This window comes from Telmatherina bonti (assembly GCF_933228915.1).
Source record: "Telmatherina bonti genome assembly, chromosome: 22".
Taxonomy (NCBI): Eukaryota; Metazoa; Chordata; class Actinopteri; order Atheriniformes; family Telmatherinidae; genus Telmatherina; species Telmatherina bonti.
The window spans coordinates 19558646-19702824 of NC_136631.1; the positions used below are offsets into that span (position 1 = coordinate 19558646).

The following is a 144179-nucleotide window of genomic DNA, read 5'->3' on the forward strand; positions in this document are numbered from 1 at the left end:
CATGATACGGCTTTTTTTTTTTTTAGACATTATTTGAGACAGATGGCTTATATTATCCATAAGCACTGTTTTATATGATTCATGTCATTGTTGATTCAGTAACTGCAAGCTGTTCATTTCTGAGGCAATGAAGCACATCCAAGCCAGTATTTCAGCTACCACACTGTAGTCATGTTTGAGTATCACAGCTTTAAAAGGGAATGATTTAGTGAGGATAAACAAGACAAAAAGCATTTAATTTCTAATAAATCATTTTCACTTTGTGGGAAAAAAACAAAAGATTGAAAAGTCCTATTACAGTGCAGGTTATGTCTTTATTTTTCTTAATGAAACTGACTGATTAAAAACCATCTATGAGTATATATACATACCTTTTACTTGTCTTTTTAACTGTATTCTACAGCAAAGTTTTTACTGTTAGAACCTTATTCAGTGATACTTCCCATGTTAAGTTAGACTACAGCTGTCTCACTCAACATCTGTTTATTTCACTTTGTCAGTTACTGCAGGTATATTTTTAAAAGCTTTTTTTTAAGCAAACAAACCGCAGGAAAAAAAAGGAACATTTTCTTCAAAATAAACTTATGAAGAACTAAGTCAGTCTGAAAGCTCCAAAATGCACCACTAAAGCAAACCAAGCCCACCTCAAGAGCAGCACTGCAGCACAAGGTGACATAAGGTCACTAGCTTAGTATGTGCCAGATGAAACTGTAATTAACCATGATATTCCTCTGAAACATTTGGTCATGCACGAGTGTTCCCTCTGCTGTTTGTGTGGGTAGCTCAATGCACACGGGATAGACCCAAAGCAGTAGAAACCATCAATTAGCCTTGAAGAATTGAATTAAACACAGTCTAATGTCCTTCCCAGACAACACGTGCTACAAAAACATGGACATTACCGGAGTAAGGGTCAAGTTTAATGGCTATGAAAAGAAAAGCACAGAGTGGCACGAAGGTTTTAAGATATGTAGTCTCTGTTATATTGCTGCTCTAACTACTTACATCCTACCTTAGCAGAAAGACTGAAAACACAGAAGCTGCTATGATTCTCATTGCCTCAGGTTACACCTATGGAAACAGCATATATTTGACTCTGGAAGTGTTTTGTCATCAATTAATTGTGCATGTAATTTTCACGAGTACTAATAGAATTATTAAAGAAGGAGAGTACATGAATAGTCTGGAAACAGGAAATAGAGGCCTGCATGGTGGTGCAGTGGTTACCCCAGCAAGCTCACAGCTAGAAGGTCACTGGTTCAAGCCTTGGATTGCATGTTCTTCCTTTGTATTCCTGTTTATGCACTTCTCTGGGTACTCTGGCTTCCTCCCGCTGTCTAAACACATGCACATTATGTTAATTGGTCACTCTAAAATCTCCCTAGTACTAAGGGGTTTGTACCTGCATGGACTGGCGACCTGACCAGTGTGTGTACCCTACGAACTGCTGAGACAGGCTCCAGTTTCCCAGTGACCCTTTGATTGGACCAAGTAGTACAGAAAATTCATGAAAAACATAAACAAGGAATATATATAGAGCTGAAGATGGAACAGATCTGTATGTTGGACTGACTACAAACTTCACTCTCACAGTCAGTTTGGGATGGAGATCATGTCATTTTTTGCTTTGTTAACTCTTACTTCTTTAGATTTTTAAAACAATATGAATGTGAAAAAGCAAAAAAGAAACACCAAAAGGCGCACCATCCAATTATCAGATAAAGAGTCTCAGATGAATTATGGAACACAAACAAAGCCCCCCCCCCTTCTTTTTTTTAATTTTTTTTTTTTTATAATCAAATGCCAAAGATGAGAGCGGGTTAGCCTCTCCTCAATGCTCCTCAACCCTCAATGTCAAAGCTTTGGTGCAGTCATGCAGCACTCAGAACCATTTTCAAGCATTTTTTGTTTTATCTTAACATTTGACATTTCTTATTTTCAAACTTTTCAGGCTGGAATATGGGCCCTAAACTTTTATCCTAAACTTCAAAACTTTCAGAACATGTATTTTTCTTAAGCCTATGTCTCTCTGTCAGTTTGAGCTTGAAGAGCATGCAGTCTGCTTGCACATCTTCGCAGTTCTCTTGTACTTTATGGTACTAAGTTATTTTACATTGCCATTTGTTTTCAATGGACTTCTCAGTCTTTTGCGGAATGGAAACAGAAACACTTGGAAATTTAGAGGATCTTTTTTAAAATGTATGATTAGTTCAGTGCTGGCCTTCAGACTTACATGAATATTTAATTTCTTATGCTGTCATTGAAGCCATGACCAATAATTCTTATACTGCAGGTTCAACTGCACCTCGTGTTAACATTTACAAATTCATGGACTTGAATTTACTGAGGATGATGATTCTTAAATCTACCAAACTGTTTTTAATTCACGATTCATTTGAATATTTATTTTGACACAATACTTAAACATAGAAATTTGAAGGACCCATTACATACACTCACTTCACATTTATAATTGAATTTTCAGGCTCAACAAAACCCCTTTTAACAATTCAATAATCGTTCTACCTGTTAGTATGTTATGTTCAAAAACATTATCTAATTATCTAATATTTTACTGCACGTTTTAATCTAATCAGTCCTATTTGTGGCAGCAGCAGGCAACTTTGAGTGGAAAATTATATACACACTGTGAGTTGTTAAACACTATAACCCAGTGTCTAACAACACACAGCAGACAGATAAAGTACTCAGGTGTGAACATAGTGCTGCTTTCAGCTTCCAAGGAGTCAGTTTATTTTCCTCATGAATCAGTGAAGAAATTAGTGAAAATGGACAGCCGATGTTTTGACACTTTAAAAGGCAATTATGTCTTTATAGCTTGTTTTACTGCCGGGGGCTTTAAAATAAAAAACTCTTTTAATGCTGCTTTTAAGCAAAATTTTATGATTCTTAAGATACCCCCATTTGTATATGTGTTCAATAGATTTTAGCTCCTTTAGAAATGTAGTAAAGTTTAAAACCTACAAGAAACATAAAAGGGAATAACCACCGTGTGCATGCTCAGGATGGGGATTGAATGGAAGAGAAGATTTTATGCATTTATCTGTAGCTGTGTGTCCTTCAGTAATAAATCTATGTTATCTGTTTTCATATTGTTCCCTGTCTTTAATGTAGTCTGGATAGGTTCAAACTCCCTTTGACCTCCCAAATACAAAAGAAGCTAGTAAACAAAATGAGTAAAACTTGAAATGTATCTGTTCATATCTGCAGCTTTTGCTATCTTTCCATTTGCAATCACCCAAGACTGCACACTACGGATTTCCAAGCCAAACACTGTCTACAGTAAGTCAATCAACAAACTCAGAGGGCAAGTTCAAAGCAGTTTTAATCGCATTAGAAGTTTTCATACAGTCATTTAAAAGTCTAAACATTTCCATTGTTAAATTGCCATTTTCATTCTTATCTTCTGCATGCAGGGTCATCATGAATTAAACAGCAAATGCAAACCATGAACGCAAAGCCTGTTTCCTTCTCAAAAAACCCAAACAAATTTTAAATCCCAGGTTAATTGGATGTAGGAGTGGAATTCATTTTCCAGACCTTTCACACCTTTTGTTTACTTGGGTTGCAAGAAAGGTTTCTGATGTATTAAACAATAGTCATCTCAACATATTTCTGCACAAATTCCACAATAACAGTTCTTTGCAAGTTAATTTTTTGCACCATAAATAAGTGACTTTGTTGACTTTGACTCCAGCGTTATCTGCTCCAGATCAGTAAGGACTGGTCTCAACACAAAGGCTTGCCATGCCTCATGTTGTTGGCACAGGTTCGACCCACGTTGGCCCCCTCCAAGAGTAAATCAGAGAGTCGGTCCAGGCCAAGGCAAGTGGTGAGGGGGCTGATCAGGCCATATAGACCCCCTAAGGTGATGCTAATGGGCCAGCCGATGCACAGGAGTACCACCAGCCATATGACACACCAGAAACATGACCCACAACTGGCCATCCTAGTCTGGAGGAAAGAGGCAACATTTCAATACTGGTAACCGAGTCAAAATGTAAACTGGCATATTTTGCAAAGCCAAATGCTTTCACTTTTGTTGAGCTGATAAACAACTATAACAGGGCACTTTAGATTGCACATGATAGTGTGTCCAGGGAGCAGCAGTGCTACTTAAGTAATAATAACAGATTATCAGATTGAGATGTGCAATGTTGATGATCTGGAAGTGCTTGTTAGGATTAGGAAGTGTTTTTTTTTCTATAGCATGACAGCCTGGTCATTTCAGACAATAACCACCAGGCTTATCTGCATGTTGAGGTCAAGTGACCATCAAGAGACATAGTGTTGAAGACTGGCACTAACACATTAGTCACCCTCTAATAGCAGATCAGCTGAGATTGTGCAGAACTTTGGTGATAAGCACAACTGTCAACACTAAGTTACAGCAAGGAATAAAATGTGCTGCTATTCTGAGCTTGCTGCGTTATCCACATTGGGAAATTTCCATTTGGTATCCTGTGCAGCATTTGTATTTTTCTTTTTGCTACAGTGAATTTTTTTCCCCACATGCAATGCTAAGAGAGGGAGTAAGACTGTAAATCTTTTTTGTTTGATAAAAACCCACAAGAAGAATCTGCCCTGAGGTCCAACCTTGAAGTTAAGATAGTAGAACCGATGGTTTTATGAGTGTGAAAGTGTTGTGTGCTGTCAGAGTGATTCCCTAAGCTTGCTGCAGCTTTAAGACACAATGGTCAGATCTTTCTCCCCTCCAGGCACAGCTGCCTTGACTCTAAGTAATGTGTAATTTCCTGTTGTGACACTGCTGTCACGTAGGGTTGGGCAATAAATTATACATCCTGCACGAGTGTGTCTCATGGTGGATCCCGTGCTCCTGGTAAACACCCTCATATTAAAAAGGAGCGTAGAAAACAACTACCAAAGCAGTGGTTTTAAGGCGAAAAATGAAACATTACAACCAAAAAGCAAAATTAAATTTTATATTATCTAAAATTCTAAACTTTTTTATTTTGCTTCTGTAATCTTAAATATCATGCAATCACATTTTAAGGATTTAAACGAACTAAATCATCCTCTAAAGATATGAAACAATATTGAAAACCTTTTTTGCTGATTTTATCATTAGTAAAGTTAGCGTGGAAAGAACACAGCAATCATGAGTTAACTGTTCGCACCAAGTTTTACTGCATGCTGTTAGTTTCTGTGACACATTAACCCTTAGCCAAGGTTAGAAATGAGAGCTTTGCAAAGTAGCTATTAACCTAGTGAATACCTGTCCTGTGAGTATAAAAGACATGTTCACCTTCAGCAGAGAAAAGGTTCTGGACAAAGCGAGTGCCTGCGCTTTCCTTCCTGTGTGAAGCAAATGTCCAAGATCCTGCTAGAGGCTTCGAGCGAGGATGAGTGTGAGCAGCAGCCACTGCCCACCAGTTAGTTCTAATTTACTACAACAAGGTATTACAGGCAGCTGAATTGTCATGGGGCCAGCTGGGAGAAAACAAAGTTCACAGGAGAACTTAACAGAGGGAGGGTATTGCACAATGCAGGCATTCATGGGACTCAAGAAAAAGTATGCGTGGTGTCATGGGATTTAAGGCTATTTGGTGATCTAGTTGAACATGTGGTGCATTTGTCTGGAGGCTGACGCTGCATTTTATTCTACCTGCGTTTCTTCTAAACATTCAGTGTAAAATATGTTTCTTCCACTATTTTAACAGCATCATCCTGCATGTCGTCATCATGTTGGTTTAGAAAATCTGTCAGTGATTCGTAAGTCATTCTCAGTCAACAAAGACAATCTGGTTGATTTAACATGTTCTTTTTCTTCAGCTGCTTAAAAACACTCCTGTGAACCTTTACCCAGGGTGCCCTCTACTTGGACAGTAGGGAGAAACAAAACAGACATTTCCTGACTCCTCACTTGACTGAGTGTCTCTCCACATCCATCAGCACATGGTTCTCCATCAGGTCTTCATCTGGCTCAGGCACAAGCAGCTGTGCTGCTGCTGACCTGCTCTTTCAGCAAGCCTTAGGTATGATGTAACAACTACTAACCTCTGGTGCATGATAATGAATAAATTCCCAGCCTGTTTTGCCTGCAGGGTCGAGGACTGCGTTAACCTCTTCATTTTAATTAAAGTTTAAATTACTAAGACCTACTTTACATTGGCTTTCATACATTTTGATGTCAACTTAAATTTTTTTTTTTTTTTACATGCAGTCAGTACACCTCATTCATAATGATCCAGATGATGTAAAACACCCTGCAGCTCAGCATGTCAATACTACTGGGCACACAATACAAATGGTGGAGGATTTAATGTTGCTGGTTGAGTGACTGTACTTCCAGAGGGTGAGTTAAAATCCCCCAGCATGCACACTGGCTCTTGGGTAAAGTGACTGACCTACAAATGCAGCTTAGTATCAGCTTGTGCTGCTGGTATAGGTTGAGCCAATCAGATCTGAGTTGTGCTTCACACAGAGGAGCGAAGCAGATGAATGGATGCACGTATCATGACAAAGAGATTCTTACAAAGCCTTAATATGTTGACTGGGGGCTATTTGTTGGAGTGAGTGTATGAGAGAGATATAAAGATCAGAGGCTCAAAGTTTATTATCAGCTTTGAGAGTTACATAAAAATAAACAGCAGTGAAGATAAAAGGATTCCCTTTTCTTTTTTTTTTTTTTAATAAATGATAAAAAGATACAGTGTAGAAAAAATAATGGAACAACAAAATTTGGATCTTTTCAGTGGAAAACAAATTCAGACTCAATTACCTCACTACATTTTATCTAAAAGGAACCCACTTGGTCCTTTAATAGCAGTCCCATAAAAGATCCTCTACGGCATTTGCTCCTCTGTGCTGTCCTCCCCATCACTGTCGCTGTCTCTGCCTGGGTGCTCCGGCATCTTTCCGTGGTCTTCTGGATCCTGATCTCCCTCCCTCTCACTTGTCTCCTCTCTGTTTGGCTCAGAGCTTGAGTCTCCACTGTTTTCCTGCTCCATGGGGGTTTCTTCCAGTGGCTCCGGAGAGATACCCGGTGCCTTCGCAATCTCAGCATCCTTCTCGTTCTGCTGTGGAGGCAAAGCCAGTTTCTGCTGTTGCTGCTGAGAAGCCCAAACAAAGGAGGACATTTAAAACATTGAGGAAACAATACCACATTATTATGACAATATATTATTGAGTATATTCAGTTATCTGATTATTAGGACAACAAAATAACTTTTACAAAAACTTTTCACAGACGTGTAAGAAAAAAATAATGCAAACATTCATGCATTAACTCAAGGATGCTTGTAAAAGACTCCATCAGTTTAAGCTGTTTATGTTTATTATAATAAAATGCAATAAATTTAGAAGAATTTTAGATCTGTAAAGTCTACTTCAGGAAAGTTAACCTTACAACAATGTGGTCTTTCATCTAATAATCCTTTTATTATTTAGACAGCATTAGACAGAGAATACATAGTTTAAAAACCACTCAAGCTTCATCTAATTAGTTTGGCTTGTGGCCTGTTAATTCTTCACATGCACAACTACATTTTTACATTTGACCTATTTAGTCTACTGCCTCATAATTCAAAGGCTGAAAATAATAAAACAGAAACCACAAAGACGGTAGAAGCTGAGAACGTTGGACAGATGTTAACACTCATAATTCTGTTTCATCGAAGGACTGCAATCTTTAGTTTCACAAATAAATAGTTTAAACTGCACAGCTGGTTATTTACATGTCTATTTTAAGCACCCGCAGTCATGGTTAAGATTTTTTTTTTTTTTTTTTTACCTGTCTATACTTCTGGGACGTCTGCAACATGTGCATGTACATATTATACACAAGGTTTGCCATCTCTGGCATGCTCTTCACAATTTGATCAGGCTGTCCAGATGCATCTCTCTGAAAGGAAGAAACACAATAACAGTAAGAGAAAGCTGGCTTAGAGTGTAGGATGTGATATTTAAGAAAATAAAATAGAAGAAATGTTTATCAGTCTTGTCATGCACCACCTGGAGAAACACTGATCCAAGGCAAAATGTGTGAAGAAATCAGAATTCCCATGCCCATTCTACTGGCTGCTTGCTATTTGTAAGCAAACGTTTCAGCCTCCAGCTATCACTGCTCACACACTAATCAAACGAAGTTCAGGATACATAATCAGTTATTTGACCACATCAGTATGCAGACAGAGTCTTGCAACCTAAACTGAAGAGAGATGAGCAGAATATTCTATCTGCTGGACTGCTGCCTCAAATACAGTGAGGATGTTCACAGGAGGCCTGTGGGCATCATGTCAGAGTCAATAAGAATAAGAGCTTTACTGCTCTACAACTCCACTGTTCTTGAGGCCTCTCAGCTGTAAAGCACTTGTTTAAAAAGTTTGTGGATTGATGGTTTCCCCCAACTTTTCCTGTTAAGTGATCATACTGTAAGTATGTATGTTATCATATGCTGCCATAGTGGTTTCCTAAATAAAGGCTAAATAGCCTAAAACAGTTCTGTTCCAGTGTTGCCAAAATCGGACTTTTAATCTGCATCTGTGTGTCAGCAGCAGGAGGTTAGCAAGGGGCCATGTGTGTGACCAAAAGAGCTGTCCCTCATGGGGATGAACACGCTGGAGTCAGAGAAAGTGTTAGAGGCCAGGGGGTATTTACGACACCCCCATTGCAACATAAGCCAGTCAGTGAGACGGTGACCAGACAACAGCCGTGTCCTGCTGGTCAGGCAGGATTTGGGAGAGTGGTTTTGTCTTTTGATTCGTGGAGTTTATTTATAACTGTTTCCCAAGCTTATAGACATCTCAACAGACCCAGTTCATGCAGAAAACTGGAGGAGGATTTGGGACCAGTGAGGGCCAAGGGGAAGATTCCATTCACAAAATGGAAGAAGAAATAAACAAACTCCAGCAGCAGAGGTGTGGGGAGGTACTTATGATGACTTAAAAAAAAAGTTTGTTAATACTTTAAACAAATAGATTTAATAGATTAGGAGTATGGAGCATAAACGGACTAAAACACGTCTGCGTACAGGTTGTTCCTGGTTGTAGTACTCATGTGGTCTGATGTGCAGCTGCAGCGGTCTGGCGGTGAGCTGGTTGAAGGCAGGAGTCAGCTCAAAGCAGTTCTGGAACAGCGACACCCGGGCAAAGATGTACAGACCCAATCTGGCTCTTGACATGGCTACCACCAGACGCCTCATATCCCTGTAGGGGACAGAAAAAAAAAACAAAAACAAAAAAAAACAGTTAAGGATTTGTTTGACACGAGGAAGACAACTATGCAAAGGGACTCATGTGGGTGGAGAGGAAAACTGAGAAATTATTCAAGGGAAAAAAAAAAAAAAAGGAAAAAAAAGAGAAAATCATGTGTAGGGGAAAAACAAAAACTCGGATTGCGATGAAAGACTGGAGTAAAGCTGGAAGAGAAAAAGACAAGTGTAGAGTAGGAGGAGGGAGGTTTAGGGATGGATAAGCAGGACTAGGTGAGTGGGACAAATATAGAAGCTCAGAAAGAAATAAAGGAATTGAAGGCAAAGGGCATGGATAAGTCGAGTTGACAAAGAGAGGGAGAAGTGGGAGAGTAGAGGAAAGGGTAGATTTAGGTTACTTTTTTTTCTTGCCATCAAGGAGAATTAAGAGATTAGAGACAGAGGAGTAATTTCTCTGTGAAGAGGAAGAATCCTGCTTGGCTTGCTGTAGCGGTAAAAGTGGTTGTTTATCTACTCTGTCGAGGAATTCTAGTGAAGGTGTATTTATCGATGTATACAGTGTACCTATACAGAAGTCAAAAAGCTAGATAACAGATAAAACCCTTCTGTGAACATATGGCAAGCCAAAAGTTAAGCTGCACTGTAAACAATGCACACTGCAAATGTCCTCCTACTAAACTGCATGTTATTTAACATTCTGCATAATAAGCAGCATTCAAAAATACAAGTCTTTGTTAACTGTAGCTGCAAGAACTGACTTTATAAAAAGTCTTTGGTTTGATTAGGAAGAATACACCACATCATTTCTGGATGCATTTGCAACACATATTATAACACATGTACATACTAAAATGCAGCTAAAAATATAAAATGAGGATTCCACCTGAGCACATGAGATTAAGAGGATTAATCCTTGCAATATGCATGATGAGTTTCATGAATATGCAAAAAAAAAAGCTTGAGAACCACTAGGCGGGGAATGAGAAAGTTAACATGAACAGCAGATCTGTCTGGAGATTATTGCATATTTTAGGCAAAATGATACAAAACGGAATTTGAAAGCAAAATATTTCCACAGAGACAAACTACAACAGCCTACACCAATGAGCACAGAGCTGTAGAGGACATGAACCAATCATAAGGCATGGTAGCCCGTGGACATGGTACTACTGAGAGACGCCCACCTGGGCTGAGCTGTGGCTTGATGGGGCAAAGTGAACCAATACCGTTTCTGTGTGCATGTGTGTGTCCAGCTTTGAGTGTGTATATGTCAGAGTGTGTCTGCATCTGCGTTGCCTTGTCAAAGTACATGCACCCGTATTTGAATGGGCTTTGGTAAATCAGCAGGAATGCTTCTTCTGTCAAAGAAAGGGTCAGCTCATCATATGGTCAGCTGCGTCCCCTGTGGTTGTCACGGCAGCAGATTGCCATGAGGAGAGATGCTGGACCATGGGAGAGTGCATGAGCAGAATTATGAGGTTAAAGTCAGTGGTGCACACCCCCTCCTTTGCATACCGAGAGTTTTCCTGATATATTTAATGCAGATTAAAGAGATTCAAGCCAGAAATGTATAAAAATTATCTTTTAATTTATTTCTAGAACAACTTGCCACTAAAGTGGAAAAAAAAAAGGAATTGCTAAATAAGGATGAATCTGCATTTAGGTCTAGATATATTATTTATCAGTAGTTTTATTCCAACACTTGGCTGATCAGATGTGATAAAGTTTGGCATGCTTATTAAACAGAAGTATGATCAAATTTCATTAAAATATTCTCATGTGAAATGACTACAACTGTCCTCATTTTGGCAAAAAACTGAGTATTAATGGGCTTATCAGTCATGTTATCAAGTTGAATCATGGCTTTTATGTTCACTCCTGTCTGAAGTTGGAATCCAGGACATCAGGAGCTTCAGCCACTTCTCAATCCACGTGCACTGAACAGATAAAACACTAACAATCTATTTGGCAGGATATAATACATAAGACAAGCTTAGATGAATGATACAAAGCGGACAGAGGGCACTCCCAGCAAGATAAATGATCATTTTTTTGTGCCAAACTCTGTTGTCCGAGTGACATCAAGTCATATATTTATCTGTAAGACGAGCTTGAAACATAGCTTTTAACCTGCCTTTTTTTGCCACTTCACCTTCTCACACAGACAGGGTGTGGTTTAAAAGAGGGGAGCTTGTATTTAGCAGCAATGGGAAGGACCTATTATTCGCTCTGGAGTTCCAATTTCCAGGCTGTCCAGTGCTGTGATAAAGCTGTGAGCAGAGCAATTCCAAGAGCAGCTAATGTACATCACAGCCAGCGGCCAGTATGGCACACAGAAGTGCTGTAGATGAGTTCGGCTTCAATGTCCTGATAATAAAGCATGTGGTATTTTAGGGCTAAAGAGCTCACTGGGATCCCATGGCAGTTGCAAAGTGAAAGGCCATTTGACCACAAATCAATTCAGTGAAATGAGGAAGAAGCTGGGAGTCAGGAAAAGAAGGAGCAGACAGATAAGAAGACAGAGCTACACTCCTGCAAGGAAGGGGGATGGATCAGCAGAGACCAATGGGACATGGAGGCTTCTCTTAACCAGGACAAAAACTAAAGTCAGCTCTAGTCATACTCCTGTCCTGAAGCAACTTTATTCTTTCTGCATCAACATTGAGCCATAGCTAACGCATGCATCAACACAGCCATGTTGTTCTTACCGTCAAACCTCATTCAGTGTCACACATAACAAAAAGAGAAAGTCTTCTGAGAGCAGCTGTCTCAGCATAGTCAAATTCCAGCATTTCTGCTGTGTTGTTTCCCTTGAGGATGTTTATCTTAGATATAGTTGCTATTACATGTAATTTTATAGTAGATCGGCTGTTCGACGCTGAGGGCAATTTTGTATCAGGTACATTTTTCAGCTTGACATGCACTGAAATAATTACCTTAAATGTCCCACAGCTTTGGTGCGGACCAGTGAGAGGATGATATAGTCGTTCTGCTGACCCTGGAACCTGTCCACCGTTGTAACCTGTACAAACACAAAATATTCATTATTTAACAAGCAACACACGAATAACACATAAATATCAAGGATGTGTTATTTAAGCTTTGGCAGCTGAAATACTCTGCAAATGAGTGCTTGCCTTTGAGTCAGGTGGAGGGATTTAGCTGAAATGTTTAGACACATGAGAGAAAATACTTTCTCCTTTCAATTCTTTCTCTTTCCGTTCTATTTATTTATATTTGAGAAGGGGGGATGATAAAAAAACGGTGCCTTCGTCTTCTTGTTGCCGTTATCTATGAGGGCCACATGGGCAGCCAGGAGCATTAATACGGCTTAGAGGGCATTTGCCACCACTCGCCTCTTACCAAGCCCCCTGAGAATCAGGTCCCGCATACTGAGGGGGACACTCTGGTTGACTTGATCAAAGGTTATTTTAGGGACAAATAAGAGGAAAAGTATCTTTCTGTAAGATTTTACTTTAGATCAAAATAAAACTTGCATTTGTGAAATTCCATCATTTACATAGTTAATCTGGTCTTGCTGGGAAATGAACTTATTCCCATAAATGAGAAAAATGACTGCGGCTGAGCTGCTGCGCCTTACATAATTAAGGCACGACACAATGGCAAAAAAAAAAAAAAAAAAAAAAGGGTGAAATGAAATCCTTCTATAAGGGAGAATGATGGTCTCCTAAGTAAGCGAGTCATATGTTCTGTCTTTCTAACACAAGAAATCTTCATAATATAAAGTTATATACAAGATAAAACACTCTTACATTTAAGAGTAGGAATAAAACTTTTAATGGAAAAGATCAAAGTAATGCATTGAAGAAAACATCGATCACACTGTTAAAACAAATGAGGAGATCTGTTTGAGAACATTTGTGGTGCAATCTCCTGCACTTCAACCTGCTTTTGGATCTTGCGCAATTTACCATAAAAAAAAAAAAACCTCCAGAATTTTTAATTGACTTGACGTCATGCTGGACTGTTCTCTCTGCAATAACATTACCTCATGAAGATGTCGCTGAACTGGTAAAAATCAATGGCCATACCATAAATAATAAGACTGTTAAAGTACCTTGTAAAATTCAAGCTGACCTTACATAAAACAGAGAATACCCTCATGAAAAACCTTAATCATGACCACACAAGGATTTTAAGTCTTCTCCAAAATAATGGTTACAGGAAACAAAAAAAAAAAAGAGAACCAGTAGCCTAAACCTGCACAAGATAAGTTAGCTGAGAACAGATGCTGCATAAACAAAACAAGACATAAGTCCTCATGAATTGCTATTGTACAAAAAACACTGCTGTGAAGTTATGCACCACATGCAGATGAACTCAAAAGCTCAGCAGAAAGAGGTTGTGTCCTCTATAGATCCATGCATAAGAGGATCAATAGGACATCGGCAACCATGGAGAAACCACACAGGTACAGTAAGCAACATGAGAATGAACCACGCTGAATAAAACATCTTTTGGTTGTTAAAATATCCTCTAAGTGAACCAGAAATCCATCAAAAGTTTCAAGCTTTTGGATAAAGAGAAATTAATTTGGGGAATGTGTGTGAATGCATAAAAGACTAAACTATACGGCTAATGAGGGATTTATTTCCATTTCTCTGTTGCTGTGTAGAACAGGTGTAACACCACAGGGCAAAATATGTTGGTTTTACCATAGCATGCACAATCGAGGGCTACATGCTCAAGTTAAACATCCACTGTACATGTGCGCGTGTCCACACACATGTAACAGTGAGTCTGCAAACAAGAGGGGCTTTTGATGGGAAGTTATTCTTGGCTCACAGACATAGAAGCCCATATCGACAATTTCCCCAAGGTGCAGCATTTTGCATGGTGTTGAGTTATTTATGAGATATCTGCTAGGGAGAGAATTACAGAGGTCATGTCAATGTAACTCGCATGTCTGAGAACATAAGGACGCACATATGCACGCACACACACACCGGATATATTGTGAGCCTTTGCATACAAGACTATTTTACAGAAAATAATTTTCTTCCATCCATTTTCTTATTATGAAGACAACAACATGTGGTCTTCTGCTTTTCTGCCCATCCTGCCATGGCATCTTCATGCCACTTAGTTCAAAACATACCCAGGGATGACATAGTTAACATTTGAATCTGTTATTTCTTATGGATCCAATGTCGACATGTCATTCGCCACTTGTTATCTGCAATAAAAAAAAACTCTGACATGATAAGGCACGTTTCTAACCTATGTCCACATATCCAGTTAAGACATTCTGGTTCCAATCCTACGGCTTTCATGCTATTAAAGATGATCATGTTCTATATAAAAGTTAGTGTTTGTGTTCATGTAAAAGAGCTCGAGCTGTACTGCGGTCTGAAGCCTAAAACTGTAACACTCTTCTTTTATCCATCTTTACAGTTACTCTGCATCCCAAATAACTACAGGTAATGAAAACTCATAACTCTGCAGCTGGGATGTAGTTTTGCTTGATGTCATGGAAATCATGTTAAATCATGTTAAATAATCTTTGTGAAGCTCACAGAGCAAAAACATATTTAAAGATAATAAAACTATGTTTATGGGATTTTCAGCTTTTGAGACTCCAGAAGACCTTCAGGCTATTTTGAGGCCGTGACTGGTACTAACCGGCCTTTCTCTCCTTTTGTGTCTAATTAAAATCATCAGAGTAAAGTAAGCTGGCTGTTGACATTTGCTTGGTTTTAGCCATTGTGACACATTGTCAGACACACTGTGGACCCAGCGCGCAGCGCGTGACCTTTCAGCTGCTCAGCATTTTCCCACAAGAGTCCCTGTTTCTTTTGCGAAGCACTCCCTCTCTGGCCATCTTTCATTTCAGCAAATCTAGCAGCCTGTCACTCCTGTCACTTTATCACTGGGCAAGCATACTGAGTAAGGACGTGAGCACAATGAATGATGCTTTATGTCTTAACATTGCAGGACAGTTTACATGGCTAAGCAGATTTTCTGTCTTGCTGTCAGAACAGAGAAAATGCTTCACGACAAAACAAGAAGGTATGGTTACACAGCACAAAAAACAGACAACTAGAGGGAATTAGAAAACACTTTTACCCCACAGCTGGTACAACACACCATTCATTTGGACTCCAAACTGCTGTCATAAAAGACTCAATGGGATTCTTGTCCTGTTAGCTTGTTTTTGAATAATAACATCCAATTTTGTGTGACACAAAATTTTGAATTCCCCTTAAGTAATAAACACGATGCTTAAAGCTGATGGTCGCAGTTTGGAAAAGCAGCATTTTAGGAGGTGAAATGACTTGATGTGGGCTCTCTATAATCATTAATCAATGTTTTAAATTAATTAATGATTATTGAAATCCAACTCCAAAGGCAACTGATTAAACTGATTAAAGTATGTGTAGACTACAAATTAAATGGGTTTTTTAAAAAGGAAAAAAAAAAGAAAAAAGAAAAAAAAAAAAAGACATTTAACCCAAAAGCAATCCATAAAACTTTGAGATGGATTTCTTTTGTTTTTTTTTTATCATTGACAGAAGGGATTCTACTCACACATGACTTCCCAACGCTCAGATCTCAGCATATATACATAATTGAAATGTTGCCAGAGTTGCTTCTGTTCAATATCAGCTTTTCTCTTACAAAGATAATAATATTTCAGATTTTTTAAAGCACTTATAATAACTTCTATATGTAAGGCTGGACAATTATCAGAAAAGTCATAAAAAGGAGAATAAAACATACGTCCAAAATCAGCTTCTCTTGGATTGGATTTTTTTCATTCACCATCCAATCCATCCAGCAGCGTTTGATCTCTCGCATGCATGGCATCTAAAGCTAAAGCCGCAGGCTCCGCCGTGTTCAACAAACACCGAATGTTTTAAAAAAAAAAAAAAAAGTAAATGAAATAAATTAGTTGGACTGGTAATTGTTGACAGCCATCTTTCAAATATATTTCAGTGTCTGATTATCTGATCACTCCCAGACATCTGATTTTGATGGTTATAAAAGCGAATATCTGAGAATGGCATAAGTATTCAAGAAAAAATGTTAAATAAATATCTCTAAATGAATTGATACAGACTCAATTTAAATTGAAATTTAATTGAATCAAGCTACTGTGAATCAAATCGATTCAGGAAATTAGATTCCATACCAAGTCCTATAAGAAGACATGGCACATATAAGTAAACTCACTGCAGAGGTGTTATCTTCGGGTTATTAGGAGATGACAGCATGGCTGTAAAACAAGCAGCGCCGGCTGAGATAGCATCGTGGTCAAAGTGTTCCTAGGGATGATGCTGACCCTTTCTGTGCCCGGCATGTTCATCATTGTGTAATTGTAGAAAAAAGATGCAACAAACTGTTTATAGAATTCAAATATAAACTAAAAGGTCTGTATAAGGATCTGTGTGAACACAGATCATTTAAAAATGAGCTATACGAGTGTTGGTTTTCACCATTAGAGCAAACTGAAAGTATATATGTGTTTTAAGCTTCTGATGTCTGTAACTATCCGACAGAAGAAAACTGTTTATAGTGTCATCTAAATGCACTGCCTGGCCAAAGAAAAGTCCCCCCCCCTGGATTTAACCAAGCAGATATGTCTGAACTGCCTATTGGATAATTACTGCATGGGTTATTATCTTTTAGCTGCCAACAAGTTATTTAACCTCAACGGATGCAATGAGCAGTTTCTCGTTTCCTAAACAGCCACATCTGCTAGTCATGGAGAATATGTTATTCTGTCTAAGCTGGGACAAATCATTGCATGGAGCATAGAAAACATCTATGGATAGTGCTTAAACTACTAAAATCAGGTTAAAAACTGTCCAACACATTATTAAAAACTGGAAAAGATAGCGGGAAACCATCTTCAAGGGTAAAAAAGTGGCCGGAAAAGAATCCTCAACGGAGGTCATCATTACTTTAACTTTTTGTGGAATCAAATCAAAGAAAAACAACAGTCTGTGTCGCCTTTAGAAAACTGCTAATCAGTGAGGACAGCTGAAGAAAAAGGCTTTAATTTGTTAGGGAGCATAAAAACTGGACTCTGGAGCAACAATTGTTAGGTCTATGTTCAGCAACATTATGTGCTTCAAGAATGAGGTCAGCTGACTACCTGAATATCCTGAATAACCAGGTTATTCCATCAGAAGATTTTATACTTCCCTGGCATGTTCCAAGATGACCACACCAGAATTCATCGGGCTCACGCTATGAATGAGTGGTTCAGGGAGCATGAAACATCATTTTCACACATGGATTGGCCGCCACAGAGTCCAGACTTGAACCCCATTGAGAATCTTTGGAACGTGTTGGAGAAGGCCTTGTACAATGTTCAGTCTCTCCCACAATCAAAACAAGATTTTGGTACAAAATGTAGGCAACACTGGCTGGGAATAAATGTGACTCTGAAAAAGCTTAAGGTAATCATACCACAGCAAATGTGTGCAGTAATCAAAGCTAAAGCAGATCCAATGAAATGTTAGTGTGACTTTTTTCTTTTTAAATCACAATTAAGTGTGTGGAAACCTGACAAAGAGTGAAGAAAGGTATAAGAGATTGTGGGCAGGGTAAAAGAAGGAGGAAAAAAAAAGGAAAGCATAACCTGAGGCTAGTGAGTAAAACTATTTAACAGTACAAACGAAATAGGAATGAGAGACTGCCAGAGGGTTGCTGACTAAACAGTAGAGAGAAAATGAGGAGAAACTAGAAGAGTTCAGAACAATAACATGGGATATCTGAAGACAATCCAACAGAGTACAGAAGGGATGTGCATAGCACATATTGTACATGATCCCTGGCACCAACACTCACTTAACATTCTTCTCCAATCATTCAAACCGTTTCATACTGGGTGTGAATTTCTGAGGTATGCAGTTGGCTGGTAAATAAAAAAAAAAAAAAATAAAAAAAAAAGAGGGTCCTGTTCTAATCAGTCTTATGACCACAAGCTCCTCCAAGAAGTCTCATGATCTGATGCAGCTGCACAATGAAGTCATGGTTTTGAAATATAGTTTGTTTTGTTTTTTTTAAATAACTTCTCGTGTGATTGTGTAGTGGATCAAGTCCCTCAATGACACACAGACATCAAGAAAAACCCCTGAAACTAATTTTAATTTAAATATACCTGTATGTAAAACAACAGCAAAATAATAACTGGTAGCAAAAATAGGTCACTGAAATACATAGATGTGTTTAGCTGAACTGGGTTACAGAGGAGTGTGTGTGTGTCTGTGGTAATAGAAAGCAGTCGCCAAAAGCCTTGTGAGAATTGGGAAATATAGATTTTTTTTCTCATTGCAATGGAGGATAAAAGGTCTGTGCACTGACTGCAGTTGGTATCTAGGGGTGTGAAGACATAGTTTATTAAGACGTCTTGTGTGCTGGGTGTGTGAGTCCTACACAGACATACATAAAGTGAAAACGTGTTCTTTGGGACAGTGGAGAAGAAATGTAGGAACATTAAGTAATGCCACATGGGAGTCCAATGTGTTAGTGTTGCTACACAGCTTGTGTAAAGTCACAGGATTTACAGGTGAAAAACATTTTAATAAATCTATAAATAACATTTAAAAAGATACAACACTTTACAGGACTGCTGATAAACTTTGCATTGACTTCATTTTGATCTATAGCCCCTTATTAGCAAGTTTCAGCTGTCAGACTTGCACTCCTGCTTTCTTTTTTCTTTTTATCCAGGACAAGGCTTTGCTTCATTCATGAGGTTTAAACATGATGTCGCATACAACTGTTTGTAATTGACTATTCTTGCTGGCTCCTACCTTGTGAGGCTGGGCAAAGAAGGGATTTCCAGCACAGCGTTGGTTGATGATGTCTCTGATCAGGTGTTTTTGTCCATTGTAGGTTGTAAGGATGCTGATGCGGTCTGGAGGGTACCCCAGCAGACGCATATACATGTAGAGAGCCACGCAGTACTCTGCCTCAGCCAGGTTCTTCACAAAAAGAGAAAACAATGTGGTAAAAACATCAGACTGTTCAAACTGAAAATAAAGTGCATCACCTGAGCCCTGTGGGGAAAAAAAAGTTCAAAATGATCTCCTAGTTTCTGTTAATGTAACTTCATAGTAAATGAAAGTCGAATAACTGATGTTACTGGAAAATAAAATGTAGTCTCAGTTACTCAAATAAAGCATCTTGCTTTCTGTTGAAACACCCAAAGACAGCTATTTTCTTTCTCCCATTTCTCATTTTGTTGTCACCTGTCATGTGTTTAAGTTGCCAGCCGGGTAAAAGCCCAGTCATGCATTAACTGCCTTCTACATTTGGCTGGAATTAATTGATTCATCTGAGGATTCATCAGCCTTCATATCCTGTCTGGTAGTCAGATGGGACAAAGTGTCTCAACTGTGGATCTTCTCAACGCAAACAAAAAGAAAGATTGGGATATTTCTACTCTACCTATGAGTAACATTAGGTGAGTAATGGATAAATGTAATTTTAATTTTATTAAATCGAAATCATAAAGAAAATTAGTCCCCAACAAGAGGCTTGTGAATACTTATTCTAATAAGAAATCGATAACTGTGACATGTAAACGCATCTACTTTAAATAATTATTCTTCACTGAACTCTAAACCAAATCTCCAGGGCTGAATCCTACAGAGATCTCCTCCCTGTGTGAGTAAATGTGAAGGCTGAAACAACACATTTCTAAGCATTGTGCATCCTTGCTTTAACACTACCCTCTGCCCTTCAAATGCAATGGAAAAAACAAACGAAACCAGCAGTATGAATTATTCATCCTGTTTCAATTAAATGTGGACTGCAGCCTCACATCTTTGCTAGTTATTTATGCAGCTTCATCAGCGCTTCCTGATCCAGCTGTACTGGAACCAACACATCAAAAACAACAACCGTCTTTGTTCTGCTTCCCATTACCTGCCTACAAAAAAAAAGCACACATATCTTTAATAAATCACGCCATGTTTTTCTTTTAATTTAAATAAATAACCAAACAAAGAAATATGAGCTAAAATCTGGGGTCTTTCAAAAGTATTAATAAAATGATAATCATATATCTTCAACATTTCCTTAAAGTCACTACGGTTTAAGTGGATTATTTTCATTTATCCATCTGAATGCAAGTGTTACTTTACAGTCTCATTACAAAGGCAAATTGTCCAGAGAACCACAAACATTGCCATCTCACGCATACACGAGGAAAAATATTAGCTGAACTCTGCCTGACATGTCTAACTTTGCAAACCTCATGCGCATGTTTAACCAAATAAGATCTAATGTCCTAACACCCCAAAGATGTTAGTAACCATAACAACAAGAGTAAACCTAACACTGGAGTTAGAGCCAATAGCCTGAGGCAACTTAAGGACTGAAGAGGATGAAAGACAGAAAGAAAAGATTGTTCAGTGCCGCCAAGATACAACCTACTGAAGGAATAAGTAATCTGGAATTGACTGATAAATATGGACTGCCTGTAAGACTGTCATACCAACGCTTCTTATGTCATTTTAAAATGAAAGCATATAAAACAAAAATGTCTGAGTTAGTGGATGATCATCAATCCCTTTCCTAGGAAAGATGGTGTGTGTGGTCTGTGTATACGAGTTGTGTGTCAGGCCTGAAAGAGTCTGGCGAATCCCTTGAGAAGCCTGAAAATGGCAACAGGCAAATGGAGTTGAGGTTCATGTGACCCGGTGCCTTGAGAAGTGCACATGGTCTGGATTTAAGAATAATTAGAAGCTTCAGGGACGCAAGTACTGAATGCAGCTATGATGCTCATAAAGCAAACTGATATACCCTAGCTGATTATAATCCTAAACTAATATCCTATATTTTGTATTCTTTAACCATTTGACAGTTCAGTTTTCACCTTAAATCAAGTTCAATTTTGGATTTTTCATTAAGACAAAACAGCTTTATGTAAAAAAGCATTTTCTACCTCCTAAATATATTCTACTTTTATATTTCTTGATCAGTTGAAATGAAATTACTTTATTAAAACACTGTTTTTGTGAGAAATTTTTTCATATATATACATATATATATATATATATATATATATATATATATATATATATATATATGAAAAAATATAAATACTTTTGCTTATACAGTTGACACAAACATTTGATTTCTTGTGCTGGCATGGTGCAAAGGTAAACAACCCAATCAACCCAAGCCCTCCACCCCATCCACCCACACACTGTCTTGGAGTCTCAGCAATGTCATGATGAAACAATCTGGATCCTGGTGTGAAGGACAAACCCAGTGGTCTGTGCCAGGCAGCAGAATAAGCAGACTGATGAATATATCATCTGGACTAGTAGCTAAACCACAGAAACTTAAAAATTAATGAACTCTGCACAATAACCAATTTAGAGGAAATGGAGACAAGGGAAGAATATGGTTCTCTGCTCTGGTGAATTTAAGTGTATGAGAGTGTTTTCCAGTGTGATCAGATGGATCCAGCCATTTGAGAAATTATTTTTATTCTGGACTACAGTTTAAACTTATAAAAATGTTTATATGGATTACATTACTCGTACAAATATTAGTTTAATTGTGTGCATTTGAACGTTTGGACTACTGACCTGGTAAAAGTAAGGATTTGGCTCAGATTCTCCCACCCCATTGAAATCCTCCACATTAATCAGCTGAAAGTCAAAGGTGAGGCCAGGGTTTGGCACCTGGAACTCTGGAAGTTCCTGCACATGAGGCAGGTTGCCGAGATGTTTGTAGCGCCAGTTGTAAAGATTACAAAGACTATGGAAGAAACAGAAAGACAAAGTTCCAATATATTTCTGCCTTTTTAGTGACGCAGCACTACCAGCTTGTATTGAATGAAGGCATGACCGCACCTTGCACGTGCACGGCCCTGTGCATCCAAGTCGATGGTTGGCACACCTAGGCGCACAAATCGAGTGAAGAGAGACTGCTCCATGTTGGAGTACTTCTGAAAGGCCATGTTCTTGATGACTGGGGGCAGTTGGTGGTGATCTCCTATCATGATCCAACGTTTCAGCCGGCTGTATCCATCCTCTGGGTTCTACAGAAAAGGGAAGATTCAATAAAAGAACAAGCACAGGTTTTTTTTTTTTTCATATTTCAAAAGGTAACTGCATTGGCTTCATGACTTTCACCCAACATTTTAATGCATCTTACCATCTACAGCTGATTACAGCTTATCCAGTATGATTCTATTTAGTTTCTAAGTTACATGAGTCCATGTCAAAACAATAAAACTGTCAGAGGGGAATGCTTTGAGTCTAACAATGAAACATAAAGGGTCACCATATAATTCATACCCATGTCTACACAATATTATGAGATTTAATCAATTTAATGTTTCTGATTTGAAGCTCGATCTGACATTTGAAACCCTGTGTGTTAGGAGCTACTCATTCAAAACACTGGTAAGGGTGTAATAGTGATAGCACTACTTTGCTTAGACATCCAAAAGAAGACTCTGGCTCATGGTTGAATACAAAAGAAATAAAAATAAATAATAAAAATTGGTTCTGGTAATTAATATGAATTACTTAATGACATCATCTGCACAAAGGAATTGGCTCATCTCAGACTCATGCAACTCCCCGAGACAAGCATGATTATCATATGTAGAACCTATCAATCAGACCACAATCACAAAGCTTAAGCACAGCGGTATTGACTCAATAAGGTGTCACATGTAAGTTTTTTAAGTTTGTGTCAAGTTTCATAAGTACATATACTGAAATGCAGTTTTTCAGGAAACATTAAAACCCTAAATCAGGTACTTTCATGAAGATGAAACATTATAATGGGGAGTCAACAATAAGTTACCTGTAACAACAGAGGGATGAAGGTCTCAATCTCAAGAATCTGTGCAGCTTCTTCCATTAGAATGTTGTCATACTGTTAGAGATGATAAACAAATTGGTTTAAACATCCAAACTGAGTGCAGTAAACACAGATTTAACAGGACTATCTAGTCTTAACATCAAATAAGAAAAGTCCACCTTGAATCCGAGCTCCACCAGGTCATGACGTTTGAGTGCAGCATGCGTGCAGGTCATGGCTATAATTTTGGCTTCCTTCACCAGCAGGTACTTGGAGCGGTCCAGTCCACTCCTCAGCAGCTCAAAGGCCCTAAACTCCTATCAGACATGGTGACAGATGAGAGTTGAAGGTCAGAAGAGGCAGAATTTGGATAATAATAAACAAAATGTAATGAGGAGGCTACTGTAACGTGTTTCTGTGTGTTATTGTTTAGAAAGGTCATCTTAATGACATGAAAACAAATTAATAAATTATTTCTGAATTGGATAGTATGATAATACACAAGTACACTTCAATACTTAGAAAACTGAAAAAAAAAAAGCTGCAAGATGTTTTAGGGTAACTGCATACAAGCTGCTATAAAAAAAAACACAAATCTTGGAAAAACATGAACAATGCTTTAACAACAAAGCTATCATCAACCTCATTTCTACTTTATATCATCATTAGAAGCAAGTTTCCGCTTTACTGTGGTGCAGTAACACAAAAAGGGCCAACCAGCTTCTCTGTGGAAGAGTATACTCGGTGCAGTTTGTCGTTCAATAACTGGAGCACTTTGGCACAGATGTTCTTCTCCTGCCTCTACTGCAATGGCAGCACCGGGGACAGTTTTTGCTCAAAATACAAATCAGTTCCCTTCAGCGTGCTGATATCACTGCATTACAATGAACGCTGTGGGGAAGACACAGAATAGCAGGCTGGATGGGTAAACAGGCTATTTTCAGGTCTATACACTAGCTGTGTAGAGGCAGGGGTGGGGGGGAGGAAGAGAGAAGCAGACTCGGACAGCACTGGGGTATAAATATTTGATAAGTTACTATTTTAGTAATAATATTAAACCAATCAAAACATACAATATTGATGAGGTCTATTTTCAACCTTTGTGGCTCCAGAAAGACTGAAGTGTTAAGTTAAGATATCAAGGATACATAAATACTGACAAAGAGGAAAGAGAGACAACATTTTAAGAAGTAAAATCAGTAGATAGATGGAGTCACAGAGGCACGCTGCATCTGTCTGTCAGGCAACAGATTCTCAGAATAATCCTGTAGCAGCTCACTCAAAACTACTTTTACATGTTAATGGTAGACAGAAGCAACTGCAGCAGGGTGGTGCTTGTACCTTGCACCACATTCAGCAGCACCTCTTAATGGGTGTGCAGATTTCACTGCAGCATGGGTGAGGCTGAGGGAGGAGGGAGAGGTGCGGTGATGCAGTGATACAGAGGCCAGCCGGATAAATCAAGGTCACCACACGTGTCAGGATATTACCTCTAGCCAATAACTTCTTTATTGCTTTGTGGAGACCATCATGGTGTTCCCATAAATCTGAAATGTTTTTTGTTATTCCTATTGAAATAGTAGATGGGCTGAAGAGGAATGATCACACATCTTCAGCTGTGGCTAAGTGTGGAAATTTGTGAAAAAGAAAGAGGAGAAAAAAAAAAAAAGAAAAAAAAAGATGACAACCGAAAAAGCCTTAATAATTCTGCTGTGCCTCATTAAGCTTATAAACAAAGTTTGTACAGCACTTTTAAGTACCGTGCACAATACATGTACTCCGCCTACAAACGCACATCTCGGCTCGTTGCAAGCTAACCAAATACAGGAAGTGGACTAAAAAACAAAGTGCGTTGTGGGTTCAGGACACGCCACTGTAGATACACACCAAAACATACGTGTGTGCGGTAATAGGCAACTCTAGTGCGAGAAATAGTTATGGGGAAAGATGTGGAAGAATTTAGTCAAAGTTCTGATAGAAATGTGATCAACCACCCACTAAGATATGATGGGCTAATGTATTATCTTGTCTCTGGTGGAGAGTGAAACAAGTTTTATACTTTTTTTTTTTTTTTTTTTTTTTAAAAAGGCCCCTTTTTTAAGAAGGTCCCCCTCCCTCAAATTGGACGAGTCTAGCTGACTATCCTGATGTGAATGTATCCTAAGAGGATGTGCAACATCTGGTCAAAAGGCTGCCAGAGGTTTTCTTTAAAAAGCCTCAGCTACAGCTGGCAAAGCTTCAGTCAGCAAAAAGAATAACAACTCAGTAAGTTATCTCAGCTTTATCTGTGGTAACTTCTGCTCTATAAATACATTTACTTTTCCATGCAGCATTCAGGCAGCCTCTTTAAATCCCACTGAGTGGTGAGGAAACCAGTGGACTCCAGCATGTGAGTGACCCTCTTACCTCCAACTGGGTAAATATTTTCTTGATGTGGCGGTAGCAGCCCTCAGCGATGTCCATGTCTTCCTCATATGACTGGCCCTTGAACACAGGCTGGGGTGCGTTGGAAAAGTACTTGTGGAAGGGAAAATGTGCAGCGATAGCCTCCACTTCTACCTGCTTGCCTTGTTTTGGTTTGACTTTGCTCATGTACTGCTCCCAGCGAGATATTACCTGGAGTGGGGAAAGAAAACTTTCATTCAGCCCCTTTTGAATGTGTTAAGGACTTTCCTTCTTTAAATTTGTGCATATTTAAGCTTTATGTGTTTTTGTTTCCTTCCTAAACACGAACGGACCTAATGAGAATTTTATGGTAATATTTAATTGCACAGAAGATGGAGTGGATTGGAATACATGACTACAAATATTGAAATTATACTAATGGAAAAAACAGTAAATGTTTGCATTAAAAGGCTGTGGGAATATCATTGATTTTAATAAATGGATTTAGTGAACCACAACAATACTTCCAGGAATTTAAACTGCAATGATTAGCCAGTGTCCATCCACTGTCTACAAAAAACCTGCTGCATTAGCACAAACAAGGCTCTGCACTGCTCTGCCTTGTAGAATGAGTGCATCCTGTATTACTTAAATAGTCATTTGAATATAACAAAAAAAAATGAACAAATGAGACAAGATCGCCTCAATCTCAGAGGTCCTCCTGCTGAGTAGCTAATAAACCAGCTTCATCCAAACAGCAGGGAGGACTGCATCTATAAATACTGTTGCAAAAAAACAACTTTAAGGAAAACATTAATGAGACAGCTTGAGGACACGGCTTATAGCATATTAATTATCTGTCTACATGGACTATGAAAACAACCATGGATACCCCTTCTCACTCTCACTCACACACACACATACACATCATAGATCACAAGCAGAATGCTATGCCATGGTCAAAGATCCCCCTTTAAATGTCACATTCTGCTGGCTTGTTTTCAGAGCAACAATACACACTTGTGCAGCAAATACAGTCTCTGGAACAACAAATTAATAAACAACAACAGTGGTATGATAGAAACAAATAAAAGACTGGAATAGCACACAAATGGTAACATGAAAAGAAAGTCAACTAGAGTTTAGGTTATAACAACAGGTAGGAAGTATTCTAAATCCTGTGAGTATAATAAAACTACCAATGACACAGTAATCTGCTAAAAGATGTGGTTTCAACACACACACAAACTCTACTAATTCTCTGGGATAGACTACTTTAATAAATGTCTCATTTTTGTGAAAGGATGTTCTATCATTAAATAAAAAAAAAACAAAAAAACATACAGTGAGCTCTCAGTAAAGACACTACACCTCTACAAAACTTGCATTTTTTTGTAATCTATCCCTTGAAGCAAGAGAGGGCAGGAAAATAATTATCTCCATTTCTCTCACAGTCTAAGAATATACTAATAATTAAGCAACAGGAATAAACAGAATAGGCGGAGAATGCTCTGTGACGTGCACTCTAAGGCAAACAATGCAGAGGGTCTGGGGAATGGAAGCTTCAATAATGCTGCTATTTGATTGGCATGAAAGGTCTGAGAAAAAGGACAGCCATTACAGAAATCCATTCTAATAAATTCTGCAAAACATTTCCTGAGTCCCCCTTAGCTCGCTGCTCTGGAAATCAATATCAAAATCCAAAGAGAAAAACTGAAAGATTGGTTGTTGTTGAATGGAGAATGGAGAGGAGGAGATGACCAGAAGAAATGAATGTTTTTTGTAAACTTGATAATTACAAATTTAATTTGGATTTTTGACACTTTCATGTTGTGTAAAAAAAGCTGAACCATAAACACAGTCAACAACTAATTATACACACAAATACTTGCCTGGTAGAGGTAGAAGTGTCCAGCTGTCTCGCAGGTGTAAGACACATCTCCTGGGACATCCAAGCTCTCCTGTAATCTTGCCACCTCTCTCAGAAGCTCCAGTCTTCGAGCTAGGACATAGTTCACTCTCCCATACCTGCAAACCCCACAACGGTCAGTCTGGATGAAGAGTTACAAGGCGTGATAGAGAAATGCAATAAATGGTTAAAGAAATATACAGATTCTTCCAGGAATAGTCATATTTTGCACTCCCTTTACATTAAGATCACTCCATCTCAGTTTGTGTTGACTCTTTTAAACAACTTTATTTCTCAAATACTTGTACACAACTTCAAAGCAAAACAGCTGGTGGTGTCACCCACAGCAGCCTGTAGCATCACTGACCTACATACTACAAACCCACAGTATTTTTTACTACTATTAATCAAAAACACATTGTTTTCCTGTTATTACTGGCTTGGTTGTTATGTGGTGAATGACAGGGTAAAATATGTTAAAAAGAATATTGTTAAGTCCAGAAATAAAGGGGAGAACAGACATTTTTGTCATTTTTGATGACATGCATTCTGCTCTGCAGCTGAATAATTCTGACATGGCAATGAGACAACACACACACACACACAGGAAGTAGGCATGGTCATAGGGTAATACTAGAGGTGAAGACTATTTTTAGACCTTCTTCAAAGGTTCTCAGTCAACAGATGACTCAAAGAGGATCACGCCGCTCTTCCTGTTTGACCACAGTAACATTTAAAATAGGAAGTGACCTTGCCGCCGAGTGACACATCTGTTAAGACAGACCAAATACACAGGTACAAATGAAATAATATCTCGGGGTGTTAAAAGCAGAGGATTGTGTGTTTCACCTCCTACGAAAGTGGCTTCATGACATCTTCTTGGCATTGTTTTATCACTGGAACTAAACAAGGCTGCTGCTACACTTCCAGCCAGATCGACTCTCAAAATCTCATTAAACAGGAAAAGTTTGTCATGAATGCAATGCAGCATTGTTAATTAATGCTGTAACTTCCCCCTTTGTTAGGCATTCAGTGAAGCACTAACATCCTTTTTTGTATCTATTTTTTTCTTTGTATAAAGTGTTAATTAAAACTCTCTAGCTCTCTCCGCTTGCTGGTTTCAGTGGGGTGGAAGAAGTGTGGAGTCTGCATGTTGTTAAGAGGCAGAGAGGCAGGGGGGCTTGTGTGTGTGGGGGGGACATATTAAATGCTGCGAGCTAAAGCTCTTTCTTTTATGTCTGTGTTGCTGCATAATTTAAGGAAGCAAGAGTCTGCTTTCATGTGTAGACCTAAGTTTTCATACAACAGCCATGCAGCAGTCACATACAGGCTACAGCTGATGAAAAAATGTGCCGAAGCCTTCACATCCTCATTCAGAAGTAATGCTAAGAGCTTTAGGGTGTAATTTGCTCAGTAATTAACAATGTAGCCTATAAGGAAACTTTAAATAGTAACAGTATAAAAAAAAAATGTAATTAATATTCATTGACACTGAGCTAATTATAGTCAGAGCTGGCTAAGAAATATTGTTAGAAAAAAAAAGAAAGACAAAATTTGGACTTATTCATTTAATGATGGTGTTAATTTTAGCAGAAGTCATGTGAGCTGTAAGTGTTTTGGGTATCTTTAGATAGTTGAGTAGTTCTCAGTTTTATCATGAGTGCTTATAATCCACTGTCCCATCTTTGCCCATTTAACGGAGTCTCAGTAGTAAAGACTGAGTCATTATCCTTCAAGGCACTGCACGTGAACACATACAGACACACACAAACACACACACACGGGTTGAAAGAGCCGCTAACTATTGGGGCTTTTCAACAGAACTCTAAGAGGTTCTTATCTGAGGCCATTTGCATCCTGACACATTGTCCATAAGCAGATCAGCAGCACTGTACGCTTCACATAGCCTACTGAAAGAAAACTGCTTTGTTTTAAAGACATTTTACTCCCACATTAAAAATACATTATTCATGAAATTACCCATTAAATCTTCAATTTATTTGATAAATCAATGTTGTAAATGAATAACTCTGCTTTGTGTCTTTGGACGCAATGGACATAACCGCCAGATTTATTTTACCACTTAACCTATGATAGATTAGATTAACTTAATTGTTTTAACATTTCAGACTAATTTTGAGGATCGTAATATTAGGATTAGTATTCTATAAATGGCTTCAAAAATAGCTGGGACACTAAAAAATAAATATAAACAAAATGTAATGATTTGAAACTTCATAAACCATCATTTTACTCAAAGCAGAGCACTTAATAAATGTTGAAAGTACGAGTTTTCACTTTTGTTCAATAATTTTCTATACTGCTTCATCCAATCCAGGGTTGCAGGGAAGCTGGAGCCATTAGCAGGCGAGAGTCAAGGTTCACCCTGTACAGGTCACCAGTCCATCACTGTTCACTCAAACATAAAACATATTACTACTCCAGAACACCTTTTCATCTTTAAACATCTAACTGTAAACTTCTGGGAATACTGGAGACCAGTTGTTGGATCTGTAGGAGAGGAACGCTGTCACATTCCCACCAGGACAGTCAGAGGGACTGACTGGGCAGGGAATTCTGAAAAAGTTCTGTTCTTTGGTTTGATTCGCAACTATGGATGTTACTATGACTTAATCCACAATTAAACGCAGTTTTGAACACAATTAAAGTTTCCTTAATATTGTCACTTAAAAGGTGTAGATAAAACTCTGAATGTAAGGTTTAAATCTTTCACAATTGTAAAACACAAGTTGACCTCTGTAACATGACATTTTCATGCCCAAAATCAGCTTCTCTCGCTCGCTTGAGATAATGCCAAATTTGGATTTTTAATATGATTAATACCTCTGTTGATCATAAAAACAAAATGAATAAATTAATCAAATAAAGATTTATTTCCCCAGATTAATCTTTTGCACAACTGCATTAATTTAACTTATTTATAGTGTTGTGAAATTAATCCCTGTTTAAGTGCGATCACTGTTAAATCATGATTATTTCTTTGATAAGGTGAGACCTCCGGTTGTCAAGCACACCAGCCCTTGCTTTGTTGGTCCATACCAGACTGCAAATGCACATTTTCACTGCGCCAATTAAATCACAATATGCATGGAAGTGGAGCATGTACACACTTTGGGCACTTATGCTGTGACCAGGCTTTCCGCTGTTGTGGTGAGCTATCATTAACTAAAAGGAAAAAAAAAACAAAAAAAAAAAAACATTAACTACCAGTACCACCAGATGCAGAAGAGAATAAAAATGTTAATCAGACACACATTAGCTGTTAGTGCAGGTGGGACAGATTCCTTTTATTGGAGGATGGGTCTGAGAATCTGGAGACCTAATGAAGACAAACAAGATCCATGGCCTGGCTGGCATATGAGGGTATTGGGTAGCCTACTGTCACCGCATCGGCTCAGCCATTACACACATGGGCAGCTGGGATTGTGTGTGCATGAAAGACGCACAGTAAGTCTGCTTAACGAGTGAATGCATTTTCACACATGGATGTGTAAAAATGCTTGTCATCTTAAGTTTTCACATGTACTCGGTCTGTTTAAGCACATCCATCTGAGGGTTTGTTCTTTCCACCTGCTGTTGGGTGCTTTCCTTACCTGCTGAAGTCCTTCTCGGTTTCCAGCTCTTCCTCGCCATGGCCCAGACGCAGAAGGTGGCGCTCATCTATGTCTAGAGCCATGATCTTTTCAAACAGCTGGTTCAGAGCCTGGGGTGCAGTAAACCAGTAAAACAATTAATCAGACATCAAGTATTTTTTAAAATGCATTGATGTGCATTCAAAGCAAGTCAAGTGTGTAGTTTTAATGTTTTAAAGTCTGCATCTGTTAGAGGTGTGCATGGCAGCGGGGAGATGGTTGCAGAATAATAATTATAAAAATGATCTTTGTGGATAAGGTTCTTTCACAAGCAACCACTGGTGTAAAAAAAGCAGATTAGCTTGTGATTAAAAACACAGGAGGAAGACTGAGGCACAAGAGAGCTTAATTTAATATTTTTCCCTTATGGTATAAATGTGACTACAGCCTGATTAATGGCAACTTCTAAGCACAGGCTGCAAATTCTCTTGACAACTTTTATGTTATTTCAAGAGTTTTAAAGAAACTTTTTCACTCATTTGCTGCTTTTTTTTTGTTGTTGTTGTTCTTGTGAAAGGCTGAGTGGGGGTGTGTGTGTGTGTATTGACCTGGTTAGAGTGTGTGACTATGAGGGTCCTCTGCTCTGGAAAGTTGTGATAGAGATTTGAGATGATCTGAACAGCAACATCTGTTTTTCCAGTGCCTGGTGGCCCAACAACCTGGACACACAGTAGGTAGGAAGAGTTATGGAGGAATGAAAAACGAAGAGAGCAAAGAAAAAAGAAGAAAAAAAAAAAAAAGACACTGAACACAAGCTGAAATGAGGTTCCTGCTCGCTCACAGCTTACATGTCCATTTGAAGAATGTGTAACTTGCTTGCAATAACAGTGAAACGGATGCTGTAAACAGAATCCATTTGTTCCAGCTCCAACACCAGCATGGTAGGTTTTAGGTAAACCAACTGTTAACCATGTACAAAAAATATTCAATGGATGCCATGATATCATCTAGTCCAGCTCCGATCCATTAGGGCCACAATCCTGCAGGATTTCCATGTATCCCTGCTCCAACACACTTGATTCAAATTAATGTGTCGTCATGTGGAACTTCATTGCTGTTGGATCCATTTAATGTAAGTTAGGTGTGTTGGAGCAGGGATACATTGAAAACCTGCAGCACAGCGGTCCTCGAGGACAGACTTTGGACAACTCCAAGCTGGTGACTGTGACAGTCGGACATGGGCATGTCAGAATAGGAAAGGCTGGTGGTCCACTGTCAGCCAAATGCAGTGGGATGTTGTCTAACAAGGTGGTCATTTGGAGCGTATACAGAGGCAAGTACACACAGCCAGTGGGAAGAGGAAGACAAAAGGATATTTTGGGCCAGTCTTTTGTAGGTTTATCAGTTCCACTTCCCTGCAGTCTACAAGATATGATAATAACCTTAGGCCTTGTTTACTTAACTAAAGAGGGTTGGGTGGGGTGGGGGTTATAGCTAATTTACAACATAAATATTCATGAAACAGAGTGGTCTCACAGGTGAGTAATCTCGTCTAAATATAGTAGGCATAATTATATAATTCTGCATAAATCAGTACATAATCAGCTCTTTGGTTTCCCTACATGAAAGTTGGGTGAATCAGGAGGTAGTGTGCACTTGTTATGGCTGCTGATGAGTTCAACATATGCCAAGATGGAAAGTAAGCTGCGGTGAAGAGAGATATAGATGAAAGCACGCATACAGAGCTATTTTATGACCTTGCTGGTTGCTTCTTAACCATATTTAGCCCAACTAGCCGCATAAAAAATAACTCGGATCCAGTCAACACATCTGAGCAGCATTTCAGTGTCACAGTACACTGAAATAAAAACAGCAGGGAATAACACCTGGTTGATGTATAAGGGAAGAGATTAGGTAGACCATTTTGTTCCCAATGAGAAAACTTCTGATGACCTTTTTGGTATTATTCTACAATGGTGAAGTATATTGGGAAATATTTTGCAAATACAAAATCAAAATGTTTGAATAACTTCAATTTCTTCTCCACATTTATGCACTGCACAGTAAAGAAGTAATTATAATATCCTTACCATGGTAAGTCCTGGCTGCATCCCGGCTCGAATGGCTTCAATCTGAGTAGGTGTGAACTGAATAGTATTTCTGCGAACAATTTACATTAGAGACATGAAAACAGAAACCAATATAATTTGCTGAGATCATGAACATCCTAGAAAACACATTTACAATGAGATGTTTTTATTATTTATTTTGAAAGATCTTAAAAACATGAAAGTGCTGTGATGCTTAGTGGGAACACCTTCATAGATTTTTAAGCGTGTGTCCTCATAGACTTTTTGTTGTCATAAACATTCAAAAGTGCTTCCTCAAACACCAGTGGATATACTTTAACACCAAAAATGGCCCTTAAATGTATCCTTATAATAAGTCATATGTGATGGAGACAAATATAAAAACTCAGAGTCTAAACATGGTACTGACAATAAACATCCACCTTTTACATAGCTGACTAGTTTAAGATTACTATTACTTATGTCACACACTTGAAAAGTATTGATGTATAATCTGCTGGGGGGTAAATCTCACCAATCGTTATTACAACACCTTTGAAAATAGTTAGCACCCAAACTTTATAAAGTTAATTGATTACTCTACAACCTACTGAACTATAACTTAATTAAATTGGAAGAAGGGGAACTTAAATTTTGACCTCTTACCGTTTGGGCTGGTTGTACGGGTAGGGCCCGCGGTTGAGGGTGACATAAGGTTCAACAATCAAAGTTTTGTCTTCCTCTTTGTCTTCGATTTCTTCGTCAGCCTTTCTCTTCTTCCCTTTGTCTGGTTTGATAGAGATGGGAAACTTGATTCTGGTAAAGTATAAGAAATAAAGAACAGAGAGTTAAAGTGAGATGAAATGTAAATGACAGCAGATTTATACAGCAAGCTAATAAAACAATGGATCTTTGATTTCACCTGAAGGGAGGGACTTGCAGTTCAGGGTTCTCCTCTGTGACCTTTATGGTGTTCCCAGGGAAACATGATCGCAAGTGGTCCAGGGACAAAAAGGTGTCATTAAAGTCCAAAGTAGAGATCAGATTTGGCATCTTGGAATAGTGGGCACTGCCTGGATCACCATAGCCTAGGATGATGTCATGAAGCCAGTCAGGGACAACACACTCTGTGTTCATCAAGTTCCTGATGGTTTCCAAAACCGCCTGAAACACACAGATAAACCAAGTTACATAATGAAACCAACATATCAGAAGAACAAACTAAAACTTCAAACTAAATGAGGCCCTATAAAAAAAATCCAAGAAGTACTTTAAAGAGGTGCTATTATGGTATTTCAAGTTTTCTGAGCTTTCTACAGTGTTACGGTGTTGAATCCTCATCAGACATGTGAACGACACCGTTTTTTATCACCTAAACGCATGTTTGAGTTTGAGTTCCAGCACGCTCTCCGTTCGGTTTCCATGGCGACGAAAAACGCGTCGTTTTAGAGAGTTTTTTCTACTTGGAAATCCTTGTGACGTCCCGGGGGATAAGGTTCGATGATTGGTTACCTTCTACTGGTTAACAAGGGCATGTACAAATACATCAGGCGGGTGGAAAACGTCAGATAAAGTTATTTCCAACGATGGCTGGTGAGTTTACCAAAGAGAGACATCCTGCTGCATTCGTTGCTGTGGGTTGCTGTTTTCCACTTCGTTTTCAGGGTCTGATTCAGGTTCCAACATGTAGGGCTGTATGCTATGTGTATTTTGTCTTTTTATTGAGTTCATATTAGCCTATATGAACTCATATGCATATTAAGTTTTAATGAGCTGCAAAGTGTCTAACACAAAGTAAATCAAGCACTGAGTGAGAAATAAATGACAAGATTTAAGTGCGAGACAGAAATGTAAACAAAAGCATGTTTACACCCCGTCAGTTCCACTTTTCAAACTCAAGGGGTGAGACAAGAAAAGTAAATAAATGAATAAATTAAATAAACCACAGCAGAACATCTGTCACTTCTCTGGCTGTAAAAATAGAAAATGCTGTAAAGAATCAGAAACAGCACATTTAACAAAACCACAATGATAAGTTTTAAACTAAAATTTGATTAAAATGTATTTTTATGTATATACACATACATACATACATAAATATGTACATACGTACTTGTGTGTGTGTGTGTGTATGTATGTATACATAAATAATTTATTCTTAAAATTACTGTCACATTGAAAAGAGGAGATATCTTTAAGGCCTGTAATAAATTTTTAAGTGAAAACCTTAAACACAGCTTTGCTTTTTATAAGCCTACTACTAACAGCCACATGTAACACAAGCTGTACAATGTGGTTTTGTCTTTGTACAGATAAAGAAATAAAACTTAGTGGGGGGTTTCTGCCAAACAGGGATTATAAAACAAGAGCGAAAGGGGAACCGTTGAAACGGCCTTGAGTGGGTGGCAATCTCAAAGATACCCTGGCCTCAGCATTACAGCTACAGCGATCAGAGTATGATGTGTGCGAAGCGTCACTGAAGGTGGTGGTGCTGGTGGGACTAAGGGTCAAGGTGTTTCAGATAAACCTTGAAATACAAAGGAAGCTGAAGAATTTAGCCTGCACCTTGAAGTTATTCTCCTTGGGTTTGCGTCTCATGATGATGTTAAAGGTCTCATATGGGTCTTCAGTGCCGTTTTGAATGCTGCTGGTCATGTCCTGCTGATACTGGTTGGGGTCCAGCCACACACGAAACGTTCTGCTGTCCCCACGCAGCTTGGGCTTTGGTTCTGGTCCTAGAATAGAGTGGCAAGAGAATTATTTATTGTGGCACTGAAATAATTATAACCTATAGAGACAAACACAATAAATCATATTATAATAGTTTTTGTTTTTTTTGTTTTTTTAAACCCTGTTAAAAAAGGTTTTCAGCTACAGGAGAGACCTAAATGAAGGTTAAGACAGCAAAACAAAGCAGAATGGCATCATTTTAGGAGGACAAATTATGCTTAAACTGGATCTAAACTGGTTTATATTCAGACATGAAGTACTTCCTTTAATAATAAAAATTAAACGTTACAAACAAGCTCAGGTACCTCTGTGCAGATCGAACCTAGCCTAGCTCGTCATGAACATAGATCCCATGTTGACACTTAACTGACTGACCACAGGCCTCAGGTCTATCCGCACAGGGACTCTGTGCAGCTTTTACAGACATATAAACAGATTCTGCGTGGAGTTGCAGCGCAAAGAGCAGGAAAATGTAACTGATCCTGTCTTTTGCTGGTGTGTGAGCCCATGTGCACAGTTATGTGGGGATCATCAAATCCCTTTACTAAAATGAATGTTGTGATAGCTTAACAGTGCAAGTTTCCTCCTCAACACAAAACAATCACTATGTGGAGAACCACACAAAGGTGTGAGCACGGTTATGAATGATGTCTGCCATTTTTAAAAGATGAGAAGAAATTAAATGCTTGAAGGGAGATTTGTGCTCAAACAAAAAAAACAAGCATGTGCATATTTATCAGATTTGACCAGATTATCTCTTTTATAACTTTTCTTTATTTGAGTAATAGTTTTTCTAAGCAACACCGTGTCCCAAAATGCACTTCTCAGTTTGCGTTGTCACACTTGGTGATTTTCCTGACCTCACTGCACCGTCCACCCAGTTACCCAGAGTACCACTTACTCCTGCAGGGGATCTGAAAGTTTAACTAAGCTGACACTGGCAGGACATGTTCCCTGGCATAGTTTCTATTTAGAATGATCTGCCTCCTGAATATTTAATCCAAGGAGATGAGACAGGACAGGGGAAGGAGTGCTTTAGCACATGGACACTTGTTCTGATGGAAGAAAAAGACAAATACTTTCAGGGTAACTCAGGTGAACCTAAAACTCAGTTCAACTGCTTTCAGCTGCAAGTAAACATGGCAAGACAAAGGGGCTACCACATAAAAATATCTTCTTTTCCAGAAAAGACTGGAATTTGAATTTAGTCTATGGGTATTTATCTCATAAATACCGTGTAAACAAATATTTAACTCTTAATTAGGCCTAAAACAATTCTTACACAACTGCATTATCACAGTTATTTGAGCTGATCAGAATCACTTTGCATGAATGTTAAAAAATGTTTACTTCCTGATTAGTTTATAAGCAACATTTAATTTAAAAATGTCACATTTTTAAGAATTTACTACAAAAACATCTCATCTACATATCTGAAAATAACAGATGACTCTTCCTCTTTGCAATTATACATGTTGATCTGTCTTTCCTGTCCTCTCCACCCCAACCAGTCGAGGCAGATAGTGCCCTCCCTGAGCCGGGTTCTGACGGAGGTTTTCTTCCTGTTAAAGGGGAGTTTTTTCCTTCCCACTGTCGCCGCATGCATGCTCAGGATGGGGGATTGGATCGAAGTCATGACTCGATGCAATCAGTTTGTTTTCTATTATAGGATATGTATGACTTGGCTCGAAATGATGTGTATGTTGATTCGTTTATGTACAGTGCCCTGTGACAACATTGTTGTGAAGTGGCGCTATACAAATAAAGTTGAATTCAATTTAATTTTCCTGTTCAGTTAATGAGGATTTATGAAACTTTCTGCTCTCGCACTGTCCGCGAATCTGCCCACTAGCAGATGGCATTTAACTTCCCTGATTACTTTGGCGCTACTCTGCTGTGGTCAGTTCTTCGAACCACAGAGTGATTGTCTAGAAGTGGAAACTAAATTGTACAAGGTCACAAGCTTCAACATCAGAAATACAGCAGTCGCCAGCTGGCTTAGCAGCTGTGGCTTTGCACAGCCAGGGCAGACACCTAGCGGCTACGGCCTCAAGCAAAGGCAGCATCGAAAGGTTCCGGCGGTAGCTAGTAAACCAGAGTTGCAGCTGCTAACAGCTGCTCACTTGCTCAACTGGCTGGTGTTGAAATCAACTGAAAGTGAAAATGTTTCCGTTCTAATAGGTCCCGTTACGTGCCCTCTCTTTTGTTTACAGTTACAGCTGTGGAACAACGGCGCAGCTGGTCAGATTGGAAAGTTCTCTAATGCTACATAGATCTGTGTGAGGAGACACTGATGCAAGCCCATTTAGCTTCTGTTACCACTTCTCTAGCCTCAACTAGCCATGCCAAAATCATGTGGAATTTGCAAGTCAGAGCAGAATTCATTCTTTTGAGTTAACTACTATTTTCATGAAAATTAAAAGTAAATTTGCACTATTTTTATCGGACAAATAGATTTGCTCTTTAGGCCTGAGATCCAACATCTTGTTGCCGATAATGCCTTCTTTCAGAAGTTAATAGAGTTCCTATAACTGTGGATTATAAGTGAAACCATTTAGAGTGCTCTCCTACTAAAATACCTTTGTCCAAATATAGCCAATTTAAGTACCGGTAATCATTTAAATCTATCCCATAAAGAAGAAGCCACGCTCTCAGATGGTGGTGTTGACCTACGGCTAATGACATGTTAATGTGAACAGGCCAGGTCTAATTGTGACTGCCACCATGAACACGCCAGCCTGACCCCTTGCTGATAGGTGAGATTGTGTGTGGGTCTGCCTGGAGGAAGGATGCCATGTGTTCTTGGTGTGTTTGTTTGTGTGTGTGTGTGGGTATTATGCAGGCAGAAGCACATGCAAGCATACCTTCTTCAATGACACGACCTTTGTCATCCAGCATACCCTGTACCTCGCAGCCTCTCACGTACACCAGGCCAGTCTGATCTACAAAGGACTGGCGCCGGTCGAAGCGTGTGCCGTAAAGTAGGACGGGCCTCACTGTGATCAGGAAGCAAACATCGTGTTTCCTCAAACCTAAAGGGAAAGAGAATGGCGCGAGAGAAATATGAGAGAAAAGGGTTGAAAAAGGAAACATAACAAAAGGGATTGAAATGAATATTTACATCCAATTTTTGTTTTTAATATCAGACAATTACAGTACTGGCATACAATAAATGGGGTTCACACAGAATCACATTTTTTTCCCATTGAACTACTAGAGACAGCACAGACTTGAAGCAAATCAAAAGCTGTCATACTCTTTGTTATCCCTTGTATTTTCATCGACAACACAGAAACAAAAGGAAGGAAAAAAAATGATCAGATCAGATCAAACAGATGCTGAATTGGAAGCACAGAAATAGCATGTCCTCAAAAAGATATGAAGGTAGGCAAAGGTCAGGAGTCACGGCCAGATGAGAAGGAATACAGTGAGAAAGGAAGACTTTGTGGAGGTTATGAAGTACATAGTGGGAAATAAAATGGAAGAACACATATGCATATATGCAAGTATGTACATATATGTACATGTATGTAGGAGGAATATATGCAGGAGATGAATAATAATGCACCACAAGTGACTTTTACCTTCCCACTCCTGCTTGATATGATCTTGGACATTGAGGTTAATGGTCACATCGGCCCGTACGCGAGCTGGCCAGCTCTCTCCGATGTTGGGCTTGGCAACCTCCACTATGGAAAAAGAGGTAATGGTCTGAGCCATCCGAGCCCACCCCCCAAAAACAACACCACCATACTCTGACTGCCTGTGTGAAGAGACAGACGAGACAAAAAGTAAAGACAAGCGCTGTGGGCTGTTGTCACCAATGGAAATGAGTTGGATTTAGGTCAGCATGTGGCACTGCTGTTTACTTATTTACTTTTGCAGAATCAACAAACAAGTTAGTACAATACGTGCTATAATGGCAGCACTTTTCTAAATGACTGCCATTGGCTATTAATAACATCCTGTCAATGTGCTTTTAGATTCTCATAGTTCTGTTAATAGTTACAAGTAGAGTAACAGAAGTTTTGATGCACTATTTCAAAACTATTACTGTTTTCAAAATAATGAAAAACTAAGACTATCTCACCATGGTTTCATCCTCCACACCACATCCTCTATGTCCTGTCTGATCTCATAGGTGGACTCCAAACGAAAGAGGTTAAAATTCCTCAACAGGTAGTCGTGCAGTGTCAGGAACTGGAGATTCAGCTTCGGTAGAGCTAGGCAGCCTGACAAAATACACATATAAAAGGGTGGCAATTAGATTTAAGATTCCTTTATTTGTTCCATAGTGGGGAAAATTACGGTGCAACAGCAGCAAAGAGAACACACAGGATAACAACTGGGCACTGAATAAAATAGAGATAATAATAAATATAAATATAGATAAAGGATTTAAAAAAAAAAAAAAAAAAAAAGTCCAGATAATGGTTTAAACTTATAAGTATAACTGTACAAAATATATATACCAGCATATATAATAATCTAGGTATGAATAGTATTGGACACTGAAGGACTTTGTAGTAGATGTAGATGCAGTTAAGGTAGTTAAGACGAGGGATAACACAAAATTATGAGTGTAAAAATATTATTTATAAAATATTAAGTTTTATATTAAAACTGTGCTAAGCTGAATGCCAAGACAATGACAACATTACTCACTCATTCACAATCACTCAAGCTTTCATGCATTTACAACACACACCTTCCCCTGAGTAGTACTCTGTAGGGACAATGTTTTCATCCCAGATTATCTTCTCCGTTGGATAAAGGGGCATCTGGTTCAGTTGCTCGATCTGAGATATTCTGCGCTCATGACGGGACACCTGTGCATGTATGAGTGACACAGATAAGAGAAAGACAACATCGACAGAGAGAAACTGGGTTAAGGAAAAAAAAAAAAAAGAAAAAAAAGAAAAATGAACACTCCTTTTTTCCTATTCAGCTCATTGTTTAGGAACTTTCTCTCTTCCAAGAAGACAGCATGAAAAGAAGAATTAGGTCACTCTGACCAATCTGTTACCATGTGTTATTGTTTGTCATCTTAAGCGCGTATGTGTGTGGAATGAACTTAAAGCGCTTAAGACATGTACTTAATGTCATCATAAAGCATCAGAAAGCGCTTGCTTCTTTTGTTTGTTTATTTTTTGTCTGGTAGAATTGGGACCCAAGTGAGTGAGAGCATACACATTAGTTTGACAGCACCTGAACCAGACTAATGGTCAACATGCTTGGACTGAAGTTGACAACAAGCTGTGGAGGAGAGCTGTTTCATTTGAATAGAGTGCGCCAGTGCAGGGGAAACTCCTAAAAGCTGCTGGACTGCAGGAAAATGAGTTTCCATTCCTAGTGAAAGCACATGGACTTGCCTGTATAACACAAAGGAAGCATCTTTCTGGAGATGCTGATCAACTGGTCAGGTAAGAGATGCAAATTACAGATCAGTAGACCTTGCATTGATCTGTGTACTTGCTCACAAATGAGTCAAATTAGACAATCCTCAATGTTAGTGGTAAACTTGAGCACAAGGGGAAGGAGAAAGGAAAAAAAAAAAAAAAAAAAAAAAAAACATGCCCCACTGGTATGTTTAACTGTGACAGGCAATTCCATGGAGGGGCTTAAAAAAGGGAAATTAGGGGAGCAGAGGAAGGGCGACCAGACAATACAGTTGAATTAACGTAAGGTTTACCAGAGACACAGCAGAAATGAAAAAATATCTAAAGGGCTCATTAACTCATCAGGACTCACTTTAATTGGTAAATGAAAAGGGATAGAGGTGAATATGAGGGGACGTTATATGCATGCCAAGGTCGAGAGCTTAAATTAATTACCTTACAATGTGAAACACAAAACCCATCATGCTGAAGAGCTGAGTGGCAAATTAATATTCTCAAAAATATACAGAGATATTAAAAAAAAAAAAAATACTGTCAGCAGATATCAATACACAATGTATTACATAACCAATGTGAAAGGCAGTGAAATTTACATGGTCAACTTGGAAAAAAGAAATTTAACTTTTGATTTTGAGATTTAAAAAAGAAGAGGGAGGGTCTGTGTGAAGAAGAATAACATATAACCCATCATCAGACAGCAATAGAGTCCAGGCTTATATACAAAACACAGACACGATGCCAACACTATCCTTACCAGCAACTCAAGAAGAACCTCTTTCTCGATGGTGGTGTCTTCTCCTTCAGGAAGCTCCGGCAGCGAGCACAGATATGAGGCCACCCGGTGGAGCATATTGGGACTGCAGTAAAACAGGAAATTAGCGGGAAAATTGGCATTAGCAAATCACTAATTTATCTGTCAAGTCTTCTCCAGAGTGGGAATAACAATAAGCAGATAATAACTAACTGCAATGCAAAGATAATGACTAAAATGATGAAGATTAAGAGGAGCGAGAGCATCAATCTGCTTAAACGGTGAATAAAATAAAAAATGTATTTGATCAGGTGACAGCACTGAATGTAAGAAGATATGCAGCCTTATCAAATTCTTTATGCTTATTAGCACTGCGGCACAAAGCAATTCATCTGTTTGGTGTGACACTACACTTCTGCTCAGTCAGCGTGTGCATTAAGGGCCGAGGGTGCTCTGATGAGACAGGATTATGAAAATCAAAGCCCATCTCCGTCTCGAAAAGCTGAGACGTGGCTCTCTGCATACAGACCTGTTTTAATCAAGCTGACACGCTGTGACACAGGCAAGGTCTGGTGCACAGCGAAGGACAGGGCCTGGACGCAGTGTGACAGGCCTGGACAGCCACACGTGGCAATGACCAACTGTGACCGTATACGTGCATCCGTTCTGCTACTTATGATGCTACACATGAGCAGTGGGGTGGCAGTTCTGCCAATGTTGCATTTTGGTGGCCCAGCAGATGACCTGGCATGGGTCATGTGGACGTTCCTCCCCATAGCAACAACATTGCAGGAGCACAACAGCTCACTCTGAGTAAGGGAGATGACTGAGCCAGGTCTTGACTGATAGCAGAGCTAATGGCACGATAAGGTAAGGATGGGACACTAATAGAAGCTACTCCACAGTAAGTTTACTCTCTAACCTGAGACCTTTCTAGTCCTGTCTGAATTTAAGAGTCACAAAACCAGCAGTTTGGCTAATTTGGTGTTTTTAAAATGCAACAATAGACACATTTCCATTAACAGCTTAAGTCATGATAAATGAACAAATACATCTAAACTGCCTCTAAATGGTCAATTTTATGTGCCATTTACACCATCATAGTCCTGGAAAGGCTTGTTTTTCTGTCTTTGCTGATATAAAAAACAAATATTCTCAGAAGAGGTGCCAGGATCAATTAAATAAAAACAAATGACTCAACCGCAGTCAATCCGATTCACATAACCACTTTTATCATTTATTTGGAGACTTCCTGAAGTGATGACGAACTCATTAAATCTATTGTCAGCATTTTATAGGAGTGAACTCTCTTTAACTATGTAGTCAACATCTCTCTTGGCCTGAAATGCACTCACTATGTTATACATGACTCAAAAAAAGTGTCAAATGTGTGTATATGAGAGTGTAAGGGAGTGTGTATGTGCAGACAGGCTTTACAAGGATGCTGCGTTTGTGTGTTTGAGCGACTTAGTGGATAAATTCAGAGCGGCGGTTGACTGGGAGCTTAGCACATGAGTAGCACAGTTGGAATAAACTGGCATTAGAGTGAGTTATTTGGATAGAAAGAAATGGCTTGTTAAATCTGATCGACATATTTGGAGTTACCCGGGAGGTGCCTCTGTGACAGAACAATGCACTTCCTGCTGTATTTAAACCCCCCCAATTCCAGGAAAAAAAAAAAGAGCAGAGCATCACTGATATACAAGAAATGGTTCAGCTAAGACTGTACCTGATTTAGCTGAGCTTGACTCATAACACTCTGACTCAAAGAAACTTCCTGAAGGGGTTTAAACATTCATAATCCACTACAACAGTAAAAAATAAATAAATAAATAAAAAAGGGGAAGCATGGAAAGTAAAGAGAAAAGTGATGTTAAAACACCTCACAGGAACCAAAACAAAGACCTCAAGCAGGATTTAAAGACCTTGCAAAGGTTTCTTAATAATTTTGCAATATCATCACGGACCATGAATCAGGGCTTTTTACTCTCATTCACATAAGTACAACACACACACACACACACACACACACACACACACACACACAACACAGGCCAGTTCATCAGAGTGAGGGTGGTTTTTGGCTCTTTGGCAAGCTAATATGATCTGACAAACACAGCTGTTCAAAGAGTTTATTCTCAAGCCACTGCAAATCGATTAAATTAATGAGGCGTGCCTTTCTGGCTGGTACCAGCTGCCTGTTCAAGGGTTCACTAGCTGCCTTTTAGCAGGGAAGTCAGGCAGCAATGGCAGCACCACTATATTACAACATGATATCTATGCTTATGTGCTTGTTTTTCAGATGCAGCCTGTGTTTAAAGTGATTGGGAGAACCTTAGCATAGGATGTGTAAATATTTCAACAACAAATGTAACAAAGACCACTTACAGTAAATTTGCATATTTAGAATCAGTCTTGTTTATTAAAACAGCCGTCTACTGCTAACAGGGTTTGTAGTAATCAACTAGTCTTTCACACTCCTTTCATCTTTGCAAAAGCAAACAGAATCCTAGTTGTGTAACAAGCTTATAGTGTTGCTGGTATTTACCTGAGATTCCCAAACTGTTTGGTCAAGGATTCTCGAGTGTCCACTGCTGCAACATTACACAAAGCAAAGTCGTGCAACTCTGGGAAATGAGCGAAGGCTGCCCTCTGCAAGACAGAAAAGTAGGAGAACAATATTATAGAGCACAAATCAAGAATAAATCCTAACATCAACATCAAAATCTATACAATATGCATGTTTTCAGATTTACAAATAAATTATTTTATTCTATAGTCAAAGTATTTCACTATCATGTTGTTTTCTCCCACAACCCATGTTCTCTCACTTCAAAAAGTAAAGATACTACTAACACAGAGCAGAAGGGGGGTTAGACACACACATCACTCATGTCTGTCTTTTTTATACCATATTTACCTGCAGTGATGTGATTCTGTCATAGTGCAAAGTGGTCATCTCCTTCTCAGTCAGGGCATTTCCTGTCTGGTCATTGATCTCAAAGCCAGCATAGAACTTCAGCATGTCAAGAAGCTGCAGAGATAAGACAAGACCACAGGTTGCTTCTCCTCACAAAAATGTCTACAGCATGCCTGAATATCTTCTTTGAAATCCCACATGTAGGTGTTATACCTGGCAGAAAAGATGTCCTTCCTTCTCTCTTTTTGTGAGACCAGAGAGGTGGCAGTTGACCACCAGATGAGCATCATCCATCACTGTATTGAACCAGCGCCTGGTGGGCAGCAGAGCCTGCACACACAGGACATCATGTTTACACCCTTTAACTACATGCTGTAACTTAATTGACTGAAAAGTTGCACCAACAATTGTAAGGGGAATTTCATGAGGAAAAAACAGAGAGTAGGAAACTATTTCATGAGGACAGGACCAAAATAACTCAAAGGAGAGTTATTTCCATAACAAGTATTGTATGAACTGAGAAAAAAAAAGGAGAAATCAGCTGATTCAAAAACCACCACATTCTCCAACATCATAATAATCAGCACACCACATTTTTTAAATGTTTTTTCGTGTCTCCTGGTTGTTCAGACATGCGTGATTGTGAGACAAAAAGAAGGCGTGCTGACGGTACGATGCAAAGGCAGCAAGGAAGCAAAAACTGGCTCAGCAACTTCTACTGTCATTATTTACTTTCATGTGGCTGCAAGAATAGAGGGAAGTGTCAAAATGAGATAACAGAGCTGCTTTGATGGGAAATACAACAAAGAAACCTTGAACAACATGATATGCAGCCTGAGTGAAAGGCCAACTACTGGAAGAGAAATGCCCAGAAAAGAAAACATTGTAAAATTAAACTATGAAATGGAATCCTGAAATGCAAAAAACACAACAAAACAAGTCTCTATTAAACAATTCTTTTAAAACTATTATTCTATAAGTAGCACCCAAACATTGCAGGAACAGATGCGTTGATATCTAACAACCATATTTAATCTCAACGCAACCTTAAAACCCAGAATAACAGGGATCTTTTTCCCTGCATTCATTTTCAGGTCGTCAGAGATTTTAGGCAACTGAGGGTTTGTAAAAGGATAGTGCTGAGGGAGAGGAGGAGTCTCCTGAGAGTCAGCTGGCCAGCCACTAGCCATAGTCAGGAAACGCAAGGCCAGCCAGTCGACAGACAGCCTGCTCCCTCGCCACTAACAGACGATCTGCTCAAGCAGCAGGAATAACAATTTCATGTGACAGCACATTGTCACTCCATGTCATTGGTGCATTTAAATGCATATAATGCTCATAAGCTTTTGTTTGAACTTTAATCAACCAAGTGTGATAATATAACGCTGGGGTCACCATAAATTAAAAGAAATACGAGATCATGTCACATTTCCAGCAGCACATCACACAGCAGGAACACGAAGAGCTGAAGATTATGGGACTTAACCATCAAGTCTAACAGATATTGCAGATTATATTTCTGAAAAGAACCACACCAATAGTCAAATCCAAGGCTGTTCAAACAATACAGCTCCTTAGAAAAAAGATGACAGAAGATCATCAAAGTGAAGCTGGGGGCTCAACGTTCCACCATGTGTTGACCGGAGTCAGCTACAAACACGAAAGACAAAAACTAATGCAGAAACCTCTGTCTAGACCACTTCCTTAGACCTATACTATATAGACAGCAAATGAGTGTGGAATGTTTTAAAGAAAATTTCAATTAAAACGAAACCAATCACAGGACAGAAGTTTTAAGTGGTGAAAGATTTACTGGTTGAGGCTACAGCACAGGCGCATGTGCCTTACCTCCAAATCAATCATGAGCTCAATGAATCTCTCGCAGTAATGTACTTTGTCCATGGATACCGGCCCTGTGGAAAATAACATATTATGGTGGATACCATGTCGATCAGACAAACTGTGTTGTCAATGACGACGCAAGCGTGTGAAAATTCTCAACCAAAGATGAGAGGGAAAGGTGGATGCTGCAGAGGATGTGTAGTTTCCATCAAGGATGTGAGGCTAATAAACGCATGTGGACAACACCAAGAAGCCATGCTGAGTGGATGAGCCTCACTATGAGAAACTCTGGCCAGCACAGCAGCACACTGGGACCTCGCCCCTTATTAAGCATGTTTGTGTATGTGTGCATGTGTTTACGTGTTTATGTGCTGAAAGTTGAGGCATGCAGCAAGCATCAGAGTGATGTGGATCCTGCTGGGTTTTAGATAGTAATCTCGTCTGTCAGGTTTGCATTCTATCTAAACCCATTCTGTTTTTAGCATTCAGGTGGGGGGGCCTGTGTGTCGGCCTGCATTACAACATAATGGTCAGGGCCTGTGGCTGTGTGGCAGCTGGACGGCATGTTCCTTCGGCAGCTGCACGACTCAGAAAGAAAGTAGAGAACAGTGCAACTGAGATTTGATATTACATTTAATTTTGGGCTAAATCTGTTGCTGGACACCGTAAAAGTTCCAGGGAAAGGCTTAATAGAATAATCCTGCTGGGGAAGCTGGAGAGCATGAATGTAAAAAACCTCATTTGGGACCAAAGTCCCAGGATTATTATTATTTGAAGATAATGATCAACACGAGGGATTTAAATTTTCCCTAATGTAAAAATAATTGCTGAAATAATTCCAGCACCATTTCCCAAGGGAAATACTAAAATTTTACATTATTACCTGATGGTGGAATTGACATGAGGACTCCAAGAAACTTTTTAATAAGAGCTGAGAGAAAGGTCCTCTCTCTTGTTGCCCTATAGAAGACACGAAGAAAGCACAAAGGACAAAATCTTCAAACGCATGCAATACAAAGTATAATTCTTTCAACTGTGCAGATCTTCTGAACACGCCAGCAAAGAAAATAATATTACTGTTCAGCTGAGTCAGCATCCAGCTTATCAAATTTCTTCCTGATTAGATTCCAGAACTTCTGCAGCTTTGGGACTTTCTTCAGCTCATGTTGAAGCCTGGACTGCAAACAAGATAAAATAAATAAATAATTAAAAAAATAAATAAATAAATAAAAAACAGTCAGGAGTCACAATAACTGAGGGTGTTATATCAGTGTCATACCAAGGAGACAAGCCCTAATGATGAAATTAAACAGTAGCATTGCTTAGGATGCCCAGAGAAACCTAATGAAGATAATAAGTTGACAACTTACTGGTAAGAGGCACATCCACATTGGCAGAGATATGAGCTGCTGCACCTGTTCTCTGATTAAATCCACCTCCTGGGTGGAAGGTGCATGAGGAACAAAAAGAGAAAATAGGAGAGGGAATTGTCAAAATGCGCCAAGCATGACAGATTTTTTATTGCACCGCAGACCCTCATAAAAGTCTGCAACTAAAATATTTACAGGCCTGTATGGGATAACAATCAAAGAGCAGCAGACTATCCCAGCAGATTTTAAAGTGAGACATCTGCAGTGTTTCCCTGTGGTCTGGTGCAGCTGTACACAGCGCAGAGGAGCTGGCCTTAGTTCCACCACCCTGTACACTACTGCCATCTAGTGGCTGAAAAAAACAATGGCAACGTTTTAGAACATTTAACTCTGGTTACTTTAAAATATATTAATACTGCAGTAAAAAATACAAACGTGCCACTGCTACCAATCAAGATATGGAATAAATACATGCTCATCTATCCAAGCAGAATCAGACTCACTTTCCTCACAGGTTACACAGGACATTGGATGCTACTGCAAGGAGTACCCACCAGGCTGTTGAAGCAGTGGTCCAGGAAGACCAGGAGCACAGTTTGTTCCTTCAGAGTGAGGCCAGTCTCCTCACCTGTCAACACAGCTTCCATCACACACTTGAAGAAGAATGGAAAATGGCTGGGTTCCTTTTTAAACACCTGATGAATACCAAACAAAAGCAAAGGCAATGCTGTGTTACAACATTGTACTAAATGACAACTGTAAAGACTTTAATGTTGTATTAATAATATTTCTGTGTAATGTTTTATACACAGTGAAATTGCCCAGGGATGACAATTTGTGTAAACATTTATAACTGTTTTTTTTTTCTTTTTTACCTCCCAAGCTGGAACGTTCTCTCTGAACTTTTCATTCACGATGCAACAAATGGACATGATATAGGCTTTGCTGGACACCTCTGGGGTATAGTTCACCCAAAGGTAGTTTTCAAGGTACTGACTAAAAGAGAAGAAAATAATAAATCAACATGTTCTATGACTTAATTTTATCTTATTTTTATTTCATTTGTGTTCAAAATATAAATGGAAGAGAAATATCTAACCTGAATTCTAGCAGCATAATTTTTCTGATGGCAAATCTGTAATTATACACAAAAGAGGAAAACAAGCTAAAGATGATCCAGTATAAAATATAAAGGAAGCTGAGTTAAAAAGTGCTACATGGTCACTTACTTAGACATGATGATCTCTTTTTCATAGACATCCTCCATGACCTAAATACAGACATATTAAAATAATTAATGGACTGAGGTAAAGACATTAAAAGTTTAAAAAAAAAAAAAAAGGGGGGGGGGGAACAGATAAAAGAAAAATCATATATCTTTGTCAGGTAAAGTTCAATAATTACTACTTAAAGAAACTCTCAAATAAACACTTTAAGCACATTCCATGACAGCAGTAGCCTAACAAGCAGAACATCACAATCCACCAACTCAAAAACTGTTCAGCAAAAAGCTGAAAGTAACACAACAGTCAGCCAAAAGAATTGATTTGGCTCTTATCGTCCGCAGATACCCCAATCCAATCAAGCATGGATAGAAATAACACAAATCAACAGTCTCTAAAACAGCAAACCCACAGGATGCAAAAGATCAGTTGTTCAGACACAACTGCCTGGGACACCCGCAGTAGTCTCACGTCCACTACAGGTCAGAACTATTTTGACTTATTGAGCTGCGCTGTATGAACTGGTATATGACCTCTATCCCATCTATACACAGCAACATGTCTGACATGCAGCCATGTATTACTCACCTTAGGGTCAAAGGGTAGTTTATTCTTTGCATGTGGAGCCCAATATTTATTAGCCAACTGGAAAAGAAAAGATGAAAAAGCATCACTTAGCATGGAAAAATGAACGCACAAATTATAATCAAAATATAATATTAAATTTAATTTATAAAAGTACAAAGGAAAAATTATTTCAGGTTGGTTTGTGGATGTAAAATCTAAAAGTAAATCTAGACACTGACTTTAGTCTTTTCTGGACCGAAGTTCTTTATCTTTTCTAATTCTATAACAAATATAGAACTATGTACAGGCAAGGTATTGCCAAGTTTAGTTAACTCAAAACTTATTTTTTATGTGAAATGTACATTTTTCCATTTTGCTTAGCCACCTGTTTTAGAAAAATCATTTCAACCATAAAGTACGGGACCAAATAAGAAATGCTCCAAGGTTACCTGTGTCACATATTCTGCATTTATCTGAGATACCGAAGGCGCTGCAGCCTTTTTAGAGGGGGTTTCTTTCTCCGTGGTGGCCATCTCAAACTCCTACATTAACTGTAAAGACAATAAAACAATCAAAGTTATTTATCGATATGCGGGCATCATCAAACTAACAAATATCAGCAAGGATACAGTGTATAGTGATTGAAAAGTTGGCCGGTCGCATTTAAAAAGTTAAGAAATTTGTAAAGTCAGAGTTGTGGTATGTGAGGTTATGAACATTAGGGTAAATGCCTTCATAATTCATTAATAGACGTCATGTTGATGCCGCAAGTCCGAAGTGGTAGCAGTAATTGTAAGCGTTAGCTTTCACAATGATGTGAACGGCTAAGCTAATTAGCAGCACTTTCAAAGAGCTGCGTAAAATATTTTGAGTGGTGGCTTTATTGTTAGAACCATTAAAAATGCTCTGCTAAAAAAAAATGACAAAGGTCAATCACCAACCTTTTATTTCTGTGTAACTGCCGACAGCAGCTAAATAAGCACGTACACAAAACGCGCTGAACGTGATCTACTTCCTGAATAGGTACGTCCCTATAAGCTTCCCAATGCACCAAAGCAATTCTTCCGTTCCGCTTTGTTTTTGCCGATTTCCAATGACGGAAAAAGAAAAACTGATGACCAAATATAAAAGCTTGATTTCAAATTGGACCCTTTTTTATTTTTTGGGCTTTTGAAGACCCTCCTGACATGAAAAAGTGTCATTGCTTTGTTTGTTCATTTACATTTCATAATTTCTCCATACACAGTTTAAAAATCACTTGCAGTCCAAAACTACATATCCACAATTTGGTTCTGTAATATAATGGTGCTCCACCTCAAGCGTTTTCTTCCATGTGACATTCTTTGAACAAATGTGTTGCTTAAGGTTTGTTTCACTCTAAAAAACCATCAGTACACACATAATTAATCACCGTTAGTATTTAAACCAGTTATCTGGTGATATTTGATTCCAACCACATAAGAATCCATTACATCTTAGCTCTCTGTAGTTGCTGAGCTAATTTAGTATTTCTACACAGCGTGAATTACTTGTTCTAAAAGGGACCGAAGAACAATTATCTTTGTCTATGATATGTTAGTTTTTTAAATTCATTCATTCATTTATTTTCTTAATTGTGTTGTTCAATTGGGAGTCGTGGAGAAGCTGGAGCCTATAGCAATCCGAGGCAGGGTACAGCCTGGACAGGCTGTCAGTCCATCCCAGATGTTTTAAATTGGTTTTCCAATTAAGTCGCTTTCCACAACTCTCATAATGGGCTTTTGTCCAGTATAAGTGTTCAAGTTCTAATCCAGAATGTGACAACCCGGCTCAAAGGCTGCAACCAAGAAGGGAGGCAGGCACAACATCACAGTGGTTGTTACAAAAGTAAACTTTATTAAAGAAACACAGGAAAAATAGACACTTTACCAAAACAAGACCAACAAAGCAAAACAAAGTCCCACGCCTGTCTCAGCCTAAGCCTGGGACACCTTGAGCTCAGGCTTGTGGAGCTCTTTAACTGTGGCAGCGCACACTGGGCCCAGGTGTGGCTCATGCCACTGAGTGGGACGGCACCTGCAAACACTAAAGTGACAAGGCTAAATAAAACTTCAGAGTTTTTACATTGGATGAATTTGTAAAAGTACTCATAGGAAAATGATGATAAATGTTCAAGAGAGACTTCAAGTAATAATAGTAATTTTAAAAAAAGAGAACTAACTATGATGGAGCAAATCTGTCCCTGTTTGACCACTAACAGTAATAATCAATGCTGGGTAATAATGAGACCACAGACTTTTGCATGTACCAAAATATTATCATCTAATGTAATGAAGTATGAAGCCAAACAATTTACAACACCACTTGGGGACTTTTCATCCTGAACACAAAGAAAAGCCTGCAGCTTATGTTAGAAATAAACTATCCAACTATCAGATATAGAAAAGTTGTTTTACTAAAGAAGCATTGTCTCATAGAAAACTCCACTCACTTAAAACTCCACTCACCTAAAGTAGTTTGCAGAGATTCCCGGTTTAAAATGTTTCACACTAAAGCAGAAGAATGGATAATAATCCTGACACGGTTTTAATTATAGTTACTTACAATACAGCCACTAAAACTAAAGAGGCATTTCTCAGTATGTTTCTTTGGTTCATGTGACGGGAGGGGGGGCTTGACATTATTGAAGTTGATGAAAAGGGGGCCCTGCAGAACTGCCTTAGAATAACTTCAATCTAATAAAAAAACAAAAAAAACAAACAAAAAAAAAAACCAACCCTGTTGCAGACAACACATTGGAACGGTTTAAAACCTCTTGGTATCAGGGATTCACAATATATTTGCCTTAATATTGGTATTGGCAGATGTTAGTCTTTTTTTAATATATCAGTATCAATCCAATAGGGAAAACTAGGCTGATATCAATAACTAATATTTATTTTTGGTTATTTATGTATGTCTGTCAAGAGGTGGAGGAGGGCAGTATTTGGGCATGTGACAGTGATGCAACACAGCATTGTGGTGAGTTTAACTGAAGTGGAGAAGCAATATCAGTAGTCAGTGGTCATTTTTCACAGCGCCAATCGATACTCTAAAAGCAGTATGCAATGCTTGCAAAATCAAATTAATGCCATGTGTGCCACGTCAAATCATTTAACACCACCAATCTGATATGTCATCTGAAGAAACACCATTCAGAAGTTCACAAACAATGGAAGGAATTTAAATTTTATTTTTGCACAGAATTTGATCATCGAAAACTTTATGATGAAAAAATATATTGCTATTGGTACATATCAATTATGAACCATAACTACAACGTCAGTATTAGTCAAAATGTTCATATTGGTGCATCCCTAGTATCACATACTGTATTTCTGGGTCTTTTAACTTGGCTATGTTTATTTAGTGGCTGTTCTGGTTTTATGTAAGTGTCTTGATTTAAGTTCAAGTTTTTACTAAGTTTTTGCCAAAGATTAGCCTATCTGGCTGTTTATTAACAACTCTATACAAAAATTACTGAGCAGATTTTTTAGATTTATTTTTTTCTGAGAATGCGTCCTAGTCTAACTTAGATTGTTTTGGGAGGGATTGAAAAGAACTGTGAACAAAGGAATTAAAAAAAAAAAAAGGTATTCTTCATAATATGGGTGGAAATGAGCTGCTTAGTGGTGGTCTGTGCTATCTGGGTGCTTTTCTAGCTAATATTTGTATTAATGCTGCATTTTCACTGAGGAATTCACAGGAGTGCAGTGGAAATTAAATTATGACTGAAGCAGTAAATGGAAGCTTTGATTCCTGTTATAATGCACAATTTTTCTTGCAGTTGCCTACTGCATGAAAAGAAATCTGCCCTTTAATTCATAACATAATGTTGTGATTTGGATGAAGTGAATGTTTTCAGACAAGTTTTTTTTTTTTTGTTTTTTTTTTGTTTTTAACCGTTCATTGTAACCTCATCAATTCCACCATTAGGTTTTTAGAAAATAATGTCCCTGCTCTAAACAGGTTGGTTTGACTTTTTTGTGAGTCCAAAGCTGAAGATGAAGAATATTACTTGAAGTAGTTTTTGCAGGTTTATCCATTATGGGCTCTGCATATTGATGCATCAGCATTAGTAGAGTCAACTACAACTATAACTGAAGCACTGGACCTGTAATATTTAGATACTGTTAGTTTACTGCCATAGTCTCCAGTGTTAAGAGGCCTGTTGTCCTGTTGATTATCAATCCTGGAGGTGGCCGGAGCCGAAGTGTCAGTCACATTTAATCTTTCTCACCGCAAGGCCGAAAACAAACCCAGATGCACCAGATGTTATTTTAGAATAACTCATCCCGTCAGTGGTTATCAATTACTCTTAATGTTTCTGGAAAGGCTAAATTTCATTACACCAACAACACAACTGTGTTCAAAGCATAATTAGCTTATTATATTTCTGGCACATCATATGCCATTGGTAGGCAACTCCAGTAGTAGTTTTATATAGAGAAAGCCACAGATCTGCGAGTTTTACATTGTCCTGACTGAGCCTTGTCTGCATTTAACCCATACTAGTAACAAAAGCAGTTGTTAGGGGTTAACCCAGCCAACTTAAACCTAGGTCATGCAGACTAAACCCCACCAAGGTTCCATACTGCCTACTTTTCTCTTTTTCAGCATGATTCGAATTAATGAGCCACTGACCAGAACTTTATAAGCTGACGGATCCCTTGCACTTGAACAGAAGTGTTAGAGCAGGGAACCTGCAGGACTGCGGCTTGCGAAGACCTGAGTAGCCTACCCTTTAGGCAATGGCCCCATCATTTCTCTTTTTAACAAAACTTGAACATATTTGTATAAATATGGATTGTGTGCTAATATCTAAATTAGTTTATTCTTCAAAATTTTTTGCATAATAAAGCTCTAGTTACTATTATCAGATACAATTAAAAATCCCTCTGGGCTTAAAAAACTGTGATGATCATTTTAAACAGGTTGTCATGCAGCATTTTTATTTAAATTTAGCATTTATTCAACATTGATATATCTAACATTTCTAACAACTACATCTCTTTGAAGTGGTCGAATGCCAAAAAAAAACAAAAAACCAGTTATTTTTCTTTATAGCCTCACTAATGACTCATTGATTAGCACTTTAAGGTGAATAGTTGGGTGATAGTTAATGTTTCAAGTTATTCCAGTGCTTTTCCTGTTATAAAAAGTCAAAATTTCAAAGTGTGGCTGTCCCAAGATATCATTTATTGATAATTTTCTTTGCTTGCTCATGGAAGCAATTATATCAAAGTTAAACTCAGATGTAATGAGAAATGCTGGACAGGAAGAGCAATAAAGGCTGCAGTGCTTCAAACATCCACAAGAGGGGAGCATACACCACTAAACAGCACGTGTTGTAGCTCAAGTTTCATTGTCAGTGCTGAGACCATAAATGCATGCTTTCACAATCTGTTGGTAGAAGAAAACAATGCATAATGAAACAAATAAGATTCCAACATAAAACAAAACAAAACCACAGTTAGTGAGGCAAGCGGACCACAATGCAAGGAGGCGTCTCATGCGGCGAGGCCGCTCCTCAGCTTAGCTCCCCTTCTGCAGCCCACTGCTATGAGGAAAGAGAGTCACAAACATCAGCAGTTTTGCCTGGAGGTAAAACACACAGTTAAAGTCCATGTGCAAGGCCACAATGACAAGGGCCGCAGGCTGGTACACAGTGCACAAAGGACAATATTAGCTACAACAGCCTGTTTCTTTGAGTGGAGTTGTTGCAGGTCAGCTTGGTAGAAAATGTACATTTGACAAAACACATGAAAAAAATAAATGTCACCCTGTCTTTATTCATTTTGTGAAGCAGCACAGTGGTGAGGACACAAAAAAACATGTCTGCCATAGTCCATCACATTGGTTATGATGAAGTTGTGAAGATATACTTGTGGCTTTGCCATCGTTTGTATGAAAACAATCCTGCTGAACGACAGAATACAATCTTGAGTGTATGACAGACAAGTGGTTTCCACGCACTGGATTTCAGCGGCCATGCTCCTCTGTGTATCGTGAAATGCTGACTCTTGAGTTTCATTACATGTGAAATATGGTGCATAGATGGAAAATAATGAAAAAGAAAAAGACGGATTTGAAAAATGGTTCATTGTTAATAAATGTTGATGTAAGGCAAACTATTTCTAAAATTAACAAAAAAAGAAAAAAAAAACAAGCAAAGGAAGATTCCTTAATAAGCATGTTGCTACACACACACACACACACATATATATATATATATATATATATATATATATATATATATATATATATATATATATATATACACACACATGTAGTTACCTGACTTAGCAAAGACACTTAGAAACACTTAAAAAAAAAAGCAAATCATAGTACTGATTTGAAATTACCATCAATCATAATTCTGAATCTCTCTCTTGTGAAGCCCTTTAAAACTTAATGGAGAACATTAACACAAATACACACAAACACTGCATTTATGGGGAATTGGTAACCTCGCTCTCATAAATAATTGCTTGTTTGTATTTTTCAACCCACCATCAAAAAATCTTCAGGCTCTGCTGGCTGCCTCTATTGTTCACTTTTTGATAACAACAATCAAAACAACACTGTGGTGGTTGAAGATCAATAGTCAACTCCACTCCACATGAAGAGAATAGCCTGAGTGAAAATGCATCCCAACTCAGATTATCAATATGGTTCATGATCTTTGAAAAAAAAAAGAAATGTTCCAGGAGCAATGGTTAATAGTGTTATTTTCTTCTAACATCATCATGCTGTGTCCACTGACACACACACACACACACACCCTTCAGCCTTGTGTGGTAGTGTCTTTCTTCTATTAACCAGGCTGCCTTAGAATCAATAGAAAACATAAAGAGGCTTAATCTTTTCAGGTGCTTGGTGCTGATTGCCTATTACAGAATAATAACCCACCTTGAGCCCCATGGAGCATGAGAAAGAAACACACTCACCTCATCCAAACAAATTACAACCAGTCCCCTAAACCAGTCACACAGTAAATCTGAAGGTTTACAACTGAACACATGTCAGAGGTGGTGCTAGGCCTTTATGAGGGCTGTCAGTTTGTGAGCTAAGAGAAAATTCCACCAGAAACGGTGAGATATCAGGGGATACAGTTTATGACCACATGGAATAAGACACTGCTGGTGACTCCCTTTGTAGGCGGATCTCCAGTCTTCTGATGGCTTCAGAAGTTCCTTAGACTTGTTCCTGAGGTAGAGTAATAGCTGCTGCTGCCGTAGTATCAAGTCAGTAGTTGGTTTAAATTCTCAATTCAGAAGTTGAATAAAAAAAAAAAAATCTAATCTGCATGTCTATTAAGTTGTTTACATGCTAATTTTTTTTTAAAATTTCAACTGTGGTAAACAAACAACATTAATGTGCAGTTTTCTGATAAAGTTGTTAGGTGTTGTTCATTCATTCCTTCATTTTTTTTAACCACTTAGTCCAATTATGGGTCAAGGGGAAGCTGGAGTCTATCCCAGCAAGCACCAGGCAACAGGCAGGGTACTCTGTGGAGAGGTTGCTAGTCCATGCGTCAGAGAGTCAGAGGTACTTTGTCTTGAAAATGTTTGCTGAATCCCTGTGCTGTTGCTTGCTGGAATCAGGTGGTTGACTGTGGATATGTTTCTATGAACTGAGCCAGAAGGAAAGGTGAAGGATCTTGGAGTCTGGCAAGTCCAGGACAGGAATCAATGCCACAGATGGACTTGAGGCTGCTAAAGATTTTTCCAAACTTTCTTTAAGTCCTGCAAGACAAATGGAGGGGGGAGAATGGGTGTAGTCATTATTAACTCACATAACTGTCCCACTGGGCTCGTCCAGCACTGGAGCTACACTTAACCCTTCAACTGGAGACCAAAGACTTATTTGGAAATTATTGGCAATGCAGATTGCAGCCTCTTACCACCCAGCCCATTCACCTCCCTGCCGGGTGAACATATGGTCAGTGAGGACTGAACGCTAGACCACCCCTGTCACATTTGTACAAAGATACACACACACACAAACACATATAGTTCGAACTGGTAAAGAGCTTGTTGGGGGTATCCAGTTAAATGGATCTTCTGCTCCTGTTGAGCTGGGATGTTAGGAAGCTGTGTTGGGACTGCCAGATGAGACATATGTTTGTAAGTGTGCGTGTTAGCGTGTGTCCGGACTATATGGGCTACTGAGAATTCATTGACCGTCTCAGAGCCATGTCTGATGACAGCCTGTCTATTTAGCAGCAGCCAGCTGGGATGTTGGCCCTTCCCTCTTGTGCTCTATACACTAATTGGTCACAAGTGTCTCATGGTTGACTGTCCAGTCTGATTTCTTCTGTTCGAACAGTATATTGAGTGGGATTTGGGTGTGGTCACAAATCTGACATGGTCAAAATAAAGATACACATCCTGGAGAACCTGCTGCATCACAGTTGTACCATCACCATTAGAAATGTCAGTCGGGTTACATTGATGGTGACATCTGTCTCATATAATGCACATCAAACTGTAATTCCTCAGTGGTGATCTGGATCTCGGTAGACAAACAAATTAGTGTTCTTTTACTAACGTCTACCATAACTGTACTTCTACAGTGTGACATTTGTGTGAACTTACAGAAAGTGAAATGAGGACAAAGAGGTTACGAGAGCTGTTTGGCACAATTTAATAAGCCTCGTTCGCTCTCGTCTGAAGCACACACAGCATGCCAAACATCCATACAAAGAGCCCCCGCACCATAATTAGCTAATATGCACTACAGCTTAAAATATCCCCACTGAACACAGGCGTTTTTGGAGAGCATTAAAAGCCTAAATATCTGTTATCAGAGCACAACTGGAAGCAGGATCCTCTGACAACTGAATGAGCAACGGAGATCACAGACAGGGGACAGTTTTATTAAGAGAAGAAACACACCCTTCATCACACCTTGTGCACCGAACCTGTTTTATGTCAGAACGTTTTAATCTTTGTACCACCAGATGGGAAATAATTGCACTCTCTCTTTGAGTCTCTTTTGGATCCTGAACACAAAGATATCTGTTTAAGAATGAAAGAGAGACAAAGGGGGTGAAGGTGACATAAATGACCATGTAATTTTGATTTTTCTTTCTTTTCAAATAAAATGAGAGCGAAGGCAATCTGCATTCCTTCAATCTCTATAAATTCTTTGGTAAAATACATTTAAAATCTTATATAGATTTCTCATTTAACGTCCAGACTCTCTTCAGTAGTCTTTCCACCACTCTTTGGGCAACACAGGAAGCTTAACTGCCATGCTAAGAGGAAAGACACTGGAGAATTAAAAAAACCATCACATTCACATGGTTAAGACTAAAGAATCCATCATGATCATTAAGTAACTTTTCCTCCAGATCCCAGGAAAATCTGCTGTTACAACTCTGAATTCAAAATAAAACAATTATACAATATTTACCCTTCATGCTAAAAGTTATATGCCGCAGAACTAAGAGGGTTGTGATGGGAATGGGGAAAAAAAGCTTTGCCTGTGTGGAATGGATAATTCCTGTTGGATTTATAGGGCTTTTGAGCAGCGATCAAGGCCCAGAGCTACTAGTGTTTAGTTGTGCTACACTAACTTACAAACTGGCCAAATTGCCCAGTAAACAATAATTAGTAAGTGTTGGCTCATAGAATTTTAGTCCAAGGAGAATATGCTACAGATGTGAGTATGTGCTATGAAGCTGCAGTGAAACAACACTTTCAACTTTTTCAGCAGGTCTCAACAAGATTTAACTAATTAACCATCAGTCACATTTCTTTTATATGCAAGTGTTGGTTTGTGAACTGGAAGCTGCACAAAAATACTGCGAAACTACAATTCCCCTTTGCTTTTTATAGGTTTATATTTTATTTTAGCCAACTGTTAATTGAGTAATACATATTATAACCATTACACACATCTCTATTTCACACATTTTACATTCTTAATACCGATTAAAAGAACAATATAGGGAATATAAGAAAAACATGAAGAGGTAACATTGCAAAATAATTGTTAAGTTTTCAAATATTTATTCTTTTTTTTTTTTTAATTTAATCACCAATTTATTTCTTTTCACTCAGGTTTATTTGAAATATTTTATTTTCTAAAAGACAGCTACCATTTTAATAGATTAAATAAAACTTTAACTTTGTCTCATTTATATTCTCATGACAAATGTATTTTGAATTTACTCTGTTAATGTTTTGCACTCTCGGTCTGTCCCTAAAACTTGAAATTTTCTGGAGGTGTGTGGGCCTATCTTTACTAGATCCTTTCTGTCGTAAGTAACAAGTTGAGACAAGATGTTTAAAGGTTTCATTCGAACCATATGTCATGTCTATCAGCTGTGAATCCTAAAGCAAGCAAATGAAGGAGGGGGTGTGCAGTCACATTTTGCTCCAGTGTTGTCCGTCTGTGCGCTGACAGCAGCAGCGGTGAGGCTGTGACTGCTAGCGCCAGAGGTGTTAAGTTTTTCTCCTTTGACTTTTTGGATTCATCACCCAATGAGCATCTGCTGTGACCCATAAAAACGCCTACAGGTAAGCTTGCAGGGCTTGGTTGTAGAGGCGTTGCAAGGTAACAGATTTCAGCTCAATGATGACTCAGTAAATGGTTCGAAGGAAAGATTTGGTAAAGTCTCTGATCAAAGAAACCTACATGTTAAGGGGACAAGATTGTGGCAGATTTTGTAGCCGTTAACCAAAGACACGATTTTGTTAAAAGCCCAATATCTTAAACATTTTAAAAATAGCTCAAACATGTAAACACTTTGGTTTTAATTCTTTTCCTTCTGTTATGAATAAACGACAAACAAGCATCCAATATAATAACACACATAACTGTACCTCTTGTATGCATATCAAAACACACCGACCTTTCCCCAGTCATTTTCAGCAACCATAATTCTACGTATATCTAAGTTACGTCAGAGCTAAAAATGACTAAAAGACGGCAGCCTCGGCAAAGATGGAGAAATGTTCATTGACTGCTTCGACGAGAACTTGACAACTGAGAGTCTGTGATCGATGTTCTCATTGCCCTTTTCTCTCAGAAAGAACATCTCTCAGGATAAAACAAATACAATTCCACGTTCGCCTTGACAAGAACCTAGAATCCAGGGAGTGGTGTATAAAAGTGTAATGATGACAAAAGAGTGTGCCAGCTGCTTGGGTTACTGTACACACTGCAGACACAACAAATGACTCATAATAATTAAACACAGGAAGAAGAGGGGATCCTCTGGAGAGACTGTTTCCTTCAATACTTTATGCTGACTTAACCAATGCTAGCTCAAACTTTGTTTGAAACGAGAGTGTAGAGTGAGATGGGCTGTCATGTTGTTTTCATTTGTACACAGTTGATGTGTTTAACTTGCAGGAGTACTTTGACTCCAATCTGTTGCATTTAAAAAAAATGACATCTTATAAATAAGTGAAAAAATGTCAAGGACAAACCAGTAAGAACTCAGCACAGCATTTAGACGCCAATATTTCAACTGATTAATATTGATTGTGTTCTATTGGGAAACACTGGATCCAAAACCTCAATCTCTTAAATTTGGCAAAGTAAGCAAACCCCCCATGACACTGGTTTCCTCCAACAGAACCAATCACTCACCTCCAAAAACACTGTTCAGGAAACAGCTCAAGAAACACAAAAAACAGCCTCGTGTTAAACACAGTGATCCAAATGAGCAAGCGTGTTATGGCTGATCAGCTGAAGCGTTTTTCATGACGTACCTTGAACTATTTGCCGTGCCGCTGAGTGGTTGCATTTGAAGAAGACCCTGGCACACAGTGGGACCAGCTCAGCATCCATCATCTTCATTGCTTTCAAGAATGAGGCAACAACTTCTTCTGTAACAGACTTTGCAGTTGCTATGTCCAGGTTTTCACTTAAGGAATCCAGGGAAAGTGAAAGTGAACCACTCTGGCCATCAGAAGACAAGACATGGTGGCACACTAAGGAGCCACATGCCAGCTTTGTGGTCATGTGATAGGAAGTTCTTCTGGCAGGTTCATCCTTAACTGCAGTTACATGGAGCTCAACGGCTGCATCTTTAGGTAAGGCTGGCACCACCACGATCAATAACGGCACAAGTTTGATCTCAGATTCCCACACAAAGTCCTGCAATGCAAACAGACGGTGTTCAAATTAACCACATGGGAAATTATATACCCTTTCCTGCAACACACTGTAAACAATCAGATGTATAGGCCCACCCCTGCTGAGACGCATGCTGTGGACACAAACATTCAAAACGCCATCAACATTGTAAAGCCCGTTGAAAACAAAAGAGTCAGAAAGGCTTTCTACTTGACAGGCTGACAGGCTATCAATTAACAGGAGACTGTGAAGTGACCCTTGGTAATGACAGTGTACAAACAATTCAGAAAGAACAGTGTTTGCAGTTACCATAAATAAAACACACAAATAAATTCACTTTGACCCGCATTTGTCATCTTGACAGGTTCTATCCAAGATGACTTCACACCTACTCGGCAGGATCGTTCTCGACATGTTATAGTGCCATTCAGCGCCTCAACTATCTACAGATGCAAAAATATCTTTATCTTGGCCATTAGCCATAACAAAATGTCTTGCAGCAGTCATACAATGTGTGCTCCCTTATACTTGGCCGTGGTTTCATCTGCTAATGGGAGAGAAATGAGTGTTTTATGTAACCGTCATTTCAGTCAGAGTCGATAGGGCAAAAACACTTAACCCCCTTTTCAATTTTCTGGATCAATTTTCATCCACTTACACCCGTCTTCGTAAGTGCAGAATAATAACAGGTTACTTGCATTTTATTTCAGTATTCACTCACAAAAAAAAAAAAAAGAAAAAAAAAAAGTGGATGCTGTCCTCTTTGTTTCTTAAAAAAAAAAAAAACTCGTCATGACCCAAACTGCCACTCACTAAATCACCACTTAGCTTCAGATTAAACTTAAGCAAATGTATCAGTGTATCAACAGCTAACCTCACACCTTTAAGAGGGGAGGCAAAAAAAGTAAGATGCCCTTAATGAGTAAAGGGGTTACAATTTCTGTACCGCTCGGATTTTGAAGGCAGCTTGTTTGCAGTGATCAACAATAATAATCGAAGCAGCAGACAACAAAAGCCTTGTCAGCATAGACTTGTCCACATGTCAAACAAAATGACATATACGTGCCCAATGCTTTGATAAATGTTATATTAGCACTTCTGGCACAGGCTAGGTATTCTCCTAGAGGGAATTGCCCCTGCACTTGTCAATAGTGATTCAGCATGCAACACAGTGCGCAAAGTGGGAAGAGGAGTGACAGGACAGGGAGTTCTTGCTCAGCCAGGCTTAAAGGCCACCCTGCAGGCCTTTGGTGCCGAGGTACTTTACCCAACCAACAGTAAGCAAGGAGATCCGAGGACTTCAGCACTGTGCTCCAGCCTCTGGCAGGATTTTATTACCATGGCACAGTTACTGACTTTTTTATAAGAGTTGTCGGATGAGGTTACATCAGTTCACATTTGATTCCTTTTTTTATATATATCTACCACAATTTTGCATTGGAATTTCATCTAGCACTTCTCTTGACTCTAAATGTACAAAAGTGGGAAAGTGCATGTTTGTTTTATATGCTGATGAATATGTGGTCCGGGTTTTATTGCTGTGTGCTTTTTCACAAGAGGAGGGGTTGAATGCTTTCATTCCTTCATGATCAGACGTCATTAATTTAATTAATCCGATAAAACACAAAGTTTGATATATGGTGGAGCTGAGTGCTGGAGTGGCATGTTGGGAGGCCTGGCAGGTGGCAGAGTGAGTGTGTGTGTGTGTGTGTGTGTGTGTGTGTGTGTAGGTCTGTGTTCCACTCTTCACCAGCCACTTACCGTAATCCATCTCATTACTTCATGCCACTTCAGCTGGTAGGGCAAGCAGCCATTCCCCTCTCTCACTCTGTAGGCAGCAGGTAAAAGCATATAGTCTGAATCTGCTGTGCTCAGCTCTCTACACTGATGGGGTGTGACCTGCTTCCCCTCATGTTTGTTTTCCCTCTCCCCACTTTCCTCCTTCTAACTTGTGTCCATGTGCCTGGAGCGTGTGGTAGGTTGAAGGGCCGAGAGGCGTGAAAGCTGAACGGTAAACATGGTAATAAGGAAGTGGTGTAAAGGCGGCGAACAGCAGGGAGCTGATGGGGCTGCACCGCTTAGCCAGTTCCCCTACATTTCCTGCCCAGCAGGATGCCTTCAGCATGTGGTTCTTGTGCCTCAGCACTTACTGTCGTGCTGTCAGTCTGCTATAATATCCCATCCTATTTGCGCCTCTATTTATTCTCTTCTCTAAAGATTTCTCTCTGATGCTTGCCAGATTGATTCTGTAAAGGGAACATGCAGGGCTGTGTCACTGGGGTGAAGATAAGTTTGTAATTATGAGGCCATTTTCTAATCACAGCAGTGGCCATACTTGAAAAGTTCAAAGTATGAAGCTTTCCCGTTTGACTTGCTGAGAAAACAACCCTGCATATTCATTTATTACAAAAAAACAACAACAACAAATGCTTAAGATTTGTTTCCTCTATTTTTGTTAAATCACAAATTATGCAAGTTAGAAGAAATTATTCTTAGTAAATACATAATGTACAATTGAAACTGGATTTATTTTCAGTGTGTTGTTACACAAGGAGATGTCCGTTTAACATTTATTGACTCACCACATCATCACCTCCCTGTTTATCAAACCTTTCGAGCACACACTTGCGTGCACAAAGACGAATAAGCTCTTTGTGGTTTAATGCAGCGTAAATACAATTTCACACATGTAGCAACTCCAGAATGCTCCCAATTAACCTTGCAAGCTTCTTCATCCACCTGATTGGAGAAATTATCAGCACACAACAAAAACGGGGCCCTGTGGCTTCACAGACAAACCAAGCATTTCTATCATTGATTCCAACTTCACAAGGCTGATATCTGCACAGCGTTTTCTGGTTCTCTTTAAATCTATTCATTGAGGGAATCCAGCATTTTATAGCTGGATTTCTTTTGATTTCCATAACTGAGCTATAAAGCTTTTTTTTTTTTTTTCATCAAATGTATTACTGTTGGTGTGTTTATGTAGTTTTTCCAAACTCTTCCTGTCTTATTTTGAATCCATTATCTTCGGTGTGAACTATTTTCCACATTATATTTACTCAATTACAACGTATCTTAACATTTGTCGATACAAATACAAAAATATGTGCAAATAGGGGTTAAAGAAAACTATTGGAGTGCTTTTTATAATCCCAAAATCTGATAAAAATGTTTTTCCGATGTAAAAAATGAACACTCTCCTTTCTGCATTTCTTCTGATGTGTTTTATAAATCTGCAAGCAAATTGGAAGACAGGGCAAAGTGTGAGGCCAAATTTGGAATAAGATCTGGAAGAGACAAAGCAAAGACTGTGTGTGTGGTCGGATTAGTGACCCAGCACCTAAACCGGCCCTGTTATAAAACCTGTTTACAATGGAGACCCTGAGCTGTCAATTATTGCTGGTTAATCTGTGAAGCACTTGGAAGGGCCGTCTCCTGGTAGCAATCCTGGGTGGGTTAAATGTATATTTTGATAATTATGATGGGTTACAAGGAGGCACAACAGACACACAGTGTTGTCCATCTTCACTGACCTCACATACAAACTTAGTCCTGTCACTTCCCAAAGCTTTGACCTTAGTTAGCCTCACTATCTGGCTGACTAAGTCTGGATGCTAAACTGGCACAGCACTGCGAAGGCTTTGAAGATTTCTATTCCACTGTGAGTTGCAGTGAGGCAAAAAGTGTCAAATAAATTAACACAGAGACACCAGCTCTTAAATGATAAAGGTCTTGTATATGTTCTGGAATTCAAAATATCTTATCAAACATGTTGAAGCTGTACGAATATGATTACTGGCTTTAAATTTCATTTGAATTTTACATATAGTTTGACGTTATACTGTGCTGCGAACTGACATAAAGTTGACAGTCTCTCCCCCAGTCTTTAACACTGTTCACCACTTACACCAAGCCACATGTTGGAGGTGGGCTCCTACCTCTCTCCCCGAGGCCCTATTCCCATGGTTAGACAGATTACTGTGGGAGGAGAAGGGCTGCCAAGGGAGACCAGAGCCCTTATTAGATGTACGGAGCAGGGGTTGTAAGCCACGGCGGCAGAATGGAAGGAAGGGTGGAAGGCGGTGGCAGGGAAGAGGAGTAAGGAGGGGGGATAAGCTGCTCTGAGAGTTGAACGCCGCTCCAAAATGGTGTGTGGGGGCAAAGGATTAGGGAGGCTCTGAGGAAGACATCTGCTTCTGTGCCAAGCTCCACACTATCAAAGACACCAGCGTTTCCCACATCATCAACTTTTCATGAGTGCACTCACTGGTAAATATCAGTAGCAGGGGCTCGGGTCTCAGGGGGGGCAGAGAGGGTTGCGAACATTCCCTTATTTCACAACTAGAAAACACAATTCTGAAAGGCCTCTCTGAAAACCTCACATTCCATAGCAAGCTTTCCCCCTTGCTTACCCTTTGATGCAGGGATCTCTCTCTGTCCTGTAATCCATTAAATATGTGCTCATCATATGCGGGTGTTACATTGCACAAGTATGATCAATATTTCTTCTGCATCTATAATAAAACTGACATTAATGTTCAGCTTCACCATTCTTATACATTTGATAAACAAAAATCCAACTCTGTGGTGGCTAACCTTCTCGTCCTCCATGGCCTTCAGCAGCATGCTTTCCCAAACTGCTCTGATAACTCCGATATCCTTGTGCCTCGTAGTGTAACAATGGGCCTGGACGACATGAGCAAGCGTCAAGCCGCTGATCACAGCCTCCAGAACCTTCTTCATGTGGCTGAAGGACAGCTGGGCCTGTGTGTAGGTGCCAGCCTTAACCAACTGCATGGTGCAGGGGACCAAAGCAATTTGACCAGCACAGAACACCAGCTCATCAACCTGGAGATATGAGCAAAAAAAAAAAAAAAAGACATGTTGCAGTTTGAATTAAGATACTGTAGTAAAGACAAGGGTGCTGTAAGAATTAGCATTCCTGTGGCTCTGCTGCGATGAAATGCAAACATCAGTATGATAACAGGCCAGAGGAGGCCAAGAGAAAAAAACTGTCAATTAAAATAGTGCCAATCAGAAACCAAAAATGTTTGATTAGAACGTCCAGAGATTATATTCAATATTCTTTTTAGAATTTTTAGTCAAGACAAAATCAGTGTTTAGACTGTATTTTATTGTTTAAGCCAAGCCACAAATAGGTCTAAAACCACTTCTGCTTACGGTGTTGTCAGTGTCAAAACCAAGGCTTAAATTTATCCATGTCACACATTCACAATCAGTTTAGTTATTGACTAACTTGTGCTCAACACTTAGTTTCAACTTCAGAGTGAACAGCTTTTGAAGGAGCTTTTCACTAATGCCAAACAGGAATAGAGAATTTACAAATAAAAACAGTAAAGTTATTATAAGTAACAAGAAATAATATGGGAAAACTGCTTGCAAAAAAAAAAAAAAAAGTATTAACTTCCAAAACTTCCTATAAAATGAATGTTATGAAAGTTATCAAACTTCAGTTTATGAAACTAAAGCACACTTGTCACTAAGGTGTAATAATTAAATTAACATCAATTATAAGCTTGTGTTTAATAGGCAGCACATTAATTAGCAAGTCCCATTCCTCCCATTTTCCAGCATCGTATCACCAACAGCTCATATTTCACACTTGTAAAACAAGCAGGTATTCTGTTAGATGCCTGCAAATACATTTTAGTGGCACCACTGTTATTCATAAGCACAATTAACCAAGTGATAATAAGCTCAATTCTCTTTTAAATACCTCTGTTAGAAATAAGCTCCTGGAATAATGAAAGCAGAAAAAAATCCATGTACTTAATGCAGAGAGAGTAGCAGGGATAAGGAATGGCATTAAGGAGGTCAGGCCTTTAGAGACCCAACAGCTCAGCAGTGTTTAAGATTTGGACAGTGTTAGCGCTGGACACTCACAACTGCACAATGCAAACTTGTGCTTTTTATACTTTCAAAATTGCAGAAACCCATGCGCATATGCAGATCTCCAGGGAGGATCAATGGATAGACGAACAAGGTCCTTTACTGATTAGCAAAGTTGCAGGCAAGTGGTTTGAATTTCAGCTAAGATTATTGGGGTCAGTGTGAACTAAAGGTTTTGGCATTCCTAAAACAAACTTCTTAACCTCCTTCTTTTTTACACAAACATTTTTTCCCTTGATCAGATCAGAGATCCTGAAGCCCTCACAGATAGTGGAAAGCCATTCCTTCCACTGTTTAAAGGTGAGACATTTATTTCTTAAATGAAATCTGCATTCTATTGAAAACTAGCAGAACAAGATGTCAGCCATGCAAGTATTTGGTTAGAGGGCAAACACTGTCATTGCTATTTCCATAATCGAATGAGTTTGCCATGATCCTTAGCTCCTGGGTTCACTTGTCAGCTTTGATGAAGCTTCAGCTTCCATCTCTGCAACTGCAAATTACCGGGACAGTGGATGAGACAAGAGATGGAGGGAAGACGAGGAAGAGACAAGTGAGAGAGGGCAGAGAGGAGGGAGATAAGGCCCTTGCTGCTTTCAACCATTTGAATCAATCACAGGATCATTTACCTGCAAGCATGATCTGCCCAGGAGCCTGCATTACTAGAACCGCTAAACATAAAAGCCAGATTCCCACATATCAACAACAAATTGTCATTGGCATTCCATTTATGAGCCATCAAATGCCATCATATCTACTCCAACAAAGAAAAGCTCCGTCAGGTTGGGAGGGTGGCCACTATCTTTTAACAAGCTTGTCCCCATGAAAAGAGCTTGCTGCATCCTGAATTCATAAAGACCAGCTACCATTTGTCAATTTGAATATCAAAAGGTGCAAGCATGGGCCCCCTTGACTGTTAAAGGCAGACTCCCATAGCGTCTACCAAGCAGGTGTGTGATGATCAATTATTAAGGATCCCACTCTGGTTACTCTTAGTGGGAGGTGGAATCGGGGGATCTGGGATTTTGTGGTTTCTGTGTTGATCCTGGGTGGGGGAGAGAGTGAGGAGAGGGGAGAGTGAATACTATTTACATAAAATTAACAGTTCAAAAGAATGAGTTCACACACCAATCAAACTTGTTAATTGACTGTCAATGGTGTGTCCCTGAATATACAACACAACTACATTATTCATCTAAGGCCTTGACAGGGAAGACAGTCCAATTTGCATGGGCGTTCTAAACGTGATCAACAACCACAATGCCACATGCATTTTTAATAGGCCAAAGATGGAAACCTTTAATATTAATAAGGGTCAAACAATTGCATATGACATTAAACTTTCTTTAACAAGGTAAGTATTTTTCAAAAGCTAGCCTTGGCTGTCTAAACGGCCCACAGAGAAAAGAGATAATGTCCTCGATTCTGGTGGGCACAGTAAAGAAATGTAACACACTCATGTTGATTGATTTTTGTTTTTCATATTTTTATTATCTGATAGTTGCTGTTACAATTTCTAAAGTTGATTCAAACATTAATTAGGATTGGACTAAGTTGGGAGTTTGAACGAACACAGTCAACACACAGTCCCCTCCTATGAAATATATAAATATCATATCACAATAATGTATTCATTATATAATAAAATTTGACCCCAAAACAAACTGTAAAAAAGAGAAAAATTCAGTCAATGAACAACTGAGCTAAAAACTTTATTTTAAACTCCTATTTTTTTTTAATAGTAGTAAGACACACATCTCTGCCTCACATTTTCTCTACTCTTACCAAGTGGTTAAAACATCACGTTTTTTCCAATGAACCCAGCGATGTGTCCAAAGGTCACCAATATCATAGACATTTGGTGAAGACAGTAACATAAGTAAATGTAATCATGAAGTGCCCAGGCGTGTCTGCTCTTTACAGTGTCTCATTTCGCACTGGTGTGTCTGAGGTGTTTCTAATTGCAATTTTTGTCATAGGGCTTCTTGAGAGGACCAGACACTGCTAGACTACATTCACATTGGTGTTGCAGCCCTCTGGGTCCCCGATCATGCTGAGGATGTCTCCAAGTATCATTAGCAAGGCTTCAGAACGGTGTAGATGAACTAGGCTGGGTTGGATAAAATGACCTGGTATTGATGAACAGTCAGGTTTTTCTGCCTGGTTCCAAGGACAGAGAGAGGTGGAAAACTGCTCCACCGTGCCTATCAGATATGCTAATGGTCACATTTCTCTCCATTGAGACCTCATACATAATTTAAACAGGAAAATGATAATGCAAAAGTGTAAAATAGGTTAGATTAATATGGTGTAACTTTCCCTTCAGCAAGGAGCCATGTAACTAAGCTAAAGGGTAATGGCAGCATCATAACAGCCAAACAACATTAACTAAAACATCATAATATGCTGATTATTTAATTCAAAAGTTCTTTAAATGTTTTGAACATCTGTAAATATAATATATTATTTTTTTAAAAATATTAGCATATTAATCTTATAAGTCTACGTAGTATGCAGTAATGCACACACATCTGTTTTAATATGTGCACATTTTTATATGAGTAATTCTCTTTTTTTCCATTTCAGAGTTGGAAAATATCTCAAAATAGTTCAAAATGTAGGGATCACAAAGTAAGACTGAAGTTTTTTTTTTGTATATATTTAAGTGCATACGTTGCTTCTGCTTTTTGGCTGGGATTTGATATGCAAGGACTGCTTAATCCTTGTGTGGTAGATGGCAGTTTGTCAGGGATGTTGCTGTGATTTCATCTTGAACTGGCTTCAAGTCTGTGGGGTTCTTTCAGCATTAGTGAATTCAAAGCAGATCACGTCTGGGAATGGGAAATGATAAGAAATGGGCTCATGTTGTGCCGTGCCCTGAGGAAATCCTGCCTTCTTCTGACACATCATTTCTACAAATGCAAACCTTTCAGGAGAACCACAACCTTCTCTCTCCTACAGAACCTTTTTACTTTGTTAGTCTTCTCATTTAGGGTTTCATGGGAAGGGGGACAGATATTTGCCTTTTTTTCATTTGCTCTTTTTTACCCACTATCTCTTTTTTTTACTTCCCATTTGTGCTCCAGCCTAACCCCTGTGTGCTCAACTGTCACACAACATCAGTGTTACGTAAATGGCGACATAAATAGCCGTATGAAGAGCACAAGGAAAAGAAAATATAAGGTCTAACACTGTGCATAACTCATATAACAGATTGTAGTCGTTGTTTAAAACTTGTAATTACTTAGCAAAACTAGTAAACCAAAAACAGCCATTTTAAAGGCGACATGCACTCCATTAGGGAGGTCAGTGCCCATTCCCAATTCCCCCTCTTTCTGTAGGCTTGCTATGTACTTTTCTTTCTCCTATGTCTTCCCCCAACCTGCCTATGCCATAGATATTCAACTGTGCCATAGATATTCAACTGTGAAGAGCAGTAATACTGCCCCGTCAGCTCTGGTTAACTTTATGCTGGTCAGGAGCTGCCACTCAATACAATCACCAAGGTCAGAAGGGCCAGTGTGCTGAATGCCCAGAGAGACATAGCTAAAAGTCAACACGCATGTATAAACAAGTAAATAAATCTTTCTTTCGTTAAAACAAAGAAATCCAATAAAATACAACAAATTTTCATGCGATATTTTTTTTGCGTTTTTATTAGGTAAATTTACTGCTGCAATAATGATGTTAAAAAAAAAAAAAAGAAGAAGATATACGATCAAATAAAACATAACAAATACCCAAAGCTGATGGAATGAAATTGTCTGCTGCAGTAGAGTAGTATGCCACACCAGAGTTGTGCTGTGGATAAAGAGTGATGGAGGGGCATGGTTTTTCATTGCGTTAGGCAAAATGCCCTGCTGCCTTCAACTGTCCCGACCTCACATTTTTTGACAAATTGGTTGTGAGGCTTTTACGACTGATGCACATATCGCAAAAATCATTTCTGCCAAGCTTCCTCTATGACCTGCCCGTGGGACATGACAAGCCCCTCCATGCATCGCTCTATCAAGCCGAATCTTTCCAGGACAATGCAAATTATGACAAATTCCATCATCCTGCATTATGCGCTTTCCCGCTAATCTCCCTAATTCGAGAGAATCGCGGAGGGTCTCGCTGTTTCAGCTGAGGGGCATGTTGTCTGACTGAATGATGCTGAAACTGCAACCGTCATCCCCCGTTCTGTCTCTCTTCCCAGCTGTGACCATCTTGTCTTTTCATACACAGACACACACTCTTTGTGTGTATATACATATATACATATACATATATATATATATATATATATATACACATATATATATATATATATATATATATATATATATATATATATATATATATACATATATTTATACACACACACACACACACACACACACACACATATATATATATTTGAATTATATTTGTTTACATATACTTTTTTCTTCTTTTTTGTTTAAACCTGGTCAGACATAAGATAATCAGCTGAAAAAGCACTACATTTACAGTTGAACAGTCAGTTTTCAAGGAAAGCTGATTGGTAAACTGTTTCTCTTTCAGTAAGAAACACAGTCTGTATGAAAAAGTGTAAATGCTCATAACTAATCTGTAAAATTAGGCTATTGGTCTAATACAAGTCCTTTGTGTTCGTAGAGGCACAGAAAATGAGGAAAAAACACACATTCACACTCTTCATGCTTGGTTGATGCTCTATAGTATGTAATAGACAGAGCATGTGGGTTAATATTCACAGATTATAGTATGAGTATGAATAGACAAAAAGAATGTGACAGAAAAATGGCACAGAGAGTGGAGACATACAAAAAAAAAAAAGAGAATGTTATTCCTCTTCTTTTCAACAGATGGCAGTATGGCTGCATTTAAAACGACGCATCACATAATGGTGTACATGTACGCTCAGACTGTAGACTGGGTGGCCAGACAGCCTCAAGACTACTTTTATTTATTTATTTTTATTCTTTCAAAATATTTGCAACACACAAATTCCTTAAATAGACTTAAAGAAAATGAATGAAAGAAATTGATAAAAATGCCATTATAAACATTTTTTTTTTAAATTGTGTTTTCCTATTATTATAGAGTCAATAAATACTGGAAAATTGAGCGCAACTGCAAGGTGTAAACAAAAATTTAACACACACACCTAAAAGGAAAAAAATCCCTCAAATTAGAAATCCTAATCTAATTGGGATCTATTTATTCATTTTTAAAAAAAACATAGATCACAGATATTTGAAATATAGCAAACTGATTCAATTTAATATTATTAAAATGTACTGATTCCAAGATGACAAATATAGAAAATATTAGCATTTATGCCAGTGCATCGCATCTAAAATTTTCACAGGAATTAAATATTGTGTAGTCTGTATTTTCTTGAATAATCTATTGAATAATCTATTAAGTAAATCTCAGCTTCATTCTTTACCCATGCACGCAGGGCAGACCTTTACATTCCTTTACATTATGAACCTGCAATATCAATAATAAATATGTATCAGAAGTCATCATGCTGACCAATCTCAAGAAAAGAGAGGAGATTGTATATTATCTATCAAGCTTTGATGACAACGGCATTTAAAACCTGAATGACCCAGATTAAAAGTCAGTACTTAAAAAAACTTTTTTCTATATTAAATTAAATTAAAAACTATAAGAAATGCAGAAATGAACTTTTTTCTTAGTCAACCATAGGAGAGCTTAAAAGTGTTCTTATAAATTGAGATAAGGTGGAAATGCTGCAGCCCAGCTGCACATGGCGGTAGAAATAATTTCAGACCAGTCCCCGACTGCTGTATTTAATTTGAGAAATTTGTAGATTCACAGGAACACAGGTGCAGTTGTTACAGAAATCATCTTTAACAGCAGTTTTCTAAAATACACCAACCACAGCAAAGTGCTGTACTGAGGAGCTGCCAGGTGAAGCTGCTGCTTGTTAGCTATTTTAACTTCCACATGGGGTTGGACGCTGAGTTATAAGCCTTGTGTTTATCACTATGATCAGTCATGCTTGCACTATTTTTACATCTTTACTGTGCTGACTAAACACTCTGCAATATATGTTAAGACATTTTGTTTACTCTTACTTGCCATTAGGTATTCATTAATATCCTTACAGCATTTTTTTTTAATCTAAAAGAAGTAAATTGTTGGATACATTTGTATTAATATGTCAACACATCACCATTTGAAGGTGTTGGTCCCCGCACTGTTCTGTCTATATTTGTAAAACATGTCGATTTCACAAGAAACCACTATCAGATCCACCCTGTGTGTTTTTGAGTGTGTGTGTTAACTGTGTCTGTGCAGGCCCTGTCAGCCATGCCCTCTCGTCACTGTAGAGGGAAGAAACACACCCAGGCAGCTCTGAATATAGTGGCTAGTTACCATAGTAATGGGATGGTCATACATCTTTCCTCTCTCAGACAGTGATGGGAGTGGACAGGACACGCCGCTATGCTTTTTATCTATGCATCTGGTATTCAGTTATTTCATTCCACAAATAAAAAGTCATGCCATCCGCCTCTCTTTTTTCTGTATTCAAATAGCGGGGTGAAATGGGAAGTAAATAGCTGGATATGGGGTAATAATTCACACATGGGACTACAAATAATTGATGTGTTTTGACTGAGTGTTTGTGATTGCGATTGTAATAGTACGAGTGTCTTGGCACATGTCTGCAGTGGTGGGATCTTTACATGACGCTTTTCAGATGCCTTCTTGATTTCTCTGAACCATTCACCCCTCCACTGCTCATCAGTCGTGACAAAGTGAGAAGCAAATAAGGATGCTCTAAAACACATACACACCCACACACACACTAACGTAGCAATAAGTCCTCTCAAAATAAGGAGTGGTATATACCATTTATTAAATGTAATTTAAGTTCAAAACACTATAAACTATTACAATTACTTAAATATCATCAATGCCTCCTGAATATTTTCAACAAAATAAAATAAAATAATACTTCTTACAAAAAGTATATTTTTGATGTGTATTTTTTTAAATATATTTTGGAGTGATATATGTCGGTGGTCCAATCACTGGAGACCTCAGCTTCTTGTGGAACCCCCAAGTCCCACAAAGATCATCACAGTAGTAAATCAAACTGCATCCACACACACACACATACTGTTCAAATTATGTGTATCTGCATGTTTGTACACTGTGTGCGTGTAACGTGAAAGAAATAGAGGGACGATGGCTACAGCTATCCTGTCCCAACTTCCCATGGCTTGTTGACATGAACCAAGGCAGTCAGGCACCAATAATACATGAAGAGCTGTTCAAAGACAATTAGGATCAGTTGTCAGGACGGGGCCCATTAATGAGTGGGAGTGTGGCAGGGGCCGAGGCAGAGGCACAGTGCAGGCGAATGCGACTGCCTGAGAGCCGATGCACTGTGACAGATCCAGTCCTTCCCCTGTCCTCGCCTGGTACAAGCTGATACCAGCCTGCGCCCACGTGGTGCTGCAGCAGCGGCAGCAGCACAGGATACTGTAGCAAATGACGCTATGTCTTCTGAAAATGACTACCGCTGTGGCAGGTCAGCCTCCACGCCGTCACACCGGGGGAGAAAGGGAGGACAGTGGCCTGAGAGGATTGGGTAGGAAGCTACATAATTACCCTTGCTGCTGTCTACCACTTCCCATAAAACTGCCCCCTCATCAGATTAAAAAGGTGGTGTGATCTGACCTCTCGAATATATGTGTCCATGTTTAGAGGCGCAACTTCCCATCCCCCGTCCAGTAGCCTATGCACTGTCCCAAGATTAACCAATGACCGTGTCCTAAAACCTTGCGATGTGGTGCTAAGGTAGTAGGGGCCTGGCGGTCCTGCAGTGGTTGCATTCTTGAATCCAGTACATCTTCATGGTACACAAGAACCAATTTTAACATAAGCCATCAGCATATATTAAAGTATAAATACACAATATACTTTGAGACAATATCTGTACACTATGTTGCCTATATCGCATGCCTTTCCTGTCAGACATGAGTGTTAGAGTGACTCAGCAAATGACTTTTTTTTTTTCAAACAACCAAACCAGTTCACCTTTAAACAAACCAGTTCACCTTGTCACAGAGTCTGAGCCTATCACAAAGAGCACAAAGGTGTAAGTGTGTGTATGTGTGTGTCCATATGTATCCCTGTGAGACTTGGCCTCAAGGTGTACAGCAGAAACACCTTTACGGTCAGGTCTTACTGGGTTTGATCAGTGTGTTCCCCATGTGTCCAAATTCATGTGAAAACACTTGACCTCTGTGTCTAGGAAGGGGCCGACAGAGACGGACTCAGGTGATGTTCAGAGATAGGAGCTGAATCAATTCTCGCAGGGAAATGGCTCTGAGGCAAAGCTTGACTGTCAGTCAAAAGCTCTTCAACTCTCCCCAGACAAAAGGTTCAACTCATTGCACACAAGTCGAGCATTGTGGAAAAGAAACAACAAGCCCATTCTGCTTTTGCCTTCTGTGAAATGAAAAGAAAAAACAAATCTGTGTTAACATCCTCTGCTGCAACAAAGAGCAAGTAACTACATGTGCTAAAAAACACAGCAGCTTTGAGTTGCCTTCAATCTCACAACTGCTCAAACTGCTGAGCCTTCAAGACCTCATTTTTCATCGACTCAATTACTCGACAACTGTTCTCCCCCTGGCCCCACCCCTTCCCCACAACCTCATCTCCCCTCCTGCTTAGTTGGAAGTGATCATTTGTTCTTTTATTAAAGTTGATAACATCCCTTGCACTGTCTGAGTGTGCATGCTGGAGAGCCGCCCCTACTGTTCTAGCCTCCAGCATTTCATATTATTGGTGCATTATTTCATGCATGCCCTCCTCTTTTATCAAGCGCTTTTGAAGTAATGTTAATAGACTAGAAAATTGAGACATTTATGAAGTATGGGCCATGTTTATGAAAAAATCCATAAAGTATGACAAGGGAGAGGTGAGATAAAAGCAAGGTTTTAATAGATTATGGCAAACAGGGGAGAGGCGTCAGATCCTGACAGGTACCTCCTCCGAGATCCCTCATATTTTATGGGATTAATTTTGTTGTATTAGAAATGAAGTTAAATGTTCTAATTAATCTGTCCGTGCAGCATGAATACCACCCTGAACACAGATGCATGCACACACACTGTTTTTAAGCTAATTACTCTTCTGTGGTAATTGAGGTAGATGTGTGCTGAGGAAGTTTGAGGAGGTGGGACGGGGGGGGGGGGGGGGGGGTATTTGTTGTGATGGAGGTGAAGAAAGGCTCGCTGAATTTTGCACACTGACTGTTTTGCAGCAGTGAAACATTGTCAGTGAGAACAAACTGTAAAAGTAAAGCACTTACCTTAATTTGTGCTATTTATCACTCAGTCGGTGCTTAGTTTTCTCAGTTGAAATTTATCAGTATGCTTCTCTTACAAGACAAATGCAAAATGACTGGCTGAAACATGTTTGTTATTGGGATTGTGCATTTAGCTTCAGACCATTATCTACATTTCACTGCCATGTCTCTAATTTAATGCCTTCTCCCACTTTACATTGCAAGTCATTTTAGAAAAGACACCTTCAAAACAATAATTGATAAAATACTTTACAGTGTCTATTTGTCAATAATAGTAAACCGAGGCTTCAGCTTAGCAGAAAAAAAAAAACTAAAAAGACTGCTTGGTCCAATATGGGTGGCCCAACCTCCCTCTAACTTGATTTGACCTCTCAAGTCCCCATGAAAAAGGCCAGACAAAGTTCAACCTTTTGTTTTTAGATATTTACACTGCGGTAAGGAGATTATTCAAATTCTACCTCCCGCCTCTCTCTGATGTTAATAGGCAGCGTCAGGTTCACTTCCTTCCTAATGCCTCACAGTCCATTTTGACGATTTTCAAAATCCAATGCAAATCCTATCGCAGTCTCGTGCAAGACAATCTCCTACAATATTGACTGTCACTCACAATTAGGGGACTGAGGCAAGGGGCTGGTGCTCAGTGGCAACCTGAGGCTGACTGGTGCAGTCAGCTCCCTAAACACACCCCACAGAATCTGATCAGTGAGTATAATTTCCCTGCAAATATCCCAGGGGTGAGCCACTTACCTTAACAGGAAAGAAGAGATGTTTAACAACCATTCAGCTGATAGTCCTTCTATTCAAACCTGCTGTGGCCATTGTGCTTCCCTATAAATGTGCCTCCAAAGGGAATCTGACCAAATAAGCAGCATTAATTTAAAAAGACGTGGAAAAAAAAAAAATCCTGCAGTTTGAGGCTCCTGTTGCTAAGTCTGACATTTGTAGATGATAGAGGTAATTTATTTATCTGCAAAATCATTGGCAAGATCCTCTGCCATTACTGCAAGTGCATCTTTGTTGAAAAATGTAGAATACGGATTGCTTAAAAAAGAGAGATCCATGCCCTTATTCCTGCTATTATGTTAATGCAACAGAATTGTTTAAAAGCTCCTCTAGTTATTGACAAAATAAGCAGCAATAACTTTTGTTCCCTTTAAAAGCATGCCATTACTTGGCTTTTGTTGTAATGATAGAATTTATTTTAATATTTTGCAGCAAAGTGGATCTTTGAAAACATCTTTTGTTTCTTTCTCTAAATTGACTGGGGCAATAAAAGACTGATATTTCTTATAATTCCCATAACATTATGCAGATATCGCACAAAACAGATCTCTCTCAGATATGACAACAAAACAAACAATCAGTGTCAAGAGTTTTGATGTTACCACACTTACAAATAATGTAATTGAATTATACAACAATGTATAATATGTTGCAGCCTCTAAACGTGTCAGTCAGGTATAGAACAAAATGAAACAGTGTAAAAACAAAGCATAAATTAAATTACAGATTTCTACTCTGTAGCTTGCGGCTTTAACCTAAACTGAGGCAATATTATATCTCAACATGCAATACACCAAGAGCCCCCCAGCTTTGACATTATAAAGGTTAACTAATTCTTTAAATCAAGTAAGATTGGAATCTGTCAGCTTGCCAGGCCCAGCCGACATTCAGTCAGCTTGCCATTTCAGAGAGCTGACGCCGAGAGACATGACAAGCCAAGCAGACAGATGACTAGATGGATGGAGTTTGAAAGTCCAGCATCCATCACTTGCCAATCTGTAACCCAGTTCCTCTATACCTCCACCAGTAGCTGCCCTCCATGAGAAGACCTACTGTAATTAAATTCTGCAGGGTCATGTTCTGTCATCCGCCATGTGCTAGCTTTCAAACCAATGAACACAAGAATAAACTGGTTCCAATATAGCTAGAGAATAATCACAAATGTGTTTTAGGACATAACTGACCAAATGATTAGTTAATAGCTCAATTACTAGAGGCATTTCTGATAAATGATAAAGCAGTTCTTCAGAAATGTTCAACAAATATGTCCAAGATTTAATGTAGTATAATTTATTGAGTAAACTTACTGCCACATTGACAGTCGTCATCACAAAAGTACCTTTGCTACACACAACTGACTTCAAGATCACAGCTTAATCATTTAATGTAGCGGAACACATCTATTATTTACTAATTCTACACAAAATAAATGTGGACAGTTCTAATTTTGTTTGGTTTCAGACAACTATTTTTTCCCTTTGTGGAGGCCAGAGCCTTGTCGCTATGGTGTCACGTGGCAACAGTCACCGAGGAAAATTGTCATTCAGATGCAGACGATGTGGTACTAGTGAGCGATGAGGGAGGGCTGCATGCTTGCTCACAGCAAGGGGGTAATTGTATCAATATGTAAAACTCTCTAGCTGCACTGAGGAGTTGTTAATACATTTTTGATCAAATTAAGTCATTGTAGCGTGGAGGAGGAGTAGACACATTGAGAGAACACGCAGGGGTCGTATGAAGTTCCGTGCACAGCTCTGAGCAAGCAAACTGCTCTCACCGTTTTCTCAAATTGCTATGAATATGAATGGTAATTAGAGGAATGAGAGATTACACTGTTTTCAAAAGGCAACGGCGCATGCACACAGCTGACTTCAATTTCATGTCTCAACGAGGCTTCATTGAGGAAATCAAACACTGCTGGCATGTTAAAAGCAAACCTAACTCTGTAGGATGCATCTCAGGAATCCAAACTGAACTTCAGTGACACACTGTTGAGATATGCCGTCAAGCTCTGAACGAATGGTTAATCCACACATGTTCTCACTCATAGACGGATTTGGCTGCAGGATCAAGGACAGTGTGGAGGAGATGGACACTATCCTTGTTGACAGTACCTCGACAAGTGTAATCCTATATAATACACACTGGGTAAACACAACACCAAGCCAACCGTGCAACCACGGCCCACACTTCCTCTGCTCTTCCTTTGAATTCTACATTCTTTCTGGGTTTGAAACAATATGAAAGACGTTCGACACGCAGCTTTACAAACAAGTGAAAAAGTAGATACATACTACCCACTATGAAAGGAAAGCATATTTACATGTATTGACAAAAGCAATCCATCTCCTATTTCTCTACACACATTTATCCATACTTAAGAGACATCTATAAGAAACAAAAAGGATACAGTCGAGCAATGCATATAAGCTCAGACTCTTTAAATGCCTTAAAAATGCAAAGCCTAAATAAAGCATCATAAAAATCACAAGCAAGCTTCATCATTTGTCAGTTTAATCCTTGATCATCCCTCACTAAGCTAACCCTCTTAAAATCACATGAATATTACTTGTTTTTGACCAAAATAAATCCCATGAGAATTATTCTTAGACAGTAATGCTGAAATTATCATATGAATACCTTATCTATTTAGCTACTATACAACTGATGTACAGAAATAAATATGTAACTTCAATTAAAAAGAAATATACCGTGTGAATGGTAAATAAAAACAGCATGTGATGATTTGCAATTATTGAAGGCCAATATTGTATTCACAATTTTAGGCAAAAAAAAATAAAAATAAAATAAAATAATGAAAGTAAGACATTCTACTAAATGTAAAATATTTTCTTGGAGTTGATGGCAAAAACTATGACTGTAACAATTATAAATCATTGTATGATTATAGACTACTACAAATCTAAACTTTAATATCACGATTAATATAAGTTATCATTTAGAATTTATTACATTTTATATCATTATCAATTATCATAAATATTTCAATTTAGCTATATATATATATATATATATATATATATATATATATATATATATATATATATATACACACACATATATATATATATGTACACATCATTGAAATTTATTTACTTCTATTTTTTAATGGAAACATCATATAGAAAGCAAGTAAAGAAAGCAAAAGTCTCATTCCAACAAAATCATCTTTGCTCTTGAAGCAATAAATCAAAAATACATATTAATTCTGGATGTCTTTCTGGAAACCTTATTATATATATACATATACATATACATATATATATATATATATATATATATATATATATATATATATATATATATATATATTCTTTAATATTTCTTTTGAAATTGAGTAAAACATTTAGAACCATGAAACATCTAGCAAGCTTTGGATTATCAGTTCAGCATAATAGCTGCAGTTTGAAACAAATACTGGAACAATAAATAAACATATGAGACCATACATCTGAAATTAAATGCTGCTTTTTCTACAGACCATTGCACGCTGACAACTAAAAGCCATTGACCTCACATAGTATGTTAAGTTTGAACAGCAAATCTATCAAAAAAGGGAATTTGTGTTTTTTTTCCATCCATATAATGTAACGTTCAGCTAACCCTGCTGAATGTGTTAAATTGAAATTTAAGTCCATCACCACTGTACACAATTACAAAATATTGCAAATAACATGACAACATGTGCTTTCAATGCTATAATAGATAAACATGAGAGAAATTTAACCAAACTGCAAAGCTTTAGCATAAAAGCTGCTGGTTATCCTGCAAATGCTGAAACATAATGTAGGATATATTTTAATCACTTGATTGCAAACTTTTTATGTAATGCTTTAAAGGGTTGTGAGCTGTCCTTCGCAATGATACCTTGGTCCTTTTCTTTCTTAGAGCCTACAAGGATCACTAAATCTGTTTGTTTAGAGGGAATAACTCTCCATCTTCTGTACTACGTACTGAAGAACACTTTCTGCAACTCATAAGAAAACAACAGAGGTGGTCATACAACGGTGAGGTTAAGCATTTGCTTTTTGAAGTAAAAGCTGATCTGTCGATATGCTTCACATATAATCTTAAATAAAAACAAACAATTTTGAGAGATCTTTAGAATTGAATAATTGGAGCATTTAGTACTATAATTAGTTTGGAATTAAACAAAATTTCTACAAAAAGTTGGGACATGGCAGTGATGTTTATCACTCTGTAGCATCCTCTCATCTTTTTACAACAGTCTTAACATCTGGGAACTAAGGCGACCAGCTTTAAAAACCTCTGGGACAAGAATGTGTCAAATGTTTTGAACTGGTGAAATTCTGGACAGCAAGCGGGGTAAATTGAGGTCTCGAACTCTTCTTCTATAAAATCATGCTGTGTAATAGATGTGGTATTTGGTTTAGTATTATCCTGTGTTGCTATGCAAGATCTTCCCTAAATCAGATGTCATTCTGATGGGAACATATGCTGCTCTGTGACTTGTGATTTTACCATTCGGGGTTCTTTTCCCAAAGTGCTGGTTGCTAGTTTTATGGTCATTGATGCACCCCCATGAGGTCCGATAGGCTTTTGAACAGAACACTGATAACAAGCTTGATGGTCTGTCAGTTCTTTAGCCCAGAGCATGTGGCATTTATGATTTCCAAAGCCATTTTTTAAATTTCATCTGTGACCAAACTTTCTTTTGTAATCTCCATCTATTCTAAAAAGAACTTTAACAAAAAATGGCAACTTTTCAATCACATAAGACTTACTTGCATGACAGAGCTAACACCTGCATTTGTAGATGGCGCAGCAACTTGTGTTCACAATCAAGAGATTTTGGGTAGTGTTCCTAAGTCCATGCAAGGACTTTCATGACAGAATTTCTCAGTGCAGACTGACAGGCTTATATATATAATCTTGGAAATCCAGTATTATATACAATTTGACAGAATATTCAAAGTATTTGCAATCACATATGAGGGTTGCTTTTCTGAAATTGCTATACATATTTTGAACAGTTTTATTTTTACAGATTGTATAACCTCTGCCTAACTTTACTTCTGACTGAGTCTGGATATCTAAGGTGTTCTTTTAGTAAGCAGTCATGTTATTGGTCTAATAACCTTTAGTGTAATTATTTGCAATATGCTCCTCCAGTTGTATCTTTTCCTACCATTTACTCTTCTATCCTGTTACCCCAACATTCTTGAGATGACTTGCAACCAACAACTTCAAGGTGAGGTAATATTTCTGAAGAACAAGTCAAATGTCTAAACTAGTCCAAAAAATATTGACTTGTGAGATTTTCAAATATTCCTTTACATTTGTGTTTGTATTTTACGCAGTATCAGAAATTTTACGGACTTGTGTTTGGAGTAATGAGTAGTTTATCGATTGACAATAAATATCCCAACTTCCAAAATGGGATTATCACACAGTAAATCTAAGATGTTTGGTGTAACATGTAACCTGCTGATGGTGACAAAGCTGTAGTTAATTATAATGTTAGACCTACTTAAGATCCACTTTCTTATGTCGCTGCCACCAAATTTTATCTGTCAGGGCTTCTGCCCACTAGCAACCGTGTTCCCTGTTTGAGAACGTTCAGCCTTACCCTGAGGGCTTGGCTGTATGGTCCGATGTTGGCTGGAGCCCAGTGGGACAGGCTTTGGACATGCAAGGCTTCTTTCTGGTGAAAGCAGCCTTCCTCCAGGGGCTTAGACCAGTCATGGAGCAGACAGTCCATCTGTAGCAGTTGACCAGCAGGAAGATGTGCCTGGACACATACTCTACATGGATACAAGAGAAAATGTGTAATAAATTTTGTAATATTAAAACAAACTCAAAAATAAAACAAATGAAGAAGAGCAAAATAAAGACAAGTATGAACAGTAAGTAGAAAACAGGGGTATGAGTTGGCACCTTTACCTGGCTGGGGGGTTTATGTCAAAGTGTTTCTTATAAACCACATTGAGTAACGCAAAGTCCTCCATGTTCCTCACATACAGATGAACCAAGATGATGTTCTTCATCTTCCAAGCCCTGTTGTCCAACTCATCTGTGGATGGGTTGCACGTTTGTCGTTACAATGTCATTAAACAAACAACACTTAAACAAGATGACCCCATCTGTCTGCTACTGAAAAAGTTTCAAGTCCAAGAAATTAAAAGTTATTGAATGTCATCATTCTGTTTAAAAGGGAAGAATGCAGAAATTCTGCAAGATATTTAAACATATTATAAAATGGCCATAGTGACCCCCCCACCCACTTCCATCTATAAACAACAGCCTTCTAAACACAGCACGTGTGCACGTTGTAGGCTTTATATGCAAACCCAGGCACAAAGACTCAAAGCAAAGCTTCTCCCCCTACAACAATCTAAAAGAGCTTCAAGTTTGTTTTTCCTTTGCCAACACTAGTGTCTCAGACTACTTCGCCCTCATACAAAGAGGTTGTTCATTAAATATTAACTTGTTTAATATAGTCTCTGCACTGTGAAGGCTGTTCAGCCACGCAGCACCATAAACATTAAATATGCTTTTCATCTTTTGTTCTTCTATCTCCATCAAAAAAGGAAAAAGAGGAAAAAAAGACAGAGATACACTGTGAAAGTGAGCACTTTTAAACTTCTTCAGGGCAAAAAGAATAACCAACCCAAAATGCCTACACTGTGTGTGCATGAATGTGTGTTTGTATTTAAAAAGGCTTGGTTTGAGGTTAATTTGAAAAGCCTGTCCTTGTTTGGTGGCCAGCTCACTGTCTTATTCTTTTGAAGGGCTTTGACACACAAGAGTTTGCCTCCTGAGCTGACAAACACTTCTGACTCAGGAATAAGTTGCCATGCTCTACTGCATAACCCAGTGTGTGTCTGACACAGCAATGAGAAAGAAAAATGCCCATGAGATAGACAAGTTTGCTCAAAGTGGCTTCAGCTATAATCATATTAGGGTCACAATAAGGAGTCGAAAGCGGCTTAGAAACCACTAAACAAAAGAATTCAATATCGTCACCTTCAGATTACAAGGAAGATCTTTTGTTTTATTAAAATTCATTGCCTTATAGTATGTAAATGTAAGGGCTTGTGATGCAACATATAGGTAATAAAAACAAAAACAAAACAGAATCAGAAGAAAAAAATACAACAAAATACATGTCTGAGTGAGAGATGAAAACTTGGCAGCTTTGATCACACATTGTATAACTGTTCAAATCAGTTATGTTGCACTTTAGTCTTTTATATTCAACATATATAAACTATTGTTTAAGTGTTTGACCAGTTTGACTGTGGAAGGGAAGAAGCTACTATGGAGATGTAACTGGTGTGTGATTAAACAGTCTGCTCTTCAGGTTGGATAAGTGTCTGAACATGCTGTGTGCTTATTTCTTGCTTTGTTTCATGTTCAGCTCAGGTTGTCATTTTAAACAAGAATTGCTTCTCAGTTGATTTATCTGATTAAGGAAAAGTTAACAATATAGGTGGTACAAGGAAGGATCATCCTTGATGGGCCTCGCTGTCTTAACAATAAGAGTTGCCAAATAAAACTTTTCCAGAGACCCCTGTGTTTTTCCTGAGGAATTAAATAAGATTTCCAAAAGCCGGTACACCACTTTCTGAAAAAAAAAAAAAAAAAAAAGATTTTCTTCTTTCTTGACATTTGCTCCTTTAAACACATTTTCTTACTCTGCAGCTGTGTGAATGCTGCCATTGCCTGATTCTCTATCTCAGGTTCTTGACTCTGAAGCCCGTTGATGCCACAGATCCACTGATAGCCTCTGAAACTTCTAGATGAGCAAGATAGAGAGATATCTGCTGGAGGAAATACAATATCATGAAGAAAAAAACGTTTGGATTTACACAAATATTTTAAGTTGCACTGGATATCTTCGTAAAAGTAAAAGTTTTTTAAAAACTTTTAGAAAAATTTTAACTTCATTTCTAACCATAGGCTGACTAAGAGGCAATGCATGCTAAGATAGTGTAGGCCAGCACAGAAATCTATTCACACAGTCTAAAACGTCAGCCGTTGTCAAACAGTCAATCAAAAATACTAGCATCATGATGCTGGCTGCATATGACACAGAACCAGGGAGCGCACGTCACACAAAGATATCATTTGACACACACAGACATAAATACACACTCATGCATGCGTGTCAGCATGCAAGTGCCTCACAACAAATGAGTCTCACCGTGCCCCCACTGACAACTAAGGTCACAGTTTGATGTAAATTTGTGCTGGTTGTCTTCGACTTGATCAGCATATTCCACCTCCTCAGTCATCTTGTCAATGGTGCTCTGGCAAGGACAACTACCATGGGGCAAAGCTCTCGCCACCACATCCTGCAATAAAGCACCACAGGGAATACATCAGGCCAAATGCCCACCAAAGAGCACAGAGCCTTTCGCAAAGACAGACAAAACGCTGCATAATTAGCCAACCTTTTCAAATATCCCACTAAGAAGGCAGTGTGTGTGTGTATGTGCGTGTGTGTGTGTCAGTCTTTCATGACAAGGACCCAGACACACATAACTTCAAGGTGAATGAATATGAAACAACATGCTAACATATTCGTGGTTCAGGCAAATAGGGAGTGGTGTTTTCTGATACTGTAGATTCAATCATGCTGGCTGTCAATCAACGCTCACGACTAGACGTGTGAGACATGTTTTGGATTTCACCAGCATTTTCTTTTCATGCGTTTACTCACAGTTTGCCTCTGCTCTCTGCTACTGCTTTAAATAACAAATCATTATCATTCTCTAAGGCGAACATATTACCTGCCAAATTTTGCTGGGGCGTCACGCATTTAAATACATATTTCATATTTCCTCGCCACACCCCCCACGCTGTCCGACACTCATTCACCCCCCTCGTCTGCTGTCAGCCACATTACGCCATATGATAATCAAATTAATTATACTTCAGCCCCTCTCTCCTGGCCAGCATGAAAAATAGCTTGACTAGCATTAACGGAGGGCAAATGATGGTGGTCCTTCCCCACCCCCTGAGCCTGGTGCAGTTTCCTCTAGTGCTGGTGTCACTGCGGATCTGTCACCCTGACGAGAAGAGCTTCAGAAGGCTGAATCAGGGCAGGTTCTCCCCTGTTTGCCCCCCCCTCCCCTCCCCTCCCCTACATCCTGCTTCCTCCCTCCCATCTCCTACTCTTTCAGGCTCTGGATCTCCCTGCTCTTTCCCCAGCAACCTAGGGGGGGCTAGAGGGATATGTGTGTTTATGTGTGTGTGTGTTGCTGTGATGGGGGTGGAAGCAGCAGTGTGGAGAGCAGAAAAAATATATAGCTGCAGGGAGAGAGGCTGCAGGGTCACAGAGGTTGTAGGATGGGGGTATGTTTTCTGTCCATAAGCCCCATCCCCCTTCTAGGATGAACATATACAGTACATACAAAAGGCTCTCTGCGCATAAATACAAAAGCACATGTGCATATTATTGCATGATAAGCAAAGAAACACATACACAAACCATGCTCTTCCCTAAAGACATGCTGATCCCGATTGTAACCCTTAACCCTCCTAACTTTTAGCAACTAATACATGAAGCACTTGCTGTCAGCAGAAACACTAATGTGATAGTAGGACACTTATGAAACCAGACAATTTCAAACTGAGTTATTAAAAGCAAACTTAAAAAAGTTAATTACATTCATGCCAGCTTTCCTACAATAATTAAAATAGTCTTGAGTTATCCGCTCTTGCAAGTAAAGTAAAATGTTTGCCAAGCTTCAGGTCTGTGAGGCCTTCCAATTTACCAAAAGCCAATTCCCACTCCCTCCCTGCAATCCCTGCTTGTGTCTGCTTAGCCAGCTACCTGAATGCAAAATGCCTTAATGTGAGCAGACATGTTTATTAATCTGGGCCTAGTTTCAGGCTGCAGTGAATATTGCAGACGTCAAAGTAGGCCATGTGGGGCTAGAGGAGCAAGAGCAAGGGATGAAGGGAAAGACCGAAAGCAAGACTGTGTGAGAGAGAGAGAGTTCGAAAGGCCCTCTGGAGGTCGATCTGAGCCCTGCCCTTAAGTGCTGTATATCTCCTCTCCTCCACAAAGTTATCAGACACCAAAGGGGTTTGTTCTTGTATTTATTTTGCCCTGAGAGTAGTTTTTAAGTAATCAACCCCAAAGCAGCTAAAACTTTTGCTGGTAAAAAAAAAATGGATGTAGAATGGAAGAGAATTGATCTTATTTGTGAACAAAGTTCAACTCACTTTACTCTCTGTGTGCATTTTGGTGAAGCGCAAGTAGCCAACTGGAGCAAACGCATCTGCTGAGTGGATCACTGTCTCTGCTGCATCACTGCATAAATGCACAAAACATTCCCTGAAATTCTTGGAAATATAATTTTTTTCCAGCATTCTGCTGCCACACATCGAGAAAAAGCATAGCAATGTTTTTTTTTTAGTTTTACTCACATGACTATTTGCTTTTTGAAGAGAGGACAGTCAAGTGTGAATGTCTCATATTCACCTCCTTCTCCGCAGATATGGACTCCATACTTCTGGGAGAGCTACTGGGCAAAACAAACTTTTAAGTTGAAAAACTTTTAAAAAATTTATATTACACAGGAATTAAATTACACAAGAATTTACACTACAGTAAAAAGCTAAACTATCTGTCAATAATAAATTTAATTTAAATAATTAATTTTCTAACATATTTCAGAATGTAAAAATAAGATGGGCATAGCCATGAGCATGTCACTCATTTGTGGTTGGCTGTTTTAAAAAATTCTTATTAAGTATTATGATAATCTTTTATGCTTTTTTTTCTAAATAAAATTGCTTGAAAAAACTTTTAATTACTTTACAACTGGCAATTCACATACAAAGGCACAAGAAGTCCCCCTTCTCAACCCTACGCAACGATTACAGATTAATTTAGCAGGTGTCCCTATATCTTATACACATCTAGACAGTTATAGAGAAAAATATTTGAATCTGCTTCACAATGGTTAAACTATTAACTACTGTGCAAGAAAGAGACTAAATTTATACAGGAAAAAATATACAGATACTGAAAGACCAAAAAAAAGCTAACAGGAATTCAACCTAATGTTGAGAAAATACTTTCAACAATTAAATAACTGAAAACAATCTTGACCTTTAGAATCATTTGTACGTTTTATTCATTAAAAAGCTGATATCAATAGTTAAGCAGGTTATCTACCAGTAAATGACCTGTTTCAAATAGGATTCCATGTCAGCCAGGGATTTTCCTAAGTGCTTCTCTGGATCCAGGCCTGCCATCCGCATGGAAAACACATGTGAATATACACAAAGCAACACAAACAGACAGAAATACACAAACAAATACCATTACAAACAGACAAATGTATGGAGTAGAGAGGTAGAGAGAGAGAGAGAGAGAAAGAGAGAGAAAGGTCTGATCAGGAACAGAGAACAGTGATTAAAGATGACAGGCAGGGAGGTTTACGGGCAGTCACACAAACACACATGTAAACCTGCACCCTGGATCTATTTGTTTGACTTTGCAAGTAGTGTACACAGATCTCTCTGGGTAAGGGCAACAATTTTCAGTTGCTCGCCACAGACTCCCCCTTACACATCCTTGCCTGCCAACCCCTTCCTCCCCCCTTGCACATCTAGTTCCCTTTGAGAACATAAACTCTGGAAAGAGATCTTGTTTATTTGCCTTTTTCCTCTCCTTCCCTTGAAATGGTGCATGGAAGTGACTCACAGGCATGGGAGAGAACAGAAGAAGGGGAAGCGAAGTCAGTGTGGAGTTTTGTATGCATGCCCAGTGGTGCCACACTCCTAAAATACAGCCTCACCAGCCCTCACTCCCCAGACAAGAAAAAACAAAAACAAGTAAAATCAACCATTCGAAATGCAATCCAGAAAAATGTTTATTGAGTTAATGTTAATAAGAAATTGCCTCTCCTAAAAGAAAGATTGGCATATTGATCAGTTTTATTTCAGGATCATGTAAAAGTAGAACAAATAAAAAGGAAAAAATCATACCTTACTTTATAAATTTGAAAAGCACTGGTGGGATGTACTCTTTGTTGCACAAATCCCATTACTTGTATTTGTGGCCACCATAATGAACTCCACCTAACCCTGTCACAGAAAAAGTGCAGCCTACAACTTCCTACTGCACATTCTTTACCATTCGGGACAAAAAAACAAAAAAATAGAAAGAAAAGAAAAAGGAAAAAAATTAACCCTGGGTACCAGGTGGTTTCCACAGAGAATGAAACAATAAAAACATAACAGGACATGAATGTAAAATGCTAAATTTGAGGAAATTCCAATCTCTGTAGTTATTTGCTCCTATTGCCATGTTTGGCATAAGACAACAGATTGTTATCTAAAATATGAGAGCAAAGTTGCTGGAACAAAACAACTATATCTAGATGGTCAAATGTGATGGCTAGCCTTAATTCTTCCATGTTTTTATGTGCTTTTGTTCATGAAGTGACAGGCATAATCCTTAACGAGCAACTGATACACAGTGATGTGGAGTTGTGACAGCAATGACAATGAATTAAAAATATAGTTACTGAATTGGCCTAATAATTTAGCTGAAAACCCAATATAGCTCTGTTACTCGTAGACATCAAGTGGCCCAGTTCATCGGCATGTTCATGTGTTTAATTAGAGGAACAAAGTTAATCCTAATGTGAGAATCTCTCTCCTCTCATGGCCTGACAACCTCAAAGGTTAATGTGTCATCTAAGGGCCCCATGGGGAGCAATGGATGGAAGACGAGAGACGATGGAGAGACGATGTGAAGGAGGGATGTCGCATAGCATCCCGGGTTCATCTTAATCCAGCAGTATCTATCCTCCGGGCCCTCGTGGTCCAGCGCTATGAGGGAGAGATGGAGGGCCAACACAGTGGGAGGGAGGGTGAGAAGGAGGATAGACAGGGTGTGGAGAGAGAGAGAATGTGCAGACCCTTATTCTCTTCCCAGGGGATCTGTGGTCTTAATTAGTGTGAGAATATCTAATCTCAACATCCTCTCATCTTAACCCTGCCACAAAGGTAATAAGGAGGGTGGAAAAAAAGCATTAAAATTCAATCCAATTTAAATATCCTCTTTAATTAGTCATGCCTTTTAACAAATTTTAATAATTGGCTCCAAATTGCTGAGGGGATACAGCGTTTTTTAATATGTTCATTAACTTCCCAACTCTTAAATAATATATGACACTTGATTTGATATTTACAGGCAGGGAAGAAGAAGACAGGAGTGAGCGATAAAACGTAGCAAATACAGCATTAACATGGAACTATTTCTCTCAAGATCACTTAGCACTTGTCTGAGTGTTCTCTTAATTGATATTTCTGACTAAATTAAGGTTGTTCTAACCATTCGGACACAAGCCTAGGTGGAATGAGCATGAATTTGTAGAATACAAGCTTTGCAAACTCCTAAAGTAGCCACTGGTGTGTGAGTCTTCGCCAGTCTAACATCACTCATTTACATGATCTTCACATCTCTGTCTCCTCTGAACCTGTTTTACAACTTGACCTAAACCCAATTACCTGACCTCATTATGCCACATTAAACCCAAATAAGCCCACTAGAAGCTGCCATTAGTCTGCCGCCAAAGACAGCAAGACCACACTTTAGAGAGAGAGGAGCTTCCCTAGGAGAGACTAAGAGGAATGGTACTCCTTTAAAAGGGCTTTTTACCTCGTATTAGCCTATAAAACTCCAATTAAATTTAGTGAACTTTAAAACCAGGGAGTCCAGTAATGAGAGAGTGCATTTTCTAAAAGCACTGTCAGCATTTAGTGCGTTGAAATTAAGGAAGAAGGCAACGATAACCAGGATACCCAGCTATTTAAACTAGCTAATTTTGTACTTCAGTGGGAAAAACAGGTAGAAATTTGTGAAGTGAATAACATTAATCCCCTCGTTGCAAAGCAGTGTTCTGTTTCTACAACTCTCAGTAACCGAGAGGAACACTCCTCATTCCACAGACTGTATAAGGGCTACGTTCACAGTGTCAAGCAGTTGGTTCAGATGCTATTGCTGACCAGTATTTAACACATAACATAAGTCAATATGCGTGTATAGATAATCAGTCATCCAAGTTATGATAATCCTCCGTGCTTGCTTATGGGCAACTGGGCTTTTCCTCTGGTTTTTCTAAGAACCAAGAAAAGAAAGCAAAATTCCAAAAGAGCCAAATAATAATTGAAGTAAACCAAACAGAAAAAAGCTGTAAAATGTCAACAAAACATTTAAAACAGTTTAAAAAATAAATCTCAGGAAAAAGAAAAACTTTTTTTTTTAACACAACATAACCTTATCCAACACAAGAAGTTATTCTCATTTCTATCCTTCCAGGAGTCAAAGCCAATTATCCCCAGAGCTTTAATTGGCTCCATTTTTTAGCAACCAAGATTAGCCTTTCCCACCTCATAAGGTTTGACTTTTGTAAACCGACAGCACTGAGTTACCAATTCAATTGAAACTGCTTGTAATTTTGCTTACTGAGCCTAATGCCAAATTAGAAGCAGCGAGATTCTAGATACTGTCTGAGCTGAGCTGAGCGCAGTATCGCAGACATCCGCGGGTTGTCTTAAGATCTGACATGCCGGCTGACAGCCTGGCTTTAATCTCTGCCTTCAGAGAGAAAAGGCAGAGAAAATTGGATTCATGATGTGTAACATTTTAGCCTTTAAATGGATGAAATAAGCATCTCCTCCCTCATAGGTGAGCTGCATGAGCTTTTAAACAATGCCCTACAAGACCTATGCCAAAACAATAGCTGTTCACTATCAACTAATCTTTGCAAGACAGACAGATAAATACTGAATAGAAAGGGAAAAAAGAAGAGGGGAAGAGACATTGTAAAAAGTCTGATAAGATTAAGGTTATATCTGAAATTTGTCAAGCTATTAAATTATACTCTGTAGAATAAATAGGATGTGTGAGTTGTGTAGCCATCACACTTTTTATAAAAGAAAAAGAAAAAATAAATTCAAGTGGCCAAACTTGAGACATATGTGTGTGTGTGTGTGTGTGTGTAGAAGGAAAGCATTGCACAGTAGGCAGAATTTTGTATTTTTCCTTTTTATTTCCATGTCTTTCACTATCAGTCACCTTTTAGGTATATACTGAAACCAAATGTGTGGCTATGAGTGTTAAAGTGATCAGCAAAGGCAGGTATGTGATGGAAATTCTTCTCTTGGTGGCTCAAAGGCCATGCTCATGTGAAGGGTAAAAGATCTTGCAGCCAGACCTGATTTCACACATGCAAATTATCTCTGGAGCTCCAGACCAATTAACTGCTGGACCTGTGCCCTGATACACACCTGCACTAATCAATCAATTATCTTTCATGAATATTTAATTTTATCTTTTGGAGATGCCAATTAGCAGGGCTAACTCAAGAGATATGCTATTATGACAAGACATTTCCCCAAGTAAAGGATACCTTTTTCTTTGGTAACAAGCCTTTTCAGACATTCATTAGCGAGACTTGCATAGCTGAACTTGTAGCTTATTTATCTCTTTTAATTATTGTGATTTTCTTTTTTCTTTTGTGGTTTCATGTTGCCACGAGGACATTAATAAACACTTGTGTTTAATGAATGCATACATACTCAGGATGGAGCAATCTGTTGGATTCTCTCTCAGCTAGGCTATTTATTATAAATTGGCTTCAATGGATGTGTCTGTAAAGTGCACTGAGATGACATTGTTGTGAAGTAGTGCCATACAAAAAGCTGAATTGAACTGAATTCACTTGAAAAATCATCCTGCATTTGGGCAGTCATTTTTTTACTCAAAGAAAAAAGAAAGACAAGAATAAAGGCAGTAAGAAAGAAAAAAGTAAGAGTTGTTTTCCTTTCTGTGAGACAGACAGATGTTGGGAAATCATTTTTAAATAACTTTAAATAATTTTAAATAACACCCATCCCAAACGACCATGGAATATCATCAGCTGTTGTAGTTGTCGGCTCAGATGCAGACTTAACCTTTGCTCTGTGAAAGTTGTTTTTCTCCTAACAGGGTCTGCACCAGTAAATCCCTCAAAATCTCCTTCTTTTGTTCTCTCACACACAAACACACAGAAACACCAAAGCACACCAGGTACGCCCTTCTGTCACCCAATCTCCCCAAAACAGCAAACCTCACTGCTCAGACCTGCTCCCACCAAAGCTGCAATTATATGAGCGCTGCCTAAATTGCCTAGGGCGGTCGTCCCCCTATTCAATTCTCTCCTTTCTAATTACTACTGCCCTGGGACAGGTGAGAAGTCAGGCCTGATATGATCTGCTCTTTTTACCTGTAGCCAAAACACACATGTACACATGCTTGCACAAACCTCTACACCAAGACACACACACTCAAAGGCACCCGAGGTAATTTTCCTTTCTAATTATAATCTTTCAAAAAATGTTGAGAATTTGCTTTTAGACAAAGTTGTGTTTAGATTAAAAAGCCCAGTAGAGATAGCAGGGTTAGAAGGTGACTGAGGTGCTCAAAGTGGGGCGTTTTCTTTACAAGACTTACAATTGATCCATTAATGCTGAATGTCGATCTTCTTTGAATTCACTTGGTTATATAGGTACTAAAAATTTCAAAATAACAAATTCAACTTATATGCTACATTACTAAACCAGTGGAAAATAAAACATCTTGAAAACACGGACACTGACATCATCCCTCCTCTGATGGGCATCTGACAAGTTGGATTATTTATTGCCATAAAGTCCGTCATCAGAGCCATTAAAAAATGAGAAATGGCTCCACTAACTAAAGTACCAAAGATAAATGGCTTAGCAAGAGCATTCCATAGAGGTTATTTGAGCAGTGTTGAAAGATATGTAGAATATTCCACACACGCTACTCAGCTCTGCAGGTCATCAGTCAGCCGTGGTCCCCTTTTCGACTGATTGCTTTCAAAGGTGACAACAAGCACTTAACAGCACGTAAACAGTGTCTATATGATGATCTATCTCCACGAGTAGTTTGAGAGTAAAAAGAACCATTTGTAGCCATAATTATCATTTATCACTAGTTCAGTCAAAGAGGATCCAGCTGCACTGTCAAGTAGATACAGGTAGGAATCTTAACATGATGTACTTGAGAAAGGGGGAAAAAAAAACAACTTCTTTTTGGTCTCCCCTGTTATTCAGTAATCTGATATTCTTGTCCTCAGGCTTCAAAACAGGCAAGTAGAGAGCATGTGACACCACATTAACCTCTTCGCTCAGTGCTGAAGCAGTTGAAAACAGTAAATGAGAGATACCTGATTTTAATCTTCACTTCACGGTCCATGTAGTGAGAGCTATGCATCGGCGGGGAAAGCGGTGTTTCTCACACACAATGGGACATGCGTCACTTATTGACAGGTTGCATTAATGTGCAGTGCGATTACCTGTGATTATTTCTCAACTGCCACCCACCCTCCCAACACCACGGCGCACTTCCATCACTCCTCCTCCCCCTGTGCTTCTTATCTTTTCATATTGTTCTCTGCTTCAATACCTTCGCCGCTGGCGCAAGTCTTAACACCACTGCTAAACTGCAGATTAATGATTTGGGCATTACTCTGCTTGTCTCTCTTTTTCTCTCCAGTTACGCCATTTTTTTCTCTGCTATTTTTTACTTATTCACTTCTCTTTTTTTTTTTTTTCTATCTTGATGCCAAACACAACTTAACCAACATGGCACCTAGAGAGGAAATAAAAAGAGAATAAAACGTCTGATAGAAAATGAGGGGGCATCAGGCTGTTCACCAACTGGCCGAGACAAACAAAAGGGACAAGAGACAAAAACTTACCAAAGGCAGCGACTTTGATGAGGATAGCATGTAGGTCAGAGGAAATCATCTCAGAGAGCAGGGACTCTTGTTCTCGGTGCCACAGGTAAGCCAGTGGCTGCAAATCAAGCCGCCAACATCTGTGGAACAGGTGAAATTGATTTAAAGTGGGAAATAACCAACTTTCAAACAATTTTAAAGCGAATGGGTTGGACAACTTCTACTTAAAGCTATAGTTGGTTATGTTGCTCAGAGACATTTTTTTTATTCTATGGGTGAAGTGGTTCCTCATCCTGATAGTAGTCTGTACATTTTGTAACCATGAACAATAAGAAATATAGTTAGATCCCTCAGTTTACTGTAAATCTGTAAAAACTCTGACCAATCAAAATGTTCTGACCAAAAAAAAAGAGCTGCTCATTTCTTAAATTTCCTAAGCTCCTTCTGGCACCCCTCCTCCCCCTCCTGCAGCGCATACCTGATAGCCACACTCTGCATATAAGTAGCATTAGGATGAAAATACAAAGAAGTGAAGAGTAAACTCTGAAGGCAAACATGGCTGAGAAAATGCAGGAAGGATTTCCCCGACCCGGCTCGGTTTATTTGCCTCCTCCCGCTAAACAGCCAAGAAAGAGAAAATCGTTGGTGGAAAAAGCTGCAAATAAAAAAAGCCTCAGATCACACAAGAAGCAAAACCAGAAGGGGAGGAGCCAAGACAGGGTGCCATTTTCAAATATTGCTAGCTCTCAAACATTACCTACCCAACTTAAAACAAGGCCACCACCCTAGTAGAACCACAGCTCATGCTGCCACCTGCAGCCATGCCCAGCGGCTTTATTTGAGGAGAAGACAAGCACAAAAAAAAAAAAAAAAAAAAAAAGAAATACATTTTAACCTTTGTCTTCTACATCACAACCGGTGAACTAATGGGAAACTGGCAAAACCACAATAGGTAACTGGAGCCAAGCTGTCTGTATGCAAATGAACACTGTTAAAGAATGTCTGTGTATGTTAGTATCAGTATTATTCATGAGCTTTAATGTTGCAATTTTGTTTCCCATCAAAGGATGAAAAGGTTAAAACACCTCTCCAACAGCATATCGACTCATTTTTGTGGCGTTTTATTTTTACTTATTTATTTAGTCATTTACCTCAATCATATAATATTAAATTTCCTTTTGAGATTAATGAAGTATCATTTCATTAAACAGAGTTACAAAAAACATATTAAATAGAAAAATGGGCAGGAAAGAAACAAAAAGTGGAAGAATGCAGGCAAATAGGCAACCACATCAGATCAGATCCTCCTAAGAAAAAGAGTTCTGACTGCCCCTAATGGGATTTTTTTTATTTTAACAAAAACACCTGACATTTATGTTATTTCTCTTCTTTAAACCATTGCTCCATAAAAAACAAAACCACACCAAAATCTAAGTTAGCCTAAATAAAACAGCATAAACAAAACAAACTGTATGTATATGTGCATGTGTACATGTTTAAACAGAACTCAGCCCAGGTTTAGAACACCCAGCGAGGTAAGGGCCACAGAGGATGTACTCTTTTCCTTCAGTGGACCACAGAATGTGCGTCATTTGAGTTCAGAGGAACACTCAGGTTGTGTGCATGTGTGTGTGTGTGTGTATGCAATTTAGAGAAAGTGTATTCTAAATCTTAAACGTTTGACTTACACATTTTCCACACGGACTCTCTGGTAATCGGACAGAATGGCCCCTACAGACACTGCCTCAATGCCCTCTTTTTCCTGTGGGGAAGAAGAAAACAGAGGAAACCCAACAATGAAGACTTCTTGCCTTTTCCATTATACAGTATGGACAAGATGTTTTGTAATGATACAGCTTAAAAAAAAATACTCTTCTCAATTTAGGAGCCTCATCACATGGACAAAGACATACACAGCAGTGAGGAAGACAAAGAAACCAGATTCCTGACAGGTCATGCCTTTCATAGGACCGCAGTCCTGTCGGGATGTTTACACTCTGGTTGCATCAAGGTCTCTACAGCCCAGCCCCCCCCCCGAAAGGTTTGCACACAAGAGTACATGTGTGTGTGAGACTGGAGGTACAAATGCTGCCAAAGGCACTTTCTGGAGCTTATCAGCAGTCAAGAGTAAGCAGCAAATGAGTGTATCTGACCACAGCTCCCATCCTCTGCACACTGAGCTGAAAGATGAAGCTGCAGTGACAACTTCAAGTATCAACTGAACTTTGTGAATGTGAGTGGCATGTATCTTTAATATGGCTAAAGGCCAATCTAATTGCTTTTCATATCATATTCATTTTTCAAAAACAGCGGGACAACTACACGCTCAAGAGATACTGGCGCAGCCTTCAGACGCATTCAATCTTCTTGTATGAAAACAGGCTTGATGTGGAGTGACACCCACAAACAAACGTGCACACACGAGCAAGCAAGAGCTCAATGCTGACACACATAAATACAAAAACAAATGCCTCCACCCGCACCTCCTTTCCCCTCCTCTAACTGCACACCTACCTGCAGATTCATTAGAACATTACATGGGCTGTAATTAGAATGAGAGGCAAGGGTAGAAGCAGTGAAGGGATGCACAAGTCTACAGTAAATTACCTTGTAGCCATTATCAATTTCCCTGGCTACTGGTCCTTAAGATAACCCCCCGCCCCTCCTTCTCCCTGTGGTCCCTTCCTGCAATTTTTCTCTGCCTGATAAACATGCTGATTAAAGCGAACAGCGTGTAAACCTTTGATACTTTCCTAAATGAAATCCATGCCCTGCCTGGGGCCTGATGCTGAGCTGAAACACACACAGTGTCTCACATACGCACACGCACACGCAGCTACATATAGGCGTGCCAGCTAATCAGATAAAGGATGTGCTGTGTGTGTGTGTAGCAATATATTTGTGTGTGATGTTCACTGTGCAGCAGGTATAAAGCTAAAAGCATATAGACAAACACACAGCAAGAAATTAACTCTTTGACCCAAGTTAAACACCAAGACATCTTAAGGATGGATTTTACTCAAATTCTAATATCTCTCCAATGAGTGCAAGACTAGATTGTATATTACAGCTAATTCCACTGCCCAGTGACAGTAATTAAGTTAGACTGATAACATTTCAACCCAGCACAGAGGAAAGGGGGCTGCAGGCAATGTCATGTAATTCTAGGTAAGCCTCGAGGCCAACACTCTATTCTAATACAATGATAACCTTTTCCCTAAATGCAAATGTCACTCCCTAAAGAGGCAAATTAGGAGGTAAGGAGTGGAATAAGGAAAGACAGAGAAAGCAGAGAAGATTTACAAATGAGTGTTAAAGGAGTGTGCAACATCAACACCCATTTAGTCCCTTGGCTTTAAACTTGGCAGGGCCTGACAGAATATCAGAGCATCGGCTCAACAACAAACAGCAGCTTCTTTGTGTATTTCTCACTCTCTCTCTCTCTCTCTCTCTCTCTCCTTCTTTCTCCTTCCTCTCTCTACCTCTCAGGAGGCAGACTTTTGTGGGTACTTGGACCTGTGAGGTTCAACTCTGCCTTCTCTAATTAAATGGCTCCTCTTTTTTTTGGCACTCATTACTTTACATCACACAGCCTTAAGCCCCCACATAGCCTGCTCACCAGTAATGATAACAAAAGACAATTTTTCACAATGGCTTTGTTTGCAATGGAGACTCTTGTTTCTTGACAATTTGGCAACTGCTTTGGGAAATTATTGTTTTTGGATGTGACTATGTTTTTGTCGCTATTAAAGTTATCACCAGGAGACAGGCAGGAATGAGGGGGCAGATAATGCCACTCTGGAATTGATGTTGCAAATTTTGGCTATACTTTCTGAACCTCTGTGGGAGAAGGTAGGATGAATTATATTAAAAAATGAGTAGACATAAATGGGATAGATGTATTGGAAATTATTCTGTGTCTTCATTCTCCCACAAAAAGAAGAAATTTTGATTCCATGGTGGAAAAATAATAAAAATGCTTTATAGTGAAAATATTTGACAAATCAACACGGTGGTTTATGAAGCACTGCATAAAAATGAATTATATTAATAACTTTATGAGAGCTATCAAGCTAAATGATGTTTTGGCTGGATAAGGAGGTTACATCTGGCCAACTTAATGATAACTCAAGGCTGAGTTTCTTTATGTGACCCATGGCCCGAAACGCACTTTTCTTCTGTTAGATTGCTGACTGAAGATCCGAGGAAATTACCAGCTACCCTGATTTTAGGTCACTTTTCTTTTTCCAACATTGAATGACCCCTATTCATTGACAGGGGTCTTAGAGGGTCAGGACCCGATACCCTACTTTACCTCATGCCTACAGAGGGACTAAGTCTGGCACGATCCCGTGTAAACGAGCAAAGTCCCAGCAGCATCTTCAGATGAAGACTAAACAAAGGCATGGCCTGGCTTCCCCTGTCCTCTCCAGCAGGCAGAGAAGCTATTAATGAGGATCTATGGCCCAGAGCAATGGAAGCCCTTAGTCCCCCCAGCCATGTCCATCAGGGTACTTAGCCCCATGCAGTCATTAACTTCTGTTACTAATTGTCAAATTCATTAAACTAATCCTTACCCCCTATCCGGATGTCTCCTGTGGAAATGGATGGAGAAGGCTGAGTTATTAAGATGTCAGCTGTGGAGAAGATTAAGGCCAGCAGACATGCTCCACAAAGAAACGATACGGCCATTAAACTCTATATCAAGGTAGTGTGCGTGATATACTTTGTAATTATATATACATTCATCTTTGTAAAGGAGTAAAAGACTGGTTCAAATGTATTCACAGTCACAGACATGCCTTTAGTCAAGAAATCTATTTGCCTTAAAGATACATTGACAGAAATCATAAAGAAAAGAATTCAACTTCACAATGTGGCTATTCCACAAGCTCACAGCTTCTGAAGGTACTTACCCATGCTGCATATTCACTCAGGGTAATGTTCAACAATCAAGACCATTAACAGCAACCAAAGCAATTAGAAAGCCATGAAATATTTAAAATTCAATATTCATATTCATATAGAATACAGCTGAACCCTCATTAACTCTCTCGGCGGCTGTCACAATGAGGTCTTAATTATACACCCTAACAATAAAAAGCTCCAATTTAGGAAATGGTGGGTTTCCTAAATGTCTGCTTCGGTCTTTTCTCAAGGAGCTCTAAGCTGCTAAGTTGTAACTAGCATGGAGACAAAGCCCTAAACATCGATTACAAAATCCTGATTTCATCCTGTCCAAAGTTGTTGACATGTGCATTGTATCATATAATCTCCTCCTGTGGTCGCGTACAAGCCTGTGATGGCGGGGAGGTAGGAAAGTGGAAAAGGTGGAGAAATTAATTAAAGTGCTTTGAATGACAGTTTGCTCAAGGGCACTGGGTTACAATCATATACTTACTATTGTTGCAATCATAACTTCAAATTATTGCTGTGTCTGACGCCACAGCCTTCAACCTAGAACCTCCTTCTCTTTAACATCCCTCTCCATCTCTCCTCCTCAATGTCCCTCCCTTCCTGGATCCATCAAGTAAGTGACTGGATGTGACATGGTTTTAATGTTCTCTGCATTAGATCAGCTCTGGGTCTGTTGTAATGAAATGGGATTGTTCTCCCTTGTTCACCGACAAGGTGGGAACATCAAGAGGGAGTTATTGTTGCAGATAAAGTAGATGGAGTATAGGGGATAGGGTCTGCTTGGGTCAAGCGAGCGTGTTAAATGTAATGCTGACATAGTCCTGGGGCATGTTGGGCTGTCCTGACAGCTCAAACATGCCAAACTGACAGGAAGCTTAGTGTGAGCTAAGTAGAAGGAGACTGCTTATTTGTTCCTCATTACAGCCAGAGTTGCCAATGAAGTGATGCACAGCATACAGTTTGTAACAATTATAACATGTATAAAAACTTATATTTGCACAACCAATGTTGACCTAGTTATATTGCTTATAGAATCTCTTCTGGGGGTACAACATTATGAACTGCATTTCATCCATGATAAAGTAACAAATGGACATAAAGGCATAAGTGTTTTGTGAAACAAAAGTAAAATCTTGCTTTAAATTCTTTCAGAAACATTCCCTTTGATAATTTGGTGATGTTGTATGAATGCAGCAGCTGTTGAAACACAGGCTCTTTCTTTATGCTCATGGACAGACTGGCAAGATGACTCAACATGTGTCAGGCCTGAACTATACAGAGCGCTGAAACAAGAAAAACAAAGTCCTCACTAAGCCAACTGCTCATGAGTCTAAACGCCACTACCGGTTCCGGAGATGATGCAGGTGAGAGTAACAAAGAGAACGCATTACTCTCTGCTGAGGACACTGTGCCGGTGTGGCCAGCCAACAAAGGATATAAAATGACATATTGTCTGCTTATGTAGTGAGGGACATTTTTTAACTTGAAGAAATGTGATGAGAGACAGCCAAGTATGCACTCATTAGGGTATAAAAAATGTAATAAAATTCAATTAAATGAAAAAGACATATTCTATCCATGGAGGTGCAACTGCAGTCTTTTAGAGGAGAGTTTGTATTCGTACAGTTTCCTATCCTGGAGTTTACACACACTCACTCACACACACACGTAAGCACCCCTGCATAGTGATTCATTTACAATGACAGAACTGTTTTCAGCAATAGAGCCTGAGCATAAATATGCCATGCCGCACAGCTGGAAAATGTAGAAATTCATCAGGGTTAACGTAGAGACGTGAAGAGATTAACGTTTCACGGGTTTCCTCTAAGATATATACGGTTACGTAAACACAGGCCTAGCCAGTTGTCAGGCAGGGAGGGAGAGCCTTAGCCAAAGCAAGCACAAAGCCCTAGTTTCAGCAGGCCAAGGACAAGGAGGCTTTCCATATCAACACACATGGAGAACTAAATGCAAGGAAGCAGTGGAGAGACGTGGTTATTGATGTTTATGGAGGTGTGTACATTCACAATTTAAGCAAACAAGCTTTTGCTGGGTCCTGACTACACAATATTCTACAAAAATCACAGTGTAATTAATTGTTTGTTTTTTTTAATTTTATTATACCTTGATTTTTTTTTTGGGGGGGGATTTTTAAACTAACAACATATCACATAACTTCCTTCTAACTTCAATGTCTCACCGTATGGCAATAGAAGAAAACGGTTGCTACTGCAAATAATCTGTAGCAACGGTCTTTTTGGCGGATAAAACAAAGTCATGATCCCAGCTCTGTCATACCAACATTCCCACTCGGCTGGGGTAAGACTTTGTTTGAGACTCTCAAACAGGAAGCTGCCTCCAGAAAGCAAGAGGGACAAAATCAAAGAGCAAGTCTCGTGCCACAGAGAAGTAAACCATGTCAGTTGTTTTTTATGGTCCAGAACAAGCACCTTGTCCACAGGGTGTAGCACACACATGTACTGATGTCCATGTTTGCACACACAGGCATGCACAAGCCCATGCAAGCTCACACACACACACTCCCAAATGTTAATGTTTTTCTGGTGAGGTCAGGTTCCAGGCTCTTGGCATCATGGCTCTGCTGTCCTCCATTCTCCACTGCTCCAACAGACATACCCCTCCACACACACACGCACACACACTCCCCAGAGAAAGGAAAATATAGCAGTGATGCTGGTTTAACCCACTCTCCAGACAGTGTTTTTCAATGGATGGTTATGACTTTAACTGCAGGAGGTGATGGGGCCTACCACAAATATTTCTTGAGGAGAATGGTCCACAAAACAAAACATAAAAGCCCTCTTAATTTTGAGTAGATGAATGGCAGGGAGTTGAAAGACTTAACACCATTCATTAGCTGCCTGTTACGAGGCAGACTATATTAAGCTACCCTGGCCAGCTGTTGATACAGGTGATTTAAAAAACTATAAAGTCCCATTTTCCACATTACATTGATTTTCTTAAATGGCTGATGAATGTTTCGCCTTTTTTTCCCTTTTTTATGGCTTGAGAATAGAAATAGCTGGAGTGAAGAATACATTAGCCTGTGGCAGCCATGCAATTCTACTATATCTTAAAACAAGAGAAAAATGTGAAGTTTTTTTGAAGAGTCAAATGCACTGCAAATTTAAAAGTCTAAAAAGTTGTCTTGATGAGGAAACACAGGGATTACTAAGGAGCATTTGATGACAAAAAGAGAAAAGATGACCAAACTTGTGTGGTCAGAAGTAAAAAAAAATAAAAATAAATTATTAGAGGTAACCTTAAATCTGCAATAGGATAAAGATACCAGGCGACACAAGTTGTAGCAATACGTTTTCTACAACAGTGTATTTATTTCAGTTTAGGTCAGAAAAAAACAGAATTGACCAAGAGCCTAACTAAAAATAACTTCTAGTTATATCCACAATTCATTCAGCATCAAAATAAACCCAGACCATAAAAAACACACGTTCTTCATTGGGAAAATGTTCAACCAAGCGGTTTGTAGTGGCTCATGCCCTTGGCAAGGCAAGATAAGGCTATCAGCTTCCATCATCGCTAAACAAGATTGAGCAAAGTACATTAAGCAGAAAAATACAAACAAATTACAAAGGCTCGAGGCTTGACTCTTTATCTAATGTTTGTGGGGACTGCTAGCGTCAGTTGGTGGGAAATGGGCCTGCATCTAATAGATCCTGTCCCACCACTTCCACACTGCCAGTGAACAATACACAGTGCCATTATCTCAGCACTAATGCTATCCTTCCTCATGTGCAAAACAAGCCTGCAATCTCAACCCCCTCTGCCACTGTGTCGACCAACATAAATACAAGAATCTCAGACCAAAGGCAAAGATAACAATGGTGAGGAGAGAGACAGACAGAGAGACAGCTGTTTGAAGAAATTTATACTTGCTTATGTAATATTTTATTAATCACAGAATTTAAATTTAACTGAAATTTGATCATAAGAAAGCTCACACAAATGATTCTCTTTCCCCTAAACTGCTTGTAAGCTACTTCCAATAACACCATTTAGAGGTCTGTCTGCACCACAGACCAGCTACAACAAGCTCACATTAGCTTTGTTATTGATCTAATCTCCTAAACCCTCGCTGTGACCCCAGAGGTCATGATTTATGTATTAAGCAGCTTTTTAAAGAAATCCATTTTCCTGTTGAGCCCCCAATGTACGTCTAATGCGGCACCATGCCGGTAATCAGAGAAGGGCTGAGTGTTTGATTTTGACCCCCACCCCATCCCCCTCCCACCTTTCATGGTTCACACCCCTCCTGAACATTGTGTCTCACAACACCTTAGCTGCCTAATCAATACTACAAAGCTCCGGGTTCGACTAGAGATTCCTCCGCCCGCCTGCCTGCCCCCCTCCTCCTTCTTTCCTCTGCCCTTTACTTTTTCCTTCCCATCAGTTCTTTTCCCTCCTTTCCACACAGCAGGAAGCATCTCCATCAAGATGCTTGCAACACGATTGTGCTGGGCTTCTGAAAGGTCCAGATGAAAGTGTGATGACAATACAGTGGAGAAAAAGATGTCAGTAAAAGAAAGGAAGAAGAAATGACAAGAAAGGAAGTGTGAAAAAAGAATGTTCGGACTTGTGGACAGACTGCTTCGGGGATCTCAGAGGGCTCAACTCTTATGTGCTGATGTCGATAATAGAGAGGCGGTAGTAGCCGAGGATGAAGGAAGGGGGTGTATTTAATAAAGGTCAGTGGAAACAGGGAAAGAGTGTGAGTTTAAGAGAAGGATTATCTCACTAAACACAAGGTGGTTTAACACACACCAGAGGAAGGGAATGTTTAATCTACAAAGGCCAAAGGTCTCAGTGCAACTCTCCAGGACTTTTCCCAAACATGTCTTGGAAAAAGGAAAAAAAAAAAAAAGAGAGAAAAAGTGATGGTGGATATTAACTGACCTATGATATTGGTTGCAATGGGGGGGGGGGAAACTTTTGTAAAAAAAAATTGTTTCTGGAATGTCGAATGCATTAAAGGATAGGAAATTAGATTTGAAAGTAACATTTCCATCGTTCTCAAAGCTGGGTCTCAGTATGACAGAGATGTTACAGCGCTGCTAATTAGAGCTGGCGGAATAGAACATGTGCGTAGATATCATCTATTGTTCCTCATCACTCTAATGAGCTTAAATGTCTTTGTCTTTATTCATCAGCTCAAAGGTTGCGGAGTTGCTGCGATAGAGTCATTTTCTTTTTAGATATTTTATCTATTTCTACATCAAGTGACTCAACTTACAAATGCATTTTTCCAAAACTTGCAGCCATTTGGGTTTTTGCTCTTATTACACACATCTTTCTGTTGTAAAATACAAGCATTTCTTAAAAATGCAATTGAAAACTAGTAATTCGTGGCATCTTATGAGTGAATCCATCTGCAGTCGGGACTGGCAAAGAGAAAAGAGTTCAGGTATGGATGAGAATGATGAGAGCACCTCTGTCTAACCGGGTGCGTTGAAAGAAGGTGAAGTAGGGGAAAGAAGAAAGGCAGAGGTGTGTGAGGAGAACAGAGATAGACCTGTTATCATGTAACAGAGGCCCAGTTTGACCTGACCTTGAACACACGAGCGTGCATGCAGACACACACACGCACACACAGGCAGGGTCACGGGGCATAAAGAGCCACTGTGTCAGGTCACAGAGCACAGAGAGAAGGATAACGGATTTGAGGGATGTGATATGACTAATATGAGGGATTTTGCAGGCTTTGGGCAGCAGGGGGGTGGGGGGGACTGGCGTTACAGCCAGGGGTGACTGACACTGTTGATCTATATCACACATCAAAGCAGATCATACAGTGAAGAGCAGACCAACCACATAACACAAGTATGGGCACACAACTACCAAAATGTTGTCCTAAAACTCCTCTCCAAAACAAAGACAATGAACATTCAAACTCTAAACCATAAATAAAAATATTTTTGTGGTTGGACTTATCTTTTATGCAATGCTTATATATTAATTTTGCTTTGAAGTTTGGCAGAAGACACAAATATGTGAAACTACAGCCTTATGCTAAAAACATCCAAGTGCTTCACCAAAATACTGTTATTTCTACCCCTCAAAGAGAAGGTTCAAAGATCAGCACCTAGCAGGATGAGACAGGGTACAGTGAGGATTGAATGTCTATCAGGTTACACACTTCAAAGAAGCAGTGCCATGCACAGCCAGCGATGAGAGCAAAGGGGCCAAGGAAAGAGCCACATTGTCATCCTGCCATTATCACTACTCTGCCAGGGAAAGGATAGCTCTTTTTTTCTTTTATAATTAGGCTTTCCCCCTTCTATCAACAATGGTTCTGAAGAATATGATCTCTTCCTTTGAATCATCTGAGTGGCTCCAAAGGTTCTCAGAGACACGTTTGGTTTGTCAGCTAATGGGAACGATCTATAGATGGCACTGTTGGCTCATGCTATGTTAGAAGCTGGCATTGCAAAGGCGGAGGAGGAGGGTAGAATATCCACTTAACACTTATCAACTCAGGATCTGAGAAATAAATAAATAAATTAATAAATCTTTCATCTCCACTCAAGTGTCATTTGCCAAATGTAATCTTGTAACTTCTAATTAATTCAAACTGCAGGAGAGTATCTTCAAACTATCACACTCTTCAAACAGAACATTTTTTATGTAAAACTGCTCTTTTCCAGCAATTGTGTTTTAATAAGTCACTAAAAGAAAATCTCACACATTATAAATTTCCAAAGAAAAAAAAAACATAAAACCACACAAATATTTTAAACTCCAAATATTTGTGGAGGTTATTTTTTTCTATGTTATTTTTTTTACACATTAAACATTGTCCCATAACGAGGTTAAACTGACCACAAGCTGTGACTTGAAGTAAATGCTCAGAGCTTTACAGAGCTATTAGTAAAACTGAAATTTGTGAGATCAAGTTGTATTCCTATGGTTGCCATCACTCAGTAAGCAATAGAGGAAGCCTGGTGTTTATGGTTTAAGATTGTTGATGACGGTGAGAAGGGTAAATGGGGACATGACTGGAGGTCTGCAAGCCTGCGAGGGCCCCATGGGAGTCCAAGTGCCCTGATCTATGGCCTGTCTGACTGGGGAGGTCAGACCAGAGAAGCCCTGGAAATGGGAAATTAGCAGGCTTTTGCAATTAGAGACATGACCACAGGCAGAGATGGTATTGCGTCACATGCAACAGACATGTTTGCTATTTAACTGTGAATAATCATGAGAGGCTGCAAATCAAAAATTGGATTTAGAGAACATGTGTATACCCACAAAAAAAAACAAAAAAAAAACCCCAAAAACAATAAAACCAAAGCTTTCTCATGTGGCTGCATGTAAGCTGGCGATTTATACAGAAGATGGCAAAATATGACAAGCAGAGGGCATGAAATGCCCTCAGGCAGGCTGATTGGCCTTTGCCACTGCAGCTGTATGTGCGGACACGCAGAAGCCCTGAAGCAGTCCCACAATCCAGATCAACACGTCTCCTCACAGACCGTCAGAGTGGACCATACAAACCCTTATCCCTCCATTTCAACCACATCAAGCCAAATTCCATCTCAACAACAAACTCCTGACCACCATCCCACATCGAGTTCTTCAATTTTGATGCTTCGAGCTAAAATAAGAAGTTGTGTAGGGGTGCAAAGGGGCTAAAGCATTTCACAGGATCAAGCCCCACACCCTGTTTGAGCTGACAGCAGGGAGAGCGTTGGCTGCTGTTGAAGTTTCCGTCCAGGTAGCTTCCTCATGGCTGCAGGCGGTCAGATAGGCAGGTAGCGCCAGGGGTGAGTTAAACACACAAGCACTTATCTCAAACCTGTCAGTCACCCACCCATACAACATCGGACCACCGAGGTCTCATACATAATTTGGCATCAGATGAATATTTTCTCAGCGTCCTGGAAAAGTTGTGTTTGATGAAATATTAATGCAGTGATTAATTTTTGCATCTGATCTTCTGTCATGAGAGATAGAAAAAAAAAAAAAAGATTTTTTTTCTTGTGAAGCCACTGTTGAAGGGCACCTCTCTCCAACTTTGTGCATAAAACTTTGATCAGCTGATACAACAGGCGCGCTATTATTCTCGAGTAAAGTGAAAGACTAAACTTACTCCATTTACTGTAAAAGTGAAGTGAATGCAAACTAAATGAGACAGATAAAAGCCCGAACATGATTTTTTACTCTCCCAAACAGTTGGGTTACACTGCAAAATAGGTCCTTAGTAGAGCTAGTGAACATCGCAGCTGCTGCTACAGCAAAAGGTGCTCACTGTGATAGTATGATGTGTCTTCAAGTGTTGACAGCTTACTCACTATTGAAGTTGTTCAAGCCTAGTTTAGTATGTACAGCTTTCCTTAGATTTATTTGTACCCTTCCAGTAAAGAAAGGGCAAAGTTCACAATGGTCACTCAAAAGCCTGGAGACTGAAAAAGTTATAATAAATAATAATTTACTAAAATATTATTTAGTAAAATGAGACAGTGATTTTGAATTGAGTTTGTAAGAATAATTAAAACAATAACTAACAATACTGTCTCAGACAAATCAGAGCACTTTGCTGATGAGAAGGGCCAAAATATCTGTCAACAGGTGCAGAAGTCTGACAGAGTTACAGAAAATACTTGACGTCATTGATAAAAGGATCACTCAACAAAATATTAGTTCACATGTGATGTAAACTATGTTAATCTATCATGTTTGATTGCTTGTCTTTTTAAAAATATATATTTTTATTGAACCACAAGTGGAAAGCAAACTATGGTTTTCATAAATTTGTTTTATTACTTTTGTGAAATTCAGTTTATTTTAGTGACAGAGGTTTTTTTTCCTTCTTTAATGGAAGTTATGAATAAAACTGAGGACAACTATGTGTTGTGTGTGTGTGTGTGTGTGTGTGTGTGTGTGTGTGTGTGTGTGAATGTCTATAAGCACACATTATATCTCTCTTTGCGCTTAGACTTTTGGTAGATCTTGGTACTGGTTACTTCTGTTTTAATTAGTCAATAAATGCTCACACTTTATTGTAGGGTTACCTATTCTTGTCCTAAAAAAGTCACATTCCACCAGGTTTTCTGCCCATTCCTGCTCCAACACACCAGACTCAGATTAATTAGTAATTGTGCAGTACTTGGTACGCTGTTATGTCTATTTAATTTGAGGAGGGATACATAGAAAAACCTGCTGGATTGCAGGTCTTCTCAGGACTGGGAGGAGTAACCTTGATTTGTTGTATGCTTATTAAAGCATAATAAAAAATTTCATTCTCCTTTTTTTTAAAAAAAAAAAAAAAAAAAAGAACCGTGACAATACATCAAACATACACATATATATGTATAAAATATATTTACAGACAAAAATTAATTTAAGATGCACAGCAACAGTGACTTTGTGCTGCTAAAAAAAAAAACATAAAAAAATTAAATGAAATGAAAACTAAATAAATTACATTTATGAAAAATACAATAATTTAAAGATTAAAAAGTAACTTTCATTCACTTTAAAGAGTGCATTATAATTTCTTTTTTTTTTTTATTTCTTCTTGTTTTTCCACAGCTTATCTCGATGATGCAAGACCATGGGATGCCAGGCCATGGAATACAAAACTACATTTACTACATCTTTTCACTTCATATTGATTCTGCTTTGCTGTCTACTCATCTCAGTGCCATTAAGCTGTTATCACACATAGAGCGCAGATTAATTTGAATTTAATCTTTTTCATTTAACCTTGCTACTGGGAGTGCAGAATATCATCAAATTCATATCCTGAAATCTCATCAATGCAGGGTCATTATTAGTGAAGACACATTTTGAACCACCTAGACTCATTTAATGAAGACATTAAGTCATGTTGCATATTATTGCCAAGTATATTTTATTCTTTTACAAGATGTTCCATATTATGTACTGTAAGAAGGAGGGTATTAAAGGCTGTACATTGACCCTATGCCTAACCCTTTTTGGCTTGCTGTTTTAATGGCTTAAACACATCTAAAAATCTAAAAACGCATGTCAACATTTCTAACACAATGCCATGAAATCATGCTGGTTTGATGTGGAAAAACAAAAAAATAGATTAAAATGTTTTCATAATATCATTCAATCGGCCACATTTTACTAACATAAGCTCAGTTCATTTGCCTCAGTCCCACACCACACTATCTCGTGATTAAGACTATACTTAAAGATATTTACTACTGATTTCACCAGATGGACTTCATGGTAAATAAACTGTGGTCAGGCAAGAACCCTTTGACTTGTATTTTTAATGTCTCTTTCATCACATCACAACTGTCATTGCCTGACCCTGTAAAATAATGTCAGTGGGGAACTTGCTTTGGTGGTAAAAAATGGGCAAAAAGCAAGAATGTCTCTGTTATATTGCAAATGTACTAAACATGTTTTTTTCTTAAATCTCTGAGATGATTCCCTGAAAAGGCTTAGAAAGCTTCAGTTAGTACACAATCCTAGTTTTATCAAAATCTTTTCATTTTGAAACTGTGGGTTTTATTTGGGATGTAATTTCTCCAAAGGAAATTCCTGAAAAAATTAACACGTTGGATTTAGAAGGGTATGAGAATGCACTTGAAATAAGTGTCAAACTATTGTAGTAGTCAACATCTGGTGAGTCAGATTAGTTCATTTCAGAAAAAAAAAGCATGGTACAAAACATATTTATGAAAAAAATGACCTGCTTTATCATAGTATTGAGGTATTTTACATGTTGCGCAGCAACTCTGCCACTAATACATGGTAAATTCATTTTGCAAAGAGGCATACCTTGACAAGGTGCAGCAACTGATACAGGTCCTCCACCTCATCCCCCTCTGTCTTACTGTAGTTTCTGCTGGTGTCCAGGCTGGAACCCTGAATGGTGCGTCTATACAGAGGCAAGTCCATGGCATCAGCATACAGCTCTATTGCCTGGTGGCCCACTGTTTGGTACATATAGCTGTCCAACTCATCTAGGACATGAAGGATATTATATTACAGCAATGTCTAACAAAAACATATTAACCAAATACTGAAGAAAAAAGTTTTTTTAAAAAAATCCCAGTAATTCACACAAACATTTTTCACATATTGTGACAATTTAATGGCAATCAAACATCCATAAGATCTTTTTAGTTTAGGCCTATATCCAATAAAGATCATTTCTGAAAATTCTAGGCTATTACTATATCATCAATTTATTATTTAGAAATTATGAGGAACACCCGGAATTTCCTTAAAGTGGAACTATCATGTGCATTTCAGGCTAATTTATTTTTATTTCTGAGACCAGAAGGGCTGGGATTGATTGAGTCATTGGCATGAATCGCTTTATTTACTTCAGACCGACCCTCTCCGTAGGCTGTCAGATCAGCCTGTGGGCAAAACGAGTGGATTGAGACTCTTCTGCATTAAGCCCCGCCTCCTGCCACCGCGCTACATCGAGAGCGCACCGCAACTGCTTTCGGTGTAACATCTCATAAACAGAAGGATTAGGCTAATATGAACTCAATAAAAAAAAAAAAAAAAATACAATGTCAACACACAGCATACAGCCCTACATGTTGGAACCTGAATCAGACCCTGAAAACGAAGTGGAAAACAGCAACCCACAGCAACGAATGCAGCAGGATGTCTCTCTTTGGTAAACTCACCAGCCATCGTTGGAAATAACTTTATCCGACGTTTTCCACCCGCCTGATGTATTTGTACATGCCCTTATTAACCAGTAGAAGGTAACCAATCACCGACCCTTATCCCCCGGGACGTCACAAGGATTTTGGAGTAGAAAAAACTCTCTAAAACAAAGCGTTTTTCGTCGCCATGGAAACCGAACGGAGAGAGTGCTGAAACTCAAACTCAAACATACTTTTAGGTGATAAAAAACGGTGTCGTTCACATGTCTGATGAGGATTCAACACTGTAACACTGTAGAAAGCTCAGAAACTTGAAATACCATAATAGGACCCCTTTAAGACTGAAAAAAAAAGTTATTTCCCATTTTCACTGAGAAAATGACAACTTAAAGAGGAGTTACATTTGAAGACGTTTTAATTTAATTTAATTTCTTCAGCCATTGTAGTTCACAGGTTTAAGTTTTGGGACAGTTAACTGAAATAAAAACTTACAACCAAAACATAACTGGGCCAATTTCCAAAGGGACAGGTAAAGCGCAAAGCAGCACTCTGTTTTTCTTCATTAACACCACTTTGATAGATTTGAAAAAGGTTCTTAAAGTGGTCCAACAAGGCTGCTTTGCTGTAATTATAACCCTGAGTCAGTGGGTCAAGTTTGTAAAGAACTACTTCCAGGTGTGAATATGTTTAACTACAAGAGCATAAACTAATGCTATTCCAGTGACATATATATATATATATATATATATATATATATATATATATATATATATATATATATATATATATATATTTAAACTGACTAGCAGAACAGACAGAATGGATTAGTAAAATATTTTTAGACAATCTGCTCAGAGAGCGTTCTGGATAAATGCTGCTGATGTTCTTTTACACAGTCATGTAGAGCAATTTTCAATTAATATGTCAAAGAAGACAGTTAATTTTATGCAAGGTTTAAGCCTAACTTATTAAGTTAGGATCATTTAAAGTGGTGCATCAAAGAAAGCAACAAATCTCCTAAAAAACAAACTAACAAAAAGTAATAAACTTTCTCATTCAATCTTACATTTCTGTGACATGCTAAAGTATGTCCACAGAATTGCAGCTGTCTGACCTATATAACACAGCCCCTGTGGAACACAGTTAAACTATATCAGCCATTTTTCTCACCTGTGTGAGCAGGGCGCAGATTGGCCAGAGCCACGATCTGGTGCCCAGCAGCAAAACACTGCATCATGTTGTAGCAGCTGTCTTTACCCCCACTGCAACACAACATTAGACACAGGCACAGAGGAAAGTCAAGATGATATTAGTAGCAGAAAGCTATATACAAATGGATGTCGGAGCAATCGGTGAGCTGGGATTGTGGGCCGGCAAAATTAATATATAGCGGTGAAAAAGGGATGTCGTTGTAGGCTACTTCTTTCTGACGCGTTTATTTCCATACAACATGAAGCCTTTCCCACCTCAGAGACGACAGCCAGCAGCGGTATAGTGTGCTTGTATTAGATTTTTGCACCTCCTTACTTAGTAATCCACACAAGTAGAATTACGTTAACAAGTTGCTGCTTCCTTGCAGCAAATGAAGAGCTTATATGTAATGCCTTTATTATTTTATATTAAATTAAGGTGTTCGGTTGCATGCTCTGCTAATACAAAACAAAACAAAAGGGAAAGGAAATATGAGAAGGTTAAAGCAAACGGGAGCTTTTACCTTATCAGTGCAACAACCTTCATCGTTTATTTTCTGTTTAAAAGCCAAACAGCTCTTAAAATGTTTACTATGATGATGAGCAGCGTGATAACTGCACTTAGCAACCGGTTAGAGAAGTCTTCCGGGTTTAAGAAGGACCCGATATTTATTATTAGATGTCCTCTAATATGCCTGTTAGAAAATCCGCCTATTATTTACAAGTATTTTGAGCATTTAACCCCAATTTTTAAAAAAAGTGTATTCGTAGTTAAATTTTAACAAAGTATAGTAATTGGAAATTGTAAACTAAGAAGTATAAACGTTTTGTATTGACTTTTTTTTTTTTTACAAATTTGCAATTATGAAAATAAATAGTATACAATTAATTTTAAACAAAAATTATAATGTGAGTTAATAAAATTCTAAAATAATGATCAGTAAAAAAAAAAAAAAAAAAAAAAAAAAATTGGAGCTCAGTACTCAGAAATATTTGTCTCTTAAAGTCACAACGGTGCAGATAACTAGGAACGTTGGCTGTCCTGACAAGCCTGTGTGCACATTCTGATTCATTACCAACTGAACACATCTCCAAATTATTTTTGTTATTTAAATGTATGACATCGCTGAGTCAGATCTATTTTTAAAATTTCATTGTCACTCAACACTGATGAGTGATAAAATAGTTTTTTTCAACATGTGAATTATGAAATTATTATAATTTATAATTATAATTTACATGGGAAAATATACATGTAATACGAAGTGTTTCATTAAAAAAAAAAAAAAAAAAAAAAAAAAACTAGAACACTGCATGATACATTAAAACATAATGAAAGTGGATAGGTACTCCAACTCCATTCACACTCATCCTTTGCCTCTTAGGTCTCAAGAGAGGAGCAAAAGTCCATGCACTGGTGTTCACACATAGGTTGTGCTTTTCCTCTGAGGGAGCCCTGTTTTGCTCAGAGGAAAGCCTTTGATGCTCCTTTTGCTCTCTGTTGTTGTGCCAGAGCAGAATAATTGCACTGCTTTTGTGTGCCTCTCTCACCTTCTACCCCTAAGCAGGCCAAAGGCAACTGTTTCTGTCTGAGAGTACAAAATTGAGAGAGACGTCTCTTCATCCCATCGCTTTTAACTAGGTTCCCTTTTTTGTTTTTGTTTTGTTTCTGGTTTATTCATTCTGAATAAATGGCAAAACCTACAACCTGCCAATGTGTGTCATTTATGTTGTAATGACAGCAGTAAAGACCATAAACAAGAATCTCCTTTCTAATCAGTAAATATGCTCACACTGTATTGTAAATCTATGCCGTTATGTTTTTCTTCTTTTTTTTTCTTTTTTTTAAAATTTTACAACAAAGTTTATTTATTCAAAGATGAAATATTTCAGTTCCTTTATCTGCATTTACATTTATTATTTATCCATTTCTTTACTTAATGGAAGTACTGACATCTTACAGTTAAATTATTCTATTTAACATTGCTGAAATAAAAATCTCAGGTTCTAAGCATCCAGGATGTGATTTAGTTTGTAGATAGGAAACAAAAGTTATTGTCAAAACAAAAAACAAACAAACCAAAAACCAGCGTCTGCATCATAATAATAAACAAGTACAAGTAAATCTGTGAAATTAATATTTCAACACTACAAGAAATTTAATTTGACAGGATGAGTGATATAGTTTTCAAAATGTCCCTCTGACATATTTGTTTGAAAAATGTCCCTGTCCTGGAGAAAGCAGGAAAGCATCCCCCTGGGTCTGGTTGTCCTTCAGTTTTGTAAACTCATTAATACATCACCTATGTTTTCCAATTTTGTGGGTTACATTTTATATTACAGACGTTCTCCCACTGGTAATTTCCATTAGGTGCAAGCCCAAAGGATGTGACTAATGCAAATTTAGTCACTTATCACTTTTAATTTATGTAGTTTATTACCCTGACAAATAAAGAGGTGTGTTGTTCGCATTTTATTTGTGGCAGCATTTTGCTGACGTAAAAGAACATTTTATGTCCGTATTGTTGGTGTGATGGGGATAAAAAGTGTTGATGGATAGCTCAACTGAGATACAGCCAATGGATGTGAATATGAGACGCATAAATATGAAAGCAAGGCAGCAGGAATCAAATGACACCCTTGGCCTTTTCTTAAAGGAGCATGTGCATATGACAAGTGATTTACACGGACACACAAGCTAATTTTTGCTGCACAAGGACACAAAAACTTTGGGTGTAATGAGAAACTAAGGCCTCAAATCACAAGACAATAAATTGAGTGTCAGAACAGGCCAGCCAAGGTTGCAGGCTGAGTGGCCAGAATACAAACACATACACACTTGTAGTATCTTTAACAAAACAACATAACAAGTACAAGCTGCAAAGTAGCATGGTGCATCAGGTGTATTGGTTCTGTTTCTTACCAATAATTTTTTTTTATTACATAAGTAATAGCATGAATACACTTGAACCACTAGTAAAACACATAAGAATGGATTTATTCTCATAAAACATGCTTAATGACAACATAACATGTTTAAAAAATGTCTGGACAAAAAGTTTTAGACCTGATTCTTTGTATCATATAAGTAAACTAGTTTGATTGCCGTTAAACATATAGTTTTAGCAACATAAAGCTGGTTTATTTTTAATAACAATTGGTTGTTTGATGTAACATACTGCAGAGACATATCTTTGCTCATTCTGAATGTTGCTAATGCCTATTATGAAACATGTACCTCTGTCTTTCTAACAATAATGAAAGACGATTCCATCTAATTTGAGAATTCAAGTTCAGAGCAAATCAAATTCCATATTTTACTGGAACTAGTTGTACTTACTGGACAGTAGTTGATTAAAAATTGTGTGTAGGCTAAGAGCAGGGCATGAATAATTATAGAATTTGTTTAACTGTTTCATTGATTTTTTGCTTAAATGTTTTTGTAAAGATCTAAAATCATTCTTTTAGTGTGTTAAGTTGATCAAGGTGAGCCTAAAAAACGTACCCTTTAAAATGAAACCTTATCAATGCACCTCCTCTGAAGCATTAGCTGTGCGAGTTATATGTGCATGCTTCAAGCATCTCAAAGCAAAGAGCACTGCTCATTTCCTGTGATTTTAACACTTGGTAAATTTAGTTGTTGGTTGTTTTAATCATTCACTTTTGGCTGAACTATTAACAACACATTTGTCTGCAATGTGATGCACAATCAGAATGTAAATCTGTTTCTGCTATTCACAGACTATAAAGGATATAAAGTTCTACAGAAGTGTGCTGCTAATTCCATTCCTAGTTATATAGTTGCCTTAAATGTAGCCAACTGAATTAGGTCAAAAAGATGGAGTAATGGCACACTCAGCTGTTTGAAGCAGCCTAGTTCCAGTTCTGTATGGTTGCCAGATTTAAGGTGTGAATGTAGCTTACGTACTAAAACATACATTTAGCTACTTTGAACTTATTAGGGCCATGATCTGTGACCTGAGTCATGGAAAAGTAAAGACTTAATTTATGTAGTTTGATTACTTAAACAGTGTAGTTGTTGTAGTCACCTGGTAGCTGCTGGAAAAGGCTCTAGTCTCCCATGACTCTGCATTGGTATAAGCGAGGGCTTGTACCATTTGGCTGATTCTGAGGAATCATTCAGACCAAAGCAGGATTGGGTAGTTTGGCTGAATATATAATTAGAAAAACACTAATTTCTCCCTTAACAAGCTAATAAAGTCAAGCTAAAAGAATTTGTGAATCCAAAATGAGCTATTTGTCTAGAACTTTTGTCCAGTTTCCTTTCATTTCCCCCCAAATCTTTGTCTGTCAACAACTATGCAAATATCAAAGATATATACAGAGAAATAGAAAAACAAAACAAAAAAAAAAGACGTAACGTATTTTATAGTGGGCAAAAACAAAAAACTAATGCTCTATGAGATGAAGGTTAATAAGTCCTGATGACAATCAAAAGTTACACTGAAGTAGTTATAAATTTGCACTCGAGTGAGTGATGGTTGAAAGCAGCCCTGTGCATTCTTACTCTACTCCACTCTGGTGTTGCCTCCATCAGGGGCTCATTTTCCAAAGAACTATCAGCATAATGATACCTCTTTAGGGCCCAACCACATCCAAATCAGTTAGTAAACAACCCAAACGGGGATCTGTACACATTTTTACAGACAATTAACTGTTATCATGAGGGGCCCAAATGGATTAGTAGGCTCATTAATGTCTGAAGCTAATCGGTCCTTGATTGGAAATGTGAGAGAATGTGAAATAAAGTCGTGGTTTGACTCAAATTGTGTTTGATCACGACATTGTCCTTTTAGAACAGTCTGCAAACAGTAACAGCGTTTTTTTTGCCCTTCTTTTAAACCCCCCAGATGAAAATCTTGCTTTAACCTTTGTTCCTTGTGGCTTTGAAATGAAAGAAAAGAGTTTAAATGGATGAAAAATGTTTTGCTTCATAAGCTGCTGTTCTTTTATAAGAGTCTTGAGATCATTTAACTCATGGCCTAATTCAAATTCAGTCCCTAAAGTACTTACAATAGTATCTTCACTTAGAAAGAAGCATTTACTTAGAGAAGAAGCATTTCTATATTGAATTATCTATATTGAACCTTTATAAATCATGCTTTTGTGTGTGTCATGATTTTAATCCACACTAATCAATTTGGCAGTAAACTAAAAGCAAGATAAAATTGACTTATTTGTATTTGACAATAATTTAACAGAAATAAGCTGTGTTTTATTGCCAACAGTCCAATCAAATTCTTGCCAGATGCAGAAATTAAGAGGCAGATTGGGATAGTTACTTTAGTTTAAAAAAAAAAAAAGTCTATGTAATCATGCTATTTTACCTAAAAACCCCCAAACCCAAATCATAAATGTTGATTGAGTTGGTGCTTTGACTGAAATGCTGATGTTAAAGGTGTTAGTGACCAGTCCTAAAGTATAACACCTTGTTTATTAAGAATGTGACTTATTTCCTCAGTGCGTTTTTCCTGGTTTTGTCTTATGTGGTTTATGAGGTCGGGTGCAGATTTTGTGGTACAGAATTATATCAAGAAATTTTATTTAATTTTCTCCTTGTATTTGTGTATGATCAACTGTCAAGTCTACATGGGATTATGTTTCATTCCTTCTAAATAGTTTCATCTTTTGATTTGCTCAGTTTTATGTGATCATTTATTTCTGTCACACCACTGTTTTAATTTGTTTAAACGTTTAATTTGAACAGAAAATATGTGTATTGTCTGCAAATTAAACAAATTTCTCTTATTTAGATACTCTTTATAAATCATTGATAAATATTATAAATAACTTCGGACCTAATACTGACCCCTGTGGTACTGCATGTAACTTTTATCTTCTCTGATTTATGTTTAACTATGTGCACATATTACTTCTTTCCAGACATCACAACCCAAAACGCCTTGAGATTTTAGAAAATGAAGAGGACACTTCATAGAAGAAGATACCTTGGAAATGGAAGTCTAGACCAATTTTGATCCAGACTTTGAAGAGACTGACCCATCTGTTATGTTGCTCTAATGTTTTATGGAACTTTAAAACAAATTAACATAAAAAATAAACATATGAAATAACATTTATAATTTTCTTGACTTGTTTTATCCAGTTCTTTTACTTTGTAAATGATTTCCCAGTTCTTCAGTTTGGTGTGATTAGGCCTGTTTTGTGGAATCATTGTTTCTTTTGTTTTTAATTGTATATATTCATTGTAATAGTATTTTTTTTCTATAATCAATCATATAAAGGAAAAATAGGTAAGTGGTCACTGATGTCTGTTAACTGAATTTCCTGTGCTGTTTTCCAAAATTGTTAAATATATAATAAAAATATTGTCTATAAAAGTTTCACAGTGAGATGTGACCCTGCTTGGTTTGGTGATGGTGTGCAAGTCCAAGTTGAACATTGACTTTATAAAGTCCCCCTGACAGTTTCTTTGTGCTCAGAAGTGCTTCAATATCTGATCCTGGAGATTCAAATATACAACCAATTGTGTTTTTTTCTTAAAACATTCTGTTGTAGTGCACTCAAGTCATGTACTGCTTCAGTTATTTTATAAATAATTTTTATTTCCAACCATTTTGCATATATAATGCTACCCTTCCTTTTTTTGTTGATATAATTAAATTCATTCCCACCTAGTTCTATATGTTCTGCTCAGATTTAATTTAGCATTGTATTCATTTTGGTTTAATAACTGCAGGTGTTGATACTGCTGACCAGGTGATTGTGTCAATGTTATTATTTTTTGCTTATGTACAGTGTAAGTAAAGGTGTTTCAATTATAATGCACTCTAGTATGAGTCTGGTAGATGATCTGCGTACCTATGAAGGATTTTGAAATAAAGCAATCAAATGGGAGATTTCCAACAGCCAATCCAGCTGTCTCTCTCTGAGTACAACTGTAATTTACTGATTATTCCTTCTTTATTTCAGATTGTCTTGCCCTGCTTGTATTAAGTTATCCTACAGACCAAATTATGGCTTCAGTGGTTCAAGTTTTTGATGCTCCAGCCAAAGGATCTGGTCCATTAAAGTGCACCACCTTCCCAATAATTGTGAAGCAGCAAAATCTGTAGGGAGTTACTATGAGGACCCAGAAGTTCAACCACACAAAAAGAGCTGTTAACAAAAACCAGTTTATTTGAGGAAAGAAGGATGAGGCTAAGGAGCAGAGGATCAATCCAGGGACATGAGCAGCTGTGAGAATCCAGGTTCTAGAGACAACGTCAGGAGGGAGGCATGAGGTCAAGATTATATTGTAGATACAGTACTTAAACAGGATGATAGTCAAGGATCTGTTTTTCAGAAAAAAATCCAACCAGCAAGAGATGGACAATGACAAGAGATTGGTCCAATGATAATCTGGCAGAGGGGAAGAGACTGAAGAGTGTTTAAATAGGCTGTGAGTCGAGACAAAATGGGCAGAAGACCAGGCGAACTGAATGAGACTGATGAGCACGGCAGAGGCAATTAGGAAGCCTCAGGTGGACTGAATTCCAGCTGATGAGTGCCAGCAGATCAGGAAAAAAAACTTGACACAAATCAACACACTTCTATCACCTAACTTTGGTAACTATTACCCTTCTATAGGATCTTTGGTCTAATGATTTACAGACATGTTCTTTGCTTCCAAACCGCTGGACAGCTACGTTCCATCATGTACCATCTATTAAACCAGCTTATCCTTAAAAGAAAACCACACATTGTATTTGTGGCTAATTTCTGCAATTCCTGCCACATGGCATCCTCAGGAGCCCATATCCACAAAAGTTAAAATTAATAAAAACAAAGATTTGATAATTTGTATCTTTTCTCCTCATCCTACATGTTAATGTGCTGCAATCTTAAATCCTGATTTAGCAGAGATGATACAGACAAAGGCATCACAATGACCAGTGTTAGTTATACACTTTATAATCTGGAAATTGTCTGGTGGGATGCTTTAATTAGCTTGTCTGTGCTCTGATATACAATCCTCAGACAGTTTCCCTCTCAGCCGACAAACACAATCCTAATCCAGGAAATAGCCTGCAATCAGAATATTGAAGTTGACATCAGAGGTAGCCACAGAGGCGATTCCCACACACCCCTCCCATAGCTTCAAAGGTCTTCCTGGGCCTGTTATGGGTTTCCCTCGTGATGAAGTGTGACACTCCACAAACACAAAAGCCCCAGCCCTCTCGTGGGTCTCCTTTGCTTTTCTTGGATCTCTCCAGTCCGACCGATGCCAAGTCAACTTGGCGGTTGTCAAAATGGGCCCCATATCTCTGAAGTGTGTGTGTGTGTGTGTGTATGTGATGCAGAGTGCTGTCTGCTTGTATGCATGTGGCTATGTGTTGAGTGTGTGTAGATGGCTTGTCATGGTCACAAGGCCGTATGTGCCTGTGAGTGCTTTATGTGTGTGGCTATGTGAGTTTGTTTCCACCTTGAAATGATGTCATGCGCCCCCATAATCAAAGCCACCACCTTGTTGTCAGCAAGGGTTGCTGTTTTTTTTTTACCTCTTTACACGATCGTGGAAAGACCAAAACTGTATCACACATGAAGTATTAGTACTATTCATATTTTCCTCATTGGTTACCTGTTGTATAGCATCTTTGTCTTTGCTTCTATGCCATTTTTTAAAATGATTTTTCATCAAAGTCAAAGACTTCTGAATGTCTTTCCATTTCCATTCATGGCTCCCTGTTTTCACTCTCCCCCATATTCTTTTTTCATCGATCCACATACCCTGGTGGTCAGTGTTTTCTTTTCTTTTTTTTTTTTCATGTCACAGTAAGACATCACCTGTGTTAAATAGCCGGCCAAAGCTAAGCCAGACTGGCAAACTCACTGTCAGAACACAGCAAGTTCAGATCTGCGATTTCTCTTGTGGTTTTGACTTGGAGATATTTGTCTAACCGGCTGTCCAATGTCAACACTGACTCTAAATACCCTCACTGCTGCAAAAAGTGGGTTTCCTCAGGGAGGATAAGGATTAATGTTTGGTTGGAGATGAAATAAGAGCAGAAGAGGAGGAGGGAATAGAACAGAGTGACTGATCAAAGCCAGGATCAGATATATGGAGAGGACAAGAAGAGAAGGAGATGGATGAGAAAAAGAGTCCTAGTTGGCACGGGAATTGTGGAGTCATTTTACCCAGTCAGGGCTCAATGGGAAAATAAGTGTTTCTTTGACAAAAGGAAGTCTGTGCCTTTAGACATTACAGTATCTTCTCTGTTTTTCTGCTCTTCACAGCCACAGGTGTACATAGAGGGTTAACCACTTTAAAGCTGAGACAGGCTGTGTAAAAAATAGCCTCCGATCATTCAGAACCATTCCTAAAGCTGTGACTAACCATAAATAACAAACAAAATCCAAGGCCTCCCACCAGCACCCACATCAGCATCCTCAGATGAAAAACTGTTGGATGGATAGGAGATGACCTCAGGTTTATGGCTTAAAACCTGTTGATCCTGAGCGATTGATTGTCATCCATAAGAGAGAGCAGAACACCCACCCGCCACCATCAACTATCCTCTCAGCAAGAACAGAATGAATTCTAGCACCAACTCCACCATGAGAAGCACATCAGCGGCTTGCGCCTTTGTTTTTATGAGGCAAATTCCACACAGTAGGCCTTATATTTCTGGTTACTGGAGTCTAGTGATTAAAGTGTATAAAAAAAAGGGCAGCTCCACTAAAAGGCAGTGATTTAGTGAGCTGTCACCCCAGTTCAGAAGGGGCAACAAGTTCAAGTCCCCACAAGAGGATTGTAATGAAAATGAAACAAGGGATGGTACGACTTTAGAGCAGAGAGGTTGGATGGCTGGAGGATAGACCGAATTGGTAAGAGACATGAGGTGATCTGGAGGATATGATGTATTGACTGAGTGTATCTGTAAAGGTGGGTATTCGTGAATGTACTGTAGGTTAAGTTAAGAAACTTTTAGTACAAAGTTTACATTAGTATCAGCCATTTTTTAGGGGCAAGTTTAGAGACTGATTCCTTTGTGTCATCTAGTCCTGAACAAGGTTAGAAACGTTGAGTGCAATGTTGCCACAAAAAAATTTCAATGAGAAAACCGAAAAGGACAGATTACTAAGTCTCTGACCTTTCACTGACCCCATCCTAACCTTGTTAAAACCCTGACCCCATCATTTCCACTCTTACAGGATTCATCTGTTTGCTGGACCGCCTGCCTCTCATCTGTGAGAGTGACGTTTGATGCCTTCAAGTCTCAGCCAGCTATAAAAGACACATCCTGATGGGCCTTCCTCTGTGTGTTTAATAGCTGTCTGTCTGTCCCGCCTCCCCCATCCTGACCTTTGCCACCACACCCACCCTCAGTCTCAGTCTCCCCTGGCTAACCTCTCATATCCAAAGTTCAGGGTCAGGGCAGCAGACTCACTGCCAATTGGGCGGATGCCCAAAGGATCTGATGTAGCCAAGAGACGTAAGAGACCCAGGGACCCCTCTGATGTTCCTGAGAGTTTCCAAACTGGGAAAGGCTGGAGTGTGTTTACAACATCTTAAATTTAGGGAGGGAAGGGGTGCCATGCAGGCTTATACAGAGCATGACGAAAGAGCAGCACAGTGTATAAATAAGTGTCACATAAAAAGAAGTATGTGACTCTTTCACAGCCGTCAAACAGCTGAATGAAGGCAGGTAGAAGAATGAGATGCAAACACAGTTCAGCAAAAGCTCTTGTTTAGACATTATTTATTTTACATTTTTCTTCAACATTTTAGTTTCACAGTAGTATTTGGTAAATTTGAACACTAAAGAAGGATCTTGTAATGAAAGAAGGTCATTTTTAAAAGACAACCAGAAAGGTTGGAGGGAAATTCTTTGAATCGAGAAAGGTAGAACAAAACAGGAGAGGAAAAAAAACGGAGCATGTAAAAACTTTTGACAGAAAATTCTCAAATCATGGTATGTTTCTTTCTGTGAAACTAAGTTTAGAGCCAAATCCACAGGAGGCTCATTTCCACTTAAGGAAGTCTATTCAGTCTATTCTTGAGAACAAGCATCACACAACACAAATACTCACACACACCCAATAACAGTTTTAGCATGACTTGCGTGTGAATCTTTGACATTATCAATTTATGTCTGCACTTCTTCTCTTTCCTGTTCAGCTGTTGTTTGCACTTGTAACCTATTTCTTTCCTAAACAATGCCTGCACAGAGCAGTGAGTTAGAAGATGTAAATCTGTTGAAGAATTTATTTTTGAGTCAATGATCACAATAAAAACTATAACATCCACAAAACCTTCTCCCCTGGATGAAATATTTGGAATAACAAATGCTAGCTGCTTATGACCCTCTGATGGCTCAATTTTTCACTCCATATAACTTGCTAATTTTTACTGCTGGATGTACTCCACTCAGCTGGTGTCACTAAGTCATAAGACTGCTGCTCCCGGCTGATATATGGGTCCACAGGATGATGTCAACGAAAAACACTTTCAATAATTGCCATGATTAATACGCTCAACCTTCCACCACCTTCCCTTCTTCATGCAGCCACATATCTCCACCAAGGTTCATCTATCAGTCTGCTCTCAATCTGTTTAAGCCCTCTGAGTGATGCATAGCACTCTGCAAACCTCGTGTTCCAATGCACTCTATTTACATTTATCTAGTTTCTCAACTGATAAGCATCTGGGCTATAAAACTGTTTTAAGTTGAACAAATAAGAATGAAAAGAACTAAGTTTTTATCATTTATTTGATACAGTTGTGTACTAAAAGAAATTCTCATTTCTTTTAGCTGGAAATATGTTATTTTCCAACAAGACTCTATTTGCAGTTTTGCAGTTGTTGAAAAAAGGTTCATACAAATTTTTTCTTTTACCTGTTTTGGATGCAGTTGCTTACAGATGCCTTCACTAACAGGAATATATGTAGAACTCTCTCAGGACGGGTTTCCTCTGGGCTTGCTCAATAAATGTTTTGGAAGAAAAAGGTGAAAGAGATATGTATAAACAGTAGAGGTCATCCAAAGAGTCAAAGCTGTGATGTTCTGTCAAGTGGCATCAGAAAAAACACAACTCTGGTTTCCTTGCTGTAGATGGACAAATTCACTGTCAAAAGGGAAGCGCTCCCCATACGCATTGGTATCAAGCACATCACACTCTGCAGAGATAATAATGCACTTTTAGTTAGAAAATAAATAATATTGAGTCCATTCAGACTAAAATAAGCAAATATATCAGTATTTTGCTTAAATTTACATGTGTTCCTAATGAGGCTCCATTATTTCTTCTATACTCCTCATTAAATGTCCCTTATTTTTCACATTGTATTGAGGTGTGGGGCAATGCAAGCAGAAATGTAATGCAACAATGGTATATGTTTCAAAACAAGGCTATGAGAAATTTAAGTTATAAAGGCTCCAGATAGCACAATAATTTGATCTTTTTTTTCAAACAAGAAAGGTTGAAAAGCAAAGATTTTGTTCAACTGCAAACAGTATTGACCATGTGCTAAATTAATAACAAGTTAGTAACACAACATATTTACAACCAATTCACTTTAGTAATGATGGTAAAAGGAGAAGAAAAGGAAACTTTTGTGTACCTTTCTCACAAACTTCATAAGACAGAGGGGTTTCATGATCAATGCTGTAAGACTGTGGAACTTTTTAGAAATGACACCAAAATTGTTTACAACAATACATAAACTAAAATATATTAAAACGGTAAGATTTAAAAAACCATAAAAGTTTATCATTTGTTTGGGAATGTAATCTTGAGAATAATTTTAGTAAATGTAATTGTAAAAATTGATAGTTGTGTTTTATGTATTGTTGAAACATTACCACTTAGTTATGTATCTTGTGTTGTTTCCATTGTAAAGGGGCATGTAACAGAGGACACTGTCATCATCATGCTCCTTTTCACCCATGTAATACTCTAACTTGATGAAAGACTATGCACAGTAGATCATTAATATGGATGAATAATAAAATGAAAGAAAAGTATAAATAAAACTGTAAAGGAAAAATCCATTTAGGCATTGTCAAATCCAATTTATGTAACTATATGTATGAAACACATGTCATGAATCTAGTTTTAGCTCATTACAGCGCTTTTCTGAATAAGTTTCAGTGTGAAGAAATAGCTTTCAAAGTTATGGCATTTGTTCTCAAATGGATGTCACAAATTGGAAAGTGTGATATTGGTGGATATGATTTATTCATTTATATTTTTACACATTTTAATGTGACATTTAATGTGATATATATATGTATATATATATATATATATATATATATTATACCTGTTGACAGGTATTTTGTCCCACTGTTCAACAGAAAAGTGCTCTAGATATAGATATAGATATAGATAGATAGAGTTGAGACAGTCTCCATGTTATACTGCTACGTAAATGAGTTTGGTGTCTTTGTGAATCTCAGTTGTGCTGTTCATAAAAAAGAAATGTGGCCAATGCCTGAAAATATGAATAGGATCTCTAGACAGTGATGTTCAGTGTAACAAATTGATAGGAGTCAATTAAGCATCTATTATTAACCTCCTATGGTTCACTGTCAATTATCTGTCCCATTAACTCAGTAATACTGTACGCAGTATGTGTTTAACACTGAGGAGATCCAGTATGGTTCATATCTAATCAGCACTTACAGCAAAAAGAGACAAAAATGATGACTTTTAATGTCAATTCAATTTAATTAGATTAAATGAAATGGTTAGGGCCATTTACACCTCTGCTCCTTGGTTCTTTAATGATTTATTGCAATAATAAGGTACACTTACATAGATAAGTCATAAATTCCCCACTCTTGTTCTACAAAATTAAAGGCAACCCACAAAGAGGGTTTTTCTGCTTTTATTACAGTTTTACAGATAATAGAACTGCCCACTTCAGACAGCACTAATAGTATGTCTAATAAAAAGCATGGTATAAATTTGTAGGAGATATTTTAGGAACATATCAAATATTTAACACTTACTGGAAACAGCGTACAAAAGCTGGTGACAACTGAATGAGAATGATACATATTTTTCACATGTACACAAAAATATCATGAAACTCCTTCCATGGTTACGTGATGGCAGTTCCTGTCATCTTCGTCTTGATGTTCACCAGCAGACCACTGCGCTTGTGAGAGGAAATCGTTTTACTGTTGCAGTGACCGAGTTCTATTTACACAAACTCCCTCAAAACACTTAAGACCGGATATTTGATTGTGAGAGGTCTTTCTTTTCCATGCTGCTTTCCCAGCACTGGCTGTCACCATGGTTTAAGCCCAAAACACAAGAAACACAACTCGCAGCAATACCTAAGCGGGTACAGAGAAGAAATTGCGGGTGAAAAAAACCCCAAAAAACTGTTAATCTTTGGAGACAGTGCTGATTCAGAAAGACTTTGTTTGAAGCCATTGTTTTTGTCTGCAGTTTAGTGAGTTAGTCGTGTTATATTCACAGTGTCCAGACACAATGCATCAAGCAAATGAGATCAGGAAACAGATCACAATGTACGCTATTTGCAGCGTTTAGAATAATTCACTAAACACAATGACATTCAGATATTTCTGTGAAAAATCAACTCTTTTGAGATTTTGGGAAGGAAACCATTTTAACCGCAGAAACCCTAAATACCAGCTGGCTTGTTGCTGACATGAAAGGCAATGCTGCCAAGCCAGACATGCTGTCATCTGATCTCGGTGAATAGGCTGCAACTGCATATTGTGTCTGCGGGCAGAATCTGGACATCCTCTCAGTTGGAATAAACTAGCAATGTCCCTGTGGCAAAGTTCCTGCCAGCCATTTTTCCTAATGGCTCTTCCTTGAGAGATTTATGATGCAGAGATACAAGACAATTAGAGAAAGGAAACACAAAAGCCCGGAGCTCTCCTGAGAAAGATTTATGGTTAAAGAGATGCTATTTTTGAAATTGAAAGTCTGATTAGAAAGTGCTGATGGTGTGATCCAGTAGAGGACTCTGTTGCACTTAGAATGTCAGGTTCACTCAGATGTCACTTAACAGTTGGCCGCATCGCATCCTCTCTTGGTCTGTGGTCCTGTGCTGAGACTGACGTGTCCTTTTTGTTTGCTCACTGTTGTGTACCTGCCATTAACATAAGTAGATGCAGTAAATGAGTCACAAAGTGATATATAGCATGATGGCAGAGTTTTCTTGGCTGAGGAAATGTTAAGCCACCACTGCTTCCCCCGATGTCTGCATGTCTCTGTGGTCAGGAAGTGAAACAGGAAACACTTGCAGTCATGTTCCAAGACTCTGGGAAACTGAAGTCCTGAGGTAGGGAAAAACAATACAAAAAAGATTTTAAAAAATGAATAAATAAAAAAAAAAAAAAAAAAAAAAAAAAAAAAATCATTCATTCATTTTCTTAGTCCAGTTCAGGGATGTGTGGAAGCTAGAGCCGATTATAGCAATAAGCCAGCGAGAGCCGGGGTACATTCAGGCTGCCAGTCCATCGCCGGTCCAACACAGAGAGACAAACAACCACTCCAATGGAGAATTTAGAGTAACTAATTAACCTAACAAGCATGTCTTTTGATGGTGGGAGGAAGCCGGAGTACCTGGAAAGAACCCACACACAAGGATAACGCGCAAACAACACACGGAAACGCCACTGTTTAAACCTTCCCCCAGCCAAAGCTTGAACTAACAACCTTTACTGCGGTGAGGCTGCAGTGTTTATCACCACACCACCATGTAAAATAAAAAACAAACAACAATAAACTCTCACACACACACATATAAAACTGAGTTATAACATTTGAGATACTAAGATGAAATGAAATGACATGTTAACAGCTGTGTCATAGCCAAATAGTTGCTGTGGATGTTGGTGCACTGAGAAACACTGGTGAGCAAGGTTATGAGGAAAGAAAATGAACATTTTGAGACACACAGTGCTCTTAGAGGGATGAATAAGGACCATAAAGACATGATCACACAAGTTCATGTGACAGATTTATGTGTCACCATCACAAACAATCACACAGATCCTGTTCAGAATTTGAAATTTTGTGAAGGTTTGTACATCTTCTACTTCCGTGTGTACAACATGCTCAGTGTTTGTCTTCTTTGATTGTCCATGTTTAATGGCAGCCTCCATCTGCCAGCCCTCTGTGTCTGCAGGCAAGCGGCCCGTGGTGCCCCACATTAGAGCCTCTTGGCGTAAGCCCCAGGCACATTCCGCTTCTGGAAGTGTGATTATTGAAGCCTGATTACAATGTCTGCAACCACGATAACAAACCAACCCTCCCCGAGTGGTTGGCAATCTCACTCCAAAACAAAACGGCTGGAGAATTAATGATGCTTAAAACTCAGACAGGTTTTTTAGTGCTGATAATCTGGATCTGGGGTAATTTGCACCAATTGGTGGCATATGGTTTGGTTATATACTTGACATCCAGCAACAGATTTGAAATCTGTTGGGCTAGCTATACAATGGCACCACAAATTCAGATTCATTCAAGTTCATTAAGACTCAATAAATAAAAAAAATTTTAAAAAAAGAGCAAAACTTAAACAAGAAAGGGACCCATAATACATATAAAGAACGAGGAAATGTAAAGAAAAGGCAAAAGAAAAAAAAGAGGAAACTAAAGCGACACTTGTGAAACAGTAGATCAGCTGTCTGTTTTGAAATTTTTGAAGGATGTCTGAAGAGCGGTTTAAGGACTAAGCAGCATGCTTTCTGTTCTGTGGAGAGGAACCAGAAAACAGAAAGCATGTTGCTTAGTGTTTGACACACACCTGAAAGCCCCCATGTTCTCTCTCTATAGAAGTGCCTGTGGTGGTCTCCAACTGCCTGCTAGTTTTTGAGGGGTACTCATTGCCTCATCCCTGCCTTCAGGCATAGTTCGTCCCCATTCCTACCTCCTCTATCCTCTCTTTTTATTCTTTTTTTTTTTTTTTTACTTTCCTCCTGCCCCTCACTCATCACTTCCCTCTTTTGCTCCCTCTACCCTCGCCTCTCAGTTTCTCCATCTTTTCATCCCCTCAGGGCAGCAGGGTCGGGTAGAAGTCTATTGCAAGGATCAGAGCTGATAACCTGTACTCTGGACAGGCAGGCCACATGGGGCTGCACCTTGCCTGAGGATAGGTCGATCCATGCTGGGGGCAACAGAAGCAAAGGGGCCGGGAGCTAAGGCCAGGGGCTAGGTCTAGAGATGAGGTTGAGAACTTGAATTGCAGCAGAAGCAGGGGGGATGTGGGCTGGATGCTGGGACAGCAGCTGCATGAGCCTGAAGGCCAGGGTAGGCATAAGGGGGTGCAGAGGGGGTGAGGGGCAGGACCATGGAGCCAAGACGAAAGGAAAGGGTCAGCTTTAGTGACAGGGGTCTGCACGGTCTGGCTGAGGCTCAACTGATCCATGGTGGAGTGGAGCTGACAGGTGAGAGAACAGCACCACCCCTAATGATGGCAGCCAAAGTAGGGGTTAGCGGGAGATGCTAGTGCTGGTTGGCATGTAGTCTACTGTGAGGTGAGTTTGATGGAGTAGAAAGAGGGTGAGGTGAAAGAGGGGAAACGAAAGCTGAACTGTGTTTTACAGCTTGTAGTCTGCTGTGTGCAAAGATTTTGTTTATACTGATGTTTCAAAGATCATATCGGCTCGAGAAAACAGCCGTGTTGTTTAAGATTTGGGGCTTTTGGCAGAAACACCATGTCATTACCCATTTGAAATTTAGAATTAAATTTTAAACAAATGATAAAACCGGAGCTGAGTCAACATGTGTAGCTATAAGCCATCCGTTTAACTTTTATTTAAAATGTTTTGAAAAAAATATCAAATGCTCCTACTATGCAAGCTAAAGCAGTTAGCCATACATGCATATCTTCAGTATATTTGAATGTAAGGTAGATATCTGTGGGATTGGATGAACAAGTCTGTGTTGTAACTCTCCTGCTGCTTGGCTGCTTGGATTGCCCAAGTCTGTGCTGCCCCTATTCCTTCACCTTTCATGGAACTGGGGGGAGTGGTCGTATGGGGGAAGGAATCGTGGTGGTGGTGCAGCGTGTACACAAAAAGTCACCCTGAATCTGCCAGCTGATTAATCAGGGGTGATTCGGCAGCAAGCGGAGCCTACCCGCTCCTTCCTGGCTAGTCCGTGTGTATTTATTTAGAGTAACCCGTGGCCAGTCACGCCTGACCTCAAACCATCAGGAACAGCCACAGTTGCGCCCAAGCATAAACAAAAAATGCATAATGAAAGTAAGGGGACAGAGGACAGGGTGCTGTGTGGTGGGAATGGAAAGGAGGGGAGAGAGGAGGGCAGGCACTTTTTCTTTCCTCTGAGATAGGGATCTTGAGCTTCACAGCAGAGCTCATGCATCCAGACATTGAGCTGAAATAGCTGCCTGTGTCCTAGTGTTTACTTCTCACCGGACATGGAAAAGGGAAATCATTGACCTCTGTCAGACCAGTCGGGGTCCATCCATCTTCCACGCAAAGCTTTTTTTTTTTAGGTATCAAATAGCTGAGACTGAGGGGGAAACCCTTCAATGTGCAGTTAATTAAATCTCCAGACCACAAACATTATATTTATATATGTGTCTGTATATGTATGTATATATATACACATACATACATGTATATATGTATGTTGCTCCTGCTCACCTTTTTGAACTACTGTAGTTTATACTGAGTTAAAAGTATCAGCTTAGATCAGTTTCATCATCTTAGTTGTGATGTAAGTAGCAAGCCAAGTAAGAGAACAGAAACAAACAAACTCCTAAGACGAAGCCTCGATGGAGAATTATTGATCGAACATGAAGGTTTGCCAGAAGTCTGGGAGGGTTGGCTCTTAGCGGTCCCACGTGGCATAAGAGGCCCAAATCTTTCCTTCTTCAAGAACACAAAACACAGGAAAGAACAAATACAGCGGATGGGTGAGAGGAAGGAGACAACAAACATATCGCTAAAACTGAGGATGTGTGTTTCAATGAACCACAAGGAGAAATTATTGTTATAAAAGTTTCATTTGCACTGGAAACAAACAAAAATACTTCACAAAACACTTGTATTTATGATGTATTGCATCTGTAATTTAGTGTGATTTAAATTCTTCAAAGTTATTCTAAAGGCAAAGTGGAAGTAAATTGTAACAAGGTCAGATCGCAGTTAGGACGCATGTTTACCAACCTCCTCGTCCCCCACATGTCCGTTTCAATGTTTTGCCTTGGTAACTAATATGCATGGCAACATATGATCATCCAAGAGAGGCAGAGTGGCATTTCAGGTGAGCAGGTGGAAGCAGGGAATGCACCACCTGGTGCCAGGGAGAAAAGGAGGAGAGGCACAGAGAGCACAGCATCATAGCACAGCTTGTTGGGTTCTGACCCACCGCAACCCACAATCTCTACAAAACCCACCCACACTCCCTTTTCTCTGCCAACACATTTAGATCAGCCACGTAGAACCTGCCTGGCTGACACAGGAAGGGGTCCATCTCCTGTGGAGGCAAATAGAGGATGGGAGGATGAAGGGAGGGCAGGAGAGAAGGAGCACAGTGGTAAACAACAGCACCTTTTGTCCTGCATCTGTCTGAACCTGGCATCCTACAGTGTGTGACAGTTAAAGATGCATGTGGTGCATTCAGCAATCTCTGACATAGCTGTTGAGTCATCCCAGATGGCCAACACCTTCTCCTCCCCTGCCTGCGTTTCTCTTTCACTCCTTCCCTCTGTATCTAAGTTGCTTTCACCACCTCCTGTCAACAAATGACACAGGTGACTTTGAAGAATGACAATGAACAACTGAGTTGACCGTTCAGCTAACAAGATATTTGACTTTATTGTTAATAAAATGGTTATAAAAACAAAATAATGTTCATGTTATATGTTTTTATCGCAACAATCCGGTAAAGCAAAATGCAACATGTATGAAACACAACTTTTAATAACTCTTCTTTCTTTGTTCATAAATGAAACAACCGTGCAGTAGTCAGTTTGCAGAAACTTTATGATCATACCATGTAATGTTTAACAAGCTGTGTATTTTTTTTATTAAAGGGGGCTATGAATGATGATTAACCTCTCTAATAAAACGTCTTGCATAATTATGCACATGCCAACTGCAAAGAAGCACCCACTGACAAAGTTAATACCCCTGACAGCTTTTCAGTTCCTGCCAACAAAAGAGGGGAAAAAGAGAGAGAAAATGCATAACCCTTTGACTTTCGACAGTTTGGATTTAGAAGTCAACTTGACTGATGTTTTGTTATTCACTACATCCTGAGTTGGGGGAAAAAAAATGTGAAAATACATTATTAATTTTACAATGTGGATAGCCAATATTCACAGAGCGCACAGGAAGAACAGGCAGGCGGGCTGATGTGTGTGCCAGTGAGTGAACGAGCAACTCTAACCTTGAGCTTTCACCATCACTGGTTGACAAACATGTTCGTTTTTTTCCAAGTGTGGGTTGTCAGCAGCACTGTCACCGGTAGGGAGAAGCGACGCTAAGTAAAGAAGGACATATGTGGCTCCATGAGGAGTGGAGGGGTAGAGAGAGAGGGGGGGGGGGGTGTCTCTGTAAAGTCACTCACAGAGCTCCTGTCATGGTTAAGTAGACAGGTGCTTACTGTTAACACCCCACTAATATCTTTATGCATATTTATGAATTCTCCCTCCCTTATAATACGTTGCTCGTTAATGTCACAGCTGCCAAATATTGACTATGACTTTCTTTTAAAAAGCGCATAAATAAAACAGCTTTTAAAGATTCTGACCTGCTTAAATACACCAGTTTTCCTGCCCCTTTGATCACAAAGCTTTTCATTATTTAAGCCTCCATGCCTCTTTATATTCTACCTCCTCATCTGCTGCAAATATGCAATGTATCTTCATTTAGATTACGTACCTATCCATCAATCTAACATCCTTACATTTAATCCTCTTTCTTTTCTTTGTACATTGTGGTCAGTGTGCTGTCATTATAGGAAAAGTTTATTAGCTGGCTTCATCAGTGAGAAAAGGGGAAACTGCTTGACAATTTTTTAGGCTTTCTATTTTGATTGCTTTGTATTTCTGATGCCTGATTTATGAGATAACTCTTCTTTTCCAGTGAAAGCTTGGATGACAACAGCAAAGTGGTAAAATATGTGGAAAAAATGTAAAAAAAGCCGTTTCTGCTCTACTGCAAAATCCCAAAACAAAACTGTAAAAATCCCGCTTACTTACGAATCGGGCATTGAGCTAAAAAGCCTTAATGCAAAAAGTCACCATCACAAGAACAACTTAAACTTTTTTTTTTTTGGACTATTAAACATAAAACAAACTTAAAAGCTGCTGGAACCTTTACTTTGGCCACATTATCAAACAAGGTAACCAGAACCACTGGTTCTCATTGGAAACACTTTCCCACAACAGGCAAGGTTGTGGGACATGAATTTGACTTATTCAGGGACTAGTCCAGGTATTTTAACAATGCTGCAAATCTCTTGCAATGATCACCTTTAAGCACAGCTGAAGAAACTAGACCAATGATTTAAACACATAATACGATATCTCAACATGCACAGAACAAGTCATTTAAAAGCATTCATTGTTTTTGCATTCTGGTCAGATTTTAGTTTGTCTCATCCTGTCTCTACGAGTAAACAAATTAGCCCTGAGGAGCCATAGGTGGGGTCAGAGGTCAACCCTGACACAGGAAGGCATGGTGTGACAGGCTTAGACCACTTGGACTTCTCGCCCAAGGAACAGATGTTAGCGGCGGCAGTGTGATTATTACCACAGCAACTGAGGAACAGGAGCAACGGCCCTGGGATGGATGCTGGTAATTACCCAGGCTCCCCTGGGAAGGAAATGACATGTGCCCGCCACTCTTGGAGATCACAGGGGCATAATTAAAGCAGCAGCAACAATTGTTAATAGGGCAGCAAATAAAGGTAGCAGCAGATCAGGGAAGGGGAAAGCAAGAGGCAAGGAAATGAGGGGGCTTGATGGGGGACGACATCACTTTATTCCTCTGTCTTGTTTGTTTTCCACAATTTGACCTCCCTGTAAGACAGTAGGTTCAAATGAAGGACGCTTCATTTGAAGGAGAGAAAATTGGACTGAAGAAAACAAAACATAAATATGTTATTTTTATGTTAGAGAATTGGGGGCACTGAATAAATAAAATTTAATTCTGAGGAAAAAAGTCAGAATTTTGAGATTAAAGTCAGAATTCTGACTTTTTTCTCAGAATTAATTTTTTTTAAAAAATTCAGTACCCCTAATACTCTTCCGTATATTTTACTGTTGGTGGATCAGCAATAAAGCCATGTGTAGCAACGATAATCAGTATATTTTTATTTGGAAATCCGACATTTCTAGATAAAATTGTCTGACTTCTCAGCCAGAAATATGCGAAACAGTAAATGCACTCCTTTTTTTTTTTCCAGAGGAATAAAAATAAAACTTGTCTGGACACAAAGAAGCACGGCGTCAATGTTCAGCAGCAGCAAAAACATTAAGAGTACAACAAAAATGTCACAAAGTCACCCAAAGACCTCTGCTAGCATGCAAGAATCTATTTAAGTGCCGATGCAGTGTTCGTAAGTGACAGGTATGTTTTTGTCTTGCTCGGCAGTGTGTGATGCACAGAGTGCCCACGCAGAGCTCTTAAAAGCACCATACAAGACCCCAAGTGTCAGAGCACATCACTGCAGCCTTTTACAGCCACAAAACCCTCTGACAGCACCAAAATGGCTTCTCCTGCATCTTTTTAAACATTTTTTTTTTGTGCTCCAGTCAGCTTTGTATAAATGACCACATTCTTGACAGGCCAATGAATTCTTCTCAAAAAGGTCTGATGATTAAAAATAAAGTAGAAGTAGCAGAAGTATATGTAGTCTTTTTGTGATGTGTTTATGTTCCAGTTGGCGTTTTATGGGCGTGTGTAGACTTTGTAAGAACAAATTAAATGTATTTTTATTGAGCTTAGTTCTTCTTAGGATGTCAAAGACAGTTGAAAAATGGTCAAATTAGATATTATGGAGGACAACTGAGATGTTGGCAAAACATCAAGGCTCACGGTATTATTATCCGAAGTGATAACAATGTGAGTAGCTTCAGCACTTTTACCATCCGTGAAGATTAAGTGTCTGTTCCTGGCAACAGAATGTGTGTGTGTGTAATTCTGTAACTTTTTGCTAATTTGCTCTTTTAGTTCTTGCACCTTGTGTGGAAATATTTCTCTGATAGAAGAATGAGCTGGATCAGATGACTGTGTTGATAATGTGTGACTTTGCCAGTCAGGTCTCTCCATGGCAGAGGGGACTCCCAGAGAGAATTAGCCATGCTGAGCTTGACACAGAATACCCACCCAGATAAATGGCAAGGTTCTGGCAGGACATATTTTTGGGATTAACTCAGTGACCCAAAAACCTGAAGTCCACGAAAGAAGGATCATCAGGGACATGAGAGGAGAAGTTGCCAATTTTTGTAGCTGTTAAAACCAGCCTCCATCTTGCAACTACTGACATTTAGCTCCTAAAGGAAAAAAAAAAAAAGAACGCAATTATTTAGCATGAAGCTGAAAAACCTTACTTATCACTAGCCAAGGTGGAGGTATGAATAAACAAGCTTCATTAAGAGAAAACAAGCTCTTTTGAAGCATCACAAAAACAAAAGGAAATCTGTTTGGTGTCTAAACTTAAATGAAAAAAAAAAGGTAAAATAAAATGATAAAAAAAAAAAAAAAACAGAATAGACTCACTTCTTTCCTAAATATTCTTCTTTCAGACCCCCGCTGATGTCTACTCCCCATGTCTGCACCTCCCTTTCCTTTGTACTCGTGCTCTCTGTGGTAACATTCATACATCACACACTGCAAATGTCCACATGGTCGCTGTTTCTTTGAGTGTTGTGTTGTCAGTGTGTCATGACTTATTCACTCATTTTGTTCCACTCAGGACATCAATATTTGATGTGAACGGAAGAGAGTTTTCTCTTGGCTTAACACAAGATACGGTGTGCATGCACAACATAATGTGCACTACATGTAAATGCATATGAGAGTGCATTGTCTGCTGTGGGATAGTTGCTGATGTTCTCTGCTTACTTCCTGTGGTGACAAACAGCTGTTGTCAATGTAGTCTCAAGAGATGTCAGCAGACGCAAGTGAGGTTATTTACAGTACAGCTCCTATCAATTTTAAATATTTAAGTAAATAAAAATGACATTAGGTATAGGCTTTTATAGATTATGAAATGGTTTAATTTAATTCAATCAGATTTAAGGCAGTTCATAAATGAAACTGCCTGCTTTTTATCTAATGTTGGGTTTAGTCAGTTAAATCAATGGTTAAATCCTTTTGCATTCAAAGACCAAGCAAGACTACATCAACATCCTGTGTTACTTGATTAGCCAGTGATTGGTACAGTCTTGCTGTATCAATTCCACAGTTAACACTTATCAAATCTAATCTCTGTGCAGCCCGATGTCATATCCCGTTTGCAGCTTGCATCTAAACTGATTTGGCAACCTTTTGTCTTCTCTAATCTGGGCAAATCAATGGAAACATTTGCTCTTGATCCAGCAGTGGGGGGGGGGGGGGGGGATTGGGATCAATATGAATATTGATCAATAAGCGGTGCTGGATGCATTGGGAGGTCAGCCAATTCTATAAGGTCGGGGCTAATCAGTTTAAGTTGTCCACAGGCAGTAAAACGGGGGCTAAGCGAAGTTTAAGTGGTGACCTGGCCTGCAGAGAGGCTCCTTTGCTGTTTCTGTTTCAGAGAAAGAAGGTGCGCACAAGGAATGGATAAAGAGACTTAAATGTAATATGTCCAGCCAATCATGTATTTATGGAACAGAGTATCCCAGTGCAGGTTGACTCTCACTCACACATTTCCCAGTTCAGATCACCTAATTTTGTTCCGTTGCCATGTTCCTTCTCTGGAAAACATGAGCTTTTGAGGATCAAAGAAACCAAAAATGACTCTGAAAGTGTTCTTGTCATTTCAAATGACTATAATCACAGATACACAATTTATAGCAAGAATAGTTCGGTGCACTTATAACTACTTTGACAACTATGAGCGCTGTCCCTTAAATGGAAAAAGACAACTGTCTTAATCAGAGACAACTTTTGCATCTAACAGAGAAGAAAATCACTACAACTAATACTAAAAGATTAGACTTGACATGGAGGAATGAGAAATGACCATGCTGTTAACACACATAAAAAGACACACAAGCATTTAGGGAGGGTAATTATCACAACGGCAGTGTGTCTAACCCAAAAACCTGTCAAAATCTTCTGTTTTATTTTTTAATGTTAGTTTGTTGTTTAATTTTATGATATCTTTCATGCTATCTTTTACCCGCTGAGTATAGGGTATATACCCTGATGCTTGACAAAGATTCAGGACATATAAAATCATTAGTAGACAGGAGTAGGAAAGAGTCTTGCAAGAGTCACATGACATGAGTTATAGCTCACCATAATTGTTAGAAAACACAAAGACCTCATGAAACAATAAGAGAAGGAAAAAAAAGAGGACCACGACTCACATGAAAAGGTAGTTTAGAAGAGAAATACAAGCGCATGATGCGTCGTGGTGGAGTCGGGGCAATAGATGACCTTTTCGGTGAGAGCTCCTTACGCAGTCTTGGGCCAAGGTACACTTTTATTTATAGAAGGTATTTATAGAAGCGATTTTCCTGAGGTTATCCTGAGCAAAATGCCAGTTCTCATTACCAGCCAGGTCCTGCCTGTGCCTCATTTTACGGCTGGATGAGCCCAGGCAGCGGGGGACCCAGCATGCAGCCCAGGGTCACCTATTAAATCCTCAAGTCCAAGAGAGCACCGTCATGCACTTCTTGTTCTACACAGGGTGGGGCTGCGGAATGGTAAGAATAGAGTGAGTAAGCCAGTAGCCAGGTGTGTGTACGCAGGTGTGTGTGCTTGCTATTATGTTTGGAATGATTTATTATGGGAGCATGCCATTAATGCTGGACTTCATGTACCTCTTGATGTTTTCATAAATCAAGATCTTTTCATCAACATTTCTTGTAAAGAAAAAAAAAATCACATGTGCAATTTCAATGCAATTGTTCATTAAAGATTATAAACACAATTTCTCAGTTATCCTGAATTAGACTTCAGCTGCTGACAAACAAAAAAGATAGACATAGTGGCAAAAGAGAGGCAATTATACTTGTGTCTGCATGTATGGCTGTGGTACATTTTCTGTGCATTGAGTCTACATGAGACTGCACGAGTGTGTCTATGTAAATGAATGTGTCTCCAATCAGAACAGTTATAAGTCACCCTGGTGAAGCACCTCAGGCCCTTCTAGTGGGGCCTGTGAGTCTCAGCATGGGGTCATCACAGCTCAGGGACATACAGACTACAGAAAGTCAGTTCAAAGACACAACTGGACATGCACAAGTTCCACATAAAGAAAAAATATCCTGTAATGATAGGAAAAATGGACAAATTGTGTATGCTTTCATTTTAAAGCAAACTGTGTTCAAGGGAAATACAAGTAGCTGTAAATGCAACTGCATGTCAAAGCATGATAATCATATTATTGCCAAGTGACATTACAGCCAAAATCCAAGGTAATGATTAAGTTTTATTGTGAAATCAACACAGCTTGGACAAGATGAATGCAAAGAAAGTCTATAAATCCCCCCCTCCAGCACTGATTCACAGAGGCAGTCTGAAAATGGAATACTAATAATTGAAGATAGAGGTAAGAAATATGTTGAGACATAGGTCAACATGAACAACCTGCCAGGTTTTCTACACTTTGTCAAAGAACAGTTTTTATCTGATCCATCATATCTCATGTTTGTTCTTTTTATAACTAAAGTAGGAGATGCTGCTATAATATTCATCACTATGATAGAGCATAGATTTATAGTTTAACAAATCACAATAATAGAAGTAATAATGTACTTAGTCTCACTGATTCCTGGTAACTTTGGTGGTTTTAAGGAATTGCAACGTTGAGCCCTGAGATATGTGGCATGTTTTTTTCTCCTCGTCCACCACTGCAGTCTTAACATAAAAATCATGCGGTTTAGCTCAAACATCATTTTTTCTTCAGAAAACTATAGTTGTGCGAGTGTATGTTTGTCTTGATCCTTTCACAGAGGCCAATGGCAGAAAGTTCAGCTCCAAGCTGGATTATTAAATGATGGAACTAACAATAACTTCTTATGTTATGTGGAAATGTATGGATGTCTATTTTCCTCATGCCGCTTGTGAGATGGTGCTTAGCAGGATGAAATTATAAACTTTATCTGAGGCTATATGGCAAATAAGAACATGAGCATTTCAGTTAGAGGGCTTGTTTGTATTCTCCTGGTTAAATCAACCTTTTGTCAAATATATGAGCTACTCTGGCAACAAAAGAAAAAAAATATCCCAGGCTCTAATCTTTTGAGGCTAAAACTGTATAAAAATAACATAAGCCAATAAGATAACAGAGAGTTTCACATTTATCTGTCTCTAACCAGGAGCAGTCAAAGAAAACGGTGCAAAATAAAGAGATAGAATACATGTATGGAGAGAAACAATATATGGAGGGACAATAGTGGGAATGACACTAATTTTCTTTTAGTTGGGTTGTCCATGCTGTCAGCCAATCTGTATCTTTTAAACAAAGTGAACTGCTCACTTTCTGAAGCAACAATATACATAACATAACATGGCCATAATTTTGGACTGTCTTCTGCAGAATAGTTCTTTCTTTACATATCCATCCATCCATCCTTTTTCTTTACCACTTAGTTGAATTAAGGATTGTGGGGAAGCTGACGTCATTAACCAGTAATCACTGGGCGAGAGGCAGAGTAAAACCTGGACAAGTCATCAGTTCATCACAAGGGCTTCTTTACATAGATCCTTGCAAATATTTCTTTAATTTATCAGCCCATGCAACTTAATAAATTTACCACCTATTCTAATAAAACCCTGAATAGGTCAAAACTTGTATAGAAATGAAAAGATGAGATTATATGCAGTGTGGCTTTTCTTTTTCTTGTTCATTTCTCTTCTCAAATGCTCATCTCCCTCCCACTCTTGTGCTGCTTGTTTGGTGCCAACTTGTGAGGCTGTCAGGTGAGGCACCATTAGAGCGGGTCTTGACAGTCAGCTGCAATAATGATGGCCACGGCAAAGGAGAATACTTCCGCGCACACGCACAAACAAGCATGCGTCCTTTTGTGTTGTTCCAGTTGCTAAACAGGCAGGTCTCAGTTTCAGTTGTTTCTGGTCTCTTCCAATCATACTAACCTCTCTGGTCATTTTAGCCTTCTTTGTCTGCGATGGAGTGGCAAAAAGAGAAAGCTGACATATATTACAAAATTTAAACAAATAAAAACCATAGGGATGTCATGTTTACAGATTACTTGGCATAACTATTGTAAAAAATAAACACTGTTTTACAATCATCACCATTATAATGAAGTAATTCTGTTTCCAACAGTATAAACTGGTCAAATCACATATAGGTCTTTGAGATTTCATTGGGTTTGTCAAAATTAATGCATCAGTGCAACGGTATCAATCTGTGGAAGAAGCGTGTCTTTTTTCTGCACTGACACAAACAATAAAGTGATACTTCATGCCAGGATAACACTTTGGATTTGGCATCATCTTAATGAGAGAAATTCAGTTTGGTGCTTTGTCACAGCAGTGGACAGAATCCACCAGAAACCACTTTTTCAGCCTTTCATTTAGTATTTTTGTCATCAGGTGTTCATAAACTAAATTAATACTGTGCAATTTTAAATATCTGAATTTGGCATTTTCTTGGCAGGGGAAGCAGACTCTGGGCATGTAGGGGCTTTGTCACACCTGTGAATGGAATGGAAACCAGTTTATTCTCCTTATTCGTGACGTTTCTGAGAAAATGAATAATTTTCTTTTTGTTCTGTGTGCAAGTTGCACTGACTGGCCGTTATGGGTCAGACATGATCTTACATGTATGGTGATCTTTCCAATTACTTAATTGTGGTGTTTAAAAATATGAATTATTGTGGAAAATTTATTTTTTTTCCCTTTTTTTAAACTTCAACAGGATAATAACATGATCTTTATTTTACTTGATGGCCTCATCTTCTCACTAACAGGACTGGCGTAGTGCCTCTCAGTGCTCGGCTGTTGTCCTGTGCCTTTGTAACAACCCTGCCCCCAAATGTATGATTGGCTTATAGGCGTCACCTACAGGCTGTAATTCTTCCTGTCCCAAAACCCTCCGTGAGACTCACTGTTTCAGGGAAATGATGGTTGACATAAAGTTGGAATTTTCAGCAAGCCAATTATGGGATATTAGATGAATAGTTTGTCAGACACAAACTATTTGACAAGCTGAATCTGTTCAGCACTACAGAATTTCTAAATTGTTTCTAAAAAAAATTATTTCAGGTACATTTGAACAATATACCACAGTCTTGACATTGCTATTGTTAGTAGATTTGCAGTAAACACAACATGCAACTTGCATGAATAGTGCCATACTGTGCTTGTTTTAATATCCGGCACAATGACTTTATGGTTATGACGCTAACTCCATTCTAGATTACATGATTATATTGTAGCAGAGCTCAACATACATTCTCTGTGTGTACATATTATAATTATTACCAACAATAATATGTCTAATTTGATTAAGATTGCTTTACATCACCTATCTTTTCCAGTTACCCAATACATATTTGATGAAAATTATTAAGAATATTACATATGTGAGTGTAAAGGTGAAGCAAAGGTTTAAGTTTCTTTTTACTGTAAAGAAATATATATGTCAAAATCAAAAAGATTTAGTCAAGAAAATGCAAATGAAGACCCTTTCTAGCTTTACTGTACCAGTCAGAAACAATTATCAGTTTTTACACTAAAAATATTGTAAATGTATCATGTTTCTATTAAAAAAAAAAAAAAGAAAAAAGAAAAAAGGAAAAAAATTACTTAACAAAAATATTTAAACTTCTCCAGATTCTCACTTTCTTGCAATTTCGACCAACTCTTGGTAAGACAGGAATACAAAATCATTCAACACATGTCATTCAACTCTAATGCAGTCATTTCAGTTAAGAATAATGGTGTTTTAGAATAGGAAACAGCCCCAATGGATGGAGCTTATTTTCCACATAGAACAAGAAGAATCACAGCTATGCTGTGCAAATTTAATCACAGACACATGGACTGAGTCCCAGATGTCCCAAAATGCACTGACTGGCAAACCATGACATCTTCATTCATATTATCCTCCCCATGTGAATCTCACAAAATTAGCTAAAATTTCATCAACTAATCACATCATGGTGACCGTCTAGTGAAGGACCCAAAGACTGAAACCCCTGTTTTCCTTCATGTGCCCCAACCTACCTTTCTTAAGCCACAATTCCTGGCGTTCCAGTGTTTGGAAGTGAAGGAGCAAGGTCTGTCCCCCAAGGCTGTTTGCCTGCCTGTCTGACATCATAGACTGCGGCATCTTCTGATCCGTCGGCACAGAGAGACGATCTGACAGGCTTAATTTACAATGTCAGCCCTTTCAAAACCATTTCCCTCTCATGCTGACAGCAATCCTGCATTTATAAATTAGCAGAAACATTAACCTTTAGACTGATTGTAACGTGTACTGAGGGAGGCAAATTAACTTCCATTTGTTAATGTCAGATTTTGGGTTCAAATGGTCCCAAAGAAAATGAAATAAGGAGATGGAGAAGATAACATGATGTATTGTGTGCCCTGAAATGAAACATGTTGTCAGCTTTTGATGATGAGCACGATGTTGTTTTTGAGGTAAGA

At 38.7% G+C, this 144179-nt stretch overlaps 2 protein-coding genes across 4 annotated transcripts; both read right to left on the reverse strand.

Moving 5' to 3' along the window:
- Positions 1-6649: 6649 nt before the first annotated feature.
- On the reverse strand, positions 6650-61642 carry aqr (aquarius intron-binding spliceosomal factor). 3 transcript variants are annotated; one of them, XM_079262261.1, is made up of 36 exons: positions 61502-61642; positions 50204-50305; positions 49776-49832; positions 49194-49234; positions 49064-49099; positions 48840-48960; positions 48519-48659; positions 47965-48033; positions 47672-47772; positions 47478-47554; positions 46601-46665; positions 44966-45082; positions 44753-44866; positions 44381-44484; positions 41836-41938; positions 40391-40511; positions 39773-39914; positions 39267-39445; positions 38547-38714; positions 35518-35687; positions 33875-34116; positions 33619-33768; positions 32974-33043; positions 31492-31602; positions 30905-31014; positions 27274-27409; positions 25403-25612; positions 23176-23313; positions 23000-23071; positions 22036-22223; positions 21769-21940; positions 18979-19149; positions 12130-12215; positions 9014-9188; positions 7775-7885; positions 6650-7094 (listed from the first exon to the last, which is right to left on the reverse strand). In XM_079262261.1, exons 2-36 carry the CDS (start codon positions 50285-50287, stop codon positions 6828-6830), a joined length of 4419 nt encoding a protein of 1472 aa, XP_079118387.1. In that variant the 5' UTR covers positions 50288-50305; positions 61502-61642; the 3' UTR covers positions 6650-6827. The 3 variants fall into 3 exon arrangements, with proteins under 3 accessions (XP_079118387.1, XP_079118388.1, XP_079118386.1); XM_079262262.1 differs by lacking the exon at positions 61502-61642 and adding an exon at positions 50696-50779 and having other exon boundaries at positions 6650-7091; XM_079262260.1 differs by lacking the exon at positions 61502-61642 and adding an exon at positions 50696-50779.
- dph6 (diphthamine biosynthesis 6) lies at positions 57402-114014 on the reverse strand (the record flags this gene model as incomplete). The annotated part of the gene is made up of 15 exons (XM_079262263.1): positions 113940-114014; positions 113396-113487; positions 111378-111562; positions 97355-97428; positions 95688-95806; positions 89095-89156; positions 88330-88424; positions 88126-88213; positions 86096-86246; positions 85587-85712; positions 83833-83962; positions 83519-83693; positions 66468-66719; positions 61502-61889; positions 57402-57520 (listed from the first exon to the last, which is right to left on the reverse strand). The coding sequence occupies exons 1-15, from the start codon at positions 113960-113962 to the stop codon at positions 57402-57404; spliced, it is 2079 nt and encodes a 692-aa protein (XP_079118389.1). The 5' UTR covers positions 113963-114014.
- Between the last annotated feature and the right edge of the window lie 30165 nt (positions 114015-144179).

Coding starts and splice junctions, on each gene's coding strand:
- aqr (XM_079262261.1), bottom strand. CDS start 50,287: ATGGCCACCACGGAGAAAGAAACCCCCTCTAAAAAGGCTGCAGCGCCT. Junction 41,939..44,380: donor AAACAGTTTGGGAATCTCAG/GTAAATACCAGC, acceptor GTTTTACTGCAG/TCCCAATATGCTCCACCGGG. Junction 39,446..39,772: donor GTGTGGAGGATGAAACCATG/GTGAGATAGTCT, acceptor CTCTTCACACAG/GCAGTCAGAGTATGGTGGTG.